This window comes from Desmodus rotundus, chromosome 5, assembly GCF_022682495.2.
Source record: "Desmodus rotundus isolate HL8 chromosome 5, HLdesRot8A.1, whole genome shotgun sequence".
Classification (NCBI taxonomy): domain Eukaryota; kingdom Metazoa; phylum Chordata; class Mammalia; order Chiroptera; family Phyllostomidae; genus Desmodus; species Desmodus rotundus.
Window position 1 is genome coordinate 9038227 of NC_071391.1, and position 124124 is coordinate 9162350.

General features: G+C 40.5%; 9 protein-coding genes and 2 pseudogenes across 14 annotated transcripts in view; 5 read left to right on the plus strand and 6 right to left on the minus strand.

Annotated features, from left to right (window-relative positions):
- The window catches only part of OR4D6 (olfactory receptor family 4 subfamily D member 6), a 6345-nt gene extending 2342 nt beyond the window's left edge, over positions 1 to 4003 (minus strand). Inside the window, exon 1 of the mRNA XM_024574343.4 lies at positions 3901 to 4003. The gene's annotated coding sequence lies outside the window, so the exon portion shown is untranslated. The remainder of the gene's footprint in view (positions 1 to 3900) is intronic.
- A 6181-nt stretch (positions 4004 to 10184) lies between these two features.
- OR5A1 (olfactory receptor family 5 subfamily A member 1) lies at positions 10185 to 13843 on the minus strand. The gene has a single exon (XM_053925741.2). The coding sequence runs from the start codon at positions 13152 to 13154 to the stop codon at positions 12207 to 12209; it is 948 nt and encodes a 315-aa protein (XP_053781716.1). The 5' UTR covers positions 13155 to 13843; the 3' UTR covers positions 10185 to 12206.
- A 13286-nt stretch (positions 13844 to 27129) lies between these two features.
- Positions 27130 to 28233, plus strand: LOC128780824 (olfactory receptor 5A1-like). Its single transcript, XM_053923849.1, is given in 3 exon segments — positions 27130 to 27487; positions 27490 to 27725; positions 27910 to 28233. Coding segments are annotated over 3 exon segments (918 nt in total).
- Positions 28234 to 30091: 1858 nt separating this feature from the next.
- LOC128781122 (olfactory receptor 5AN6) lies at positions 30092 to 37778 on the plus strand. 3 transcript variants are annotated; one of them, XM_053925743.1, is made up of 3 exons: positions 30092 to 30304; positions 33225 to 33317; positions 35585 to 37778. In XM_053925743.1, the coding sequence occupies exon 3, from the start codon at positions 35605 to 35607 to the stop codon at positions 36538 to 36540; it is 936 nt and encodes a 311-aa protein (XP_053781718.1). In that variant the 5' UTR covers positions 30092 to 30304; positions 33225 to 33317; positions 35585 to 35604; the 3' UTR covers positions 36541 to 37778. The 3 variants fall into 3 exon arrangements, with proteins under 3 accessions (XP_053781718.1, XP_053781717.1, XP_053781719.1); XM_053925742.1 differs by lacking the exon at positions 33225 to 33317; XM_053925744.1 differs by lacking the exon at positions 33225 to 33317 and having other exon boundaries at positions 35705 to 37778.
- A 10493-nt stretch (positions 37779 to 48271) lies between these two features.
- On the plus strand, positions 48272 to 49435 carry LOC128780825 (olfactory receptor 5A1-like; annotated as a pseudogene).
- Positions 49436 to 59253: 9818 nt separating this feature from the next.
- LOC128780984 (olfactory receptor 5AN6) lies at positions 59254 to 68016 on the minus strand. Of its 2 annotated transcripts, none has more exons than XM_053924910.1 (2): positions 67807 to 68016; positions 59254 to 61290 (listed from the first exon to the last, which is right to left on the minus strand). In XM_053924910.1, exons 1-2 carry the CDS (start codon positions 67868 to 67870, stop codon positions 60455 to 60457), a joined length of 900 nt encoding a protein of 299 aa, XP_053780885.1. In that variant the 5' UTR covers positions 67871 to 68016; the 3' UTR covers positions 59254 to 60454. The 2 variants fall into 2 exon arrangements, with proteins under 2 accessions (XP_053780885.1, XP_053780884.1); XM_053924909.1 differs by having other exon boundaries at positions 59254 to 61410.
- Positions 68017 to 69871: 1855 nt separating this feature from the next.
- On the minus strand, positions 69872 to 70798 carry LOC128780826 (olfactory receptor 5A1-like). Its single transcript, XM_053923850.2, has one exon. It carries the CDS (start codon positions 70796 to 70798, stop codon positions 69872 to 69874), a length of 927 nt encoding a protein of 308 aa, XP_053779825.2.
- An 11647-nt stretch (positions 70799 to 82445) lies between these two features.
- Positions 82446 to 99558, minus strand: LOC128780801 (olfactory receptor 5AN6). Of its 2 annotated transcripts, none has more exons than XM_053923613.2 (2): positions 99362 to 99558; positions 82446 to 85578 (listed from the first exon to the last, which is right to left on the minus strand). In XM_053923613.2, the coding sequence occupies exon 2, from the start codon at positions 85565 to 85567 to the stop codon at positions 84743 to 84745; it is 825 nt and encodes a 274-aa protein (XP_053779588.1). In that variant the 5' UTR covers positions 85568 to 85578; positions 99362 to 99558; the 3' UTR covers positions 82446 to 84742. The 2 variants fall into 2 exon arrangements, with proteins under 2 accessions (XP_053779588.1, XP_053779587.1); XM_053923612.2 differs by having other exon boundaries at positions 82446 to 85698.
- LOC128780827 (olfactory receptor 5A1-like) lies at positions 87047 to 102538 on the minus strand. Its single transcript, XM_053923851.2, is given in 4 exon segments — positions 87047 to 87212; positions 101458 to 101745; positions 101920 to 102034; positions 102037 to 102538. Coding segments are annotated over 4 exon segments (1071 nt in total).
- A 5933-nt stretch (positions 102539 to 108471) lies between these two features.
- On the plus strand, positions 108472 to 109669 carry LOC128781094 (olfactory receptor 5A1-like; annotated as a pseudogene).
- A 1774-nt stretch (positions 109670 to 111443) lies between these two features.
- Positions 111444 to 120200, plus strand: LOC128780992 (olfactory receptor 5AN6-like). 2 transcript variants are annotated; one of them, XM_053924992.1, is made up of 2 exons: positions 111444 to 111663; positions 118016 to 120200. In XM_053924992.1, exon 2 carries the CDS (start codon positions 118036 to 118038, stop codon positions 118969 to 118971), a length of 936 nt encoding a protein of 311 aa, XP_053780967.1. In that variant the 5' UTR covers positions 111444 to 111663; positions 118016 to 118035; the 3' UTR covers positions 118972 to 120200. The 2 variants fall into 2 exon arrangements, with proteins under 2 accessions (XP_053780967.1, XP_053780968.1); XM_053924993.1 differs by having other exon boundaries at positions 118136 to 120200.
- Positions 120201 to 124124: the final 3924 nt, after the last annotated feature.

Sequence of the window (124124 nt, forward strand, 5' to 3'; positions counted from 1 at the left end):
CTGATCAAATTCCTCATCCCCCAGTCCTGATATCTAACTCCTTGATCTAAGTTCTTGGCTTGTCTTTAGCAAGAATCCCTCTATTCTTTATTTTTAAAACTATTGTATTGATTATGCGATTACAGTTGTCTAATTTTTTCCCCTCTATTCCCCTCAGGCCTGTACTCCCCCTCCCACCATCACTCCCCCACCTTAGTTCATGTCCATGGGTCATGCATATACATTCTTTAACTGCTCCATTTCCCATATTATTCTTAACCTCCCCCTGTTTATTTTGTACCTACCATTTATGCTTCTCATTCCCTGTACCTTTTCTCCCATTCTCCCTCCTTCCCCTCCCCACTGGGAACCCTCCATGTGATCTCCATTTCTGTGATTCAGTTCTTGTTCCAGTTGTTTGCTTAGTTTGTTATTGTTATTGTTTTTTGTTTTTAGGAAGAAGCTCTCTATTCTTGATGTCTCCTCTTAGATTCCATTCACTGACCCCTCACTCTATTCTTTGGCTATAAATTCTCATTTGTCCTGGTTGTATTTGGAGTTAAGACTAATCTCTCTCCTCTATTGCAATAGACTTGGATAAAATCTGTCTTGTCATTCAAGGCAAGTGTCTGGTGAATAATTTTTTAAAGAAGTGTTTCCACTTGCCAGATCAGAGAGTCTGTGGCTTACGGTGGTTTATCAGAATTACAGTGGGTAGACAAGGTTTAAACAGTTAATTAAGTAGTCTGCTTATTTAATCCTCACCTTTTCCTTTAAAGGAAGAGGAAAATCAGGCCCTCCTAAGTACTCCTCCCTGTACTCTGAGACAGGAAGACCTCACTCAGGCCCACAGGACTATAGGTAGAATGCAGAGCTTCAATCATTGTTCAGAGCCAGGGAAGGATCACAGACCAACTGATCATTAAAGCTTCAGGACCTCAGATGTGACTAACTCAACCCCCCTCTCTACAGTGCTGAACAGAGAAGGATGTTTATTTTTCCAGGATCAGTCTATAAATTGGTGAAAGATGGAGAATTAAATTTTTTTTCAAGCATGTTTTGTGATCTTTTTGTTGTTATGAGGACATTAAGACGTACTCTTTAAACAAATTTCAAGTATACAGTATGGTCAGCTCGAGCCACCTTTACTCATCCTGCTTCACTGAAACTTGGTGTCCTTTGACCAACATCTCCTCATTCAGCTCTCCTCCCAGGCCCTGGGAATCACCATTCTACAGGTGAAGGGCATTATGCCTAATGAAGTAAGCCAGATGCAGAAAGACTAACGCTGCGTGATCTCATCTGTAAGCAGAATCTAACATAGTTGAACTCACAGGAAGACAGAGAATTTTAACCAGGATTATGGACTCAAATTCCATGGAATTTCTATTATTTCTGTACTATAGCAAACTAGGTTTTTTCCAGATCAAGTATGTGGCCATCAGAGGAAAAAACTCTTTTTAATTGGACATCTATATGTTTAAGGACTCTCATATTTCAGATAATTTTTCAAAATTCAGGTAGTTAATGTGACTGAAATTCAGTTCAACAACAGAAAGTAACGATACAGTCCTGGTATTTGAAGCAATGGAATTAGATCTGAAGATAACAGGATAGGAAAGAAGAGAGTAGACTAGATGAAAAAAATAGAGCACTTTTTTTTTTCTGAAATAAAAGCATAATAAATCACCCTACAAACAACTTATTTGTTACTGTTTCTTTTTCCAGTTCTGTTACAATTGGGTGTATTTTATGATTTAATTTGAGTGGTTAAGACATACAGAGAGCTTCTTACATAAATAAAAATCTTTGTTGATTTTCCTAGATCTTTGATTTTCTCATAGGTAAAATCATTTAATTTTTGTGAGAAGTGAATTTCCTGTGTAAGTTTTCTTTTGTTTTGTTTTGTTTCTGTTTTTTTTAAAAATAGGTCCCAATACTTCACTGTCCCGGCATTCAGTCCTAGAAGTGAAACTCAAGAGTTTTTTACTGCCACTTGGCAAATCGCAGAAAGCTTTGTAAATGCTATACTAAATTTGGAGTTGTGTTGTTGCCTTTTATCCAGGATGTCCACAAAGAAAAGCCCACCTTATGACCGTATTGAGGACAGGATTCATTCAGTTCCCCCCATTTCAGACCCTGAGGAAAGCATTTGTTCTAGACCCAAGTGTCTTCCTCTTAGACAATGCCTGGGACATTTTTGTGTACCAGTCATTTTACGGACTGGGACATTTTTCTTCCTTTTGCCTTCCCTCCACTTAAAAACGTACATGAGGCTTCATTTCCTACTCTGCATTTTTTTCCACTGTAGTCTCTAAACAGTTTCTTACTTGCATTTTCTTGCTTTATTGTGCGTGTTGAGTTGCTGTTGCTGTCAGGTCTCCCTGCTCCTGTGTGGAGTGTGATGGGAAACACATTGGTTACTAGGGTAGAGCCTGGTTCTCATAGGTGTGTGGCAATCCGGAAGGTGGAGGATAGGCATTGATGAGGAAGACTCAGTCAGAATGGGGCACTAGCCGGGGAGCACAGCAGTCTTGGGGGACAGGGCTTGAAAAGGAATGTGGAAACTAGGGGTGAGGGGTGGCATCAGCAGTTAGGCTTGCAGAAGGTGCAGGCTGTGCGGGAGGTGGGGGCCACAAAATTTAGCCGGGGCCCTCTCCAAGTTGCCTTGTTGGGTCCTAATCACTGTTTTCAGGTGATGCTGCACTCCACATTTTGTAAATGTGTTTTTGTTTGCATCTCAAAGCCCAGACATAGATTTACTGGGTCATATGATGTTAATTTTCTAATTTTAACTGATAATTAAGGCATCCAGTGGAGAACGGGGACCAGACAAGTCAGATCTCTGGAGATGCAAGCTACTTACTCTTGGTTTCTCTTTTAAATTCATATGATTCTCCTTTCTCCTCTGGCCAATCACCTTAGTGGTTTCAGACTCTGAGGCACAATGTCAGGTCAGGCCCAGATGGTGGCCCTTTTCTCTTGAGACTTAAGGGTTCCATTTTGGATCCTAGAAACAGCTTATTCAAAAGAACACAGTCTTTGAATTCAGGTTCAAGTGTTTTAAAGTTTGACTATGTGACCCCGAGCAGCTTAACCCTTAGGCACTCCAGAATCTTCTTCCATGGAATGGGGAGCATAAGGCTGTCTTTGCAGTGAGGAGTTACTTGTTATGGCCTAGCATTTTTTACCGCCTGTCATTATGTGTCTATTTGTTTCTGCTCCTTCCTCCAAATGTAAACCCCTTAAAGGCAGGGATTTTGTTTGGTCAAGATTGTATATACAGCTCCTATCCAGCACATGTCAGTTACTCGATAATTCTTTTCAAAAAGATGAATGATGAATGAATGAATGGCTGACCAGTGCCTGATTTGCGGCATTTACCCAACAAAGTACCTCTTCTCTTTTATTCCAACTCTAGCCTCACCCTAAACTTCCTCCTTTTGCCCCCTCTTCCACTTTTGTCGACAATTCAACAACAACTCATATGTGAGCACATTGCAAACTTCAAAGCATTATCAAAATGTAAGGTATTAATACCATCTTAATGCTAATGTCATTTATACAAGTGTGTTTCTCTGCCTGCTCCTGCTAGCTTTTGATATTATTTTTAAAGAAAGGGGCGGTGCCAATTATTGTATTACACATTGTAGGTTCTCAGGTAAAGTTTATGGAATGAGCTTGAATACAATAAAATTCACCTTCTAACTTGAATGTGTCTTCACAAGCCTGACATTTTACACGAAAGGCAGGAGTTTTTAATCAACTTAAGGCTTTCAGTTCTAAATGACACGTTAACAAGTCTTGCACATGGATATTTTACCTTCCAGGGACTGAAGACTGAACACTATGGGAAGTATATAATATACGTGTGCTAATCTAAAGCAGCCTGAAGTTGTGTCTTCAGGCTGCCCCACCTACCTTTGGGTTAGAAAGGCCAGCCCGCAGGGCTCCCCATCTTCACGGCTCTGTTCTTCCTCTCCCAGACACGGGCACTGTCCACACTGCTCTCTGAGACACTGAGTGGAAGTCTAATAATGTAATAATCAGCATGGGGAATTTGTCAGCTATTTGTAGGAAAAATAATTTTCAAATAGGAAGATGGCAGTTGCAGGTGCCATGGGAGTTATAAAGAAGTTGCTAAGCAACATGTGTAAATATTGGGATTTCCCATCTATCTTTTGATAACTGCTTTCTGTTCCACTGCGGTCTGAGAGCATACTTTGTGTATTTGTGAAGGTGTGTTTTATGGCCCAGAATGTGGTATATGTTGGTGAACATTCCGTGTGAACTGGAGAAGAGTGTGCATTCTGCTGTGGTTGGATAAAATATAAATATCAATTAGATCCAGTTGATTAATGTTGTTATTCAATTCAACTGCATCGTTCCCGATTTTCTGCCTAGTGGATCGTCAGTCACTGACTGAGGGGTGTCACAGGCTCCAATCATAATAGTGAATTTGTCTATTTCTCCCATTTCTATCAGTTTTTGCTTTGCTTATTTTGACGCTCTGTTGCTACGTGCACACACATTAAGGATTGTTATGTTTTCTCAGAGAATTGACCTTTTTATTATTATCATTATAAAGACCCTACCTTCATCTCTGATAATCTTCTTTGGTCTGAAGTCTGCTTTATCTCAAATTAATATATCCATTCCAGCTTTCTTTTGGTTTATCCTTCTTCATTGCATTACTTTTAATTGCTGTGTGTTTTTATATGTAAAGTGGGTTTCTTGTTCTATAAAAACTATATGTTTCCTAAACATATAGTTGGGTCTTAAAAAATTCATTTTGTAGCCTCTGTCTTCTCACTGGTGTGTTTGACTATTTGCATGATCAAGTGGCTGAAAAGTCAGTCAAGAGATTATGTCGTCATTCTTTTATTTTGTCCTTAAAAATTCAATTTAGAGGCCAGCCCTGAAAAGAACATTCAGAGTTGAAGGGTAAGATTTCTTAGCACCATAAATTCCATTTTCTACTAGATAAGTTGACTCCAAAAGAAAAAGAGCAGGGATACGCTGCACTGAATGTTACTTTAGAAGCAAATCGAAATGATTTATCATCAGGGATTTTTGATATAATTGAAATCCCTGAACTGTTACTGTGAAAGGTGTAGAGATCCCCTAAGCTTAGAAGAGTGGATTCTTTCCTTGAGCTGTAAATTCAAGAAATTACTTATATGTATATAATTTAATCCCCACACCTATTTTGTAGAATAGATATGAAGATTAAATGTCAATCAACTTTAAAGGAGTAGTGTCCCCTTGGTAGATTTAGAGAATGAGGATGTGAGACCATTAAGTGACATCCACAAATTGTCAGAGTTGGCAACTTTTGGGGCTGGGATTTGAACCTTGATCACCTGAGAAATATCTTTGTGCTGATTGTGTCAAACAGCAACCGTGAAGCGTCTGGCAAGATGCTCTGTGAATAGCAGGCCCTTGGTCAGTGTTAATTTCTTTATGTATATTGTGGGGGAATTGTGGGGAGTGTCTTGGGAATGATCCTTCAATTGGACAATGATACTAAAACCAATAAAACAGATAATATTTTATTGGTGTGCAAGACCCAGAATGTTGTACACATATTACATCACGGAATCAGCTCTTGCCAGTTTCAAATGTCTTAATATTTGTGGGCTTGGCCATTTGGGTTGCCAGTTTGGTTTGGCAGGTGTCTTTGCTGTGAAAGTGGGATGGTACAGATTTATGTCAAGGTTATGTAAACAGACCCCAGTCAGACTGTGAGGCTCCTGCAGCTTGTCTGTGAGAGCGCCCTCTTCTGGTCTGGAACTTGTCCTGGTGTTCTCTTCCTTAAGCCTCTCACTTTCTAGATCCTTGCTGTTCGAATGACTATGAAATTTAAAGAGTAACCTCTTTTAAAAGGGAATGTTTGGCATTTTAAAAGGACAGCTTTAAACTAGCGGGTGAGTTTCAGATGGTGGAATTCCAGGCATCAGCACACAAATTGGGGAAACTTTTGGAGGTCAGGGACCTCCCTCATGTCTAGAATGTCTGTCACTTCCTAATTCTTTGGGTAGGGGTTGAGAGTGAGAAATCTCCTGAGGAACTTTTTCTTTTTCTAATTTCTCTTCTTGGAAGCAAAACTTGAAACATTGGTTAGGATACCCATCAGAAGAGCAGAAGAGAAAGGGAAGAATGTGGGTTAAATTTATAGAAAGGCAGAGAGACTACAGGAATGCATGGAGGAGAAATGCTAAAAAAAAAAAAAGCTCTTGTCACCTGGTGGAGCCTTATGTCCCCAGGGATCTTAAATTAGACTGGATGGTACAAACACAGAGAAAATTCTGACTGCACCCTCTGCCGCCAGTCTGTTCTTTAACTACTATATATTTTGTTTTATTCTGCTCTGAATGCAGTCTGATCAGGCACATGTAGCTCCTTTCAGTCTGCAAGTTGCTGCCTAATGAGACTGGGAGGATAAACTGGAAGTGTGTATTTGTGGGCAGACACTTGAAATGAGGAGATAAAACGAGACTGGGGGAGTGTAATCTCTAAGAAACTCGTTTCCAGTGCCTGTGAGCGTCTGTTGCTTTGGTCAGTGGAGAAGGGGTGTTCAATGTCCATGGTTAGCAGTGCATTTACAGATGGTTAGAGATGGTTTTCCACAGCTTTGTCAAAGAATCGCCTCATTTCCTGCTCAAGTGTGTCTGTGAAGGAAGGATTTGCAAAATCCAAATTCATAAGTTATTTACTCTCTAGGTGTAAAGGATACATCCTCCTCATTTAAATTTCCTAGAGGCAGAGATCATCGACATCCCAGTAGTCAGGCCCCGAGACTCCCCAGGGCTGCTCTAGTTTGGGGTTCTCCTGTGTGGTCTGTGAAGGAGACACACGGGAGTGTCTGGGATACAGGGCACGGGGTAGACGCTTGATCATCTTAGATTCTGCCCTCTGCACCTCCTCCTGCCCTTTCACAGATAACCTGGCAGCACAGAGAGCCTCACATTCACTGAGTTGCTCTTGTTTGCCAAGTGTGTGCCGGACATTTTGCCGATGTTAATATATTAAATCCTCTAAGGGACCCATTTGCAGATGAGGTGATAGGTGCTAACACTCACATGCAGAGGGACACTTTGCACTGCAGTCCCAGCATCAGGGGCCCTTACCCTCTTCACGCCGCACATTGCAGCCTCTCCCTCAGGGGAAGCAGCACAAAGTGCGCATTCTTTTCCTGGTATATTTTGGTTTTGTTTTATTGAAAACATATACTTATTTTTAAAAATTATGTATATATATTTTAAATATATTTTATTGATTATGCTATTACGGTTGTCCCATTTCCCCCCTTCACTCCACTCCATCCTGCCCACCCCCTCCCTCCCACATTCCCCCCCTATAGTTCATGTCCATGGGTCATACATATAAGTTCTTTGGCTTCTACATTTCCTATACTATTTTTACCCTCCCCCCATTTATTTTCTACCTACCATTTATGCTACTTATTCTCTGTACCTTTCCTCCTCTCTCTCCCTCCCACTCTCCTGTTGATAACCCTCCATGTGATCTCCATTTTTGTAGTTCTGTTCCTGTTCTAGTTGTTTGCTTAGTTTGCTTTTGTTTTTGTTTTAGGTGTGGTTGTTAATAACTGTGAGTTTGCTGTCAGTTTATTGTTCATATTTGTTATCTTCTTTTTCTTAGATAAATCCCTTTAACATTTCATATAATAAGGGCTTGGTGATGATGAACTCCTTTAACTTGACCTTATCTGAGAAGCACTTTGTCTTCCCTTCCATTCTAAATGATAGCTTTGCTGAATACAGTAATCTTGGATGTAGGCCCTTGCCTTTCATGACTTGGAATACTTCTCTCCATTCCCTTCTTGCCTGCAAGGTTTCTTTTGAGTAATCGGCTGATAGTCTTATGGGAACTCCTTTGTAGGTAACTGTCTCCTTTTCTCTTGCTGCTTTTAAGATTCCCTCCTTATCTTTAATCTTGGGTAATGTAATTATGATGTGCCTTGGTATATTTCTCCTTAGGTCCAACTTCTTTGGGACTCTCTGAGCTTCCTGGACTTCCTGGAAGTCTATTTCTTTTGCCAGATTGGGGAAGTTCTTCTTCATTATTTGTTCAAATAAGTTTTCTTCCTCTTCTCCTAGCACCCCTATGATTTGAATGTTGGAATGTTTAAAGTTGTCCTGGAGGTTGCTAAGATTCTCCTCATTTTTCCGAATTCTTGTTTCTTCATTCTTTTCTGGTTGAACGTTTCTTTCTTTCTTCTGGTCCACACCGTTGATTTGAGTCCCAGTTTCCTTCCTGTCACTGTTGGTTCCCTGTACATTTTCCTTTATTTCACTTAGCATAGCCTTCATTTTTTCATCGAATTCGAGACCATATTCGACCAATTCTGTGAGCTTCCTGATTACCAGTGTTTTGAAATGTGCATCTGTTAGGTTAGCTATCTCTTCGTCACTTAGTTGTATTATTTCTGAAGCTTTGATCTGTTCTTTCATTTGGGCCATTTTTTTTTTTGTCTTGGCACACCTGTTACATAAAGGGGGCAGAGTCTTACGTGTTCACCGGGGTGGGGCAACCCATGTCGCTGCCTTGTGACGCTGTATGTGCGGGAGGGGTCTGAGAGGGAACAATGGCGCTTGCTCAGCTCTGTCGATTTTCAGTTACTTCCTTCACTACCCACAATTAAATTGGGCCCTTCTGGTGCTGATTCCCAGGTGGGTAGGTTTGTGTGCGTTCTAGGACCCTGTGGGTCTCTCCAAGGAACTCTCTTGTGAGGCTGGGAGTTTCTCCTGCTGCCGCCTCAACCCCCACAGGTGTTTTCAGTCAGAGGTTTGAGGCTTTATTTCCCCACACCGAAGCCCTGGGTGTGTGTTCTGTCTTACTCCCCAGTTGTTTCTCCTAGTTTATCTGCACATGAATGTGGGACTGCTTGCTCCACTAGCTGTCGCCTTGCCGGGAGTCCTCTGTGCCCAGCTGCCCATCTCCTCCCCTCCTACAGGTCTGGATCAATGTTTCTTCTTTAACTCCTTGCTTGTTGGACTTCCATACAGTTTGATTTTCTGTCAGTTCTGGTTGTTTTTTGTTTTTAAATTGTTGTGGTCCTTCTTTGGTTGTGCAAGGAGGCACAGTGTGTCTATCTACGCCTCCACCTTGTCAGGAAGTCTAAAATTATATTTTATTGATTGTGCTATTACAATTGTCCTGAATTTTCCCCCTTCACTCTCCTCCACCTAGTACCCCCCACTCCCTCAGGCCATTCCCACACCATTGTTCATGTCCATGGGTCATGTGTGTAAGTTCTTTGGCTACTCCACTTTATATACTGTACTTTACACCCCCATGGCTATTCTGTTACAACCTATTTGTACTTCTTAATCCCCTTACCACTTCCACCGATTCCTCCATAACCCCCTCCCATCTGGAAACCATCAAAACCCTCTCTGTACCCATGATTCTGTCTCTGTTCTTCTTGTTTGCTTAGTTTGTTTTTTACAGTCAATTGTTGATAGATGTGTATTTTTTGCCATTTTATTGTTCATAGTTTTGATCTTCTTTTTCTTAAATAAGTCCCTTTAACATTTCATATAATAATGATTTGGTGATGATGAACTCCTTTAGTTTTTTCTTGTCTGGGAAGTTTTCTGCCCTTTGATTCTAAATGATAGCTTTGCTGGATACAGTAACCTTGGCTGTAGGTCCCTGCTTTTCATGACTTTGGATATTTCTTGCCAATCCCTTCTAGCTTGCAAAATTTCTTTTGAGAAATCAGTTTATAGTCTTATGGGAACTCCACTGTAGGTACATAACTGCTTTTTTCTTGTTGCTCTTAAGAATCTCTCTTTATCTTTAACGTTCGGCATTTTAATTATGATGTGTCTTAGAGTGGGCCTGTCTGCATCCATGTTGTTTGGGACTCTCTGTGCTTCCTGAAGGGAATAGACATGCAAGTCCAGGAAAATGTGCACTTACGTAACACTATTTAGGGCAGAAATGGAGGATATCTTTTCTGTGGAGGAACCTCATGTGTATAAAATCAATAGAGGATGATAGATTCATTAAAAAGTACCTTCCCCCCCCCAAAAAAAAGTACCTTCCCAGTTAAACATACCGTTAAAATTTTATACATAAATGTAAAATGAATCTAAATTAAAATGAAGTTAAAATATATTTAATATAGATTTTAATTTAATGTGAATATACAAATTTTAATTCATTTGCTTCATAAACATAGTTTCCCAGATGTCACATGCATATTTTCCTGGGTTAAACATTTGTCCTTTAATTTTTTAATATTTTGTTTGCCATACGGATTTTAACACTATTGTAATCAGACCTGTTCTTTTTTTTCTTTATGGTTTTGCTTTTAGCATTAAGTTTACAAAGATCTTTTCTATTCCAAGGATACATGTATATTTACCTGTATTTTCTAATGACCATATAAAGAACACAAAACTTCACTTATTTACAACTTGTTTTATTTTGTGTAATGCCTGCATATTTGAAGTCATCCTTAAATAGTTTTAAACTAGAAAGAGTAAACATAAATAAATGGAAAACTTTAAAAAATATATTTATTTTTAGAGGGAGGGGAAGGAAAGGAAAAAAAGAGGGAGAGAAATTTTGATGTGAGAAACATTGATTGGTTGCCCCAACCAGGGATTGAACCTGCAACCTAGGCATGTGCCTTCACCAGGAATCGAACTGGTGACCTTTGCTTTGTGGAACAATGCTCCAGTCAACTGAGCACACCAGTGAAGGCACAGTGGAAAACTTTTTCTCTTTGCTTTAAAACTTTATTTACATATGTTCTAGAAAGTGTTTCTGGTAAAATTGAGTTTGCAAATATTGTATAAGATCACTTTATACTTTAACCAGATTAAGTCAGCTTCTAATTTCTAAGGGGAAAGAGCTAAATTTCAGAGGTAGATTTCTGAATGAGAGGGTAAAGCTAATTTTTACAGAGTTTTTTTTTTTTCCTGTAAAGAGTGGACTTGTGAAACAGTGGTCCCTTTTTTCTTTTATCTCTAGTTAGAAAGAAGGAGGCTGAAGAAGCCTCAGGGGAGCTTCACTCCTGCGTATCCAACAGACCTACGCTAATGAGAGAGTGAATGTGCTGGGGGGAGGACAGAGCCACAAAGGAACGAGAGAGGGATGCACCAGCAGCAATGATGCTGGACAACCCACTGCAAGTGCCCACTGTGAAGGAGTGGTGACTTGGAGGTGAGAGCCTGGGGTATACCTCCCTGAGATGATGGCAAATAGTAGTGAATGTGGGGCTGCAGGGCTAATCCACTCAGGTACAGAAACAAAGGCTTTCTAGGAGCATCGGGTTCAGGTAGACGAGAGCAAGAGGAACTCAGGCTGTGCTGATAAAAGGGAGATGGAGCTGAGAAATGGTGTCAGGTGCTGAACTGGTGAAGGAGTGATGTGGTTGAAATCAAGGAGATTCAGACCGAGTAGGTAGTTTAGGTGACTGTGGTTAGTAAAAGAAGAATATTGAGGTGATACCGTTGGACTCAAATTTTCCAGGCTCTTATGTAGCTGAGATAGAAATGGCAGCAAAGGGCAATGTCCTTCAGTGTTTGCCTGGCAAATTATTGAGTAGTCCTCATGGGAGTCCAACAAGGACATCTTGGAGAGAGTGTTTAGTGGAGCTGGCATCTTGCTTTGTAATTCAGCTCAACTATGTACATAGTGTATCTTTTTGAACTCTGCCAGATGCAAGTAATAAGAGTTCTGCACATACAGGGCTGTTTGTTGTTAAATGCAGAAGGCTGTGTTTGGGCAGAGCAGGGCTCTGGAGTCCAGAAGACCTGGGTCTGAATAGGGGTTCTGCCCCTTACTTCCTGTGTGACCCTGGCAAGTCAGTGTTCCTTGTGGGGACCTCATTTCCTCATCTGTAACACAAGGGTAATGCTATGTGCATTGTAGCACTGCAACGAGCATTTAATTAAACGACTTTTGTGCTTGGTACATATTAAGCACCCAATAAAAGGTGGTTGTTGTAATACCAATTGTGAGAATAAGCTACCTTGAAAAGATTTTTTTTTTGAAATAGTCTCTTTTCCCTTATGACTGTCCATGGTGGGGTCAGTGGACACATGACCATGAAAAAGAATGTGAGGAATCAACAGGGAGGAACCCCATTTTCAAATATGCACACAATATATCCCCGTTGCCTAAGCCAGAGTTGGAGGTGGATCACTTACAGCTACAGTGGTTTGGAGAAATATGTTTTCGATCATGAACTAAGAAAACACTTTCTTCTTTTCCAACACCTTCCACAAGGCATCTTTGATCTCTTTGTTCCTCAAACTGTAGATGAGAGGGTTCAGCATGGGGATCACCAGTGAATAGAACACAGACACCACCTTGTCCCTGCCAAGTGCATAGCGGGAGCTGGGTCGCAGGTACATGAAAAGGGCTGTTCCAAACAACAGAGTCACCACCGTCAGGTGCGAGGCGCATGTGTTGAAGGCTTTCCTTCGGCCTTCACCTGAGTGGATCTTCAAGACAGCAGCCACTATGTAACTGTAGGAGAGGAGGAGGATGAGGAATGATGTTCCCCCCACAGTGACCACCACGAGGAAATTCACCAGCTGACTGAGGAAGATGTCAGAGCAAGAAAGTGCCAGGATGGGTGGAAGGTCACAGAAGAAATGGTTGATGATGTTGGGTCCACAGAAATGGAGCTGAAATATAGAGCTGGCCTGGATCAGGGAGCTCAGGAAGCCACCGATGTATGCCCCAACCACCATGCGTGTACAGAGGCCCTGGGACATGATGGCGGTGTAGAGCAGGGGCCTGGAGATGGCTACATATCGGTCATATGCCATAGCACTCAGGAGGAAGCACTCAGTTAGACCCATACCGACAAAGAAAAAAAACTGAGCAGCACAGCCCAAGAATGATATGGGCTTCAGCTCTTGGAAAAAGTCTGCGAGCATCTTGGGAGCCACAGTAGAAGAGTAGCAGATGTCAATGAAAGACAAGTTGCTGAGGAAGAAGTACATGGGTGTGTGCAGATGGGTGTCACCTCTGATCAGAAAGATGAGGGCCAAGTTCCAGGTCAGGGTCACAAGATAGACACCCAGGAAGGTGACAAAGAGGAGGACCTGGAGCTCTGGGTGGTCTGCAAATCCCAGGAGAATGAATGTGGTCACTGAAGAGCTGTTCCAGGCCTTAGTTGTGGACATGTCTCCTGTGAATCACAAGGATGAGATGCAGATCTGGGACAATAATGATAATCCACTTTATAGGTGATGTCAACAAATAATTACAAAATGCGTGGGAGGGAGTGCAGAGTATTACAGAGAGTTACAACTTTGTGCAAACACTGCCCTTCTCTCAGAAGGTGACTGTAGTCTTTGTCTTAAATATTTGCCTTTTCGTATAGTGTAGGCGGTTGATAGGTGCGTAAACTTTGGATTCAGACTCCCTGTGATCAGTTCCTGCCTCCACCATTTAGTGGTTGTGTTACTTCGGGTGAGATATTTAACACCCCTAGGCTTGCATTTTCTTACCTTAAAATGGGTGACAGTACTTACTGCACACATTTGTGTTAAGGATTAAATAAGGCAAAGTACGTAAAGTGTGTGACACATCCTAAATCCTCCGTGAAAGTGTTTATTAGGACAGTTTTTTGTGTCACTCATGCCCTGAAATATCTATTCATCTCACTTTTTTTTTGAATTTTAGTATCGAAATAGAGAAACCAGCAGAGAGACCAGGTTCAGCTAGGTAGTTATGAAACCATCAGACATTTAGAATGTTTTTATTCTAAAGAATTAGGCCAGACATGTATAAAATGCTCTTAGTTGTCAAATACTAAATCTGGATATACGAATGTAGTTCTGGTTTCAAATTCGTCTTCAGTGTGAGCTCTCTTAGCTATTTAATTGTTAAGAATATTGACTCAAGGAGAACCAAGATGGCGGCGTAGGTAGACACACTGCGCCTCCTCGCACAACCAGAACTGACAGAGAATCGAACAGCAAGGGGGACCAACACCAAGGAAATAGAAAATAAACATTCATCCAGACTGGTAGGAGGGGCGGAGACGGGCACCGGGGTGGAGAGGACTCGAGTGGCTGTGGCGGGACTGAGACTGGCGGAGTGTGGGACAAATGGCGCAGGCAGTCTGAGCACTAGCAGACCCTGCGGCCCCACATTTGCACAGATAAACCCAGAGGGCCGGACTCAGAGTGGCGGAGAACGGGGCAGGCAGAGCAGTGGGTAGCACCCCGCGGCCCCACATTTGCCCACAGATAAACCGGAGGAACGGCGGGGAACGAAGCAGACCGGGTAACCCAGGGCTCCAGCTCGGGGAAATAAAGCCTTAAACCTCTCATTGAAAACGCCCGTGGGGGTTGGGGCGGCAGCAGGAGAGACTCCCAGCCTCACAGGAGAGGTTGTTGGAGAGACCCACAGGGGCCTAGAGTGTGCACAGGCCCACCCACTCGGGAACCAGCACCAGAGGGGCCCAGTTTGATGGTGGTTAGCGGAGTGAAAGATTGAAAGCCGGAGGAGAGTGAGGCGGGCGCCATTGCTCCCACTTGGCCCCTCCCCCACGTACAGCGTCACAGCACAGCGACCAGCATTACCCCGCCCCGGTGAACACCTAAGGCTCCACCCCTTAAAGTAACAGACGCCAAGACAGACAGACAAACAAAAAAAATGACCCAAATGACAGAACACTTCAAAGCTCCAGAAAAAATACAACTAAGCGAGGAAGAGATAGCCAACCTATCGGATGCACAGTTCAAAGCACTGGTTATCAATATGCTCACAGACTTGGTTGAATCTATTCGAAAAACAGATGAAAAAATGAAGCCTTTGCTAAGAGAAACAAAGGAAAATGTACAGGGAACCAATAGTGATGAGAAGGAAACTGGGACTCAAATCAGTGGTGTGGACCAGAAGGAAGAAACAAACATCCAACCAGAAAAGAATGAAGAAACAAGAACTTGGAAAAATGAGGAGAGGCTTAGGAACCTCCCGGACGCCTTGAAAGGTTCCAACATCCGAATTATAGGGGTGCCAGAAGGAGAAGAGGAAGAACAAAAAATTGAAAACTTATTTGAACAAATAATGAAGGAGAACTTCCCTAATCTGGCAAAGGAAATAGACTTCCGGGAAGTCCAGGAAGCTCAGAGAGTCCCAAAGAAGCTGGACCCAAGGAGGAACACGCCAAGGCACATCATAATTACATTACCCAAGATTAAACGCAAGGACCTACATCCAAGATTACTGTATCCAGCAAAGCTATCACTTAGAATGGAAGGGAAGATAAAGTGCTTCTCAGATAAGGTCAAGTTAAAGAAGTTCATCATCACCAAGCCCTTATTATATGAAATGTTAAAGGGAGTTACCTAAGAAAAAGAAGATCAAAAATAGGAACAGTAAAAACGACAGCAAACTCACAGTTATTAACGGCCACACATAAAACAAAAACGAGAGCAAACTAGGCAAACAACTATAATATGAGGGTTGTCATTAAGGGAGTGGGAGGGGGAGGGGGGGGAAAGGTACAGAGAATAAGTAGCATAGATGATAGGTGGAAAATAGACAGGGGGAGGGTAAAAATAGTGTAGGAAATGTAGAAGCCAAAGAACTTATAAGTATGACCTATGGACATGAACTATAGGGGGGGAATGTGGGAGGGAGGGGGGTGGGCAGGATGGAGTGGAGTGGGGGGGGAAATGGGACAACTGTAATAGCATAATCAATACATATATTAAAAAATAAAATTAAACAAAAAAAAAAAAGATTAAAAGTTATGATTGTGAGAAAGTTCCTCTTGATGTGAGCAACAAGTTCTTCCCAAGTAACTTCAATCTATCACTTCTCATCTACAAAAAGAACATTATAGTCTCCTCCCTCCCTACCTCATAAGTTGCAAAAAAAAAAATGTCACATTTTGCTGGAAGAAGGAGGTGGAGATTGATGACCCCAATATCCTTCCTTACCCTGTTCAGGAGGAAGACAGTAGTCAGGGAGCCCAGTTACATGTGTTCAGACCTCTGACCTAGAGAACTGATGTTTGTTGTTTCACGCTGCTGTATTTGTATAGATTCATTATGCAGCAACAGGAAACTAATATTCTCATTGCACGTTTTAATTTGCTTCTCTGTAAAACTACCCACTTCTGAACTTTTGCAGTGAATATCCTGATGAAGATCTTTTTTTAAAAGTTCCTTTGTCAAGAATTGTCCTATTTGGTTCAGGAATTGGTCTTGAGCATGTATTGATGCCAGGCACTAGGACACAGAGATGGATAAGAAATGAAAACCCTAAAAGGCCTCAAAGGGAAATAATACAAGTAGATGAATAAGCATTATGTGAGTCATATCGGGAAGCTATGGGAGTTCAGAAGAGAGAGAAGTCACATCCAGTTGAGGGTGTCAAGAAAGGTTATGTAATCAACAAACAAACAACTGAGCAAAATAAAACCTGGGACTTGGAAATAAAGAGCAAACTGACAGTGACCACAGGGGATGGGCGTGGGGGATAGTGTTGGAAAGAAGGGGAAGGGGAAAGCCAAGTGACATGAGTAGAGGACTCCTGGGCACTGACACTTGGTGGGGGGATTGACTGTAGGAGTATGTGGGATGGGGCAGTGGAGAGCAATGAGGGAAAATGAGGAACAACTGTAACTGAACTACAGTAAATTTTTTAAAAATACAAAGGTTATTTTGGGGTGGCTGGGAGGAATAATACAGGGAGTCAACACAAAGCTCAGGAAGGATTTTATACATGACTTTGTTGGACTGGAGACCACATTTAAGTAGCTGATCCCATTGGCGACCTAAGTCTGGGAATTAGAATCCAGAAAAGAGGGGTGAGGGTAGGAAACATGGAGAGATGGAGTGATGGACTCATGAACTTGGGTGGGCCTGAGGAGCAAGAAGTTACCAAGCATAGATGTACTGAGTTGTGTAGTAGCAAAACAGCAAGTTTTGGTAAAGGTAAATTTCAGAGTTTGAGGTTTTAAAATTAAGCACTTTCCCATTATGGTGAGGTCTGGGGTGGGGCTGCCAAATCATGTGAGTGGGGTGGCATAGGATTTGAAGTCAGTGGAAGTATAGAGGTCAAGAGAGTGTGCAGCTAGGGAATTTGGAGGGGCATTAACTTTTACACCATCTGATTTATCTTTCTGGTTGCCCTTAAACAAACAGGGCCAAAAAAATGTTGACTTGAGAAACAGAGAGAGGAGTGAAGTAATCACAGTGAGGTGAAGTCTACCCAGAATTAGTTCCTGCATTATTGAGCTTGACATCTGGTCTTGAAGCTGATTTCTCAAACCCATTGGTGATCAGCTTGAGAAAATGATATCTCGAGACCTTAACCAGAGAGATCACATGGGCATTGCACACACAGACCTGTTGGGTCCCCTGCCCCTCATCTTTGTAGCCACCATATTTGACAGAATTTCAAGACTAATTTTAGATTTTCAAGATGAATTAATGATTCAGTAAAATAAACAGATACTTGACAACCCTTAGCTGTCTTCTCCCTTCATCTTCTCAACCTTCCCTACACTATCACATCCGCATTGAATGATGTGCCCCTGTTCATCTGGCTTCTCATACGCGAGTCCTTTTCCACCATCTGGCATCCAGCTGGATAGCCCTCTCCAGTGAACATTAATCAACCTACCTTCCTGCTTCCAACCACAGCTGCCTCTTTGCCTTGGGATTGAGCCCTGATGACAAAATGCTACATTTTAGATCAAGCAAGTTCAGGGTGGTTGTATATTTTCCCAGTTACTTCTGCTCTGGATCATTTTCAGGTCTGTTTTAAGGGAGAACTCCGTGTTGCAATGTACAGGAGTTAATTTGATACGTGATTCCCATCACCTGCATGCTGGCCAGTGTTCCTGGTGTCAGAAAGGCTTTTGTAGAAAAGGCTTTGAGAGGGCTCTCTTTGCAGGACAGCAGTGAGGCTTCCTAGAAGAGGTTCCACCTTCCCATTACCCAAACATGACTGAAGGAGCAGAATGTCGGTAAAAAACAGAGATTTTCCACTGTGTGTGGAAGACCGCATCTGCCCAACACCTACGGTGGGCAACTATTTTCTAGGATTTTTCCATGCTGGTATATAAGTCTATTCTAAGACTGAGAATGAAATTTCAGAGACCACTTTCTTCATTTACACTGGATCCAGGAAAATGAATACACTTCTATTTCATTTGCAATTGGCTAAAAACAACCCTGGGCAAAGACAGAGAAGACTAGCTTTAAGCAAAAGTATGAAGTCCTATAACTTTGCCATCTGTGCCCCCATTTGAAGCCCCTCATTTCCTGATTCTGGGTTCCTTCTTTTTCCCATTACTGCTTGCCTCTGTAAGGGACACAGCCTTCCCTTGTCCCTGGAGATTAGTGGCACAGGCTTAAACTCTGGTTGTGCTAATGACTGGTTGCACTCTGGTGGGCAGCCTTGGCTGAGAACCTCTGCTTCAGAGCATCTCTGTGTGGCCTTTCCTTCAGCCTGCACACCTGTTCCAGCTTCCCAAGTCTTGAGAATTCTCTCACCTGAAATCTTCAGATGCTGTACTTATTTTTTCCATTTCCTTCTTTTCTTTCACTGCTAAACTGTGACATCTCAAAGTGGCATCTCACTTTCTCCTGTCTCCCCCTGAACGCCACTGCAGATACCCCATTTGGGATGAACTTTTGAAAGTTTGCTGGGAAGATTTCACTTTCCTTCCTTCTTGCCACATCCAATGTCGTTTTGTTCACTTTTTTTGTCCTTTTTGAGTTCCATGCCATGTTTACAAGCAGCACTGGGGTGCTTTGAGAATCAGGATAAGGAATTTGGAAGCCATCAGGCTATTAGTGAACCATGACAAACAAATAACTATTCTCAAGATAGGAATCACATGACTGGATCTGTGCTTTTGGGAGCTCCATCTGCATGTAAAGGAGGGGGAGTTGTACTGAAGGGGGTCTGAAGGCAAAAAGACCCATTAGAAGATATTGGAAGATCATGAACAATTATGTTGAAACTGCGTGACAAAAAGGTGTTGGGGTGGAGATGTCATGAGGCCTCATTGATTCTCCTGATGATGATTATATTCTGCAAATATGAAAGGAAAAGAGTCTTTTCTGAGATTTTGCTTTGGGGAGAAGGAAGCAATGGAATGAGTGGAGGAGAGGGGTAGGAATTTAAAAAAACACCATGATCTCATAGCATTCTCTCCTTACATTCTTCATCCTGCAATAAGGAGTAAGAAAGAAGAGGTTTGTTTTGTTTTTGTTTTTATTATTTTCAATCTAGCACAAGTTAATCACATACAAACCACCTCGCTGACTATAGTGATCCTTTCTTGTATATCAATCCTTGGAGAGACCCAACATGTAGGCATAAGGCCAAGAGCTGGGAACCTGGAGAAAGAGGCTATGGCCCTGGTAGGAGGGGTTTGGGAGCAGAGAAAGGAAACTGCAGAGTTTTCCCATTTGGAAGCAAGTTGAAGGGCTGCCAGCATCAACAGGGTGTGGCTGCCATGTTTCTCAAACCCTTGAAAGAAGCCACAGTGTCCTGTGGGTTTGCACAATTCCCACTTCCCTCTGTTCCTTGTGTGTCCCTCCCTAAGACACACAAATAGAGCTCAAGTCTTTCCAAGTTGGATATTTGATAAATCATAAACAAACCTGTGCATGAGGGAAATCTATCCCTAGTCAAACAGCAAAGGATTATTTTTTAAAACTCCCTGCACATTGATCTTTGGAAAGGTGAGGTCTATCAAGTGATTTTCCTCCTTCCCCCATCACCACCCATTTGTTATGTCCTTGTGGGTGGCAGTGGGGTGTAGAGGGCTGAGCATGGACTTTGGATTCTGGAAGGCCTGAATTGAACTCTGTTCTTGTCGTGATCTTTCTGACAGATACCTCTCAGAAATTCCATTTTCTCATCTAAAAGTGTGTTTAAGAATACTTTCTTTTGGGAACTTCTCTGAGGAATATTATGAGATCAGGTGTATGAAGGCCCCATCCACACTACCAAAAATGTAGTGCTCACCTGTCTCTTCTCTTTGTCTTTATTTCACAGAATCATAGAGTCTGACAATTTTAAGGAACCTATAAGGTCCACTAGTTCACACTCTCTTTTTGGTAGTCTATTTCTTCCTTTTTAAAGCATCTGTTTTCATCTTTTATTTCTATTGAGCACACTATCTGTGTTTTTTAAATTGTTGTTCAATTACACTTGTCCCCATTTGCCCCTCCCATTATTCTCCCATACCCTAGTCTACTTCTTTTATTTTTCCGGTTTTCTTGAGCTATAGATGACATATAACATTGTATTAGTTTAAGGGACACAACTTAATAATTTGACATCTGTATGTATTGTGAAATGAACCCCACAGTAGGGTTAGTTCACATCCTTCATCTCACACAGTTTCAGTTTTTTTCTGTGATGAATATGTTTAAGATGTTTTTTCTTTGCCACTTTCAAATAATGATACATTATCATTAACTATGGTCACCATGCTGTACATTATAGTCCAGGACTTATTTACCTTATAACTGCAAGTTTGTACCTAGTGACCCACTTCATCCATTTCCCCCACCCTCCACCCTCCTCCCTACCTCTGGCAACCACCAACCTGTTCTCTGTTTCTATGAGTTTGAGGGTTTTTGTTCTGTTCTGTTTTGTTTTATAGGTTCCACATGTAAGCAACATTATCACTGTGGAGTGTACTATCTTCTACTTACTTAGTCCAGTGATGGAGAACTTATTCTTCTCAAGACTATTTTTTCTACTTTTAGACTGTTCTATTGTTTTCCTACAGTCTCTTCCTCACTCCCCCTCCTACCTCCCTCCTTTCTCCTTCCTTCTTTCACCCATTTAGTCATAGTTCCAACTCTTGAAGTCATGCAAAAGATGTTTCTACAGTGAAGAGATTCTGTAAAATATCCAGTGCTTTACAAAGGTAATTGCTGTTGAAGAAATGATTACATACTTTGAGGCCAAAAGCCACTCTTGGCTTTCACTGTCTCTGGGGATATCTTATTGGAACCAGATCAAGGACTAAGAATATAGTCGAAGCATGGCCAATGGAACTCAACTTCACCCAACCAAAGTTGGCATCCTCTTTACCAACCAGCCCAGGCATCAAGCCAAACTGCCAGTTCATGCTGCCTGGGACATGTCATAGCCCAAAACCTAGAGAGACCCAATGGCACCTAGGAGAGAGGTGACCTTCTTTAAAGACCCATCAAGCTCTTCCCTTGGTGGCCAATTTGAAGTCACCACATTTAAAATTTATTTATATCTTTGGCAAAGACAAGGGCTCCAGCTGCCAGAAGAAAAGGATTTTGCTCGAAGCTTCTAGTATTAGATATCTGACTGAAACCCAGAGTTTAAGGAGTTGTAGGTGAGTGTGCCCTTTACCCTTCCTCAGGAGTGGTTTCTGGTCAATTCTAGAATCACAGAATGGGTGATTTAGAAAGACTCTCGAAGGAGGGGAGGTGGAGTAGGCCTGGTGCTGACGTCCTGTCTTCTGATTGCTTGATTTTAACCAGAGGAGCTGGACTTGACTTGATAATCTGGAATTCTGCAAAACATTTTGTTTTTAAAAATGTTCTTCTATTTACAAATGGAAAGAAAGAAGGAAGGAATGTGGACTAAAAAGCACTGATCTAAGCTAAGGTATTGTATAGACAGGAGATTTGAAGATTAAAATTCAGAAGGGCAAAGAATTTTACCCAACGTCATATAGCAAAAAAGTAGGGGGGACAGGAATTAAATCAGCATTTTCTTTTTTAGCTTTCAGGCTTTTGCTTTTTATGCTATTCTAGACTCATAAATGTGTGCATGTGTGAGTTTGTCTGTAGTCTTTTAAAAAAAGATCTAGTTTCCTTAGATCCTATCTAGTTCCCACCAAGATCCCAAGTTTTAGAATAAGGTAAAGCAGAAGGAGCTCCTTCTGGAGAAGGAGATGCTGGTCCTGGTTTCACCTCTTGTCCCAACCAAGTCTTCGGGCATCCACTCTCTCTCTCTTTTGGCTTTAGTTTTATTGTCAATAGTGGAGAAAGTCTATGTTAACTGGCTTTTACCTCTGGTATCCTATTATTTTAGGTATAGTTCCAGAATTTTCTGGACATCCATGCAGTATTTAAAATAGGACCAGTTCAGTGGTTTTGGGGTTAGGGCAAACCTACAGTGTCTATATAGTAAATATTTTATAACCCTATACTTAACCAGTCAACAAATAGTCACTGAGCACCTATGATATGCATCGTACTGTAACACATAAGAAAGAATGGATGCAAGTTGTCGTAAACACATTTTTTTCCTACGGACTAGTCTTTCTACATTTTCTTCATCATACCCTACAAAGTCATCCGAACTGCAATTATCCCCTATACTTCAAATATGCCATTCATTTGAGAATTACCACATTAGAACCACATTCCTTTTTATCTTGGTGTATAGCTTTGTTAAAATGTAAATGAACCTGACCAGGTTAAGGAGAAGAAGACTCTTTACAATGGTTTTATTTTTATTTATTTTATTGTTTTCACAATTATTTTATTATTTTATTTTATTTTTATTAATATATGTATTGATTATGCTATTACAGTTGTCCCATTTCCCCCCCTTCACTCCATTCCATCCTGCCCACCCTCTCCCTCCCACATTCCCCCCCTATAGTTCATGTCCATGGGTCATACATATAAGTTCTTTGGCTTCTCCATTTCCTACACTATTACTACCCTCCCCTGCCTATTTTCCACCTATCATCTATGCTACTTATTCTCTGTACCTTTCCCCCCCTCTCCCCCTCCCACTCCCCTATTGACAACCCTCCATGTGATCTCCATCTCTATGGTTCTGTTCCTGTTCTAGTTGTTTGCCTAGTTTGCTCTCGTTTTTGTTTTATGTGTGGCCGTTAATAACTGTGAGTTTGCTGTCATTTTATTGTTCATATTTTTTATCTTCTTTTTCTTAGATAAATCCCTTTAACATTTCATATAATAAGGGCTTGGTGATGATGAACTCCTTTAACTTGACCTTATCTGAGAAGCACTTTATCTTCCCTTCCATTCTAAATGATAGCTTTGCTGGATACAGTAATCTTGGATGTAGGTCCTTGCGTTTAATCTTGGGTAATGTAATTATGATGTGCCTTGGTGTGTTCCTCCTTGGTTCCTGCTTCTTTGGGACTCTCTGAGCTTCCTGGACTTCCTGGAAGTCTATTTCCTTGGCCATATTAGGGAAGTTCTCCTTCATTATTTGTTCAAATAAGTTTTCAATTTTTTGTTCTTCCCCTTCGCCTTTTGGCACCCCTATAATTCGGATGTTGGAACGTTTCTAGATGTCCTGGAGGTTCCTAAGCCTCTCCTCATTTTTCTGAATTCTTGTTTCTTCATTCTTTTCTGGTTGGATGTTTCTTTCTTCCTTCTGGTGCACACCATTGATTTGAGTCCCAGTTTCCTTCGCATCACTATTGGTTCCCTGTACATTTTCCTTTGTTTCTCTTAGCATAGGCTTCATTTTTTCATCTAGTTTTTGAACAAATTCAACCAATTCCGTAAGCATCCTTATTACCAGCATTTTGAAGTGTGCATCTTGTAGGTTGGCTATGTGTTCGCTGCTTAGTTGAATTATTTCTGGAGTTTTGAAGTGTTCTGTCATTTGGGCCTTTTTTTTTTTTTTGTCTTGGAGCTCCTGTTAATCGAAGGAGCGAAGCTTTAGGTGTTCCCTGGGGCGGGGTAACCCTGGTGGCTGTGCTGTGATGCTGTATGTGGCGGAGGGGCCAAGAGGGAGCAATGGCTCCTGCTCCACTCTCCACCGATTTCTAGGCACTCCCTCTGCTACCCACAATCAAGTTGGGCCCCTCTGGTGCTGGTTCCTGAGTGGGTGGGCTTGTGCACAGTCTAGGCCCCTGTGGGTCTCTCCAATGACCTCTCCTGTGAGGGTGGGAGTCTCTCCTGCTGCTGCCTCAACCCCCACAGGCATTTTCAATTGGAGGTTTGAGGCTTTATTTCCCCATGCTGGAGCCCTGGGTTATGCAGTTTGCTTTGCTCCCCGCCATTCGTCCCGGTTTAGCAATGTGCGAATGTGGGGCCGCTGGGTGCTACCCGCTGCTCCTCCTGCCCCTTTCTCTGCCACTCTAAGTCCCGCCCTCTCAATTTATCTGTGTGTTAATGCAGGTCCACAAGGTCTGCTAGTGGTCAGACTGCCTGCCCCGTTCATCCCACACTCCGAGCCACATTCCGCCAGTCTTGGTCCCGACAGCAACTTGAGTCCTCTCCTCCCCGGCTGCCTGTCTCTGCCCCTCCTACCGGTCTGGATGAATGTTTATTTTTTATCTCCTTGGTGTCAGACTTCCTTGCTGTTCGATTTTCTGTGAGTTCTGGTTGTGCGAGGAGGCACAGTGTGTCTATCTACGCCTCTATCTTGGTTCTCCCAGCCAACATGTTTTATACATATTGGGAATACCATAAGGGACATTTCGTCACTGCAGCCATTATTATGACATACAAGTACAGGCACCTGGGTTCAGGTAGCCAGTGCAGTGGAGACAGGCTTTGGATTGGGGATGAAGAAACCTGGGGTCAAATCCTACCACTGCTGATTACCTGTTAAGTAATAGAAATTATTTTTTTCACTTCAAAAATGTGATGTAAGTTATTTAATTCCCACCATCTATGAGATAGTCCTGGTATTGCCTCTAGTTTTGCAGTGAATGGAGATTGAAGAGTGATGTGCTGCCTTGACCCAGGCCCTACAGCTAGTGAGTGCTGGTGTACAGATGAGAGACTAGCTCTGTCCGACATCAAAGCCCTGTGCTGGGTGACCCCAGATGGGAAAAGGATGTGAAAATGCTGCCAACCCCAAAGTGCTGTAAAAGCTCCTGGTGGTGCTTCTCAGACCATGCAAACTAACACACACCTATACCATATTCATATACTCTATGTCCATTTACATAACTTCTATATCTTCTACTTCTATATACATAGAAATACAGAGTATATGACATACTTTATATTTATCTCCAGATAATTTAGGTCAAAATAACCTGCATTATCTCTCCCTACAGCTTTGTTTTACCCAGAGGGGAGTGGACTTCACTTGATATCCTGCAATTTTGCAAAAAATTTGTTTTTAAAAATGTTCTGCTATTAACAAATGGAAAGAATCACATAAATAATCATATAAAATAAATGGTTTTCAGCTTTTATCATATTCTTAAAATGTAATAGACTAGATATGATAGATTCTTGGGGTTGAAAGAGAAAAGAATTATGATGTCTTCCTAAAATACACATCCGATGCTAACTGTAAATATGAAAAACAAAGGTGTGGGGCCTGGGGTAACTGTCTGGCCGTGTATAGTTTCTTTTCAGAATGACTGGTACAGTCACATCTCAAGAAGCATTTTTTAAAATAGACCTGTCTTAATGCAAATCATCACAGGCTTTCTTCCTGGCTTTTGAAGCAACTTTCTGAGCTTCCTAGTCCGTCTCTTGCACTCCCATTGATCCTTTCAAAGCTTTACACTTCTACTTTGCTCTCTGTTATATTGTTAAACCCGTCTTCAACACCTAGTTCCTTGTTTACAAAGATGCAGGTAAAATGTAAAAAGCAAACAAAAACAAAACTTTTCTTGTCCATAGAAGAAGTGTCAAATTCTTTAACATAATAATATTAATTCAACAAACATTTATTGAGCACCTAGTATGTGGCAGACACTGGTTGAGGTGCTTGGGATACTTTAATAAACAAAGGAGACAAAAACTCCTACAAATCCTGGTCTTCAATAAACTTACTTGCATTGTAGTGGAAGGAGACAGACAATCGATAATCAACAAACCAATTAATTATATGCACTGGTAGAAGGTGGTATTTTGAAGAGGACAGGGCAGGGTAAAGGGGAACTAAGGTCTAAAAGTGGAGAGAAGATTGACATTAAATATAATGTGCACACAGATATATGCAATTATATATGCAGCATGTGCAATTATCCACAGAGTATACACAATTCCATACACAGTATATGTAATTGTATACATGTGATACAGTTAAACAGACATCCTCCCATCTTTGCTTTTGGAGCTTTTCCACAATCTGTCCACCTCCCACTGTCTCTCAAAACCAGACTTCTGTTATCTTCTCTTAACACTCCTGGGCTCCCATATCCCTGACGTGTCTAAGGTTCTTCAAACCCTATGCTCTCTTGAGACCTTTACATCTTCAATGTGAAGCTCTCTGAACCAACCACCTCCCAACTTCCTCACACACCAAATTTTCATTCTGGTTACCCCTTACTTATTGTTGGACCCCTCCTCCTCTCAGGAGCCTCCACCTGCTATGTCCCAGATCCAGGGAGCCCCATCCCACTGTGCTGTGATTTGTTTGTTTGTTGTCTGCCCGATGCAGTATGAAGGATATATTGAACTAAATAGTAATGTTTTATTACTTTCTACACCATCTGCATTTAGCTCCAAAAGCACATGGTGCCATGTGTTTCGTAAGTTGATCGTATTTGTGCAAAATGAGCACTAGCATTTCACAGTCTTGAAAGTTTTTTTACTCCTTTTTGTAATCTTTAAAGGGAGTTTTAGTTAGTTTTTAACACCTCTAAGTGTTTCGCTCTACTGCTGTAAAAAGAAAGAACACCTTGACTCCATGCAGAACAAACTATGATGATAAGAAAAACAAAATTGCCTCACTGGGCTTTTAAATTCTTGACATATTTATTTTCCTTAAAAAACAACCACACAGAGTATCTAGGATAAATCCAAGTGGCTCAGTACGGCAACTGCAACACTTGTAGCAACTGAAAAAAAGGGGGTATGTAGTCCAGGTTCTATTAATAGCTTCCTTTGGTAAAGTGGTGACATTGACAGTGACGGGGATGACCCAGATAATGCAAAAATGTCAGACTATTCTGGGGAATGTCACTTTTGCATAAAAAAATGCATCAAGGAAAGGGTGATTATGACCCCCGTGAAAGACCCAATGAACGTGGTAGAGGGGAATTCTGCATCAGATACAGGTAGGATGTTTGCCTCCCAGTCTCTTCTGACTCGGGGAGTTTGTGATTCCTTTAAACAATGAAATGGTTTCCTCACCTGGATCTCCCTGGCCACAGGAATCCCCCTTTGGGGCTCTGAAGGCAGCAGAAAGAGGACACACACCATGGGAAGGAATATCAGCATGATGACCAATTTCACCCTCTTGGGATTTTCAGAGCGCCCAGAGCTGCAGATTTTCCTCTTTGTGCTGTGCCTGGGGATCTATTTCATGACACTGCCTTGGAACCTGGGTCTTATTGTCCTGATCAGGATGGAGCCGCAACTCCACTCCCCCATGGATTTATTCGTTGGTAACTTGTCCTTTGTCGATATCTCATACACCTCCTCTGTGGCTCCTAAGATGCTCTGTGACTTTTTCAAAGACCAGAAGGCCATCTCCTGTGTGAGTTGTGCTGCTCAGTTTTTCTTCTTCATTGGGATGGGAGGCACTGAGTGCTGTCTCCTGGCAGCCATGGTGTACAACCCGTATGCTGCCATCTCCAAGCTCTGGTCTACACCACCCCCTGTGTGGTGATGGCCATTACAGCGTACGCCGGTGGATTTCTCACGAGATTGGTCCAAACTGCTTCCATGTTCCAGCTCCATTTCTGTAGGACACCAGTCAGGAACCAATTTTCCTGTGATGTGCCAGCCCTGCTGGTCTTGTCTTGTTCTAGTACCTTCCTCAGCCAGGTAGTAAACATTCTTTTTGTGTGTATAGTTTGTGGGACATCAGCTCTTGCTGTTTTTTTTTATTCTTCCTCATTATTGCTTAATTTTTAAATTTATTTTTCAGTGATAATTTTTTATTAACAATTTCAAAATACATTTTTTACTAGGTTGGAATAATCATTCCTTTTTTGAAAAAATTTTTATTCAGTTACAATTATCTGTATTTTCTCCCCATCCCTCCACCCCACCCCAGCCAGTTTGGGTTTCTTATGGCTACATCATTACTGCTATTATGAAGATCCATTCAACCCATGGGCGGATAAAGGCTTTCAACACATGTGCCTCTCATCTGACCACAGTGATTCTCTTTTACAGCTCTGGTCTCTTCTCATACCTTCATTCTAGTGCTATATACACACGGGACCAAGATATGGTGGTGTCCATGCTCTATGGAGCCGTGATTCCCATGCTGAACCCTATCATATATAGTTTGCGAAACAAGGAGATCAAAGATACGTTGAAAAAACTCAAGGAGAGGAAGAAGCAGATGTATTTTATGTGTCGTTTAGTTCCTTGATTTAAGAAGTCTTAAGTTTTGCTATATGTAAATAGGCATAATACAATAATAAGTGATTCACAGACTCTGAATAATAAATGAAAGGAACTATTTCAATAAGACCCCCAATGTACACGTCTCCTGTACAATTAGGTTCAACAGTAGTTTGTTGTCTTCCCTTTTCTTGTCATGGATCAACAGGGTTTTATTTGGGTCATCTGCAACAGAAAATACATGTGCTTTTTCATAAAGTTCCTTAAACTTACAGCACCAGATGGTGGGTTCAGGAGACTGTGTCTTGAACAAACTGGGCGTGGCCCCAGGACCACAGGGATTCGGTTGAGAAATTTTTACAATATTACACTGTTCGTGTCAATCCATTCACCATTCGGGACAACGTTTATGTTTTTCTTGCTATGGATTCGTCCTTATTCAAGGGTTGATACTGACCAGGAAGTCTGGCTCAGGATTAAAACTGGAGAAGCCTAAGTGAGCTGGGTTCAGCGATGATTACTCAGAGTCAGGAGAGCCATAGGGCACCTGGAAGCCATGCGTGAGAAGAGCCAAGGATCCCACATCTGGAATCATAATGTCCCCTGGGGCCAGAAATAGGAGGCAAACCCAGCTGATAACAATGCTGCAGAATTCCAATGAGAAGACCTAGGGAATGGAGTGTCATCAGGTTAATTTTCATGCCTGAACCTCCTAGTGACTGGGTGGGGCCACCTGGTTTAAGGAACAGTCAAGAAAGAGATGCTTGCCCTAGAAACACTGATGGCATATCTTCTTTCTACGTCAGTCTCACTCTTGGCCTTATGTGGATATTTGAGTCACTTATTGTCCTCGCCCCATCCCCAGTTCTTTTCTACTTCACAAGCTAGAGTTCGATTGTGTCTCCTGTATTCCTGGAGTCTGAGCTCAGCTTGCCTCATGGTTCTGACGTCCTTGCTTTCATCTTCATGAATTATATGTCTTCTCTTCTTTCACTTTCTAAAGAGCTGTGTTTATTCCCATTATCCTGTCCACGTTCCATCATCACATATTGGGTGTGTGGAAAACAGATAACTTGTTTAGTCCACATGTTTCCAAGCCAAGAAGAACCACACAGACAGTATTAAGAGACTGCTAGGAACCCCTCAAAGATTCAATCCCAATTGGAGAAGATATAACATGACCCCAGTTTTGTAAAAATATGAGGGCAATAATAGAGAAATTACAATAATGACAATATTAGTAATAATAAGTGCTTCCAAGCACTGGACAGGTATTATTACATTTAAGTTCACTATCACCTTTTAGGTAGTTGTGGTATCTATCCCTTCCATTTTATTAAGTAACCAAGGCACAACGAGATCAAGTAAAAGGATCAAAGGTTATTAAGTCAGAATTCAACCCAAGTAGTTCTCTCCAGAGCCTGAGCACATAGTCACCAAAACCATAGTGAATGACTGTTCTGATAAAGACCTCAAATGTCAGGTGACCGTGCAGCCTGGTCTGCTTGGGACAATTTTGCTTATTGTCCTGACATGGTTGTTAATAAGTCTCCTTCTCATGACAAAAGTTGCCCAGTTTAGAGAATGAATGATATGGATCTCCCTGTGGTGAGAGTCCCTCCCAGTTGTCGTGATTCTGAAAAGTCTAGAAAGGAAAGTTGAAAGTGGATTCAAGTGGGTCATGGAGAACACATTAGAGTGTGGAGAAAAGGAATCATCTGGGAGCATTTCTCCATTTGGTTTTTCCATCCATCACTCTAGAGAGTAATTAACTAAAAGCTGTGCTTTCTGTTAATTGCCTCATCTCTCTGCACAATGGACCCTAAGGAGACATTTAAGAGAATCTTTACTTGGAAGTACTTCTCTTGTAGCAGTGGTTAGTAGAAGGCATGGCCAAAGACACGGAGCCTAGGGGACGTAAACGTCTTCATCCTGAATGCTTATATGATGTCCGTATGCTCTAATTCCTGGAAAAACTGTATGCTCATCTGGACACCAGAGTTTGGTCAAGATTCAGAGGCAGCAAAAGGCAGCTGTGGGGCAGCACCTGCCAGATTTCTACAATACATACCCGTCAGAATATCTAGAAGAAAACCTGGGTGGGTAAAATAGAAATAGCTTTCTTTCTTCAATTTGTCTTTCTGCCTTCTTCTCACAACCCTGTTTTCCTATATGCCCTTAGCCCAGAGACATGCATTCAGGTTCAATGACTATTTTATTTTCTGACAATAACCATATTCCCTCTCCCCTATCCCAATAGGATTATTTGCATTTTAACAGGAACCAAAGTATTGGAAAACAATAAAACCATCTAAGATGGAATTTCAGGCTTTAGCAAGTAGGTGGAATGAGGACTGGAGGGCATCGAGGTTTGCTGACAGCTCACCAACTGGGCAAAGGATTCACAAATTTTTACCACCAAATAATCCATTTTCTTTTGTAAGAGACAAGTAGTTAGTGAAATACATTTATGATACGATCATTATTGTTCAAATTCTCATTTTGATGGCTTACTATGTGATTAGTACTCTATTACCTACTTTACATACCATACTTAAATAGGTCTTCACACAAATCCTATGAAGTGATGATCATTTTCCCCTTACAGATGAAGAAATGGGTCACACAGAAATGAGGTGATTTGCCAAAAATCATAAAGTTGGTAAATGGTGGAGCCAAAATGCTCTGCTTCTCAGCAATTCATTTACTTTCCCATGTATGTTCATCAGAGACAGTTGAAACTTTTGCTTAGTCTGAAATAGGGTAGCCAGAGGGAGTTGATGTAATAGTACTCCCAAGCAATTTGGGAGTACTGTTGTCGGTTTGCATAAATATACAATTTTACTAGCTTTTTGAAATTTTAGAACTTGTCCTTGACTGCCATCATTGCAGACCTGGGGGCTATTGGTCATTGTAATAGTTGACAAAAAGGGTGACATACATTAACTACAATTGATTCTGAGCCAATGTAACCTTTGCCCTGACCTAGTTTTATTCTTTTCTTATTTGTTCTTCAAAACTAATATTCAATCTTTAAACCTATAAATCTATAAATTTAATTAAATAATACAATGCTAATGACTAGGAAAATAACGATGAAAGAGACAGAAACTTTAACATAATTTTGCAGAGGGAGTGATTGTTAAATGCCCAGCTCTGGAGCTTGTCTACCTGAGTGGGTTCCCAAGTAGGTCACTCATTAGCACTGGAAGCCTGGGAAAATCCCATAACTTTCTGTACCTCGTATTATCATTGGGTTGTTGTGAGGATTAAATGGATTAATGTATGTTTTATTAAAAAATGAGTAGACAGTAAGTGCTCAATAAATATTTATTACTATTATTAAAACAGATAAACAGAAGGGTAGATATTTATTGTACTGAATCCTGAAACTTATAGTTGTCTAAAGCCTGTCAGATGCACAAATACCATACGATCTCACTTATAACTGGTATCTAATGAATAAAACATACTAATGAGAAAAACAGAACTTTATCCATGGTTTTTTTTTTTTTTAAGTGCTTTAGATGATTCTAATGTCCAGCCATGGTTAAGAAGCTCTTTTGTAGAGGGATAATTTTCAGGTTAAGATGAGTGAGTTGCAGAAAGACTAGAGAGAAACATGCGGGGAATTCCATCCTCTGCTCCCATATTACAACAGTATGGGGATGCAAGACATTGAAGAGTGCATTTGGACAAATTTGTGTAACCTGAACAGATGCAGGATAATAGGCAAAATGCAGGGGGCTCACATCACTGCTTTGTCTATCTTTAATTTTCTCTCTCTTTACAGAATTCTAGAAATTGCTATTTCCTATGCAAGTACTCATGAATTATTCAATGACATTCTGGGCATAGCCATTCTGGGCATGGCTGTGTGGTGGTAACTTAGCCCTATGTATGTTTGCTAATGTGTATGCGTAACTCTCATCAACAAACAATATGGACAGATGTTGGCCAGTTATCACTTACAGGTTCTCTACTGTTTATTTACTTCACGGATTATGTATTAACATAAAGAATCTTTTCAGTTAGGTAACTACACCAAGTCAATGACTCTATTTTTCAAAACAAAAATATTTCATGAAAAGGTAGCATTGTGTTAGAGTATTGAAAATCTCACGAATGTCTGCTTAATAGAAGACAGGTGGATTCTTATATCTGAGTCTTTTTTAATTTTTAAAATGGAAAAATTGTTGATTATGTTCCAGTAAAAGGTGAGATCATATGGTATTTGTCCCTCACCGCCTGGCTTATTTCACTTAGCATAATGCTCTCCAGTTCCATCCATGCTGTTGCAAAGTATATAATCAACTAAACAAAAAAGCAAACAAATTATAACCAGAGACATTGAAATTAAGAACAATGTAACAATAGCCAGAGGGGAGTGCGGAGAGGGTTTACAGGAGCAACTATAAAGGACAGAAGGACAAAATCAAGGGGGAGGGTAGAGGTGGATGAGGGAGGTGGGATTGGTCTGGGTGGGGTAGAGGGATGGGGAGAAAATGCAGACAATTACAACTGAATAAAAATTTAAAAAATAAAATAAAATAATAAAGTAAATTAAACAGGAAAAAAAGAAAAGCAAAAGTTGTTATTGCAGCAACAACACTTAATATGAGATGTGCCCTCCTGATACATTTTCAAGTGCACAACACAGTATTGTTAACGATAGGCACAACGTTGTACAGCAGGTCTCTAGAGGTCATCTATCTTGCCTAACTGGAACTATATGCTCATTGAACAGCAGCTCCTCATTGCTCTCTAGCCTCCACCCCTGGCACCCACCCTTCTACCCTCTGTTGCCATGTGTCCAGCTACTTTAGATGCCTCCTATGTGTGGAGTCATATGCTACTTTTCCCTCTATGATGGACTTATTTCATTTAGTATAGTATTCTCCAGGTCCATCGATGTTGTCTCAAACGTCACAATTTTCTTTATTTCGATGACTGAATAATAAACCATTGTATGTGCATACCACATTTCCCGTCTCCATTCATCTGTTGATGGACGTTTAGGTTGCTTCTAAATCCTGGTCATTGTGAGCAATGCTGCAGTGAACACGGGAGTGCAGAAGCATCTCTCTGAAGTCCCGATTTCATTCTCCTTGGGTACGTATTCAGAGGAGGGATTGCTGGATGATGTGGTAGTTGTACTTTTAAGTTTTTGAGGAAGTTCCTTACTATTTTCCATAGTGGCCGCACCATTTTACTTTCCCTCCAACAGTGTACAAAGGTTCCCTTTTCTTGATCTTCACTTACATCTCTTGTCTTTTTTAATTTTTGAACAACAGGACTCTAAGGAAAAGAATAATAAAATATGTGATGGTGAGGCTCTTCTTCTCATTTTTTGGCCACAATTTAAACTAGTTTAAAATTAAAGAATTGTTTTCCTTCCTTTGGCCCTTAGGATATTGCTTTTAATATTTTACCATTGAAGATGTAATTAACTGAGTAAAGTTGTAAAATATTTTTTACGAAGTTAAAATATTTGACTTGTTGCTATGTTTAAAGAAATCATAAATAAATTTTTTAGTTTTATCTATTTAGGTGATTATATTGCTTCCTTCTTTAATTTCTTAATGTGGCAAATTACATTAGTTGATTTTCTATTGTTATACCAAACCTGCTTTTCTGGAATAAACCCAACTTGTTTATAATGTTCCATTACTTTTATATACTGTTAGGTTCAGTTTGTCAATATTTAAGATGTTTATGATATTTCTAACTATTAAGTTCTTAAGTAGGTATGGTTGTAATATTCCTTTATTATTCCCTTTTTGCTATTAAGTTATAGTCCCACAAAAGTAGTTGGAAATCATTCCAAATATCCATACTCTGAAAATTATGTGTGTGACTAGGAATATTGTTTTCCTTAAACTCTTGGTACAACTTGCTGAATAGGCATTTTGGGCCTATAGTGTTCTTCACAGGAAGAGTTTTGTAACTGATTCAATTATTTTTAGTATTTATGGAATAACCAGATTTTTTTCTTACTTGAGTCACTTTTGGCGGTTTCCATTTACTAGAAATTTGTAAATATTACTCAAATTTTAAAATGTACTGACATAAAATTGTTTAGAGTATCCTCTTACTACCTTCCAGGTAGTAACATCTCCAGGATCGGGAACTATATCTCCTTATCCATTGTTTTAATTTTTCTTGTTTTGGCTTGGTGTCATCAAATATATCAAGAATCAACTTTGATTTTCTTGTATTATTTTGAAATCATACATAGTTTAGAAACTATCTGTTCTTCCCTGTCTAAGAATTACAGTCGGATCATTTGTTCTTTAATCTTTTATATGCATTTAAGATAACTGTTATCTCTCCACATAAAGTTTTAGTTAAATCTACAAGATTGGTTAAGTGTTCCCAGAAATAAAAAAATGATAATCATATAATGTGATAAAAGTGTTAGCTAAACCTATGATGATAATCATATTGCAATATATAAATGCATCAAATCAACACAAGGTATACGTTAAAATTATACAATGTTTATGTGTCAATTACATTTCAATGTAAAAATCCATAAAATTTGATAAATAGTATGTCTCACTATATTTAAGTTACAAATATTTTATCATTTCTGTTATACTTTATTATCTGGAGTGTGAATGGTTTAGAAGTATATATTGTCATTCATTTCCAATTATGATGTTTTTAATTACCTATTTGTTATTGATCTATCACTTAATCACACTGTAGTCTGACCATGTTATCTGCATGACCAGCTCTTTAATATTGAAACTTTAAAAGTGTTTCACACACCAGCAGAGTACTTCCAATTGCATTAGAAAGATACCTCCTACTGACACCACCTCCCATAATGCTATGTGCATGGCAGGCCCTGCACATCATGGAACTAATTTAACTTCAAAGAAACCCTATGAAATCGGTTTCATTATTATTATTCCAATTTTAAAGAAAAAGTGACAGTCATAAAGATCTTAGACAGGCTGCTCAGAGTCAAAGAGCTCACAGACAGCAGAGCCACAATTCAAAAGCAGGTATATGACATCTAAGGCCTTAGTCACTAAGCTACACACAGGAGTTACAGCTCCATTGACAATATCCTAAAATTCCCAAAGCATCTTTTGAGAAGGGTGTTCTAGATGTTAATATACTTTCTTTCGTACTTTAAGAGCCTAGTGGGTTAATAATGAGAAGTGTAAATATCCTCTTATATATGGGGGAAAATGGATGCACAAAACCATTGTAGTTACTTAGATGCAAAGTTGACCAAGGTTCGTTCATCTAAAATGGCTCAATATTTTCCGTGATTCTGTGTTCAGTGTGGGTAGAAGGTGGTTTATTTCAAGAGAAACTGAGTTAGCAAATGACTTAAAGAGATTCGCTCTCTTCTCTCCTTACAGATCCTAGAATCATCAATGCAATGACTGGAAGAAGGAACAGTACCGTGATTACGAAGTTCATTCTCTTGGGATTCTCTGAATTTCCAAAGCTCACCATTGTCCTCTTTTCGATATTCCTAGGGATCTACCTGATGACAGTGTCCTGGAATGTGGGCCTCATCACGCTCATCAGGATGGACTCCCATCTGCACACACCTATGTACTTTTTCCTCAGTAACCTGTCCTTGCTGGACATCTGCTATATTTCTACTGTTGCCCCCAGGATGCTCTCAGACTTCTTCAAGACCCATACATTCATCTCCTTTATGGGGTGCACCACACAATACTTCTTCTTCTCTGGTCTGGGTCTGAGTGAATGCTGTCTCCTGGCAGCCATGGCTTATGATCGATATGTTGCCATTTGCAATCCCCTGCTCTACACAGCCATTATGTCCCCCACACTGTGTGTGCAGATGGTTGCAGGATCTTGCATCACTGGATTCTTGGGCTCATCTATCCAACTGTGTGCCTTACTTCAGCTGCATTTCTGTGGGCCAAACATCATTAACCATTTCTTTTGTGACCTGCCCCAACTGCTAATCCTATCCTGCTCTGACATCTTTTTTTTCCAGGTCCTGATTTCTGTGCTCACAGTGATCTTTGGGCTTGCATCTGCCCTGGTTATTATGATATCCTATGGTTATATCGTTTGCAGCATTCTGAAGATCACTTCAGCTGAAGGCAGGTCCAAGGCCTTCAACACCTGTGCTTCTCACCTGACTGCAGTGACACTCTTCTTTGGCTCAGGGACCTTTGTTTATATGTATCCTAATTCTGAAGATTCCCGAAGCCAAAACAAGTTGGCATCAGTCTTATACACTCTTGTAATCCCTATGCTGAATCCATTGATCTACAGCCTGAGGAACAAGGAAATGAAAGATGCCCTAAACAGATGGAAGAAGACAATCTTCTTTTAGTGTTACTAATTATGGAATTAACTTCAGATGTCCTGGGTAGGAAAAGTGTCAACTAAAACGATGACCCACAACTGTTCTAATTGTGGGCTGAATTACAGTTCTCTACTTTTCTACTAGAAACTCACAACTAGCACTGAGATAGGAAAAATGCACGAGAAGTATCTGAAAGCTCAACATGTGCAATCTTCATCATTTATGACCCAGTACATTAATAGGCCAAACAATTCAGAAGTATTGTTGCAGCTAGTAGTTGAGCTGTGTCCTTTCCCCTCAATATTCCATCCTTACCCCTCAATATTCCATTGCCACCTAAAATATATTATTTCAAGAACCACAGATATGAGCGCTGTCCAAGGTGGTCAGGAAACCAGCAGGCTTCTTCATTATTTTCTTTGACTTTTTCATAGCCCTGCACAGTCTAGGATCTCAGGTTCTGCTAGAACTGTCCAGTAGGCCAGGATTCTTTAAAAATTGTTGACACTATTACAGATGTCCCCATTGCCTCCCTGAGCTGCCCCCTCCACCCAGCCCCCACACCCAACTGGCCCTCAGCATATGGTTCTCAGTGGCCATGTCGTATGCCTACTTGTTCTTTGGCTAGTCTCCTCCAGTCCCATCCTCTCCCCTCCCATCTGAGATCTCTGTGTTCTATGTATCCCTGCCTCTGGTCCTACTTTGTTTGTCAGTTTATTTTGTTCATTCGATTCCACATAAAAGTGAAATCATATGGTATTGGTCTTTGTCTGACTGGCTTATTGCACTTGGCGTAATGGTCTGCAGTTCCATTCATGCTGTCACAAAGGGTAATAGTTCCTTTTCACACTTGTCTAGTATTCCACTGTGTAAATCTACCACACATTTTTTATCTTCTCACCTACTAATGGGCACTTGGGTTGTTTCCAGGTCTTACTGCCAAGATTATTGCAATTGCACCGCCTGTAGTGCCATGACATGGTCCAGATAGATTGTTCATCGACAAGACATTTATTGGAAAAGCAAATGTTCTTGGAACTGGACTGAGCCAAATGCAGAATTAAGGAGAAGGAGAGGACAGCAGCCCCTTTGGTCAGATGTAGAAATGAAAAGATTTACCATTGATTTCCTTCAAACAGCCATTTCTCTTTATGCATTTGAAATACAGCTTGACTTGTACTGATTAGGGTTATATATGGATTGTCAGGAATATATTACATGGCTATGAGGATCACCAAATTGACAAAGTAATATTAAGTGGAAAATAAAATGGAACAACTTCTCATACACTTGTATTTTTTTTTTTTTATGAGACACTGAACTGTGGAATCCTGATAGTCTCTTAGCTAGGAGAGGGAGACCCATTGAAAGACTAGAGTAACTCAGAAGTTAAAACAGACAAGGAGAGCAGTAGGTAGATGTGGCTAGTGATACTGATGATAAGGAATTTAGCATGTATAACTCTTCAGTTTATATTCACAAACATGGGTCTTCATGGCAGCTTGGCTACAAGTCCCTCATCTGAGAGATGAGGAAACAGGACTTCAGCTTCCACTTGCTGTGGTGACCTAGCAAATGATCATCAGATGAAGGACAAGGCATGCAAGTGTCCCTGCATCACTCAGGGGGAGGACCGTTAACCCCTCTCTCACAGTGGTCTATGAAGGATACTGCTTTTCCCACAGCAATTGCCACTTCAGCTGGGATTATTGCTTCAAATATTTGGCATGCATATCTGAGAGAGGCTGAATGCATCCAGCTCTCCTTAGTGCCCAGGCAATACGAACACTTTTCTTCAATACATCTCTTCATCTAGCGGGTTCACAACGTCTTTCAGTCCTTTTTATCTTTGGATAAAGATTTAAAAATTGTGATTGTGGGAAAGTTCCTCTTTGAAGTGAGCAACAAGTTCTTTCCAAGTAACTTCAATCTATCACTTCTCATCTACAAAAAGAACATTACAGTCTCCTCCCTCCCTACCTCATAAGTTGTGAAAAAAAGAGTCACATTTTGCTTGAAGAGGGAGATGGGTATTGATGTCCTCCCGTACCCTGTTCAGGAGGAAGACAGTAATCAGAGAGCCCAGTTACATGTGTTCAGACCTCTGACCTAGAGAACTGATGTTTGCTGTTTCATGCTGCTGTATTTGTACAGATTCATTATGCAGCAACAGGAAACTAATATTCTCATTGCACATTTCAATTTGCTTCTCTGTAAAACTACCCACTTCTGGACTTTTGCAGTGATATCCGGATAAAGCTTTTTTTTTAAGTTCCTTTGTAGAAGAGTTGTCCAATTTTGTTCAGAAAATGGTCACTAGGCATCTATTTGATGCCAGGCACTAGGACACAGAGATGCATAAGAAATGAAAACCCTAAAGGCCTCAAAGAGAAATAATAGAAGTAGATGAATAGCTATTATGTGAGTCATATCGGGAAGCTATGGGAGTTCAGAAGAGAGAGAAGTCATATCCAGTTGAGGGTGTCAAGAAAGGTTATGTAATCAACAAACAAACAAATGAGCAAAATAAAAGCAGAGACTTGGAAATAAAGAGTTAACTGAGAGTGACCAGCCGATGGGTGTCGGGATAGTGTGGGAAAGAAGGGGAAGAGGAAAGCAAAGGGACATGAGTAGAAGACTCATGGACTCTGACATTCAGTGGGGGGATTGACTGTGGGACTATGCGAGATGGGGCAGGGGAGAGCAATGGGGAAAAATGAGGGACAACTGTAACTGAAGTGCAGTAAAGTTTTTAAAAATAGAAAGGTTATTTTGGGGTGGCTGTGAGGAGTAATACAGGGAGTCAACACGAAGCTCAGGAAGGACTTTATGCAGCAATACATGAGTTTGTTGGACTGGAGAACATATTTAAGTAGCTGATCCCATTGGCGATCTAAGTCTGGGAATTACAATCCAGAAAAGAGGGGTGAGGGCAGGAACCACTTAGATCCAGAGTGATGGACTGATGAACTTGGGTGGGCCTGAGGAGCAAGAAGTTACCAAACATAGATGTACTGAGTTGTGTAGTAGTAAAACAGGAAGTTTTGGTAAAGGTAAATTTCAGAGTTTGAGGTTTTAAAATTAAGCACTTTCCCATTATGGTGAGGTCTGGGGTGGGGCTGCCAAATCATGTGAGTGGGGTGGCATAGGATTTGAAGTCAGTGGAAGTATAGAGGTCAAGAGAGTGTGCAGCTAGGGAATTTGGAGGGGCATTAACTTTTACACCATCTGATTTATCTTTCTGGTTGCCCTTAAACAAACAGGGCCAAAAAAATGTTGACATAGAAGCATAGAGAGGAGTGAAGTAATCACAGTGAGGTGAAGTCTACCGAGATTTAGTTCCTGCATTATTGAGCTTGACATCTGGTCTTGAAGCTGATTTCCCAAACCCAGTGGTGATCAGCTTGAGGAAATGATATCTCGAGACCTTAATCAGAGAGATCACATGGGCATTGCACAGACAGACCTGTTGGGTCCCCTGCCCCTCATCTTTGTAGCTACCATATTTGACAGAATTTTAAGACTAATTTTAGATTTTCAAGATGAATTAATGATTCAGTAAAATAAACAGATACTTGCCAACCCTTAGCTGTCTTCTCCTTTCTTCTTCTCTTCCTTCCCTACGCTATCAACGTCACCATAGAATGATGTGTCCCGTGTTCACTTGGCTTCTCATACATGGGGCCTTTTCCACCATCTGGCATCCAGCTGGATAGCCCTCTCCAGTGAACATTAATCAACCTACCTTCCTGCTTCCAACCACAGCTGCCTCTTTGCCTTGGGATTGAGCCCTGATGACAAAATGCTATATTTAAGATCAAGGAAGTTCAGGGTGGTTGTACAGTTTGCAAGTCACATCAGCTCTGGGTCATTTTCACATCTGTCTTAAGGGACAATTCCGTGTTGCAATGCACAAGAGTTAATTCGATATGTGACTCCCATCGGCTCCGTGCTTGTCAGTGTTCCTGGTCTCAGAAAGGCTTCTGTAGAAAAGGCTTTGAGAGGGCTCTCTTTGCAGGATAGCAGTGAGGCTTCCCAGAAGAGTTTCCACGTTCCCATCACCCGAACCAGACTGAAGGACCAGAATCTCTGTAAAAAACAGACAATAGACACTGTGTGCGGAAGGCCGCATCTGCACAACACATGTGGTTGGGCAACTATTTTCTAGGTTTTTTCCATGCTGGTATATAAACCTATTCTAAGACTGAGAGTAAATTTCAGAGACCACTTTCTTCATTACACTGGATCCAGGAAAATGAATACACTTCTATGTCATTTTCAATTAGGTAAAAACAACCTTGGGCAAAGACAGAGAAGACTAGCTTTAAGCAAAAGTATGAAGTCCTATAACTTTGCCCTCTGAGTCACCCCCTCCTATTTGAAGCCCCGCGTTTCCTGATTCTGGGTTCCTTGTTCTTCCCATTAGTGCTTGCCTCTGTGTTGTCACACAGCCTTCCCTTGTCCCTGGAGATTAGAGGCACAGGCTTAAACTCTGGTTGTGCCAATGACTGGTTGCACTCTGGTGGGCAGCCTTGGCTGAGAACCTCTGCTTCAGAGCATCTCTGTGTGGCCTTTCCTTAAGCCTCCACACCTGTTCCAGCTTCCCAAGTCTTGAGAATTCTTTCACCTGACATCTCCAGATGCTGTACCTATTTTTCCATTTCCTTCTTTTCTTTCACTGCTAAACTGGCATCTCACTTTCTCCTGTCTCCCCCTGAACACCACAACAGATACCCCATCTGTGATGAACTATTGAAACTTTGCTGGGAAGATTTCACTTTCCTTCCTTCTTGCCACATCCAATGTCCTTTTGTTTTTCTCCTTTTTTTTGCCCTTTTTGAGTTCCATGCCATGTTTACAAGCAGCACTGGGGGTGCTTTGAGGATCAAGATAAGGAATTTGGAAGCCATCAGGCTGTTAGTGAAGCATGACAAACTAATGACTGTTCTCAAGACAGGAACCTCTTGACTGGATCAGTGCTTTAGGGAGCTCCACCTGCATGTAAAGGAGGGGGAGTTTTACTGAAGGGAGTCTGAAGGCAAAAAGACCTGTTAGAAAATTTTGGAAGATCATGAACTATTATGTTAAAACTGCCTGACAAAGAGGATTTGGGGTGGAGATGTCAGGAGGCCTCACTGATTCTCCTGATGATGTTTATATTCTGCACTATGAAAGGAAAAGAGAGGCTTTTCTGAAATTTTGCTTTGGGGAAAAGGAAGGAATGGAGTGAAGGAAGGAGAGGGGTAGGAATTTTAAAAAACACCACAATCTCATAGCATTCTGTCCTTACATTCTTCATCCTGCAATAAGGAGTAAGAAAGAAGAGGTTTGTTTTGTTTTTGTTTTTATTATTTTCAATCTAGCACAGGGTAATCACATACAAACCACCTCACTGGCTATAGTGATCCTTTCTTGTATATCAAACCTTGGAGAGACCCAACATGTAGGCATAAGGCCAAGAGCTGGGAACCTGGAGAAAGAGGCTATGGCCCTGGTAGGAGGGGTTTGGGAGCAGAGAAGGGAAACTGCAGATTTTTCCCATTTGGAGGCAAGTTGAAGGGCTGCCAACATCAACAGGGTGTGGCTGCCATCCTTTTCAGACCCTTGAAAGATGCCACAGTGTCCTGTGGGTTTGCACAATGCCCACTTCCCTCTGTTCCTTGCATGTCCCTCCCTAAGACACACAAATAGAGCTCAAGTCTTTCCAAGTTGGATATTTGATAAATCATAAACAAACATGTACATAAGGGACATCTGGCCCTAGTCGAACAGCAAAGGGTTATTTTATTAAACTCCCTGCACATTGATCTTTGGAAAGTTGAGGTCTATCCAGTGATTTTCCTCCTTCCCCCATTGACACCCATTTGTTATGTCCTTTTGGGTGGCAGTGGGGTGTAGAGGGCTGAGCATAGACTTTGGATTCTGGAAGGCCTGAATTGAACTCTGTTCTTGTCGTGATCTTTCTGACAGACACCTCTCAGAAATTCCATTTTTCTCTACTAAAAGTGTGTTTAAGAATACTTTCTTTTGTGAACTTCTCTGAGGAATATTATGAGATCAGGTGTATGAAGGCCCCATCCACACTACCAAAAATGTAGTGCTCACCTGTCTCTTCTCTTTGTCTTTATTTCACAGAATCATAGAGTCTGACAATTTTAAGGAACCTATAAGGTTCACTAGTTCACACTCGCTTTTTGGTAGTCTATTTCTTCCTTTTTAAAGCATCTGTTTTCATCTTTTATTTCTATTGAGCACACTATCTGTGCTTTTTTAATTGTTGTTCAATTACAGTTGTCCCCATTTGCCCCTCCCATTATTCTCCCATACCCTAGTCTACTTCTTTTATTTTTCCGGCTTTCTTGAGCTATAGATGACATATAACATTGTATTACTTTAAGGGACACAACATAACGATTTGATATATGTATGTATTGTGAAATGAACCCCACAGTAGGGTTAGTTCACATCCTTCATCTCACACAGTTTCAGTTTTTTTATGTGATGAATATGTTTAAGATGTTTTTTCTTTGCCACATTCAAATAATGATACATTATCATTAACTATGGTCACCATGCTGTACATTATATCCCAGGACTTATTTACCTTATAACTGCAAGTTTGTACCTAGTGACCCACTTCATTCATTTCCTCCACCTCCACCCTCCTCGCTACCTCTGGCAACCACCACTCTGTTCTCTGTTTCTATGAGTTTGAGGTTTTTTGTTCTGTTTTGTTTTGTTTTGTTTTGTTTTGTTTTATAGGTTCCACATGTAAGCGAAATCATCACTGTCAAGTGTACTGTTTTCTACTTACTTAGTCCAGAGATGGAGAACTTATTCTTTTCCAGAATATTTTTTCTACTTTTAGACTCTTCTATTGTTTTCCTACAGTCTCTTCCTCACTCCCCCTGCTCCCTCCCTCCTTTTTCCTTCCTTCTTTCACTCATTTAGTCATAGTTCCAACTCTTGAAGTCATGCAAAAGATATTTCTACAGTGAAGAGATTCTGTAAAATATCCAGTGCTTTACAAAGGTAATTGCAGTTGATGAAATGATTATATACTTTGAGGCCAAAAGCCACTCTTGGCTTTCACTGTCTCTGGGGGTATCTTATTGGAACCAGATCAAGGACTAAGAATATAGTCGAAGCAGCGCCAGTGGAACTCAATTGCACCCAACCAAAGTTGGCATCCTCTTTACCAACCAGCCCAGGCATCAAGTCAAACTGTCAGTCCGTGCTCCCTGGGACATGTCATAGCCCAAAACCTAGAGAGACCCAATGGTACCTAGGAGAGAGGTGGCCTTCCTTTAAAGGCCCATCAGGCCCTTCCCTTGGCGGCCAATTTAAACTCACAACATCTAAATTTTATGTATCTCTTTGGCAAAGACCAGGGCTCCAGGTGCCAGAAGAGGAGGATTTTGCTCCAAGCTTCCAGTATTACTCATGTGACTGAAACCCAGAGTTTAAGGAGTTGTAGGTGAGTGTGCCCTTTGCCCTTCCTCAGGAGTGGTTGCTGGTGAATTCTAGAGTCACAGAATGGGTGAGTTAGAAAAACTTTCCAAGGAGGGGAAGGTGGAGTAGGCCTGGTGCCAACGTCCTGTCTTCTGACTGCTTGATTTTAACCAGAGGAGCTGGACTTGACTTGATAATCTGGAATTTGCAAAACATTTTGTTTTTAAAAATGTTCTGCTATTTAAAAATGGAAAGAAAGAATGAAGGATGTGTACTAAAAAGTATTTACCTAAGCTAAGGTATTGTATAGACAGGAGATTTGAATATTAAAATTCAGAAGGGCAAAGAATTTTACCCAAGGTCATATAGAAAAAAGAGGGAACAAGAATTAATTCAGAATTTTCTTTTTTAGTTTTCAGGCTTTTGCTTTTTATGCTATTCTAGACTCATAAATGTGTGCATGTGTGAGTTTGCCTGTAGTATTTTTTAAAAAGATCTAGTTTCCTTAGATCCTCTCTAGTTACCAGTGAGACCCCAGGTTTTAGAATAGGGTAAAGCAGAAGGAGCTTCTTCTGGAGAATGAGATTCAGGTCCTGGTTTCACCTCTTGTCCCAACCAAGTCTTCGGACATCCACTCTCTCTCTCTTTTGGCTTTAGTTTTATTGTCAATAGTGGAGAAAGTCTATGTTAACTGGCTTTTACCTCTGGTATCCTATTATTTTATGTATATTCCCAGAAATTTCTGGACATCCATGCAGTCTTTAAAATAGAACCAGTTCAGTAGTGTTTGGGTTAGGGCAAACCTACAGTGTCTATATAGTAAATATTTTATAACCCTAAACTTAACCAGTCAACAAATAGTCACTGGGCACCTATGATATGGATAGCACTGTAACACATAAGAAGGAATGGATGCAAGCAGAAAACACATTCTTTTCCATACAGACTAGTCTTTCTAGATTTTCTTCATCATACCCTACAAAGACATCTGAACTGCAATTATCCCCTGTAATTCAAATATGCCATTAATTTGAGAATTACCACATTAGAACCTCAATCCTTTGTATCTTGGTGTATAGCTTTGTTAAAATATAAATGAACTTGACCAGGTTAAGGAGAAGGAGACTCTTTACAATGGTTTTATCTTCATTTATTTTATTGTTTGAACAATGATTTTAAGCATTCAGCTTCCAATCTTGTTCAGTCCATTGGAATGGGGAAAAGGTCATACCTGTGTCACACCTATAACATGGTCTTCTGGACTTCCTAGCCCCCTGGACATACTCTTTTATAGCATTCAAGAAAGAGAATGGGCTCTGGAATCAAAGAGTTGAGGCTTAGGTAAATTTTGGCTCTGTCACTTAGTAACTCTTTGGGTTGTCATAACCTCAGTGAGCTTCTGGTCTGAAGTGCCTATCTTTTGGAATTGTTGTAAACTGAACTTATTCAGAAAATATCATGTAATGTTTACCATGTACCAGACCCTGTGCAAGGCACTGAGGTTATAATGCTTCCCCAGACTTTATGGTCAAGAATACAGACAGAACAAGTTGGCAAGCAAAAGTAAATAGAAAGTGTGATAAACGTTATGCAATAAGCCAACAGGTTTTATACATATTGGGAATAGCATAAGTAGGGGACATTTCGTCACTGCAGCCATTATTATGACATACAAGTACAGGCACCTGGGTTTAGGCAGCCAGTGCAGTGGAGAGCAGACCTTGGACTGGGGATGAAGAAACCTGGGGTCAAGTCCTAGCAGTGCTGATTACCGTTTAAGTAATAAAAGTTATGTTTTTTCTCTTCAAAACGTCATGTGAGTTATTTAATTCCCACCGTCTATGAGATAGTCCTGGTATTACCTCTGGTTTTGCAGTGGAGGTGGATTTAAGAGTGATGTGGCGGCTTGACCCAGGCCCCACCGCTAGTGAGTGCTGGTGTACAGATGAGAGACTAGCTCTGTCCGACATCAAAGCCCTGTGCTGGGTGACCCCAGATGGGAAAAGGATGTGAAAATGCTGCCAACCCCAAAAACGCTGTAAAAGCTCCTGGTGGTGCTTCTCAGACCATGCAAACTAACACACACCTATATCATACTCATATACTCTATGTCCATTTACATGACTTCTATATCTTCTACTTCTATATACATAGAAATACAGAGTATATGACATATTTTATATTTGTCTCCAGATAATTTAAGTCAAAATAACCTGCATTATTTCTCCCTAAGGCTTGATTTTAACCAGAGGGGAGTGGATTTGAATTGATGTCCTGGAATTTTGCAAAAAAATTTGTTTTTAAAAATGTTCTGCTATTAACAAATGGAAAAAATCACTTAAATAATCATAAAATAAATGGTTTTCAGCTTTTATCATATTCTTAAAATGTAGTAGAGTAGATATGATAGATTCTTGGGGTTGAAAGAGAAAAGAATTATGATAAGTCTTCCTAAAATACACATCCGATGCTAACTGTAAATATGAAAAACAAAGGTGTGGGGCCTGGGGTAACTGTCTGGCCGTGTACAGTTTCTCGTCAGAATGACTGGTGCTGTCACATCTCAAGAGAGCACTTTTGTAAAATCGACCTGTCTCACTGCAAATCATCACAGGCTTTCTTCCTGGCTTTTGAAGCAACTTTCTGAGCTTCCTAGTCCATCTCTTGCACTCCCATTGATCTTTTACACAGCTTCTACACTTCTACTTTGCTCTCCGTTATATTGTTAAACCCGTCTTCAACACCTAGTTCCCTGTTTACAAAGATGCAGGTAAAATGTGAAAAGCAAACAAAAACAAAACTTTTCTTGTCCATAGAAGAAGTGTCAAACTCTTTAACATAATAATATTAATTCAACAAACATTTATTGAGCACCTAGTATGTGGCAGACACTGGTTGAGGTCCTCGGGATACTTTAATAAACAAAGGAGACAAAAATTCCTATAAACCCTGGTCTTCATTAAACTTAATGCATTGGAGTGGAAGGAGGCAGACAATCGATAATCAACAAACCAATTAATTATACGCACTAGTAGAAGGTGGTATTTTGAAGAGGACAGGACAGGGTAAAGGGGGACTAAGGTCTAAAAGTGGAGAGAAGGTTGACATTAAATATAATGTGCACACAGATATATGCAATTATATATGCAGCATGTGCAGTTATCCACAGAATATACACAATTACATACACAGTATATGTGATTGTATACATGTGAAACAGGTAAACAGACATCCTCCCATCTTTGCTTTTGGAGCTCTTCCTCAATCTGTCCACCTCCCACTGTCTCTCAAAACCAGACTTCTGTTATCCCCTCTTAACACTCCTGGGCTCCCACCTCCCTGACGTTTCTAAGGTTCCTCAAACCCTATGCTCTCTCGAGATTTTTCCATCTTTAATGTGAACCTCTCTGAACCAACCACCTCCCAACTTCCTCACATGTCAAATTTTCATTCTGGTAACCCCTTACTCATTGTTGGACCCCTCCTCCTCTCGGGAGCCTCCACCTGCTATGTCCCATATCCAGGGAGCCCCATCCCACTGTGCTGTGATTTGTCTGTTTGCTCTCCTCCGGATGTATTATGAGGGATATATTGAACTAAATAGTAACGTTGTATTACTTTCTACACCATCTGCATTTAGCTCCAAAAGCACATGGTGCCATGTGTTCCATAAGTTGATCGTATTTGTGCAAAATGAGTATTAGCATTTCACAGTCTTGAAAGTTTTTTTACTCCTTTCTGTAATCTTTAAAAAGAGTTTTAGTTAGTTTTTCACACCTCTAAGTGTTTCGCTCTACTGCTTTAAAAAGAAAGAACACCTGGATTCCATGCAGAACAAACTATGATGATAGGAAAAACAAAATTGTCTCCCTGGGCTTTTAAATTCTTGACATATTTATTTTCCTTTAAAGAAAAGCACAGAGTATCTAGAATAAATTCAAGAGGCTCAGTAAGTCAACTGCAACACTTGGAGCAACTGAAAACTAGGGGGTATGTAGTCCAGGTTCTATTAATAGCTTCCTCTCGTAAAGTGGTGACATTGACAGTGACGGGGATGACCCAGATAATGCAAAAATGTCAGGCTATTCTGGGGAATGTTTCTTCTCCATAAAAAAAAATATATCAAGGAAAGGGTGATTATGAACCCTGTGAAAGACCCGATGAATGTGGTAGAGGGGAATTCTGCGTCAGATAGAGGTAGGACCTTTGCCTCCCAGTCTCTTCTGACTTAGGGACTTTATGATTCCATGACACAATGAAGTGGTTTCCTCACCTGGATCTCCCTGGCCACAGGAATCCCCCTTTGGGGCTCTGAAGGCAGCAGAAAGAGGACACACACCATGGGAAGGAATATCAGCATGATGACCAATTTCACCCTCTTGGGATTTTCAGAGCATCCAGAGCTGCAGATTTTCCTCTTTGTGCTGTGCCTGGGGACCTATTTCATGACACTGACTTGGAACCTGGGTCTTATTGTCCTGATCAGGATGGAGCCGCAACTCCACTCCCCCATGGATTTATTCGTTGGTAACTTGTCCTTTGTCGATATCTCATACACCTCCTCTGTGACTCCTAAGATGCTCTGTGACTTTTTCAAAGACCTGAAGACCATCTCCTGTGTGAGTTGTGCTGCTCAGTTTTTCTTCTTCATTGGATGGGAGGCACTGAGTGCTGTCTCCTGGCAGCCATGGCATATGACTGGTATGCTGCCAACTCCTACCCTCTGCTCTACACCAGCATCATGTCTGCCATACTCTGGGCGGTGATGGCCATTACAGCATACGCTGGTGGATTTCTCACGGGATTGGTCCCAACCACTTCCATATTCCAGCTCTATTTCTGTGGGCCATGAGTCATGAACCACTTTTTCTGTGACCTGCCAGCCTTGCTGGTCTTGTCTTGTTGTAGTACCTTCCTCAGCCAGGTAGTAAACTTTGTAATTGGGTGTGCAGTTGGTGGGATATCAGCTCTTCCTATTTTTTTTTCTTCAGCATTATTGCTTAATTTTTAAATTTTTTGTAGTGATAATTTCTTATTAACAATTTCAAAATGTGTTTTTTACAGAGGTTGTAATAATCATCCATTTAAAAAAATTATTCAATTACAAATGTCTGCGTTTTCTCCCCATCCCTGCACCCCACCCCAGCCAGTTTGGGTTTCTTATGGCTACGTCGTTACTGCTATTATGAAGATCCATTCAACCCGTGGGCGGATAAAGGCTTTCAACACATGTGCCTGTCATCTGACCACAGTGATTCTCTTTTACGGCTCTGGTCTCTTCTCATACCTTCATTCTATTGCTGGATACGCATGGGACCAAGATAAGATGGTGCCCATGCTCTATGGAGCCATGATTCCCATGCTGAACCCTATCATATATAGTTTGGGAAACCAGGGGATCAAAGATGCATTGAAAAAACTCAAGGAGAGGAAGAAGCAGATGTCTTTTTTGTGTCATTTAGTTCCTTGAGTTAAGAAGTCTTAAGTTTTGCCATATGTAAATAGGCATAATACAATAATAAGTGATTCACAGACTCTGAATAATAAGTTAAAGGAGCTATTTCAAATAAGACCCCCAATGTACATGTCTCCTGGAAAATTAGGTTCAGCAGCAGTTTGTTGTCTTCCATTTCCTTGTCATGGATCAATAGGGTTTTAATTTGGATCATCTGCAACAGAAAATAGATGTGCTTTTTCATAACGTTCCTTAGCTTTATGGCACCAGATGGTGGGTTCAGGAGACTATGCCTTAGAACAAACTGGGGCATGGCCACAGGACCACAAGCATTCGATTGAGAAATTTATACAATATTACAGAGTTCATGTCAATCCATTCACCATTCGGGACAACGTTTATGTTTTTCTTGCCATTGATTCATACAAATTCAATGGTTGATACTGACCAGGAATGCTGACTCTGGAGTAAAACCTGAGAATCCTAAGTGAGCTGGGTTTAGCAATGATTACTCAGAGCCAGGAGAGCCATAGGGCACCTGGAAACTATGTGTGAGAAGAGCCAAGGATCCCACATCTGGAATCATAATGTCCCCTGGGGCCAAAAATAGGAGGCAAACCCAGCTGATAACAATGCTGCAGAGTCCCAGTGAGAAGACCTAGGGAATGGAGTGTCATCAGGTTAATTTTCATGCCTGAACCTCCTAGTGACTGGGTGGGGCCACCTGGTTTAAGGAACAGTCAAGAAAGAGGTGCTTGCCCTAGAAACACTGATGGCGTATCTGCTTTCTAGGTCAGTCTCACTCTTGGCCTTATGTGGATATTTGAGTCGCTTATTGTCCTGACCCCATCCCCAGTTCTTTTCTACTTCACATGCTAGAGTTGGATTCTGTCACCTGTATCCCTGGAATCTGAGCTCAGCTTGCCTCATGGTTCTGACGTCCTTGCTTTCATCTTCATGAATTATATGTCTCCTCTTCTTTTGCTTTCTAAATAGCTGTGTTTATTCCCATTATCCTGTCCACGTTCCATCATCACATATTGGGTGTGTGGAAAACAGATAACTTGTTTAGTCCACATGTTTCCAAGCCAAGAAGAACCACACAGACATTATTAAGAGAGTACTAGGAACCCCTCAAAGATTCAATCCCAGTTGGAGAAGATATAACATGACCCCAGTTTTGTAAAAATATGAGGGCAATAATAGAGAAATTACAATAATGACAATATTAGTAATAATAAGTGCTTCCAAGCACTGGACAGGTATTATTTCATTTAAGTTCACTATCACCTTTTAGGTAGTTGTGGTATCTATAACCTCCATTTTACTAAGTAACCAAGGCACACCGAGATGAAGTAAAGGTTATTAAGTCAGAATTCAACCCAAGTAGTTCTCTCCAAAGCCTGAGCACATAGGCACCAAAACCACAGTGAGTGACTATTCTGATAAAGACCTCAAATGTTGTGTGAGAGTGGAGCATGGTCTGCTTGGGACAATTCTACTTATTGTCCTGACATGGTCGTTAATAAGTCTCCTTCTCATGACCAAAATTGCCCAGGTTAGAGAATGAATGATATGGTCACTCCGTGGTGAGAGTCCCTCCCTGATGTGATTCTGCAAAGTCTAGAAAGGGAAGACGAAACTGGATTCAAGTAGGTCATGGAGAGCACTGGGAGTATGGAGAAAAGGAATCATCTGGGAGAATTTCTCCATTTGGTTTTTCCATCCATCACTCTGGAGAGTAATTAACTGAAAACAGTGCTTTCTGTTAATTGCCTCATCTCTCTGCACAACAGACCCTAAGGAAACATTTAAGAGAATCTTTACTTGGAAGTACTTCTCTTGTAGCAGTGGTTAGTAGAAGGCATGGCGAAAGACACAGAGCCTAGGGGACGTAAACGTCTTCATCCTGAATGCTTATATGATGTCCGTATGCTCTAATTCCTAGGAAAACTGTATGCTCATCTGGACACCAGAGTTTGGTCAGGATTCAGACACAGCAAAAGGCAGCCGTGGGGCAGCACCTCCCAGATTTCTACAATACATACCCGTCAGAGTATCTAGAAGAAAACCTGGGTGGGTAAAATAGAAATAGCTTTCTTTCTTCAATTTGTCTTTCTGCCTTCTTCTCACAACCCTGTTTTCCTATGCCATTAGCCCAGAGACATGCATTCAGGTTCAATGACTATTTTATTTTCTGACAATAACCATATTTCCTCTCCCCTAACCCAATAGGATTATTTGCATTTTAACAGGAACCAAACTATTGGAACATCAGGAAAACATCTAAGGTGGAATTTGAGGCATTAGCAAGCAGGTGGAATGAGGACTAGAGGGCATCGAGGTTTGCTGACAGCTCACCAATTGGGCCAAGGAATCACAAATTTTTACCACGAAATAATCCATTTTTCCTTTGTAAGAGACCGGTAGTTAGTGAAATACATTTATGATACAATCATTATTGTTCAAATTCTCATTTTGATGGCTTACCATGTGATTAGTACTCTATTACCTACTTTACATACCATACTTAAATAGGTCTTCAAACAAATCCTATGAAGTGATGATCATTCTCCCCTTACAGATGAAGAAATGGGTCACACAGAGATGAAGTGATTTGCCAAAAATCATAACGTTGGTAAATGGTGGAGCCAAAATGCTCTGCTTCTCAGCAGTTCATTTACTTTCCCATGTATGTTCATCAGAGATAGTTGAAACTTTTGCTTAGTCTGAAATAGAGTAGCCAGAAGGAGCTGATGTAATTTTCCTCCCAAGCAATTTGATGTTGTCATTTTGCATAAATATACAATTTTAGTAGCTTTTTGAAATATTAGAACTTGTCCTTGACTGCCATGACTGCAGACCTGGGATTATTGATCATTGTAATAGTTGACGAAAAGGGTGACATACATTAGCTACAATGGATTCTGAGCCAATGTAACCTTTGCCCTGACCTAGTTGTATTGTTTTCTTATTTATTCTTCAAAAAAATCTTCAATCTTTAAACAATCTATAAATTTAATTAAATACTAGAATGCTAATGACTAGGAAAATGAAGATAGAAGAGACAATCACTTTTAATGTAAATTTGCAGGATGGAGTGATTGCTAAATGCCCAGCTCTGGAGCCAGTCAACCTGAGTGGGTTCCCAGGTAGGTCACTCATTTGCACTGGAGACCTGGGAAAATCCCATAACTTTATGTAGCTTGTGTTATCATTGGGTTGCTGTGGGAATTAAATGGATTAGTGTATGTTTTAGAAAAAATGAGTAGACAGTAAGTGCTCAATAAATATTTATTACTATTATTAAAACAGATAAAGAAAAGGGTAGGTATTTATAATACTGAATACCGAAAGTTATCATTGTCTAAAGCCTGTCAGATGCACAAATACCATATGACTTCACTTATAACTGGTATCTAATGAAGAAAATATACTTATGAGAAAAACAGAACCAGAGGCATGGAAACATGGAACAGACTGACAGCTGGAGGTAGGTGGAGGGAAAGGGGACCAGTGGAAGAAAGGGGAAGAGAATAGTAAAGGAACATGTATGAATGACTCCTGGACATGAACAAGAGAGAGGGGATTGACTGTGGGCCACAGGAGTGGGCTGGGCAGAGGGGAGCAAAGGGGAAAAATTGGGACAACTGTAATAGAATAAACAATTAAATTAAAAAATAAAGCATGTCAGATGCAAACCTGTCAATGGAAAAATCATGTCATACCTCATGTCATATTGCCTCAGGATTTCAGTAAAATTCGACAATTAATTCATATGTAGCTTCTTTTATCTGACTAAATTCATGTAAGGGTAGAGTTAGAAGTTAAATGGTACAACGTGCAAGAGAAGTAGCCCATCGTCTACCAAATCCTGAAATATGACAAACTTTAAGACGTGACGAACTAAGTGTTCCTCATTGTTGTTCTGCATGCCCTGCCTTGTAAGTGGGTTATTTTGTTCTTTGAATTTTAAATATGGACTTCTTTCCTTCTTCCTTCTTCTCTCCTCCTCTCTTCCCTCCTTCCTCCCTCCCTTCCTTCCTTCCTAATTTCAAGGAGTAATAAAGAAAAAATGACTATTAAAGATGAGAAGACATCCTTTCCTTTGTTACATTAAGAGGTTTACATTGGGCAATGGTTTCTAATATGTCACTATAAACATTACAAATCACAGCACCATTTTCTACATGATAGGCCTACAGTAAATTAACTTTACTGAAAGCAACATCTTTAGTTCCCAACATCTTTATTGTCTCAGGATTTCTGCATCCTGTGGCCCCTGAGGATGGTTCAGCACAAGGCATAAGGACAAACAGTGATGCCCAAGACACCTGACTGTTTTTACCACTTTAACGGAAGCTATTAGCCTAGAGAAACTCAAACTCTGCTTCTCATTCTATGATAGAAGACTTTTTAAACACACACACACCCCTCCTCCCTTCAAATAGGATGATGCTATTTCAATGAATGAAACCACCTCTTCAAATTCTCATTTAGCCCTATGAGTGTGATTTCTTTCCAACATGAAGAAAATCCATCACAGTTCTACAAAGTTTAAAGGGCTAATAGAAATAAATTATAACATTATGCCTTAGAAGCATTAGCTTAATCTGAAGTTCTGTCAAAGACTGCGGTGTTCCTTCAATAGCACAAGAGTGTGTTCCTCCTCTAGAATATGTGAGCTACATCCAACCAGTCTGTTGACTTTCAAAAACAGTTGTTTATACTCCAGTAATGAACCCTCACTTAACTCATTTATTCTACAGAGCAATGGTCTCCAAGTGCAGTGTTGAGACCAGCAGCAACAGCATCCCCTGAGAACTTGTTACAAATGCAAACTCAGATTCCACTCCAGACCTATTATATCAGAAATTCTTAGAAGTAGGGCCCAGCAACCTGTGCATTAATGAGCCCTTAGGGTGATTCTTATGCACACTGAAGTGTGACCACACTTGTGGACTTTTACCAAATATTCTAAGGCTTGGCTCCCAGCCCCAGAGATGCTGATGTAATAGTTGGTTTGAGATACAGCCTTATGCATGGTTCGTTTATTTTTAAGTGCTCTAGGTGATTCTAATGTCCAGCCATGGTTAAGAAGCTCTGTTTTACAGGGATAATTTTCAGGTTAGGATGAGTGAGTTGCAGAAAGACTAGAGAGAAACATGCAGGGAATTCCATCCTCTGCCCCCATATTACAACAGTATAGGGATGCAAGACATTGAAGAGTTCATTTGGATAAATTTGTGTAACCTGAACAGATGCAGGATAATAGGCAAAATGCAGGGGGCTCACATCACTGCTTTGTCTATCTTTCATTTTCTCTCTCTCTACAGAATTCTAGAAATTGCTATTTCCTATGCAAGTACTCATGAATTATTCAATGACATTCTGGGCATAGCCATTCTGGGCATGGCTGTGTGGTGGTAACTTAGCCCTATGTATGTTTGCTAATGTGTATGCGTAACTCTCATCAACAAACAATATGGACAGATGTTGGCCAGTTATCACTTACAGGTTCTCTGCTGTTTATTTACTTCACTGATTATGTATTAACATAAAGAATCTTTTCAGTAAGGTAACTACACCAAGTCAATGACTCTATTTTTCAAAACAAAAATATTTCATGAAAAAGTAGCATTGTTTTAGAGTTTTGAAAATCTCATGAATGTCTGTTTAATAGAAGACAGCTGGATTCTTATATCTGAGTCTTTTTAAATTTTAAAATGAAAAAGTTGTTACTGCAGCAAGAACACTTAATATGAGATGTGCCCTCCTGATACATTTACAAGTGAACAACACAGTATTGTTAACGATAGGCACAACGTTGTACAGCAGGTCTCTAGAGGTCATCTATCTTCCATAACTGGAACTATATACTCATTGAACAGCAGCTCCTCATTGCTCTCTAGCCTCCACCCCTGGCACCCACCATTCTACCCTCTGTTGCCATGTGTCCAGCTACTTTAGATGCCTCCTATGTGTGGAGTCATATGCTACTTGTCCCTCTATGATGGACTTATTTCACTTAGTATAGTATTCTCTGGGTTCATCGATGTTGTCTCAAATGTCACAATTTCCTTTATTTCGATGACTGAATAATAAACCATTGTATGTGCATACCACATTTCCCGTCTCCATTCATCTGTTGATGGACGTTTAGGTTGCTTCTAAATCCTGGTCATTGTGAGCAATGCTGCAGTGAACACGGGAGTGCAGAAGCATCTCTCTGAAGTCCCGATTTCATTCTCTTTGGGTACGTATTCAGAGGAGGGATTGCTGGATGATATGGTAGTTGTACTTTTAAGTTTTTGAGGAACTTTCACACTATTTTCTATAGTGGCCGCACCATTTTACATTCCCTCTGACACTGTACAAAGGTTCCCTTTTCTTTATCTTCACCTACATCTCTTATCTTTTTTTGAATTTTTGATGTACTAATTAGAATCTTTAAGGAAAAGAATAATAAAATATGTGATGGTGAGGGGTTTTTTCTCACATTTTTTGACGCAATTAAAACTAGTTTAAAGATAAAGAAATGTTTTCCTTGTTTTTACCCTTAGGATATTGCTTTTAATATTTTACCATTGAACATTCAATCAACTGGCATTCGTTGTAAAATATTTTTTTCTTTTTTTGTCTTTTTAAAAAATATATATTTATTGATTATGCTATTACAGTTGTCCCATTCCCCCACACACACTCCACTCCATCTAGCCTACCGCCTCCCTCCCACATTCCCTCCCTATAGTTCATGTCCATGGGTCATATTATAAGTTCTTTGGCTTCTACATTTCCTACACTATTCTTACCCTGCCCCTGTCTATTTTCCACCTATCATTTATGCTACTTATTCTCTGGACCTTTCCCTCCTCTCTCCCCCTTCCACTCCCCTCTTGATAACCCTCCATGTGAGTTCCATTTCTGTGGTTCCATTCCTGTTCTAGTTGTTTGCTTAGTTGGCTTTTGTTTTGGTTTTAGGTGTGGTTGTTAATAACTGTGAGTTTGCTGTTTAATGTTCATATTTTTTATCTTCTTTTTCTTAGACAAGTCCCTTTAACATTTCATATAATAAGGGCTTGGTCATGATGAACTTCTTTAACTTGACCTTGTCTGAGAAGTACTTTATCTTCCCTTCAATTCTAAATGATAGCTTTTTTGGATAGAGCAATCTTGGATGTAGGTCCTTGCCTTTCATGACTTGGAATACTTCCTTCCAGCCCCGTCTTGCCTGTAAGGTCTCTTTGGAGAAATCAGCTGACAATCTTATGGGAACTCCTTTGTAGGTAACTGTGTCCTTATCTCTTGCTGCTTCTAAGATTCTCTCCTTCTGTTTCATCTTGGGTAATGTAATTATGATGTGCCTTGGTGTGTTCCTCCTTGGGTCCAGCTTCTTTGGGACTCCCTGAGCTTCCTGGACTTCCTGGAAGTCTATTTCCTTTGCCAGATGAGGGAAGTTCTCCTTCATTATTTGTTCAAGTAAGTTTTCAATTTTTTGTTCTTCCTCTTCTCCTCTGGCACCCCTATAATTGAGATGTTGGAATGTTTCAAGATATCCTGGAGGTTCCTAAGCCTCTCCTCATTTTTCCGAATTCTTGTTTCTTCATTCTTTTCTGGTTGGATGTTTCTTTCTTCCTTCTGGTCCACACCGTTGACTTGAGTCCCAGTTTCCTTCGCCTCACTATTGGTTCCCTATATATTTTCCTTACTCTCTCTTAGCATAGCCTTCATTTTTTCATCTAGTTTTTGACTAAATTCAACCAATTATGTGAGCTTCTTGATTACCAGTGTTTTGAACTGTGCATCTGATAGGTTGGCTATCTGTTTGCTGTTTAGTTGAATTATTTCTGGAGCTTTGAAGTGTTCTGTCATTTGGGCCTTTTTTTTTTTTTTTTTTTTTTTGTCTTGGAGTGCCTGTTATTTAAAGGGGTGGCACTTTAGGTGTTCCCTGGGGCGGGGTAACACTGGTGGCTGGGCAACACTTGTGGCTGGGTTGTGACGCTATACGTGGCGGAGGGACTGAGAGGGAGCAATGGCGCCTGCTCCAGTCTCCACCGAATTTCAATCACTCCCTCCACAATCAAATTGGGCCCCTCTGGTGCTGGTTCCTGAGTGGGTGGTCTTGTGCACGCTCTAGAACCCTGTGGGTCTCTCCAATGACCTCTCCTGTGAGGCTGGGAGTCTCTCCTGCTGCCGCCCCAACTCCCACAGGTGTTTTCAATCAGAGGTTTGAGGCTTTATTTCCCCATGCTGGAGCCCTGGGTTGCAGGGTCTGCTTCGCTCCCTGCCATTTGTCTGGTATATCTGTGCATGAGTTTGGGGCCGCGGGGTGCTACTTGCTGCTCTGCCTGCCCCGTTCTCCACCACTCTGAGTCCGGCCCTCTTGGTTTATCTTTGTGGGAATGTGGGGCCACAGGGTCTCCTAGTGCTCCAACTGCCTGTGCCATTTGTCCCACACTCCGCCAGTCTCAGTCCCGCCACAGCCAGGTGAGTCCTCTCCACCCCGGTGCCCGTCTCCGCCCCTCCTACCAGTCTGGATGAATGTTTATTTTCTATTTCCTTGGTGTCGGTCCCCCTTGCTGTTCGATTCTCTGTCAGTTCTGGTTGTGCGAGGAGGCGCAGTGTGTCTACCTACGCCGCCATCTTGGTTCCTCCTCTGACAAAAAACCGGTTTTCATTTCTTATCCATCTCTGTGTCCTAGTGCCTGGCATCAAATAGATGCTCAGTGAGCATGTCCTGAACCAAATAGGACAACTCCTCTACAAAGGAACTTTAAAAAGATATAGCTTCATCAGGATATTCACTGTAAAAGTTCAGAAGTGGGTAGTTTTACAGAGAAGCAAATCAAATGTGCAATGAGAATATTAGTTTCCTGTTGCTGCATAAAGAATCAGTAAAAATACAGCAGCGTGAAACAACAAACATCAGTTCTCTAGGTCAGAGGTCGGACCACATGTAACTGGGCTCTCTGATTACTGTCTTCCTCCTGAACAGGGTACGGGAGGACATCAATACCCATCTCCCTCTTCAAGCAAAAAGTGACTTTTTTTTTTGCAACTTATGAGGTAGGGAGGGAGGAGACTGTAATGTTCCTGTTGTAGATGAGAAGTGATAGATTGAAGTTACTTGGGAAGTACTTGTTGCTCACTTCAAAGAGGAACTTTCTCACAATCAGAACTTTATAATCTTTATCCAAACATAAAAGGGACTGAAAGACATTGTGAACCCGCTAGATGAAGAGATGTGTTGAAGAAAAGTGTTCTTATTGCCTGGGCACCAAGGAGAGCTGGATGCATTCAGCCTCTCTCAGATACGCATGCCAAAATATTTGAAGCAATAATCCCAGCTGAAGTGGCAATTGCTGTGGGAAAAGGAGTATCCTGAGTAGACCACTGTGGGAGAGGGGTTAACGGTCCTCCCCTTGAGTGATGCAGGTACACATGCATGCCTTCTCCCTCATCTGATGCTCATTTGCTAGGTCACCTCAGCAAGTGGGAGCTGAAGTCCTGTTTCCTCATCTCTCAGATGAGGGGCTTGTAGCCAGGCTGCCATGAAGACTCATGTTTGTGAATATAAACTGAAGAGTTGTACATGCTAAATTCCTTATCATCACTACCACTAGCCACATCCACCTACTGCCTGCCTTGTCTGTTTTAACTTCTCAGTGACTCTAGTCTTGCAATGGGTCTCCCTCTCCTGGCTAATAAAAGACTATCAGGATTTCACAGTTCGGTGTCTCATAAAAAAAAAACAACAAAAAAACCCCACATGTATGAGATATTGTTCCATTTTATTTGCCACTTTATATTAATTGGTTAATTTGGTGATCCTCATAGCCATGTAGTGTATTCCTGACAATCCATATATAACCCTAGTCAGTACAAGTCAAGCTGTATTTCAAATGCATAAAGAGAAATGGCCGTTTGAAGGAAATCTATGGTAAATCTTTTCATTTCTACTTCTGACCAAAGGGGCTGCTGTCCTCTCCTTCTCCTTAATTCTGCATTTGGCTCAGTCCTGTTCCAAGAATCTTACTTGTCTAATAAATGTCCTGTTGATGAACAATCTATCTGGACCATGTCATGGCACTACAGGTGGGGAATTGCAGTAATCCTGGCAGTAAGATCTGGAAACAGCCCAAGTGCCCATTAGTAGGTGAGAAGATAAAAAAGACATGGTACATTTACACAGTGGAATTCTAGACAAGCGTAAAAAGGAACTATTACCCTTTGTGACAGCATGAAGGGAACTGCAGACTATTACGTCAAGTGCAATAAGCCAGTCAGAGAAAGACCAATACCATATGATTTCACTTCTATGTGGAATCTAATGAACAAAATAAATGGACAAACAAAATAGGAGCAGATATTGGGATTCAGAGAACAGAGAGATCTCAGAAGGGAGGGGAGAGGACAGAACTGGAGGAGACTAGCCAAAGAACAAGCAGGCGTATAACATGGCCACTGACAACAATATGCTGAGGGCCAGTTGGATATAGGGGCTGGGTAGAGGGGGCAGCTCAGGGAGGTAATAGGGACATCTGTAATAGCGTCAACAATTTTTAAAAAAGAATCCTGGCCTACTGGTCAGTTGTAGCAGAACCTGGGATCCTAGACTGTGCAGGGCTATGAAAAAGTCAAAGAAAAATACTGAAGAAGCTTGCTGGTTTCCTTACTGTTTTGGCCAGCACTCATATCTCAGGTTCTTCAAAAACTATGTAATAGGTAAGGATGGAATATTGAGGGGTAAGGAAGGAATATTGAGAGGAAGGGGCACTGCACCACTACTAGCTGCAACAATACTGGTGAATTGCTTGGCCAGTTAATGTACTGAGTCACAAATGATGAAGGTTGGACATGTTGAACTTCCAGATACTTCTCATGCATATTTCCTATCTCAGTGCTAGTTGTGAGTTTCTAGTAGAAAAGCAGAGAACTGTAATTCAGCCCACAATTAGAACAGTTGTGGGTCATCGTTTTAGTTGACACTTTTCCTACCCAGGACATCTGAAGTTAATTCCATAATTAGTAACACTAAGAGAAGATTCTCTTCTTCCACCTGTTTAGGGCATCTTTGATTTCCTTGTTCCTCAGGCTGTAGATCAATGGATTCATCATTGGGATTACAACAGTGTATAAGACTGATGCCAACTTGTTTTGGCTTCGGGAATCTTCAGAATTAGGGTACATATAAACAAAGATGCCTGAGCCAAAGAAGAGGGTCACTACAGTCAGGTGAGAAGCGCAGGTATTGAAGGCCTTGGACCTGCCTTCAGCAGAAGTGATCTTCAGAATGGTGGCAACAATATAACCATAGGATATTATAATAACCAGGACAGATGTGAGCCCAAAGAAAACTGTGAGCACAGAAATCATGACCTGGAAATAAAAGGTGTCAGAGCAGGATAGGATTAGCAGCTGGGGCAGGTCACAAAAGAAATGGTTGATGATGTTTGGCCCACAGAAATGCAGCTGAAGTAAGACACACAGTTGGATAGATGAGCCCAAGAATCCAGTGATGCAAGATCCTGCAACCATCTGCACACACAGTGTGGGGGACATAATGGCTGTGTAGACCAGGGGATTGCAAATGGCAACATATCGATCATAAGCCATGGCTGCCAGGAGACAGCATTCACTCAGACCCAGGCCAGAGAAGAAGAAGTATTGCATGGTGCACCCCATAAAGGAGATGAATGCATGGGTCTTGAAGAAGTCTGAGAGCATTCTGGGGGCAACAGTAGAAATATAGCAGATGTCCAGCAAGGACAGGTTACTGAGGAAAAAGTACATAGGTGTGTGCAGATGGGAGTCCATCCTGATGAGCGTGATGAGGCCCACATTCCAGGACACTGTCATCAGGTAGATCCCTAGGAATATCGAAAAGAGGACAATGGTGAGCTTTGGAAATTCAGAGAATCCCAAGAGAATGAACTTCGTAATCACGGTACTGTTCCTTCTTCCAGTCATTGCATTGATGATTCTAGGATCTGTAAGGAGAGAAGAGAGCGAATCTCTTTAAGTCATTTGCTAACTCAGTTTCTCTTGAAATAAACCACCTTCTACCCACACTGACCACAGAATCAAGGAAAATATTGACCCATTTTAGATTAACTAACCCTGATTAACTTGCATCTAAGTATCTAGAATTAACAGTTTTGTGCATCAAATTTCCCCCATATAAGAGGATAACTACACTTCTGATTATTAACCCACTAGGCTCTTAAAGTACAAAAGAATGTATATTATCATCTAGAACACCCTTCTCAAAAGATGCTTTGGGAATTTTAAGATATGGTCAATGGAGCTGTAACTCCTGTGTTTAGCTTAGTGACTAAGGTCTTAGATGTCATATAGCTGCTCTTGAATTGTGGCTCTGCTGTCTGTGAGCTCTTTGACTCTGAACAGCTTGTCTAAGATCTTTCTGACTGTTACTTTATCTTTAAAATTAAGATAATAATCATAGAACCTATTTCATAGGGTTTCTTTGAGGTTAAATTAGTCCCATGATGTGCAGTGCCTGCCATGCACATAGCATTATGGGAGGTGGTGTCAGTAGGAGGTATCGTTCTAATGCAATTGTGAAGTACTCTGGTGGTGTGTGAAACACTTTTAATGTTTCAATATTAAAGAGCTGGTCATGCAGGTACATGGTCAGACTACAGTGTGATTAAGTCATAGATCAATTACAAACAGGTAATTAAAACATCATAATTGGAAGTGAATGCCATATACTTCTAAACCATTCACAGTTCAGATAATAAAGTATAACAGAAATGATAAAATATTTGTAACTTAAATATAGTGAGACATACTATTTATCAAATTTTATGGATTTTTACATTGAAATGTAATTGACACATACACATTGTATAAGTTTAAGGTATACAATGTGTTCATTGATACTTTTATATATTGCAATATGTTCTCACCATAGGTTTAGCTAACACTTTTATCACACTATATGATTATCATTTCTTTATTTCTGGGAACACTTAACCAATCTTGTAGATTTAACTAAAATTTATGTGGAGAGATAACAGTTGTCTTAAATGCATATAAAAGATTAAAGAAAACACGTGATCCGATTGTAATTCTTAGACAGTTAGGAAAGAACAGATAGTTTCTAAATTACGTACGATTCCAAAATAATACAAAAAATCAAAGTTGATTCCTGATATATCTGAGGACACCAAGACAAAACAAAGAAAAACTAAAACAATGGAGAAGGAGATATAGCTCCAGATCCTGGAGATGTTCCTACCTGGAAGGTAGTAAGAGGATACTCTAAACAATTTTATGTCAATACATATTAAAAGATGAATAAAATGTACAAATTTCTAGGAAAATGTAAGTTGCCCAAACTGACTCAAGTAAGAATAAAAAATCTGGTTATTCTATAAACACTAAAAAAATTGAATCAGTAACAAAAATCTTCCTGTGAAGAACACTATAGGCCCAAAAGGCCTATTCAGCAAGTTGGACCAAGAGTTAAAGGAAAACAATAATTCTAGTCACACACAAAATTTTCAGAGTATGGAAATTTGGAATGATTTCCAACTATTTTTGTGGGAGTATAACTTAATACCAAAAAGGGAATAATAAAGGAATATTATAACCATACCCACTGAAGAACTTAATACTTAGAAATATTGTAAACATCTTAAATTTTGACAAACTGAACCTAAAACTATATAAAAATAATACAGCATTATGAACAAGTTGGGTTTTTTCCAGAAAAGCAAGGTTGATTTAACACTAGAAAAGCAACTAATGTAATTTGCCACATTAAGAAATTGAAGAAGGAAGCAATATAATCATCTAAATGCATAAAACTAAAAGATCAATTTATGATTCTTTATAAATAGCATAAAAGTCAAATATTTTAACTTCGTAAAAAATATTTTAGAACTAACCTGTTAATTACATCTTCAATGGTAAAATATTAAAAGAAATAACCTAAGGGTAAAAACAAGGAAAACACTTCTTTATTTCTAAACTAGTTTTAATAGTGTCAAAAAATGGGGAAAAACCCCTCACCATCACATAGTTTATCATTCTTTTCCTTAAAGATTGTAGTTAGTACATCAAAAATTAGAAAAAAAGACAAGAGATGTAGGTGAAGATAAAGAAAAGGGAACCTTTGTACACTGTCCGTGGGAATGTAAAATGGTGCGGCCACTATGGAAAAGAGTATGAAAGTTCCTCAAAAACTTAAAAGTACAACTACCACATGATCCAGAAATCCCTCCTCTGAATATATACCCAAAGAGAATGAAATCGGGACTTCAGAGAGATGCTTCTGCACTCCCATGTTCACTGCAGCATTGCTCACAATGACCAGGATTTAGAAGCAACCTAAACGTCCATCAGCAGATGAATGGAGACGGGAAATGTGGTATGCACATACAATGGTTTATCATTCAGTCATCGAAATAAAGGAAATTGTGCCATTTGAGACAACATCGATGAACCTGGAGAATACTATACTAAGTGAAATAAGTCCATCATAGAGGGACAAGTAGCATATGACTCCACAGATAGGAGGCATCTAAAGTAGCTGGACACATGGCAACAGAGGGTAGAATGGTGGGTGCCAGGGGTGGAGGCTAGAGAGCAATGAGGAGCTGCTGTTCAATGAGCATATAGTTCCAGTTATGCAAGATAGATGACCTCTAGAGACCTGCTGTACAACGTTGTGCCTATCGTTAACAATACTGTGTTGTTCACTTGAAAATGTATCAGGAGGGCACATCTCATATTAAGTGTTCTTGCTGCGGTAACAACTTTTTTATTTTAAAAATTAAAAAATGCTTAGATATAAGAATCCAGCTGTCTTCTATTAAGCAGACATTCATGAGATTTTCAAAACTCTAAAACAATGCTACTTTTTCTTGAAATATTTTTGTTTTGCAAAATAGAGTCATTGACTTGGTGTAGTTACCTTACTGAAAAGATTCTTTATGTTAATACATAATCAGTGAAGTAAATAAACAGTAGAGAACCTGTAAGTGATAACTGGCTAACATCTGTCGATATTGTTTGTTGATGAGAGTTACGCATACACATTAGCAAACATACACAGGGCTAAGTTACCACCACACAGCCATGCCCAGAATGGCTATGCCCAGAATGTCATTGAATAATTCATGAGTACTTGCATAGGAAATAGCAATTTCTAGAATTCTGTAGAGAGAGAGAAAATGAAAGATAGACAAAGCAGTGATGTGAGCCCCCTGCATTTTGCCTATTATCCTGCATCTGTTCAGGTTACACAAATTTATCCAAATGAACTCTTCAATGTCTTGCATCCCTATACTGTTGTAATATGGGGGCAGAGGATGGAATTCCCTGCATGTTTCTCTCTAGTCTTTCTGCAACTCACTCATCCTAACCTGAAAATTATCCCTGTAAAACAGAGCTTCTTAACCATGGCTGGACATTAGAATCACCTGGAGCACTAAAAAAAAACAAACCATGGATAAGTCTGCATCTCAAACCAATTAATACATCAGCATCTCTGGGGCTGGGAGCCAAGCCTTAGAATATTTAGTAAAAGTCCAAAGTGTGGTCACACTTCAGTGTGCATAAGAATCACCCTAAGGGCTCATTAATGCGCAGGTTGCTGGGCCCTACTTCTAAGAATTTCTGATATAATAGGTCTGGAGTGGAATCTGAGTTTGCATTTGTAACAGGTTCTCAGGGGATGCTGTTGCTGCTGGTCTCAACACTGCACTTGGAGAACTTTGCTCTGTAGAAAAATTGAGTTAAGTGAGGTTTCATTACTGTAGTATAAACAACTGTTTTTGAAAGTCAACAGACTGGTTGGATGTAGCTCACATATTCTAGAGGAGGAACACACTCTTGTGCTATTGAAGGAACACCGCAGTCTTTGACAGAACTTCAGATTAAGCTAATGCTTCTAAGGCATAATGTTATAATTTATTTCTATTAGCCCTTTAAACTATGTAGAACTGTGATGGATTTTCTTCATGTTGGAAGGAAATCACACTCATAGGGCTAAATGAGAATTTGAAGAGGTGGTTTCATTCATTGAAATAGCATTATCCCATTTGAGGGGAGGAGGAGTGTGTGTGTGTGTGTTTAAAAAGTCTTCTATCATAGAATGAGAAGCAGATTTTGAGTTTCTCTAGGCTACTACCTTCCATTAAAGTGGGAAAAAATAGTCAGTGAGTCTTGGGCATCACTATTTGTCCTTACGACTTCTGCTGAACCAGCCTCAGGGGCAACCGGATCCAGAAATCCTGAGACAATAAAAATTTTGTGAACTAAAGATGTGTCTTTAGTAAAGTTGATTTACTGTAGGCCTATCATGTAGAAAATGGTGCTGTGATTTGTAATGTTTATAGTGACATATTAGAAACAATTGCCCAATGTAAACTTCTTAAACTATCAAAGGAAAGGATGTCTTCTCATCTTTAATAGTTATTTTCTCTATCACTCCTTGAAATTAGGAAGGAAGGGAGGGAGGAAGGAGGGAAGACAGGAGGACAGAAGCAGGAAGAAGGAAAGAAGTCCATATTTAAAATTCAAAGACAAAATAACCCACTTACAAAGTCAGGGCATGCAGAACAACAATGAGGAACACTTAGTTCGTCAAGTCTTAAAGTTTGTCATATTTCAGGATTCGGTAGAGGATGGGCTAGTTCACTTGCATGTTGTACCATTTAATTTCTAACTATACCCTTACATGAATTTAGTCAGATACAAGCAGTTAACACATGTGAATTAATTGTTGAATTTTACTGAAATCCTGAGGCAAAATGACATGAGTTATGACATGATTGTACCATTGAAAGGTTTGTATCTGACATGCTTTATTTTTTAATTTAATTGTTTATTCTGTTACAATTGTCTCAATTTTTCCCCTTTGCCCCCTCCTCCCAGCCCACTCCTGTGGCCCACAGTCAGTCCCCTCTCTCTTGTCCATGTCCAGGAGTCATTCATACCTGTTCTTTTACTATTGTCTTCCCCTTCCTTCCACTGTTCCCCCTTCCCTCCTCCCTCCTCCAGCTGTCAGTCTGTTCCATGTTCCCATGTCTCTGGTTCTGTTTTTCTCATTAGTGTGTATTGTTCATTAGAAACCAGTTATAAGCGAGATCATATGATATTTGTGCATCTGACAGGCTTTAGACAACTATAAGTTTTGGGATTCTGTCTCATAAATATCTACTCTTTCGTTTATATGTTTTAATAATAGTAATAAATATTTATTGAGCACTTACTGTCTACTCATTTTTTCTAAAACGTACTTAATCCATTTAATCCTCACAACAACCCAATGACAACACAAGCTACCAAAGTTATGGAATTTTCCCAGGCTTCCGGTGCTAATGAGTGACCTACCTGGGAACCCACTCAGGTAGACTGGCTCTAGAGCTGGGCATTTAGCAATCACTCCATCCTGCAAATTTACATTAAAAGTTTTTTCCCTTTCATCTTTATTTTCCTAGTCATTAGCATTGTAGTATTTAATTAAATTTATAGATTGTTAAAGATTGCAGGTTATTTTTGAAGAATAAATAAAAAAAGAATAAAACTAGGTCAGGGCAAAGGTTACATTGGCTCAGAATCAGTTGTAGCTAATGTATGTCACACTTTTTGTCACCTATTACAATGACCAATAGTCCCTAGGTCTGCAATGATGGCCGTCAAAGACAAGTTTTAAAATTTCAGAAAGCTACTAAAATTGTATATTTATGCAAAATAAGACCATCAAATTGCTTGGGAGTAATATTACATCAACTACCTCTGGCTACTCTATTTCAGACTAAACAAAAGTTTCAACTATCTCTGATGAACATACATGGGAAAGTAAATGAATTGCTGAGAAGCAGAGCATTTTGACTCCACCATTTACCGACTTCATGATTTTTGGCAAATGACCTCATCTCTGTGTGACCCATTTCTTCATCTGTAAGGGAAGAATGATCAGCACTTCATAGGATTTGTGTGAAAACCTATTTAAGTATGGTATGTAAAGTAGGTAATACAGTGCTAATCATGTAGTAAGCCATCAAAATGAGAATTGTTATATTAATAATGAACAATAATGATTGTATCATAAAGGTACTTCACTAACTACAGGTCTCTTACAAAAAATGGATTATTTGGTGGTAAAAATTTGTGATTCCTTGGCCCAATTGGTGAGCTGTCAGCAAACACTGATGCCCTCCAATAATTTGGTTCCTATTAAAATTCAAATAATCCTATTGGGATAGGGGAGAAGGAATATGGTTATTGGGAAAACTTAAAATAGTCATTGAACCTGAATGCATGTCTCTGAGTTAAGGGAGTGGGAAAACAGGGTTGTGAGAAGGCAGAAAGACAAATTGAAGAAAGAAAGCTATTTCTATTTTACCCACCCAGGTTTTCTTCTAGATATTCTGACAGGTATGTATTGTCGAAATCTGGCAGGTGCTGCCACATGTCTGCCTTTTGCTGCGTCTGAATCTTGACCAAACTCTGGTGTCCAGATGAGCATACAGTTTTTCCAGGAATTAGAGCATATGGACATCATATAAGCATTCAGGATGAAGACGTTTACGTCCCCTAGGCTCTGTGTCTTTGGCCATGCCTTCTACTAACCACTGCTACATGAGAAGTACTTCCAACTGAAGATTCTCTTAAATGTCTCCTTAGGGTCCATTGTGCAGAGAGATGAGGCAATTAACAGAAAGCACTGTTTTCAGTTAATTACTCTCTAGAGTGATGGATGGAAAAAACAAATGGAGAAATGCTCCCAGATGATTCCTTTTCTCCACACTCTCATGTGCTCTCCATGACCTACTTGAATCCAGTTTCAACTTCCCTTTCTAGACTTTTCAGAATCACGACATCTGGGAAGGACTCTCACCACGGAGTGACCATATCATTCTTTCTCTAAACTGGGCAATTTTGGTCATGAGAAGGAGACTTATTAACGACCATGTCAGGAGAATAAGTAGGATTGTCCTAAGCAAACCAGGCTTCATGGTAACCCAAAATTTGAGGTCTTTATTAGAACAGTCATTCACTGTGGTTTTGCTGACTATGTGCTCAGGCTCTGGATAGAACTACTTGGGTTGAATTCTGACTTAATAACCTTTACTTCATCTCGTTGTGCCTTGGTTACTTAGTAAAATGGAGGGTATAGATACCACAACTACCTAAAAGGGTGATAGTTAACCTAAATGAAATAATACCTGTCCAGTGCTTGGAAGCACTTATTATTACTAATATTGTCATTATTGTAACTTCTCCATTTTTCTGTTCATATTTTTACAAAGCTGGGGTCATATTGATATCTTCTCCAATTGGGATTGAATCTTTGAGAGGTTCCTAATACTCTCTTAATAATGTCTTTGTGGTTCTTCCTGGTTTGGAAACATGTGAGATAAACAAGTTTTCCACACACCCAATATGTGATGGAACGTGGACAGGATAATGGGAATAAACACAGCTATTTAGAAAGTGAGAAAAGAGAAGACATATAATGCATGAAGATGAAAGCAAGGACGTCAGAACCATGAGGCAAGCTGAGCTCAGATTCCAGGGATACAGGAGAGAGAATCCAACTCTAGCTTGTGAAGTAGAAAAGAACTGGGGATAGGGTGAGGACAATAAGTGACTCAAATATCCACCTGAGGCCAAGAGTGAGAACTGACCAATAAAGCAGATATGCCATCAACGTTTCTAGGGCAAGCATCTCTTTCTTGACTGTTCCTTAAACCAGGTGGTCCCACCCAGTCACTAGGAGGTTGAGGCATGAAAATTAACCTGATGACACTCCATTCCCTAGGTCTTCTCACTTGGACTCTGCAGCATTTTTATCAGCTGAGTTTGCCTCCTATTTCTGGCCCCAGGGGACATTATGATTCCAGATGTGGGAGCCTTGGCTCTTCTGAGACATGGCTTCCAGGTGCCTTATGGCTCTCCTGGATCTGAGTAATCATTGCTAAACCCAGCTCAGTTAGGCTTCTCAAGTTTTAATCCAAAATCAACTTTCCTGGTCAGTATCAACCCTTGAATTTGTATGAATCCATGGCAAGGAAAACATGAATTTCATTCTGAATGGTGAATGTATTGACACGAATAGTGTGATATTGTAAAAATTTCTCCATTGAATGCTTGTGGTCCTGGGGCCACCACCTAGGTTGTTCAAGGCACAGTCTCCTGAACCCGCCATCTGGTGCCGTAAGGCTAAGGAACGTTATGAAAAAGCACGTCTATTTTCTGTTGCAGATGACCCAAATTAAAACCCTGTTGATCCATGACAAGGGAAGGGAAGAAAACAAACTGCTGTTGAACCTAATTGTATAGGAGACATGTACATTGGGGGTCTTACTTGAAATAGCTCCTTTCATTTATTATTCAGAGTCTGTGAATCACTTATTATTGTATTATGCCTATTTACATATAGCAAAACTTAAGACTTCTTAACTCAAGGAACTAAAGGACACATAAAATACATCTGCTTCTTCCTCTCCTTGAGTTTTTCAATGCATCTTTGATCTCCTTGTTTTGCAAACTATATATGATAGGGTTCAGCATGGGAATCACGGCTCCATAGAGCATGGATACCACCTTATCTCGGGCCCATGTGTATCCAGCACTAGAATGAAGGTATGAGAAGAGACCAGAGCCATAAAAGAGAATCACTCTGGTCAGATGAGAAGCACAGGTGTTCAAAGCCTTCATCTGCCCTTGGGTTGAATGGATCTTCATAATAGCAGTAATGATGTAGCCATAAGAAACCAGAACAGCAAGAGCTGATGTCCCACCAACTGCACACACAACAAGAAAGTTTACTACCTGGCTGAGGAAGGTACTAGAACAAGACAAGACCAGCAGGGCTGGCAGGTTGCAGAAAAAGTGGTTCATGACTCGTGGCCCACAGAAATAGAGCTGGAATATGGAAGTGGTTTGGACCATTCCCGTGAGACATCCACCAGCATACGCTTTAATGGCCATTGCCACACAGAGGGTGGGGGACATGATGCTGGTGTAGAGCAGAGGGTCAGAGATGGCAGCATACTGGTCGTATGCCATGGCTGCCAGGAGACAGCACTCAGTGCCTCCCATCCCAATGAAGAAGAAAAACTGAGCAGCACAACTCACAAAGGAGATGGTCTTCTGGTCTTTGAAAAAGTCACAGAGCATCTTAGGAGTCACAGAGGAGGTGTATGAGATATCGACAAAGGACAAGTTACCAACGAAGAAATCCATGGGGGAGTGGAGTTGCGGCTCCATCCTGATCAGGACAATAAGACCCAGGTTCCAAGCCAGTGTCATGAAATAGATCCCTAGGCACAGCACAAAGAGGAAAATCTGCAGCTCTGGACGTTCTGAAAATCCCAAGAGGATGAAATTGGTCATCATGCTGATATTCCTTCCCATCGCCTTGTGTCCTCTTTCTGCTGCCTTAAAAGTCCCAAAGAGGGATTCCTGTGGTCAGGGAGATCCAGGTGAGGAAACCATTTCATTGTGTCATGGAATCATAAACTCCCCAAGTCAGAATAGACTGGGAGGCAAAGGTCCTACCTCTATCTGACACAGTATTCCCCTGTAACACATTCATCGGGCCTTTCACAGGGTTCATAATCACTATTTCTTGCATTTTTTAATGGAAAAGTGACATTCCCCAGAATAGCCTGACATTTTTGTATTATCTGTGTCATCACCTTCACTGTCAATGTCACCACTTTACCAAAGGAAGTTATTAATAGAACCTGGACTACATACCCCATTTTTTCAGTTGTTCCAAGTGTTGCAATTTACTTACTGAGCCACTTGGATTTATCCTAGATACTCTGTGTCTGGTTTGTTTTTTTTTTTAAGGAAAATAAATATGTCAAGAATTTAAATGCCCAGTGAGGCAATTTTGTTTTTCTTATCATCATAGTTTGTTCTGTATGGTATCAAGGAGTTCTTTTTTTTTTAAAACAGTAGAGCGAAACACTTAGAGGTGTGAAAAACTAACTAGAATTCCCTTTAAAGATTAGACAAAGGAGTAAAAAACTTTAAAGACTGTGAAATGCTAATGTTCATTTTGCACAAACACGATCAAATTGTCAAACACATGGCACCATGTGCTTTTGGAGCTAAATGCAGATGGTGTAGAAAGTAATAAAACATTACTATTTAGTTCAATATATCCCTCATACTGCATCGGGCAGACAGCAAACAAACAAATCACAGCACAGTGGGATGGGGCTCCCTGGATCCAGGATGTAGCAGGTGGAGACTCCCGAGAGGAAGAGGGGTCAAACCATGAATAAGAGGTTACCAGAATGAAAATCTGGTGTGCGAGGAAGTTGGTAGGTGGTTGTTTCAGAGAGGTTCACATTAAAGATGTAAAAGTCTCGAGAGAGCATAGGGTTTGAGGAACCTTAGACACGTCAGGGAGGTGGGAGCCCAGGAGTATTAAGAGATGATAACAGAAGTCTGGTTTTGAGAGACACTGGGAGGTGGACAGATTGAGGAAGAGCTCCAAAAGCAAAGATGGGAGGATGTCTGTTTACTTGTTTCACATGTATACAATCACATATACTGTGTATGTAATTTTGTATACTCTGTGGATAACTGCACATGCTGCATATATAATTGCATATATCTGTGTGCACATTATATTTAATGTCTACCTTCTCTCCACTTTTAGACCTTAGTCCCCCTTAACCCTGCCCTGTCCTTTTGATAATACCACCTTCTACCAGTGTGTATAATTAATTGGTTTGTTGATTATCGATTGTCTGTCTCCCTCCACTACAATGCATTAAGTTTAATGAAGACCAGGATTTGTAGGAATTTTTGTCTCCTTTTATTAAAGTATCCCAAGCACCTCAACCAGTGTCTGGCACATACTAGGTGCTCAATAAATATTTGTTGAATTAATATTATTATGTTAAAGAGTTTGACACTTCTTCTATGGACAAGAAAAGTTTTGTTTTTGTTTGCTTTTCATATTTTACCTGCATCTTTGTAAACAGGGAACTAGGTGTCGAAGATGGGTTTAACAATATAACAAAGAGCAAAGTAGAAGTGTAAAGCTGTGAAAGGATCGATGGGAGTGCAAGAGACGGACTAGGAAGCTCAGGAAGTTGCTTCAAAAGCCAGGAAGAAAGCCTGTGATGATTTGCAGTGAGACAGGTCGATTTTACAAAAGTGCTCTCTTGAGATGTGACAGCACCAGTCATTCTGACGAGAAACTGTACACGGCCAGATGGTTACCCCAGGCCCCACACCTTTGTTTTTCATATTTACAGTTACCATCGGATGTGTATTTTAGGAAGACTTATCATAATTCTTTTCTCTTTCAACCCCAAGAATCTATCATATCTACTCTACTACATTTTAAGAATATGATAAAAGCTGAAAACTATTTATTTTATATGATTATTTTATGTCATTCTTTCCATTTGTTAATAGCAGGACATTTTCAAAAACAAAATTTTTTGCAAAATTGCAGGATATCAAGTGAAGTCCACTCCCCTCTGGGTAAAACAAAGCTGTAGGGAGAGATAATGTAGGTTATTTTGACCTAAATTATATGGAGATAAATATAAAGTATGTCATATACTCTGTATTTCTATGTATATAGAAGTAGAAGATATAGAAGTCATGTAAATGGACATAGAGTATATGAGTATGATATAGGTGTGTGTTAGTTTGCATGGTCTGAGAAGCACCACCAGGAGCTTTTACAGCGTTTTTGGGGTTGGCAGCATTTTCACATCCTTTTCCCATCTGGGGTCACCCAGCGCAGGGCTTTGACGTTGGACAGAGCTAGTCTCTCATCTGTGCACCAGCACTCACTAGCTGTGGGGCCTGGGTCAAGCCGCCACATCACTCTTAAATCCACCTCCACTGCAAAACTAGAGGCAATACCAGGACTATCTCATAGACGGTGGGAATTAAATAACTCACATGACGTTTTGAAGAGAGAAAAATAATATTTATTACTTAACAAGTAATCAGGACTGCTAAGATTTGACCCCAGGTTTCTTCATCCCCAGTCCAAGGTCTGCTCTCCACTGCACTGGCTGCCTAAACCCAGGTGCCTGTACTTGTATGTCATAATAATGGCTGCAGTGACAAAATGTCCCTTACTTATGCTATTCCCAATATTTATAAAACATGTTGGCTTATTTCATAACATTTATCACTTTGTATTTACCTTTGCCTGCAAACTTGTTTTGTCTGTATTCTCAACCGTAGAGTCTGGGAAAGCATTATAACCTCAGTGCCTTGCATGGGGTCTGGTACATTGTAAACATTACATGATATTTTCTGAATAAGTTCAGTTTACAACAATTCCAAAAGATAGGCACTTCAGACCAGAAGCTCACTGAGATTTGACAACCCAAAGAGTTACAGGGTGACAGAGCCAAAATTTACATAACCCTCAACTCTTTGATTCCAGAGCCCATTCTCTTTCTTGAATGCCATAAAAGAGTGTGGCCAGGGGGCTAGGAAGTCCAGAAGACCATGTTATAGGTGTGACTGCAGGTATGACCTTTTCCCCATCCCAATGGACTGGACAAGATTGGAAGCTGAATGCTTAAAATCATTGTGAAAACAATAAAATAAATAAAAATAAAACCATTGTAAAGAGTCTTCTTCTCCTTTACCTGGTCAGGTTTATTTACATTTTAACAAAGCTATAGACCAAGATAAAAAGGAATGATGTTCTAATGTGCTAATTCTCAAATGAATGGCATATTTGAAGTACAGGGGATAATTGCAGTTCAGATGACTTTGTGGGTATGATGAAGAAAATCTAGAAAGACTAGTCTGTAGGGGAAAAGATGTGTTTTCTGCTTGCATCCATTCCTTCTTATGTGTTACAGTGCTACCCATATCATAGGTGCCCAGTGACTATTTGTTGACTGGTTAAGTATAGGGTTATAAAATACTTACTATATAGACACTGTAGGTTTGCCTTAACCCCAACACCACTGAACTGGTCCTATTTTAAATACTGCACGGATGTCCAGAAAATTCTGGGAATATACATAAAATAATAGGATACCAGAGGTAAAAGCCAGTTAACATAGACTTTCTCCTCTATTGACAATAAAAGTAAAGCCAAAAGAGAGAGAGAGTGGATGTCCGAAGACTTGGTTGGGACAAGAGGTGAAACCAGGACCTGAATCTCATTCTCCAGAAGAAGCTCCTTCTGCTTTACCCTATTCTAAAACTTGGGGTCTCTGTGGTAACTAGATAGGATCTAAGGAAAATAGATCATTTTTTAAAAAATTGCAGATACTCATACATGCACACATTGATGAGTCTGGAATAGCATAAAAAGCAAAAGCCTGAAAGCTAAAAAAGAAAATGCTGATTTAATTCCTGTCCCCCCTACTTTTTTGCTATATGACCTTGGGTAAAATTCTTTGCCCTTCTGAATCTTAATCTTCAAATCTCCTGTCTATACAATAGATTAGCTTAGGTCAGTGCTTTTTGGTCCACATTCCTTCCTTCTTTCTTTCCATTTGTAAATAGCAGAACATTTTTAAAAACAAAATCTCTTGCAGAATTCCAAATTATCAGCTGAAGTCCAGCTCCTCTGGTTAAAATCAAGCAGTCAGAAGACAGGAAGTCGACACCAGGCCTACTCCACCTTCCCCTCCTTGGAAAGTTTTTCTAAGTCACCCATTCTGTGACTCTAGAATTCACCAGCAACCACTCCTGAGGATGGGCAAAGGGCACACTCACCTACAACTCCTTAAACTCTGGGTTTCATCAGATGTCTAATACTAGAAGCTGGGAGCAAAATCCTTCTCTTCTGGCACCTAGAGCCATTGTGTTTGCCAAAGAGATACATAAAATTTAAATGTAGTGACTTTAAATTGGCCGCCAAGGGAAGCACTTGATGGGCTTTTAAAGGAAGGCCAACTCTCTCCTAGGTGACTTTGGATCTCTCTAGGTTTGGGGCTATGACATGTCCCAGGGAGCATGGACTGGCAGTTTGGCTCGATACCTGGGCTGGGCGGTAAAGAGGATGCCAACTTTGGTTGGGTACAATTGAGTTCCATTGGCCCTGCTTCCACTATATTCTTAGTCCTTGATCTGGTTCCAGTAAGATATCCCCAGAGACAGTGAAAGCCAAGAGTGGCCTTTGGCCTCAAAGTATGTAATCATTTCATCAACAGCAATTACCTTTGTAAAGCACTGGATATTTTACAGAATCTCTTCACTGTAGAAATATCTTTTGCATGACTTCAAGACTTGGAACTATGACTAAATGGGTGAAAGAAGGAAGGAGAAAGGAGGGAGGTAGGAGGGGGAGTGAGGAAGAGACTGTAGGAAAACAATAGAACAGTCTAAAAGTAGAAAAAAATAGTCTAGAAAAGAATAAGTTCTCCATCACTGGACTAAATAAGTAGAAGATAGTACACTCAACAGTGATGATCTCCCCTACATGTGGAACCTATAAAACAAAACAAAACAGAACAAAACCCCTCAAACTCATAGAAACAGAGAACAGATTGGTGGTTGCCAGAGGTAGGGAGGAGGGTGGAGGGTAGGGGAAATGGATGAAGTGGGTCACTAGGTACAAACTTGCAGTTATAAGGTAAATAAGTCCTGGGATATAATGTACAGCATGGTAACCATAGTTAATGATAATGTATCGTTATTTGAAAGTGGCAAAGAAAACACATCTTAAAAATTCTTATCACAGGAAATAGTTGTAACTGTATGAGATGATGGATGTTAACTAAACCTACTGTGGGGTTCATTTCACAATACATACATATATCAAATCGTTATGTTGTGTCCCTTAAAGTAATACAATGTTATATGTCATCTATAGCTCAACAAAACTGGACAAATAGAAGAAATAGACTAGGGTAGGGGAGAATAATGGGAGGGGCAAATGGGGACAAGTGTAATTGAACAACATTTAAAAAATGTTTCTATTGACCACAGATAATGTGGTCAATAGAAATAAAAGATGAAAGCAGATGCTTTAAAAAGGAAGATTAGACTATCAAAAAGAGAGTGTGAACTAGTGGACCTTATCGGTTCCTTAAAATTCTCAGATTCTATGATTCTGTGAAATAAAGACAAAGAGAAGAGACAGGTGAGCACTACATTTTTGGTAGTGTGGATGGGGCCTTCATACACCTGATCTCATAATATTGCTCAGAGAAGTTCCCAAAAGAAAGTATTCTTAAACACACTTTTAGTAGAGAAAAATGGAATTTCTGAGAGGTGTCTGTCAGAATGATCACGACAAGAACAGAGTTCAATTCAGGCCTTCCAGAATCCAAAGTCCATGCTCAGCCCTCTACACCCCACTGCCACCCACAAGGACATAACAAATGGGTGTCAATGGGGGAAGGAGGAATATAGCTGATAGACCTCACTTTTCCAAAGATCAATGTGCAGGGAGTTTTAAAAAATAATCCTTTGCTGTTTGACTAGGGACAGATGTCCCTCATGCACAGGTTTGTTTATGATTTATCAAATATCCACCTTGGAAAGGCTTGAGCTCTATTTGTGTGTCTTAGGGAGGGACACACAAGGAACAGAGGGAAGTGGGCATTGTGCAAACCCACAGGACACTGTGATTTCTTTCAAGGGTTTGAGAAAGATGGCAGCCACACCCTGTTGATGTTGGCAGCCCTTCAACTTGCCTCCAAATGGGAAATATCTGTATTTTCCCTTCTGGGCTCCCAAACCCCTCCTACCAGGGCCATAACCTCTTCCTCCGGGTTCCCAGCTCTTGGCCTTATGCCTACATCCTTGGGTCTCTCCAAGGTCTGATATACAAGAAAGGATCACTATAGCCAGTGAGGTGGTTTGTATGTGATTAACTTCTGCTAGATTAAAAATAATAATAACAAAAACAAAACAAACCTCTTCTTTCTTACTCCTTATTGCAGGATGAAGAATGTAAGGACAGAATGCTACGAGATCGTGATGTTTTCTTTAATTCCTACCCCTCTCCTTCCTTCACTCCATTCCTTCCTTCTCCCCAAAGCAAAATCTCAGAAAAGACTCTTTTCCTTTCACATTTGCAGAATATAAACATCATCAGGAGAACCAATGAGGCCGCGTGACATCTCCACCCCAACACCTTTTTGTCACGCAGTTTTAACATAATAGTTCATGATCTTCCAAAATCTTCTAACGGGTCTTTCTGCCTTCAGACTCCCTTCAGTACAACTCCCCCTCCTTTACATGCAGGTGGAGCTCCCTAAAGCACAGATCCAGTCATGTTGTTGTTGTCTTGAGAATAGTCATTAGTTTGTCATGGTTCACTAATAGCCTGATGGCTTCCAAATTCCTTATCCTGATCCTCAAAGCACCACCCAGTGCTGCTTGTAAACATGGCATGGAACTCAAAAAGGACAAAAAGAAAAAAAGAACAAAAGGACATTGGATGTGTCAAGAAGGAAGGAAAGTGAAATCTTCCCAGCAAAGTTTCAATAGTTCATCCCAGATGGGGTATCTGCAGTGGTGTTCAGCGGGAGACAGGAGAAAGTGAGATGCCAGTTTAGCAGTGAAAGAAAAGAAGGAAATGGAAACATAGGGACAGCATCTGGAGATATCAGGTGAAAGAATTCTCAAGACTTGGGAAACTGGAACAGGTGTGGAGGCTGAAGGAAAGACCACACAGAGATGCTCTGAAGCAGAGGTTCTCAGCCAAGGCTGCCCACCAGAGTGCAACCAGTCATTGGCACAACCAGAGTTTAAGCCTGTGCCTCTAATCTCCAGGGACAAGGGAAGGGTGTGTGAGAACACAGAGGCAAGCAGTAATGGGAAAAACAAAGAACCCAGAATCAGGAAAGGAGGGGCTGAAATGAGAGGAGGTGGCATAGAGGGCAAAAGTATAGGACTTCATACTTTTGCTTAAAGCTAGTCTTCTTTTTCTTTGCCCAGGGTTGTTTTTACCTAATTGCAAATGACATAGAAGTGTATTCATGAGAACCAAGATGGCGGCGTAGGTAGACACACTGCGCCTCCTCGTATAACCAGAATTGACAGAAAATCGAATGGCAAGGAAGTCGGACACCAAGGAAATAAAAAATAAACATTCATCCAGACCGGTAGGAGGGGCGGAGACGGGCAGCCGGGGCAGAGAGGATTCGCGTTGCTGTGGTGGGATGAACGGGGCAGGCAGTCTGACCACTACAGACCCTGTGGACCCACATTCACGCACAGATAAACCAAGAGGGCCAGACTCAGAGTGGCGGAGAACAGGGCAGGCAGAGCGGTGGGTAGCACCCCGCAAGATAAACCGGGACAAACTGAGGGGAGCGAAGTAGACCACATGACCCAGGGCTCCAGCATGGGGAAATAAGGCCTCAAATCTCTGAACCCCTCACACTCGTGGGGGTTGGGGCAGCAGCAGGAGAGACTCCCAGCCTCACAGGAGAGGTCGTAGGAGAGACCCACAGGGGCCTAGGGCGTGCACAAGCCCACCCACTCGGGAACCAGCACCATAGGGTCCCAGTTTGATTGTGGGTAGCAGAGTGAAAGATTGAAATCGGGAGGAGAGTGAAGCGGGCGCCATTGCTCCCTCTTGGCCCCTCCCCCACCTACAGCATCACTGCACAGCGACCAGTGTTACCCCAACCCATGAACACCTAAGGCTCCACCCCTTTAAGTAACAGACGTGCCAAGACAAAAAAAAAAAAATGGCCCAAATGACAGAACACTTCAAAGCTCCAGAAAAAATACAACTAAGTGAGGAAGAGATAGCCAAACTATCGGATGCACAGTTCAAAACACTGGTTATCAAGATGCTCACAGAATTGGTTGAATCTGTTGGAAAAGTAGATGAAAAAATGAAGCCTATGCTAAGAGAAACAAAGGACAATGTACAGGGAACAAATAGTGAGGCGAAGGAAACTGGGACTCAAATCAATGGTGTAGACCAGAAGGAAGAAAGAAACATCCAACCAGAAAAGAATGAAGAAATAGAATTCGGAAAAATGAGGAGAGGCTTAGGAAACTCCAGGACATCTTGAAATGTTCCAACATCCGAATTATAGGGGTGCCAGAAGGAGAAGAGGAAGAACAAAAACTTGAAAACTTCTTTGAACAAATAATGAAGGAGAATTTCCCTCATCTGGCAAAGGAAATAGACTTCCAGGAAGTCCAGGAAGCTCAGAGAGTCCCAAAGAAGCTGGACCCAAGGAGGAACACACCAAGGCACATCATAATTCCATTACCCAAGATGAAACAGAAGGAGAGAATCTTAGAAGCAGCAAGAGAAAAGGAGACAGTTACCTACAAAGGATTTCCCATAAGACTGTTAGCTGATTTCTCCAAAGAGACCTTACAGGCAAGAAGGGGCTGGCAAGAAGTATTCCAAGTCATGAAAGGCAAGGACCTACATCCAAGATTACTGTATCCAGCAAAGCTATCATTTAGAATGGAAGGGAAGATAAAGAGCTTCTCAGGTAAGGTCAAGTTAAAGAAGTTCATCATCACCAAGCCCTTATTATATGAAATGTTAAAGGGACTTATCTAAGAAAAAGAAGATTGAAAATATGAACAGTAAAAATGACAGCAAACTCACAGTTATTAACAACCACACCTAAAACAAAAACAAGAGCAAACTAGGCAAATAACTAGAACAGGAACAGAACCACAGAGATGGAGATCACATGGAGGGTTATCAATAGGAAAGTGGGAGGGGGAGTGGGGGGAAAGGTACAGAGAATAAGTAGCATAGATGATAGGTGGAAAATAGACAGGGGGAGGGTAAAAATAGTGTAGGAAATGTAGAAGCCAAAGAACTTATAAGTATGACCCATGGACACGAACTATATGAGGGGGGATTTGGGAGGGAGGGGGTGAGCAGGATGGAGTGGAGTGGGGGGGGATGTGACAACTGTAATAGCATAATCAATGAATATATTTTTTTTAAAAAAAGTGTATTCATTTTTCTGATCCAGTGTAAATTAAGAAAGTGTTCTCTGAAATTTATTCTCAGTCTTAGAATAGACTTATATACCAGCATGGAAAAAACCTAGAAAATAGTTGCCCAACCACATGTGTTGGGCAGGTGTGGCCTTCCACACACACTGTCTATTGTCTGTTTTACAGAGATTCTGGCCCTTCAGTCCTCTTCGGGTGATGGAAAGGTGGAACGTCTTCTGGGAAGCCTCCCTGCTGTCCTGCAAAGAGAGCCCTCTCAAAGCCTTTTCTACAGAAGCCTTTCTGAGACCAGGAACACTGACAAGCATGGAGCTGATGGGACTCACGTATCAAATTAACTCCTCTGCATTGCAACACGGAGTTGTCCCTTAAAACAGACCTGAAAATGATCCAGAGCTGATGTGACTTGCAAACTGTACAATCACCCTGAACTTCCATGATCTTAAATGTAGCATTTTGTGAGCAGGGCTCAATCCCAAGGCAAACAGGCAGCTGTGGTTGGAGGCAGGAAGGTAGGTTGATAGATGTTCACTGGAGGGGGCTATCCAGCTGGATGCCAGATGGTGGAAAAGGCCCCGTGTATGAGAAGCCAGATGAACAGGGGCACATCACTCAATGCAGACTTTGATAGTGTAGGGAAGGAAGAGGGGAAGAAAGGAGAAGACAGCTAAGGGTTGGGAGGTATCTGTTTATTTTACTGAATCATTAATTCATCTTGAAAATCTAAAAATAGTCTTGAAATTCTCTCTGTCAAATATGCCAGCTAGAAAGATGAGGGGCAGGGGACCCAACAGGTCTGTGTGTGCAATGCCCGTGTGATCTCTCCATTAAGGTCTCGAGATATCATTTTCTCAAGGTGATCACCAATGGGTTTGGGAAATCAGCTTCAAGACCAGATGTCAAGCTCAATATTGCAGGAACTAATTCTGGGTAGACTTCACCTCACTGTGATTACTTCACTCTTCTCTATGCTTCTATGTCAACATTTATTTGGCCGTGTTTGTTTAAGGGCAACCAGAAAGATAAACAGATGGTGTAAAAGTTAATGCCCCTTCAAATTCCCTAGCTGCACACTCTCTTGACCTTTATACTCCCACTGACTTCAAATCCTATGCCACCCCAGTCACATGATTTTGCAGCCCCACCCCAGACCTCACCATAATGGGAAAGTGCTTAATATTAAAATCTCACACTATAAATACAGCTTTACCGAAACTTCCTGTTTTTTACTACACAACTCAGTACATCTATGCTTGGTAACTTCTTGCTCCTCAGGGCCACCCAAGTTCATAATTCCATTTCTCTGGCTCTGAGTGGTTCCTGCCCTCACCCCTCTTTTCTGGTATGTAATTCCCAGACTTAGATCGCTAATGATATCAGCTATTTAAATATGCTCTCCAGTCCAACAAAGTCATGTATAAAATCCTTCCTGAGCTTCGTGTTGACTCCCTGTATTATTCCTCCCAGCCACCCCAAAATAACCTTTGTATTTTTAAAAAATTTACTGTAGTTCAGTTACAGTTGTCCCTCATTTTTCCTCATTGCTCTCCACTGCCCCATCCCACATACTCCTACAGTCAATCCCCCCACCAAGTGTCAGTGCCCAGGAGTCCTCTACTCATGTCACTTGGCTTTCCCCTTCCCCTTCTTTCCCACACTATCCCCCACCCCCATCCCCAGTGGTCACTGTCAGTTTGCTCTTTATTTCCAAGTCTCAGGTTTTATTTTGCTCATTTGTTTGTTTGTTGATTAGATAACCTTTCTTGACACCCTCAACTGGATATGACTTCTCTCTCTTCTGAAGTCTCATAGCTTCCAGATATGACTCACATAATGGTTACTCAACTACTTGTATTATTTCTCTTTGAGGCCTTTTAGGGTGTTCATTTCTTATCTGTCTCTGTGTCCTAGTGCCTGCCATCAAGAAGATGCTCAGTGACCATTTTGGGAACCAAATAGGACAACTCTTCTGTAAAGGAACTTTAAAAATAAATAAATGAATAAATAAATGAATAAATAAATAAATAAATAAATAAATAAATAAATAAATAAATAAAAGTTGATGCCCACACACACACAAAAAATTAAGAAGTTGATGCCACACAAAATAAATAAATAAATGAATGAATGAATAAAAATAAAAAAATAAATTTAAAAAAGTAATTGTGAAATATATGAAAAAAATAGCTTCATCAGGATAGTCACTGTAAAAGTTCAGAAGTGGGTAGTTTTACAGAGAAGCAAATTGAAATCTGCAATGAGAATATTAGTTTCCTGTTGCTGCATAAAGAATCAGTAAAAATACAGCAGCGTGAAACAACAAACATCAGTTCTCTAGGTCAGAGTTCTGAACACATGTAACTGGGCTCTCGGATTACTGTTTCCTCCTGAACAGATAAGGAAGGATATTGGGGTCATCAATCCCCATTACCCGCTTCAGGCAAAATGTGACTTTTTCTTTTGCAACTTATGAGGTAGGGAGGGAGGAGACTACAATGTTCCTTTTGTAGATGAGAAGTGATAGGTTGAAGTTACTTGGAAAGAACTTGTTGCTCACTTCAAAGAGGAACTTTCTCACAATCATAATTTTTTATTCTTTATCCAAAGATAAAGGGACTGAAAGAAGTTGTGAACCCTCTAGATGAAGAGATGTATTGAAGAAAAGTGTTCTTATTGCCTGGGCACCAAGGAGAGCTGGATGCATTCAGCCTCTCTCAGATATGCATGCCACAATATTTGAAGCAATAATCCCAGCTGAAGTGGCAATTGTTGTGGGAAAAGGAGTATCCTGAGTAGACCACTGTGGGAGAGGGGTTAACGGTCCTCCCCTTGAGTGATGCAGGGACACCTGCATGCCTTCTCCCTCATCTGATGCTCATTTGCTAGGTCACCTCAGCAAGGGGGAGTTGAGGTGTGCCTGTTTCCTCATCTCTCAGATGAGGGGCTCGTAGCCAAGCTGCCATGAAGACCCATGTTTGTGCATATAAACTGAAGAGTTGTACATGGTAAATTCCTTATCATCACTACCACTAGCCACATCCACCTACTGCTCGCCTTGTCTGTTTTAACTTCTCAGTGACTCTAGTCTTGCAATGGGTCTCCCTCTCCTGGCTAATGAAAGACTATCAGGATTTCACAGTGTGGTGTCTTATAAAAAAAAAAATACACGTGTATGAGATGTTTTATTTGCCACTTTATATTAATTGGTTAATTTGGTGATCCTCATAGCCATGTAGTGTATTCCTGACAATCCATATATAACCCTAATCAGTACAAGTCAAGCTGTATTTCAAATGCATAAAGAGAAATGGCCATTTCAAGGAAATCTATGGTAAATCTTTTCATTTCTACTTCTGACCAAAGGAGCTGCTGTCCTCTCCTTCTCCTTAATTCTGCATTTGGCTCAGTCCTGTTCCAAGAATCTTACTTGTCTAATAAATGTCCTGTTGATGAACAATCTATCTGGACCATGTCATGGCACTACAGGCGGGCAATTGCAGTAATCCTGGCAGTAAGACCTGGAAACAGCCCAAGTGCCCATTAGTAGGTGAGAAGATAAAAAAGGCGTGGTACATTTACACAGTGGAATTCTAGACAAGCGTAAAAAGGAACTATTACCCTTTGTGACAGCATGAAGGGAACTGCAGACTATTACGTCAAGTGCAATAAGCCAGTCAGAGAAAGACCAATACCATATGATTTCACTTCTATGTGGAATCTAATGAACAAAATAAACGGACAAACAAAATAGGAGCAGATATTGGGATTCAGAGAACAGAGAGATCTCAGATGGGAGGGGAGAGGACGGAACTGGAGGAGACTAGCCAAAGAACAAGCAAGCATACAACATGGCCACTGACAACAATATGCTGAGGGCCAGTTGGATGTAGGGGCTGGGTGGAGGGGGCAGCTCAGGGAGGCAATGGTGACATTTGTAATAGCGTCAACAATTTTTAAAAAAGAATCCTGGCCTACTGGTCAGTTGTAGTAGAACCTGAGACCCTAGACTGTGCAGGGCTATGAAAAAGTCATAGAAAAATACTGAAGAAGCTTGCTGGTTTCCTTATCGTTTTGGCCAGCACTCATATCTCAGGTTCTTCAAAAAGTATGTAATAGGTAAGGATGGAATATTGAGGGGTAAGGAGAGAATATTGAGGGGAGGGGAAACAGCACCACTACTAGCTGCAACAATACTGGTGAATTGCTTGGCCTGTTAATGTACTGGGACAGAAATGATGAAGGTTGGACATGTTGAGCTTCCAGATACTTCTCGTGCATATTTCCTATCTCAGTGCTAGTTGTGAGTTTCTAGTAGAAAAGCAGAGAACTGTAATTCAGCCCACAATTAGAACAGTTGTGGGTCATCGTTTTAGGTGACACTTTTCCTACCCGGGACATCTGAAGTTAATTCCATAATTAGTAACACTAAGAGAAGATTCTCTTCTTCCACCTGTTTAGGGCATCTTTGATTTCCTTGTTCCTCAGACTGTAGATCAATGGATTCATCATTCGGATTACAACAGTGTATAAGACTGATGCCAACTTGTTTTGGCTCCGGGAATCTTCAGAGTTAGGGTACATATAAACAAATATACCTGAGCCAAAGAAGAGGGTCACTGCAGTCAGGTGAGAAGCACAGGTGTTGAAGGCCTTGGACCTGCCTTCAGCTGAAGTGATCTTCAGAATGGTGGCAACAATATAACCATAGGATATCATAATAACCAGGACACATGTGAGCCCAAAGATCACTGTGAGCACAGGGATCAGAACCTGGAAAAAAAAGGTGTCAGAGCAGGATAGGATTAGCAGTTGGGGCAGGTCACAAAAGAAATGGTTGATGATGTTTGGCCCACAGAAATGCAGCTGAAGTAAGACACACAGTTGGATAGATGAGCCCAAGAATCCAGTGATGCAAGATCCTGCCACCATCTGCACACACAGTGTGGGGGACATAATGGCTGTGTAGAGCAGGGGATTGCAAATGGCAACATATCGATCATAAGCCATGGCTGCCAGGAGACAGCATTCACTCAGACCCAGACCAGAGACGAAGAAGTATTGTGTGGTGCACCCCATAAAGGAGATGAATCCATGGGTCTTGAAGAAGTCTGAGAGCATCCTGGGGGCAACAGTAGAAATATAGCAGATGTCCAGCAGGGACAGATTACTGAGGAAAAAGTACATAGGTGTGTGCAGATGGGAGTCCATCCTGATGAGCATGATGAGGCCCACATTCCATGACACTGTCATCAGGTAGATCCCTAGGAATATCGAAAAGAGGACAATGGTGAGCTTTGGAAATTCAGAGAATCCCAAGAGAATGAACTTTGTAATCACGGTACTGTTCCTTCTTCCAGTCATTGCATTGATGATTCTAGGATCTGTAAGGAGAGAAGAGAGTGAATCTCTTTAAGTCATTTGCTAACTCAGTTTCTCTTGAAATAAACCACCTTCTACGCACACTGAACACAGAATCAGGAAAATATTGAGCCATTTTAGATGAACTAACCTTGGTTAACTTTGCTTCTAAGTAACTATAATGGTTTTGTGCATCAATTTTCCCCCACATATAAGAGGATAATTGCACTTCTCATTATTAAACCATTGGGCTCTTAAAGTAGAAAAGAAAGCATATTAACATCTAGAACACCCTTCTCAAAAGATGCTTTGGGAATTTTAGGATATGGTCAATTGAGCTGTAATTCCTGTGTGTAGCTTAGTGACTAAGGCCTTAGATGTCATATAGCTGCTCTTGAATTGTGGCTCTGCTGTCTGTGAGCTCTTTGACTCTGACAGCCTGTCTAAGATCTTTCTGACTCTTATTTTATCTTTAAAATTGGGATAATAATCATAGAACCTATTTCATAGGGTTTCTTTGAGGTTAAATTAGTCCCATGATGTGCAGGGCCTGCCATGCACATGGCATTATGGGAGCTGGTGTCAGTAGGAGGTATCTTTCTAATGCAATTGTGAAGTACTCTGTTGGTGTGTGAAACACTTTTAAAGTTTCAATATTAAAGAGCTGGTCATGCGGATAACATGGTCAGACTCCAGTGTGATTAAGTGATAGATCAATAACAAACAGGTAATTAAAACATCATAATTGGAAATGAATGACAATATATACTTCTAAACTATTCACAGTTCAGATAATAAAGTATAACAGAAATGATAAAATATTTGTAACTTAAATATAGTGAGACATACTATTTATCAAATTTTATGGATTTTTACATTGAAATGTAATTGACATATAAATATTTTATAAGTTTAAGGTATACAATGTGTTCATTGATACTTTTATATATTGCAATATGTTCTCACCATAGGTTTAGCTAACACTTTTATCACATTATATGATTATCATTTTTTTATTTCTGGGAACACTTAACAAATCTTGTAGATTTAACTAAAACTTTATGTGGAGAGATAACAGTTGTCTTAAATGCATATAAAAGATTAAAGAAGAAATGATCTGATTGTAATTCTTAGACAGTTAGGAAAGAACAGATAGTTTCCAAATTATGTATGATTTCAAAAAAATACAAGAAGGAATTTGAGAGGAAGATGGCGGCAACATAGGTGGGAGCGGTATCCACTTCCCCGCAATGCCAGGGAAATACCTAGCTGATCTGAGGAGCAGAGCGAACAGCCAACAATATTCCAGCATATACGAAGATCAGAGACCAACGATAGAGGACATTGAAAGATCTGACGGTAAGAAGAGTGCTAAAGTACAATAAGGTCCCCGGGACCTGGGACCGAGCGGTACAGGGGCGGCAGAAGCTCCAGCACTGGCGCAGGGGCTACTGCAGGAGTCTTGGGAGAGGGCCACGCGGAGCTGTGAGCAGCCAGGGGCTTGATTGGTCCAGGGGGGCTTGAAAAGGAGGAATTTCTCAAAAAGAAAAAGAAAATAGAGACACTCAGGGGCTAGTTAGAGAACTCTCGGTAGTAGCCGAGGCCCCTGGCGCCCCTCCCACCTCTGCCCCTGGACTTCGAGCACGGGATAAGCAGCACCGAGTCACGGTGCTCACCTGAGGTCCGGTTGCGCGCAGATTAGCGAACAGGGCCCATACATGAAACCCCGGAGGGGCGCCCACACCTGAAACCTCCAAGATCATTTGGAGCAAAGGCTAGCTGCTCCACCCACAGGCCCAAAACCTCGGAACGAGTGCCAGGTGATTCAGTCCCAGGGCAGCCCCGCCCGCCCGAGAGACTCAAGCCCCGGGCGGCTGGATCGGGCCCCCAAGCACAGAGCCTCTGGCTCGGCGGGCTGCGCGCTCACCAAGCGCAGGGCCGGCTGGATGCGCGTTTCCCAAGCACAAAGAGGCTGGCGAGTGTCGTAACACCAAGGCGGCTGAAACAGCAGCTTGCGGCGCGCCAGCCTCCCTAGCCTGGGCGGCTCGATCGGTCGGCCGGCCGCGCGCTCAGAGCCCAAATAACGTCACAAACCCGAAGCGGCTGGATTCCCCCTGCTGCGCGTGCACGCGTCCCGAGCCAAAGTGGCTGGAGCTGCCGCTCGAGTGTCCCAAGAACAAAGCTGCTGGATTGGCTGATCAACGGCCTGATTGCCTGCCAGGGACCACACCTACAAAACAGTGAGGAGTGTGACCCAGGAAGGAAGAAAAGTGAAACCAATCCTTCCAACCACCCCCTCCCGTTGCACAGACAGGACAACAGCAGAAATAACCTGAACGGTTTAAAGCCAACAGAAGATTTTTTTTTCCTTTTTTTTTTTTTTTCCTTTTCCTTTCCCCCTGAACTCCTTCTTCCTCTCTCTCTCTTTTTTTTCTTTCATTCCTTCTTCCTCCCATCCTTTACCATTTTTATGTCTTCATCCTGCCTTCTTTTATCTATTTCTATGTTTTAATTTTTGTTAAAATTCCTTCTTATCTTGCCTCCGATCTTTCTTTATTCCTTCTTCCCTCCTTCCTTCCTTTCCTCCTTTCCTATTTCCTTTTTCCCTCCTTCCCATCTTTGGGTTTTTTTTTTTCCTTTTCTTTCTCCCCCCCTTTCTATTTTTCCCACAGGTGAGACAACAAAACCTGGAGTGCTGAAAAGACTAGAGTTAGACCATGTTAAACACATAAACGTCAGCCCAAGACCAGTGAGCACAGGAGAGTAAGGAGACAGCACCACCGAATCCCACTGGCATTCTACCATAGAAGTTCATATCATAAACCCAGGGAGTCAGAACAAAGCAATTTAAGAAGCAGAGGCCAACAAGAAGAGCCTCACAAACAATGGGAAGACAAAGAAACAATTCCCAAATGAAAGGAAAGGAGGAAGTCTCAGAAAGAATACTAACCGAAAAAGAGGCAAGTCAACTATCAGATACTGAGTTCAAAGCAATGGTCATCAGGAAGCTCACTGAGCTCTCCGAGCTCAAAGAGAACTACCAGAAACTACAAGGAAACTACAATGAACTCACTGCAAACTATATCAACATGAAAAAGGAAATAGAAAATATCAACAAGAGCCAAGAGGAAATGAAGAATACAATTTCTGAATTGAAGAACACAGTAGAAGGAATTAAAAGCAGACTTGATGAAGCAGAGGATCGGATCAGCGAGCTGGAGGACAAAGTAGAAAAAAACACCCAGAAAGAGCAAGAAAAGGAAAAGAGGCTCAGAAAGAATGAATAGGCAATAAGGGAAATGCAGGACAACATGAAACGTAACAATATCCATATAATAGGAATACCAGAAGGAGAAGAAGAAGAGCAAGGGATAGAAAACCTGTTTGAAAAAGTAATGATGGAAAATTTCCCTAATCTGAGGAGAGAAAAAGTCACCCAAATCCAGGAATCACAGAGAGTCCCAAACAAGAGGAACCCAAAGAGACCCACTGCAAGACACATCATAATTAAAATGGCAAATTTCCAAGACAAAGAGAGGATCTTAAAGGCAGCAAGGGAGAAAAAGGAAGTAACATACAAGGGAGCCCCAATAAGGTTAGCAACTGACTTCTCAATGGAAACGCTCCAAGCCAGAAGAGAATGGCAAAAAATATTCCAAGTAATGAGAACCAGAGGCCTCCAACCAAGACTACTTTACCCAGCAAGGCTCTCAATCAAGATAGAAGACCAAATAAAGAGCTTCCCAGACAAAAGAAGTCTAAAAGAATACAGCTCCACCAAACCAGCTCTGCAAGAGATGCTAAAGGGACTGCTTTAAGGAAAGGAAGGAAAAAAGAAAGACAGAGGAACACAGGTAGGAAATAATGGCAATGAATAACTACCTATCAATAATAACCTTAAATGTAAATGGATTAAATGCTCCAATCAAAAGACATAGAACAGCTGAATGGATAAGAAAACATGACCCACACATATGCTGCCTACAAGAAACCCATCTCAGGACAAAAGACTTACACAGACTGAAAGTGAAGGGCTGGAAACAAATTTTCCAAGCAAACGGACAGGAAAAAAAAGCAGGGGCAGCAATACTCATATCAGACAAAATAGACTTCCAAAGAAGGGCCATAAAGAGAGACCCAGAAGGTCACTTCATAATACTCAAAGGAAGAATCCACCAAGAAGACATAAACATTGTAAATATATATGCACCCAACATAGGAGCACCCAAATACATAAAGAAAATCCTCGAGGATTTCAAGAAAGATATTGACAGCAACACAATTATAGTAGGGGACTTTAACACCCCACTATCAAAAATGGACAGGTCTTCCAAACAAAAGATTAACAAAGATATTGTGTCACTTAACAATACCCTAGAGGAAATGGACTTAACTGATATATACAGAGCTTTTCATCCCAAAGAAGCAAAATACACATTCTTTTCAAGTGTCCATGGAACTTTTTCAAAGATAGACCACATGATAGGACACAAAGCAAGCCTCAACAAATTCAAGAAAATTGAAATCATATCAAGCATCTTCTCTGACCACAAGGGTCTGAAACTAGAAACCAACCCCAAGGGTAAAAACCCAAAACACTCAAAATCATGGAGACTGAATAGCATGCTATTAAACAATGAATGGGTCAAGAACGAGATTAGGGAAGAAATCAAAAACTTCCTGGAAACAAATGAAAACGAACTCACAACAACCCAAAACCTATGGGACACAGCAAAGGCAGTCCTGAGAGGGAAGTTCATAGCAATACAGGCCTACCTTAAGAAGTTAGAAACAGTTCACACAAACAACCTAACCCTACGCCTACAAGAACTGGAGGAACAACAACAAAGACAGCCCAGAGCAAGCAGAAGGAAAGAAATAACCAAGATCAGAGCAGAACTAAATGACATAGAGACTAAAAGCACAATTGTAAGGATCAATGAATCCAGAAGCTGGTTCTTTGAAAAGATAAACAAAATCGACAAGCCTTTAAGTAGGCTTATCAAGAAGAAAAGAGAGAGGATCCAAATAAACAGAATTAGAAATGAAAGTGGAGAGATTATAACTGATACCACAGAAATACAAAGGATCGTAAGAAAGTACTATGAAGACCTATATGCTAAGAAATTTGAAAACCTAGATGAAATGGACACATTTCTAGAAAAATATAATCTTCCAAAACTGACTGAAGAAGAAGCAGAAAACCTGAACAGACCAATATCAGCAAAGGAAATTGAAGCAGTCATCAAGAAACTCCCATCACACAAAAGCCCTGGACCAGATGGTTTCACAGGAGATTTCTACAAAGCATTTAAGGAAGAACTAACCCCTATCCTTCACAGACTATTCGAAAAAATCCAAACTGATGGAAGACTCCCAAACTCTTTTTATGAAGCCAACATCATCCTAATGCCAAAACCAGATAAAGACACAACGAAGAAAGAAAACTTCAGGCCCATATCGCTGATGAACATAGACGCTAAAATTCTCAACAAAATATTAGCAAACCGCATCCAGCAATATATTAAAAAGATCATCCACCATGACTAAATGGGATTCATCCCAGGGATGCAAGGATGGTACAATATTTGCAAATCAATAAACATAATACATCACATCAACAACAGCAAAGACAAAAATCACATGATCATATCAATAGATGCGGAAAAAGCGTTCGATAAGATACAGCACCCATTTCTGATAAAAACACTCAGCAAAGTGGGAATAAAGGGAGCAGTCCTCAACATAATTAAGGCCATATATGAGAGACCTACAGCCAACATCACATTCAATGGAAAAAACTTAGAGCTTTCCCACTAAGATCAGGAACAAGACAAGGATGCCCTCTCTCACCACTCCTATTCAACATAGTACTGGAAGTCCTAGCCACAGCAATCAGACAAGAAAAAGCAATAAAAGGCATCCAAATTGGAAAGGAGGAAATGAAACTGTCACTGTTTGCAGATGACATGATAGTGTACATGGAAAACCCTATAGACTCCACTCAAAAACTACTCGACCTAATAAATGAATTTGGCAAAACAGCTGGATACAGAGTCAATACCCAGAAATCAAAGGCATTCCTGTACACCAGCAACGAAACTGCAGAAACAGAAATCAGGAAAAAAATCCCATTCGATATAGCAACAAGAAAAATAAAGTACCTAGGAATAAACCTAACCAAGGAGGTAAAAGACCTGTACTCAGAAAACTACACAACACTGAAGAAAGAAATTAAGGAAGATACAAACAAATGGAAGCATGTACCATGTTCATGGATTGGAAGAATTAACATCATCAAAATGGCCATACTACCCAAAGCAATTTATAGGTTCAATGCAATCCCTATTAGAGTACCCATGACATATTTCACAGATATAGAACAAACATTGCAGAAATTCATATGGAACCATAAACGACCTCGAATAGCAGCAGCAATTTTGAGAAAGAAGGACAAAGCAGGAGGTATCACAATACCTGATATCAAACTGTATTACAAGGCCACGGTAATCAAAAGAGCCTGGTACTGGCATAAAAACAGGCACATAGACCAATGGAACAGAATAGAGAGCCCAGAAATAAACTCAAATCTATACGATCAATTAATATTTGACAAAGGAGGCAGGAGCATAAAATGGAGCAAAAACAGTCTCTTCAACAGATGGTGTTGGGAGATCTGGACAGCTACGTGCAAAAAAATGAAACTCGATCACCAACTTACGCCATACACGAAAATAAACTCAAGATGGATAAAAGACTTAAATATAAGCCGTAACACCATAAAAGTCCTTGAGGAAAACATTGGCAGGAAAATCTCAGACATTCCACGCAGCAACATCCTCACAGACACATCCCCTAAAGCAAGGGACATAAAGGAAAGAATAAACAAATGGGACCTCATCAAAATAAAAAGCTTCTGCATGGCTAAAGAAAACAGCACCAAATTACAAAGAGAACCAACAATATGGGAAAGCATATTTGCCAATGATACCTCAGACAAGGGCCTGATCTCCAAAATATATAAAGAACTCACACGACTCCACTCCAGGAAGACAAACAACCCAATTAAAAAATGGGCAAAGGACTTGAACAGACACTTCTCCAAGGAAGACATACAGAGGGCCCAGAGACATATGAAAAGATGCTCAGCATCACTAGCCATCAGAGAGATGCAAATTAAAACCACAATGAGGTATCATCTCACACCAGTCAGAATGGCCAACATAAACAAATCCACAAACAAATGTTGGAGAGGATGCGGAGAAAAGGGAACCCTTGTGCACTGTTGGTGGGAATGCAGACTGGTGAGGCCACTGTGGAAAACAATATGGAATTTCCTCAGAAAACTAAAAATGGAACTGCCCTTTGACCCAGTAATTCCGCTGCTGGGATTATACCCTAAGAACACTGAAACACCAATCCAAAAGAATCTGTGCACCCCAATGTTCATAGCAGCACAATTTACAATAGCCAAGTACTGGAAGCAACCGAAGTGCCCATCAGCAAACGAGTGGATCCAAAAACTATGGTAAATTTACACAATGGAATTCTACGCAGCAGAGAGAAAGAAGGAGCTTATACCCTTTGCAACAGCATGGATGAAACTGGAGAGCATTATGCTAAGTGAAATAAGCCAGACGGTGAGGGACAAATACCATATGATCTCACCTTTAACTGGAACATGATCAATAGAAGAAAAAAGCAAACAAAATATAACCAGAGACATTGAAGTTAAGAACAATCTAACAATAGCCAGGGCGGGGGTGGGGGGTGGGGGCGGGGACAGTGGGTAGAGGGGATTACAGGAACTACTATAAAGGACACATGGACAAAAGCAAGGGGGAGGGTGGAGAGGGGGGAGGGAGGTGGGTTCACCTGGGGTGGGGTGGAGGGATGGGGAGAAAAGGCATACAACTGTAATTGAATAACAATAAAAAAAAAATACAAGAAAGTCAAAGTTGATTCTTGATATATCTGATGACACCAAGACAAAACAAAGAAAATTTAAACCAATGGAGAAGGAGATATAACTCCATATCCTGGAGATGTTCCTACCTGGAAGGTAGTAAGAGGATACTTAAACAATTTTATGTCAATAAATTTTAAAATTTAAATAAAATGTGCAAATTTCTAGGAAAATGTAAGTGACCCAAACTGACTCAAGTAAGAATAAAAAATCTGGTTATTCTATAAACAGTAAAAAAATTGAATCAGTAACAAAAATCTTCCTGTGAAGAACACTATAGGCCCAAAATGCCTATTCAGCAAGTTGGACCAAGAGTTAAAGGAAAATAACAATTCTAGTCACACACAAAATTTTCAGAGTATGGAAATTTGGAATGATTTCCAACTACTTTTGTGGAACTATAACTTAATACCAAAAAGGGAATAATAAAAGAATATTATAACCATACCCAGTGAAGAACTTAATAGTTAGAAATATTGTAAACATCTTAAATTTTGACAAACTGAACCTAACAGTATATAATAGTAATGGAACATTATAAACAAGTTGGGTTTATTCCAGAAAAGCAAGGTTGGTTTAACACCGGAAAATCAACTAACGTAATTTGCCACTTTAGGAATTAAAGGAAGCAATATAATCACCTAAATAGATAAAACTAAAAAGGTAATTTATGATTTCCTTAAAAATAGCAAAAAAGTCAAATATTTTAACTTTGTAAAAAATATTTTACAACTAATCTCAATTAATTACATCTCAATGGTAAAATATTAAAAGCAATATCCTAAGGGCCAAAACAAGGAAAACATTTCTTTATTTTTAAACTAGATTTAATTGTGTCGAAAAAAAGCCTCACCATCACATATTTTATTATTCTTTTCCTTAAAGAGTCTAGTTAGTTCAGGAATTAAAAAAAGACAAGAGATGTTGGTGAAGATCAAGAAAAGAAAACATTTGTACACTGTCGGTGGGAATGTAAAATGGTGCGGCCACTATGGAAAATAGTGTGAAAGTTCCTCAAAAACTTAAAAGTACAACTACCATATGATCCAGCAATCCCTCCTCTGAATACATACCCAAGGAGAATGAAATCGGGACTTCAGAGAGATGCTTCTGCACTCCCATGTTCACTGCAGCATTGCTCACAATGACCAGGATTTAGAAGCAACCTAAACGTCCATCAACAGATGAATGGAGACGGGAAATGTGGTATGCACATACAATGGTTTATTATTCAGTCATCGAAATAAAGGAAATTGTGCCATTTGAGACAACATCGATGAACCTGGAGAATACTATACTAAGTGAAATAAGTCCATCATAGAAGGACAAGTAGCATATGACTCCACACATAGGAGGCATCTAAAGTAGCTGGACTCATGGAAACAGAGGGTAGAATGGTGGGTGCCAGGGGTGGAGGCTAGAGAGCAATGAGGAGCTGCTGTTCAATGAGCATATAGTTCCAGTTATGCAAGATAGATGACCTCTAGAGACCTGCTGTACAACGTTGTGCCTATCGTTAACAATACTGTGTTGTGCACTTGAAAATGTATCAGGAGGGCACATCTCCTATTAAGTGTTCTTGCTGCAATACCAACTTTTTCTTTTCTTTTTTTTCCTCTTTAATTTACTTTATTTTTTTATTTCATTTTTTGTTAAATTTTTATTCAGTTATAATTGTCTGCATTTTCTTCCCATCCCTCACCCCACCCCAGCCAATCCCACGTCCCTTCCCTCACCTCTACCCTCCCCCTTGATTTTGTCCTTGTGTCCTTTATAGTAGCTCCTGTAAACCCTCTCCCCAGTATCCCCTCCCTATTCCCCTCTGGCTATTGTTACATTGTTCTTAATTTCAAGGTTTCCAGTTATATTTTGTTTGCTTTTTGTTTTGTTGATTATACCCTTTGCAACAGCATGGGTGGAGCTCGAGAGCATTTTGCTAAGTGAAATAAGCCAGGTGGTGAGGGACAAATACCATATGATCTCACCTTTAACTGGAACATAATCAACAATTTTTCATTTTAAAAATTAAAAAATACTCAGATATAAGAATCCAGCTGTCTTCTATTAAACAGACATTCATGAGATTTTCAAAAATCTAAAAAAATGCTACTTTTTCATGAAATATTTTTGTTTTCCAAAATAGAGTCATTGACTTGGTGTAGTTACCTTACTGAAAAGATTCTTTATTTCATAAGCACTGAAGTAAACCAACACTAGAGAACCTGTAAGTGATAACTGGCAATATCTGTCGATACTGTTTGTTGATGAGAGTTACGCATAAACATTAGCAAACATACACAGGGCTATGTTACCACCACACAGCCATGCCCTGAATGGCTGTGCCCAGAATGTCATTGAATAATTCATGAGTACTTGCATAGGAAATAGCAATTTCTAGAATTCTGTAGAGAGAGAGAAAATGAAAGATAGACAAAGCAGTGATGTGAGCCCCTGCATTTTGCCTATTATCCTGCATCTGTTCAGGTTACACAAATTCATCGAAAAGAACACTTCAATGTCTTGCATCTCTATACTGTTGTAATATGGGGACAGAGGATGGAATTCCCTGCATGTTTCTCTCTAGTCTTTCTGCAACTCACTCATCCTAACCTGAAAATTATCCCTGTAAAACAGAGCTTCTTAACCATGGCTGGACATTAGAATCACCTAGAGCACTTAAAAATAAACGAACCATGCATAAGGCTGTATCTCAAACCAACTATTACATCAGCATCTCTGGGGCTGGGAGCCAAGCCTTAGAATATTTGGTAAAAGTCCACAAGTGTGGTCACACTTCAGTGTGCATAAGAATCACCCTAAGGGGTCATTAATGCACAGGTTGCTGGGCCCTACTTCTAAGAATTTCTGATATAATAGGTCTGCAGTGGAATCTGAGTTTGCATTTGTAACAGGTTCTCAGGGGATGCTGTTGCTGCTGGTCTCAACACTGCACTTGGAGAACTTTGCCCTGTAGAATAATTGAGTTAAGTGAGGTTTCATTACTGTAGTATAAACAACTGTTTTTGAAAGTCAACAGACTGGTTGGATGTAGCTCACATATTCTAGAGGAGGAACACAGTCTTGTGCTATTGAAGGAATACCGCAGTCTTTGACAGAACTTAAGATTAAGCTAATGCTTCTAAGGCATAATGTTATAATTTATTTCTATTAGCCCTTTAAACTATGTAGAACTGTGATGGATTTTCTTCATGTTGGAAAGAAATCAGCCTCATAGGGCTAAATGAGAATTTGAAGAGGTGGTTTCATTCATTGAAATAGCATCATCCCATTTGAAGGGAGGAGCTGTGTCTGTTTTTAAAAAGTCTTCTATCATAGAATGAGAAGCAGAATTTGAGTTCTCTAGGCTAATAGCTTCCATTAAAGTGGGAAAAAACAGTCAGTGTGTCTTGGGCATCACTATTTGTCCTTATGACTTGTGCTGAACCATCCTCAGGGGCCACAGGATGCAGAAATCCTGAGACAATGAAGATGTTGGGAACTAAAGATGTTGCTTTCAGTAAAGTTGATTTACTGTAGGCCTATCATGTAGAAAATGGTGCTGTGATTTGTAATGTTTGTAGTGACATATTAGAAACTATTGCCCAAAGGAAACTTCTTAAACTAGCAAAGGAAAGGATGTCTTCTCATCTTTAATAGTTATTTTCTCTGTCACTCCTTGAAATTAGGAAGGAAGGGAGGGAGGAAGGAGGGAAGACAGGAGGACAGAAGCAGGAAGAAGGAAAGAAGTCCATATTTAAAGTTCAAAGACAAAATAACCAACTTACAAAGTCAGGGCACGCAGAACAACAATGAGGAACACTTAGTTCGTCAAGTCTTAAAGTTTGTCATATTTCAGGATTCGGTAGACGATGGGCTACCTCACTTGCATGTTGTACCATTTAACTTCTAACTATACTTTTTAAAAAAAAATATTTTGAAATTTATTCATTTATTTTTATTCTTTTACCCGTTAAATGAATTTACTGAGCTAAAAGAAGCTAACACACATGAATTAATTGTTGAATTTTACTGAAATCCTGAGGCAATATGACATGAGGTATGACATGATGTTACCATAAAAGGTTTGCATCTGACATGCTTTACTTTTTAATTTAATTGTTTATTCTATTACACTTGTCTCAATTTTTCCCCTTTGCTCACCTCCGCCCAGCCCACTCTTGTGGCCCACAGTCAATCCCCGCTCTCTTGTCCATGTCCAGGAGTCATTCATACCTGTTCTTTTACTATTCTCTTCCCCTTCCTTCCACTGTTCCCCCTTCCCTCTTCCTTCCTCCAGCTGTCAGTCTGTTCCATGTTCCCATGTCTCTGGTTCTGTTTTTCTCATTAGTATGTTTTGTTCATTAGATGCCAGTTATAAGTCAGGTTATATGGTATTTGTGCATCTGACAGACTTTAGACAACTATAAGTTTCAGGATTCAGTCTCATAAATATCAATCCTTTTGGTTATCTGTTTTAATAATAGTAATAAATATTTATTGAGCACTTACTGTCTACTCATTTTTTCTAAAACATACATTAATCCATTTAATCCTCACAACAACCCAATGATAATACCAGGTACATAAAGTTATGGAATTTTCCCAGGCTTCCAGTGGTAATGAGTGACCTACTGGGAACCCACTCAGGTAGACTGGCTCCAGAGCTGGGCATTTAACAATCACTCCATCCTGCAAATTTACATTAAAAGTTGTTTTCCCTTTATATTTATTTTCCTAGTCGTTAGCATTTTAGTATTTAATTAAATTTATAGATTGTTCAAAGATTGAAGATCATTTTTAAAGAATAAATAAGAAAAGAATAAAACTATGTCAGGGCAAAGGTTACATTGGCTCAGAATGAATTGTAGCTAATGTATGTCACCCTTTTTGTCAACTATTACAATGACCAATAGCCTCCAGTTCTGCAATGATGGCAGTCAAAGACAAGCTCTAATATTTCATAAAGCTACTAAAATTGTATATTTACACAAAATGACAACACCAAATTGCTTGGGAGTAAAATTACATCAACCCCCTCTGGATACTCTATTTCAGACTAAGCAAAAGTTTCAACTATCTGTGATGAACATACGTGGGAAAGTAAATGAACTGCTGAGAAGCAGAGCATTTTGGCTCCAGCATTTACTAACTTTATGATTTTTGGCAAATCACCTCATCTCTCTGTGACCCATTTCTTCATCTGTAAGGGGAGAATGATCATCACTTCATAGGATTTGTGTGAAGACCTATATAAGTATGGTATGTAAAGTAGGTAATAGAGTGCTAATCACATAGTAAGCCATCAAAAAGAGAATAGTTATATTAATAATGAACAATAATGCTTGTATCATGAAGGTATTTCACTAACCACCGGTCTCTTACAAAGGAAAAATGGATTATTTGGTGGTAAAAATTTGTGATTCCTTGGCCCAATTGGTGAGCTGTCAAAAACCTCGATGCCCTCCAATCCTCATTCCAACTACTTGCTAATGCCTGAAATTCCACCTTAGATAGTTTTATTGTTGTTCCAATACTTGGTTTCTGTTAAAATGCAAATAATCCTATTGGGATAGGGGAGAGGAAATATGGTTATTGTGAGAAAATAAAATAGTCATTGAACCTGAATGCATGTCTATGGGTTAAGGGCATAGGAAAAGAGGGTTGTGTGAAGAAGGCAGAAAGACAAATTGAAGAAAGAAAGCTATTTCTATTTTACCTACCCAGGTTTTCTTCTAGATATTCTGACGGGTATGTATTGTAGAAATCTAGGAGGTGCTGCCCCACGGATGCCTTTTGCTATGTCTGAATCTTGACCAAACTCTGGTGTCCAGATGAGCATACAGTTTTCCAGGAATTAGAGGATATGGACATCATATAAGCATTCAGGATGAAGACGTTTACATCCCCTAGGCTCTGTGTCTTTGGCCATGCCTTCTACTAACCACTGCTACCAGAGAAGTACTTCCAACTGAAGATTCTCTTAAATGTCTCCTCAGGGTCCATTGTGCAGAGAGATGAGGCAATTAACAGAGAGCACCATTTTTAGTTAATTACCCTCCAGAGTGATGGATGGAAAAACCAAATGGAGAAATGCTCCCAGATGATTCATTTTCTCCACACTCTCATGTGTTCTCCATGACGTACTTGAATCCAGTTTCATCTTCCCTTTCTAGACTTTTCAGAATCACGACATCTGGGAGGGACTCTCACCACAGGGTGACCATATCATTCATTCTCTAAACTGGGCAACTTTTGTCATGAGAAGGAGACTTATTAACGACCATGTCAGGACAATAAGTAGAATTGTCCCAAGCAGACCAGGCTGCACGGTCACCCAATATTTGAGGTCTTTAACAGAACAGTCATTCACTGTGGTTTTGGTGCCTATGTGCTCAGGCTCTGGAGAGAACTACTTGGGTTGAATTCTGACTTAATAACCTTTGATCCATTTACTTAATCTCATTGTGCCTTGCTTACTTAGTAAAATGGAGGGTATAGATAGCACAACTACCTAAAAGGTGATAGTGAAGTTAAATGAAATAATACGTGTCCAGTGCTTGGAAGCACTTATTATTACTAATATTGTCATTATTGTAATTTCTCTATTTTTCTGCTCATATTTTTAGAAAATTGGAGTCATGTTGATATCTTCTCCAGTTGGGATTGAATCTTTGAGGGGTTCCTAGTACTCTCTTAATAATGTCTGTATGGTTCTTCTTGGCTTGGAAACATGTGGACTAAAGAAGTTATCTGTTTTCTACACACCCAATATGTGATGATGGAATGTGGACAGGATAATAGGAATAAACACAGTTCTTCAGAAAGCAAAAGAAGAGAAGACATAATGCATGAAGATGAAAGCAAGGACGTCAGAACCATGAGGCAAGCTGAGCTCAGATTCCAGGGATACAGGTGACAGAATCCAACTCTAGCATGTAAAATAGAAAAGAACTGGGGATGGGGTGAGGACCAGTCACTCAAATATCCACATAGGCCAAAAGTGACAAGTGACCTAGAAAGCTGATATGCCATCAACGTTTCTAGGGCAAGCATCTCTTTCTTGACTCTTCCTTCAACCAGGTGGTCCCACCCTGTCACTAGGAGGTTCAGGCATGAAAATTCACGTTAAGACACTCCATTCCCTAGGTCTTCTCACTTGGACTCTGCAGCATTGTTATCAGCTGGGTTTCCCTCCTATTTCTGGCCCAGGGACATTATGATTCCAGATGTGGGATCCTTGGCTCTTCTCAGACATGGTTTCCAGGTGCCCTACGGCTCTCCTGGCTCTGAGTAATCATCACTGAACCCAGATCACTTAAGCTTCCGAAGTTTTAATCCAGAGTCAGACTTCCTGGTCAGTATCAACCCTTGAATAAGTATGAATCCATGGCAAGAAAAACATAAAAGTTGTCCTGAATGGTGAATGGATTGATATGAACAGTGTAATATTGTAAAAATTTCTCAATCGAATGCTTGTGGTCCTGGGGCCACTCCCCAGTGTTTTTCTAAGGCACAGTCTCCTGAACCCACCATCTGGTGCCATAAAGCTAAGGAACGTTATGAAAAAGCACATCTATTTTCTGTTGCAGATGACCCAAATTAAAACCCTGTTGATCCACGACAAGGAAAGGGAAGAAAACAAACTGCTGCTGAATCTAATTTAACAGGAGACATGTACATTGGGGGTCTTATTTGAAATAGCTCCTTTAACTTATTATTCAGAGTCTGTGAATCACTTATTATTGTATTATGCCTATTTACATATAGCAAAACTTAAGACTTCTTAACTCAAGGAACTAAATGACATATAAAATACAGGTGCTTCTTCCTCTCCTTGAGTTTCTTCAATGCATCTTTGATCCCCTGGTTTCGCAAACTATATATGATAGGGTTCAGCATGGGAATCACGGCTCCATAGAGCATGGGCACCACCTTATCTTGGTCCCATGCGTATCCAGCACGAGAATGAAGGTATGAGAAGAGACCAGAGCCATAAAAGAGAATCACTCTCATCAGATGAGACGCACAGGTGTTGAAAGTCTTCATCTGCCCTTGTGTTGAAAGGATCTTCATAATAGCAGTAATGATGTAGCCATAAGAAGCCCAAACTGGCTGGGGTGGGGTGCAGGGATGGGGAGAAAACACAGACATTTGTAACTGAATAATTTTTTTAAATGGATGATTATTACAACGTCTGTAAATAACATATTTTGAAATAGTTAATAAGAAATTATCACTACAAAAAATTTAAAAATTAAGCAATAATGCTGAAGAAAAAAAAATAGGAAGAGCTGATATCCCACCAACTGCACACCCAACTAGAAAGTTTACTACCTGGCTGAGGAAGGTACTACAACAAGACAAGACCAACAGGGCTGGCAGGTTGCAAAAAAGTGGTTCATGACTCGTGGCCTACAGAAATGGAGCTGGAATATGGAAGCGGTTTGGACCAATCCCGTGAGACATACACCAGCGTATGCTGTAATGGCCATCGCCACACAGAGTGTGGGGGACATGATGCTGGTGTAGAGCAGAGGGTCGGAGATGGCAGCATACCAGTCATATGCCATAGCTGCCAGGAGACAGCACTCAGTGCCTCCCATCCCAATGAAGAAGAAAAGCTGAGCAGCACAACTCACAAAGGAGATGGTCTTCCGGTCTTTGAAAAAGTCACAGGGCATCTTAGGAGCCACAGAGGAGGTGTATGAGATATCGACAAAGGACAAGTTACCAACGAAGAAATCCATGGGGAAGTGGAGTTGCGGCTCCATCCTGATCAGAAGAATAAGACCCAGGTTCCAAGCCAGTGTCATGAAATAGGTCCCCAGGCACAGCACAAACAGGAAAGTATGTAGCTCTGGATGCTCTGAAAATCCCAAGAGAATGAATTTCGTCATCATGTTGATATTCCTACCCATCGCCTTGTGTCCTCTTTCTGCTGCCTTCAGAGCCCTAAAGAGGGATTCCTGTGGACAGGGAGATCCAGGTGAGGAAACCATTTCATTGTGTCATGGAATCATAGACTCCCCTGGGAGGCAAAGGTCCTACCTCTATCTGACGCAGAATTCCCCTCTACCACATTCATCAGTCTTTCACAGGGTTCATAATCACTCTTTCTTGGATGCATTTTTTTATGGAAAAGTGACATTCCCCAGAATAGCCTGACATTTTTGCATTATCTGCGTCATCACCTTCACTGTCAATGTCACCACTTTACCAAAGGAAGTTATTAATACAACCTGGACTACATACCCCCTAGTTTTCATTTGCTCCAAGTGTTGCAGTTGCCATACTGAGCCACTTGAATTTATCCTAGATACTCTGTGTTTTTTTTAAGGAAAATAAATATGTTAAGAATTTAAATGCCCAGGGAGGCAATTTTGTTTTTCTTATCATCATAGTTTGTTCTGCATGGAATCAAGGTGTTCTTTCTTTTTCAAGCAGTAGAGCGAAGCACTTAGATGTGTGAAAAACTAACTAGAATTCCCTTTAAAGATTACACAAAGGAGTAAAAAAACTTTCAAGACTGTGAAATGCTAATGCTCATTTTGCACAAATACGATCAAACACATGGCACCATGTGCTTTTGGAGCTAAATGCAGATGGTGTAGAAAGTAATACAACATTACTATTTAGTTCAACATATCCCTCATACTGCATCGGGCAGACAGCAAACAGACAAATCACAGCACAGTGGGATGGGGCTCCCTGGATCCGGGATGTAGCAGGTGGAGGCTCCTGAGAGGAGGAGGGGTCCAACAACGAGTAAGGGGTGACCAGAATGAAAATTTGGTGTGTGAGGAATTGGGAGGTGGTTGGTTCAGAGAGGTTCACATTAAAGATGTAAAAATCTCGAGAGAGCATAGGGTTTGAGGAACCTTAGACAGGTCAGGGAGGTGGGAGCCCAGGAGTGTTAAGAGATGATAACAGAAGTCTGGTTTTGAGAGACAGTGGGAGGTGGATAGATTGAGGAAGAGCTCCAAAAGCAAAGATGGGAGGATGTCTGTTTACCTGTTTCACATGTATACAATTACATATACTGTGTATGGAATTGTGTATACTCTGTGGATAATTGCACATGCTGCATATATAATTGCATATATCTGTGTGCACATTATATTTAAAGTCAATCTTCTCTCCACTTTTAGACCTTAGTCCCCCTTAACCCTGCCCCGTCCTTTTGATAATACCACCTTCTACCAGTGTGTATAATTAATTGGTTTGTTGATTATCGATTGTCTGTCTCCCTCCACTACAATGCAAGTAAGTTTAATGAAGACCAGGATTTGTAGGAATTTTTGTCTCCTTTTATTAAAGTATCCCAAGCACCTCAACCAGTGTCTGGCACATACTCGGTGCTCAATAAATATTTGTTGAATGAATATTATTATGTTAAAGCGTTCGACCCTTCTTCTATGGACAAGAAAACTTTTGTTTTTGTTTGCTTTTCACATTTTACTTGCATCTTTGTAAACAGGGAACTAGGTGTCGAAGATGGGTTTAACAATATAACGAAGAGCAAAGTAGAAGTGTAAAGCTGTGTGAAAGATCGATGGGGGTGCAAGAGACGGACTAGGAAGCTCAGAAAGTTGCTTCCAAAGCCAGGAAGAAAGCCTGTGATGATTTGCAGTGAGACAGGTCGATTTTACAAAAGTGCTCTCTTGAGATGTGACAGCACCAGTCATTCTGACGAGAAACTATACACGGCCAGACAGTTACCCCAGGCCCCACACCTTTGTTTTTCATATTTACAGTTACCATCGGATGTGTATTTTAGGAAGACTTATCATAATTCTTTTCTCTTTCAACCCCAAGAATCTATCATATCTACTCTACTACATTTTAAGAACATGATAAAAGCTGAAAACCATTTACTTTATATGATAATTTTATGTGATTCTTTCCATTTGTTAATAGCAGAACATTTTCATAAACAATATTTTTTGCAAAATTGCAGGATATCAAGGCAAGTCCACTCCCCTCTGGTTAAAACCAAGCTGTAGGGAGAGATAATGCAGGCTATTTTGACCTAAATTATCTGGAGACAAATATAAAGTATGTCATATACTCTGTATTTCTATGTATATAGAAGTAGAAGATATAGAAGTCATGTAAATGGACATAGAGTATATGAATATGATATAGGTGTGTGTTAGTTTGCATGGTCTGAGAAGCACCAGCACATGTTTTTACAGCACTTTGGGGTTGGCAGCATTTTCACATCCTTTTCCCATCTGGGGTCACCCAGCACAGGGCTTTGATGTCGGACAGAGCTAGTCTCTCATCTGTACACCAGCACTCACTAGCTGTGGGGACTGGGTCAAGCCCGCACATCACGCTTCAATCTCCCTCCGCTGCAAAACCAGAGGCAATACCAGGACTATCTCATAGACGGTGGGAATTAAATAACTCACATGACGTTTTGAAGAGAAAAAACATAACTTTTATTACTTAAACGGTAATCAGCACTGCTAGGACTTGACCCCAGGTTTCTTCATCCCCAGTCCAAGGTCTGCTCTCCACTGCACCGGCTGCCTAAACCCAGGTGCCTGTACTTGTATGTCATAATAATGGCTGCAGTGACGAAATGACCCTTACTTATGCTATTCCCAATATGTATAAAACATGTTGGCTTATTTCATAACATTTATCGCACTTGTATTTACTTTTGCTTGCCAACTTGTTCTCTCTGTATCCTTGACCATAAAGTCTGGGGAAGGATTATAACCTCAGTGCCTTGCACAGGGTGTGGCACATAGTAGACATTACATGATATTTTCTTTCTTTTTTTAAATATATTTATTGATCATGCTATTACATTTGTCCCATTTCCCCACCCCCTCACTCCACTCCATCCTGCCCAACCCATCCCTCCCACATTCCCCCCCTATAGTTCATGTCCATGGGTCATACTTATAAGTTGTATGGCTTCTACATTTCCTACATTATTCTTAACGTCCCCCTGTCTATTTTCCACCTATCATTTATGCTACTTATTCTCTGTACCTTCCCCCCCTCTCCCCCTCCCACTCCCCTATTGACAACCCTCCATGTGATCTCCATCTCTATGGTTCTGTTCCTGTTCTAGTTGTTTGCTTAGTTTTCTTCTGTTTTTGCTTTAGGTGTGGTTGTTAATAACTGTGAGTTTGCTGTCATTTTTACTGTTCATATTTTCAATCTTCTTTTTCTTAGATAAGTCCCTTAAACATTTCATACAACAATGGCTTGGTGATGATGAACTCCTTTAACTTGACCTTATCTGAGAAGCACTTTATCTTCCCTTTCATTCTAAATGATAGCTTTGCTGGATACAGTAATCTTGGATGTAGGTCTTTGCCTTTCATGACTTGGAATTCTTCTTGCCAGCCCCTTCTTGCCTGTAAGGTCTCTCTGGAGAAATCATCTTACAGTCTTATCGGAAGTCCTTTGTAGGTAACTGTCTCCTTTTCTCTTGCTGCTTCTAAGATTCTCTCCTGTTTCATCTTGGGTAATGTAATTATGATGTGCCTTGGTGTGTTCCTCCTTGGGTCCAGCTTCTTTGAGACTCTCTGAGCTTCCTGGACTTCCTGGAAGTCTATTTCCTTTGCCAGACTGGGGAAGTTCTCCTTCATTATTTGTTCAAATAAGTTTTCAATTTTTTGTTCTTCCTCTTCTCCTTCTGGCACCTCTATAATTTGGATGTTGGAACGTTTCAAGATGTCCTGGAGGTTCCTAAGCCTCTCCTCATTTTTCCGAATTCTTGTTTCTTCATTCTTTTCTGGTTGGATGTTTCTTTCTTCCTTCTGGTACACACTGTTGATTTGAGTCCCAGTTTCCTTCGCATCACTATTGGTTCCCTGTACATTTTCCTTTGTTTCTCTTAGCATAGGCTTCATTTTTTCATCTGGTTTTCAAACAGCTTCAACCAATTCTGTGAGCATCTTGATAACCAGTGTTTTGAACTGTGCATCCAGTAGATTGGCTATCGCTTCCTCACTTAGTTGTATTTTTTCTGGAGCTTTGAAGTGTTCTGTCATTTGGGCCTTTTTTTTTTTTTTTGTCTTGGTGGGTCTGTTACTTTAAGGGGTGGAGCCTTAGGCGTTCCCGGAGGCGGGGTAATGCTGGTCCCTGCACCGTGAGGCTGTACATGGGGGAGGGGCTGAGAGGGAGCAATGATGCCCTCTCCACTCTCTACCGGACCTCAATCTTTCACTCTGCTACCCACAATCAAACTGGGCCCCTCTGGTGCTGGTTCCTGAGTGGGTGGGCTTGTGCACGCCCTAGGCCCCTGTGGGTCTCTCCAACGACCTCTCCTGTGAGGCTGGGAGTCTCTCCTGCTGCCGCCCCAACCCCCAGGGGCGTTTTCAATCAGAGGTTTGAGGCTTTATTTCCCCCGTGCTGGAGCCCTGGGTTGTGTGGTGTGCTTCGCTCCCTGCTGTTTGTCTGGTTTATCTGTGCATGAATGTGGTGCTGCGGGGTGCTACCCACTGCTCTGCCTGCCCCATTCTCTGCCACTCTGAGTCTGGCCCTCTCGGTTTATCTGCGCGAATCTGGGGCCCCAGGGTCTGCCAGTGGTCAGACTGCCTGACCCATTCATCCCACACTCCGCCTGTCTCAGCCCCGCCACGGCCACTCGAGTCCTCTCCGCCCCTCCAACCGGTCTGGATGGATGTTTCTTTTTTATCTACTTGGTGTCGGACTTCCTTGCTGTTCGATTTTCTGTCAGTTCTGGTTGTGTGAGGAGGCGCAGCGTGTCTACCTACGCCTCCATCTTGGTTCTCCAAAACCAGACTTCTGTTATCATCTCTTAACACTCCTGGGCTCCCACCTCCCTGACCTGTCTAAGGTTCCTCAAACCCTATGCTCTCTCGAGATTTTTACATCTTTAATGTGAACCTCTCTGAACCAACCACCTACCAACTTCCTCACACACCAAATTTTCATTCTGGTAACCTCTTATTCATGGTTTGACCCCTCTTCCTCTCGGGAGTCTCCACCTGCTACATCCCGGATCCAGGGAGCCCCATCCCACTGTGCTGTGATTTGTCTGTTTGCTGTCTGCCCAATGCAGTATTAGGGATATATTAAATTAAATAGTAATGTTGTATTACTTTCTACACCATCTGCATTTAGCTCCAAAAGCACATGGTGCCATGTGTTTGACAAGTTGATCGTGTTTGTGCAAAATGAACATTAGCATTTCACAGTCTTGAAAGTTTTTTACTCCTTTGTGTAATCTTTAAAGGGAATTCTAGTTAGTTTTTCACACCTCTAAGTGTTTCGCTCTACTGCTTTAAAAAGAAAGAACTCCTTGATTCCATACAGAACAAACTATGATGATAGAAAAACAAAATTGCCTCACTGGGCATTTAAATTCTTGACATATTTATTTGACATATTCCTTAAAAAAAAAAAAAACAGACACAGAGTATCTAGGATAAATCCAAGTGGCTCAGTAAGTCAATTGCAACACTTGGAAGAGCTGAAAACCAGGGGGTATGTAGTCCAGGTTGTATTAATAACTTCCTTTGGTAAAGTGGTGACATTGACAGTGAAGGTGATGACGCAGATAATGCAAAAATGTCAGGCTATTCTGGAGAATGTCACTTTTCCATAAAAAAATGCATCCAAGAAAGAGTGATTATGAACCCTGTGAAAGACTGATGAATGTGGTAGAGGGGAATTCTGCGTCAGATAGAGGTAGGACCTTTGCCTCCCAGGGGAGTCTATGATTCCATGCCACAATGAAATGGTTTCCTCACCTGGATCTCCCTGACCAAAGGAATCCCTCTTTGGGACTTTGAAGGCAGCAGAAAGAGGACACAAGGCCATGGGAAGGAATATCAGCATGATGACCAATTTCATCCTCTTGGGATTTTCAGAGCGTCCAGAGCTGCAGATTTTCCTCTTTGTGCTGTGCCTGGGGACCTATTTCATGACACTGGCTTGGAACCTGGGTCTTATTCTTCTGATTAGGATGGAGCCGCAAGTCCATTCCCCCATGGATTTCTTCGTTGGTGACTTGTCCTTTGTCGATATCTCATACACCTCCTCTGTGGCTCCTAAGATGCTCTGTGACTTTTTCAAAACCTGAAGACCATCTCCTTTGTGAGTTGTGCTGCTCAGCTTTTCTTCTTCATTGGGATGGGAGGCACTGAGTGCTGTCTCCTGGCAGCCATGGCATACGACCGGTATGCTGCCATCTCCGACCCTCTGCTCTACACCAGCATCATATCCGCCACACTCTGTGTGGTGATGGCCTTTGCAGCATGTGCCGGTGGATTCCTCACGGGATTGGTCCAAATCGCTTCCATATTCCATCTCCATTTCTGTAGGCCACAAGTCATGAACCACTTTTTCTGTGACCTGCCAGCCCTGCTGGTCTTGTCTTGTTGTAGTACCTTCCTCAGCCAGGTAGTAAACTTTCTTGTTGTGTGTGCAGTTGGTCGGACATCAGCTCCTGCTGGTTTTTTTTTTTTCTTCAGCATTATTGCTTAATTTTTTATTATTGTTTTCAGTGATAATTTTTTATTAACAATTCCAAAATACGTTTTTTACAGAGGTTGGAATAGTCATTCATTTTTTAAAAAAAAAATTTTACCCAATTACAATTGTCTGCATTTTCTCCCCATCCCTGCACCCCACCCCAGCCAGTTTTGGTTTCTTATGGCTACATTGTTACTGCAATTATGAACATCTGTTCAACCCACGGGCGGATGAAGGCTTTCAACACCTGTGCCTGTCATCTGACCACAGTGATTCTCTTTTACGGCTCTGGTCGCTTCTCATACCTGTATTCTAGTGCTGGATACACATGGGCCCGAGATAAGGTGGTGCCATGCTCTATGGAGCTGTGATTCCCATGCTGAACCCTATCATATACAGTTTGCAAAACAAGGAGATCAAAGATGCGTTGAAAAAAGTCGAGAGGAAGAAGCAGATGTATTTTATGTGTCATTTAGTTCCTTGAGTTGAAAAGCCTTAAGTTTTGCAATATGTAAATAGGCATAATACAATAATAAGTGACTCACAGACTCTGAATAATAAATGAAAAGAGCTATTTCAATAAGACCCCCAATTTACATGTCTCCTATTAAATTAGGTTCAACAGCAGTTTGTTTTCTTCCCTTTATTGTCATGGATCAATAGGGTTTTAATTGGGGTCACCTGCAGCAGAAAATAGATGTGCTTTTTCATAACGTTCCTTAGCTTTATGGCACCAGATGGTGGGTTCAGGAGACTATGCCTTAGAACAAACTGGGGTGTGGCTCCAGGACAATGAGCATTCAATTGAGAAATGTTTACAGTGTTACACTGTTCATGTCAATTCATTCACCATTTGGGAAAACTTTTATGTTTTTCTTGCCATGGATTCATACAAATTCAAGGGTTGATACTGACTGGGAAGGCTGACTCTGGATTAAAACTTGAGAAGCCTAAGTGAGCTGGGTTTAGCAATGATTACTCAGAGTCAGGAGAGCCATAGGGCACCTGGAAGCCATGTGTGAGAAGAGCCAAGGATCCCACATCTGGAATTGTAATGTCCCCTGGGGCCAGAAATAGGAGAGAAACAGAGTGATAACAATACTGCAAAGTCCCAGTGAGAAGTCCTAGGGAATGGAGTGTCTTAAGGTTAATTTTCATGCCTTTACCTTCAGGTGACTGGGTGCGACCACCTGGTTTAAGGAACAGTCAGGAAAGAGATGCTTGCCCTAAAAACATTAATGGCATATCTGCTTTCTAGGTCAGTCTCATTCTTGGCCTTATGTGGATATTTGACTCACTTATTGTCCTCGCCCCATCCCCAGTTCTTTCCTACTTCACATGCTAGAGTTTATTCTGTCTCCTGTATCCCTGGATTCTGAGCTCAGCTTGCCTCATGGTTCTGACATCCTTGCTTTCATCTTCATGCATTATATGTCTCCTCTTCTTTCTCTTTCTAAAGAGTTGTGCTTATTTCCATTATCCTGTCCACATTCCATCATCACATATTGGGTGTGTGGAAAATAGATAACTTGTTTAGTCCAAGTATTTCCAAGCCAAATAGAACAACACAGACATTATTAAGAGAGTACTAGGAACCCCTCAAAGATTCAATCCCAATTGGAGAAGATATCAATATGACCCCAGGTTTCTAAAAATATGAGCAGAAACATAGAGAAATTACAATAATGACAATATTAGTAATAATAAGTGCTTCCAAGCACTGGACAGGTATTTCATTTAAGTTCACTATCACCTTTTAGGTAGTTGTGCTATCTATACCCTCCATTTTACTAAGTAACCAAGGCACAATGAGATTAAGTAAAAGAATCAAAGGTTATTAAGTCAGAATTCAACCCAAGTACTTCTCTCCAGAGCCTGAGCACATAGTCACCAAAACCACAGTGAATGACTGTTCTGATAAAGACCTCAAATGTAGGGTGACTGTGCAGCCTGGTCTGCTTGGGACAATGCTAATTATTGTCCTGATGTGGTCATTAATAAGTCTCCTTCTTATGACCAAAGTTGCCGAGTTTAGAGAATGAATGATAATGTCACCCTGTGGTGAGAGTCCCCCCCACCCCAGATGTGGTGATTCTGAAAAGTCTAGAAAGGGAAGATGAAACTGGATTCAAGTAGGTCATGGAGAGCACATGAGAGTGTGGAGAAAAGGAATCATCTGGGAGCATTTCTCTATTTGGTTTTTCCAACCGTCACTCTGGAGGGTAATTAACTAAAAATGGTGCTCTCTGTTAATTGTCTCATCTCTCTGCACAACAGACCCTAAGGAGACATTTAAGAGAATCTTCAGTTGGAAGTACTTCTCTGGTAGCAGTGGTTAGTAGAAGGCATGGCCAAAGACACAGAGCCTAGGGGATGTAAACGTCTTCATCCTGAATGCTTATATGATGTCCATATGCTCTAATTCCTGGAAAAACTGTATGCTTATCTGGACACCAGAGTTTGGTCAAGATTCAGACACAGCAAAAGGCATCTGTGGGGCAGCACCTCCCAGATTTCTACAATACATACCCGTCAGAATATCTAGAAGAAAACCTGGGTGGGTAAAATAGAAATGGCTTTGTTTCTTCAATTTGTCTTTCTGCCTTCTTGTCACAACCCTGTTTTCCTTTGCCCTTAACCCAGAGACATGCATTCAGGTTCAATGACTATTTTATTTTCTCACATTAACCATGTTCCCTCTCCCCTATCCCAATAGGGTTATTTGAATTTTAACAGGATTCAAATTATTGGAGGGCATCAATGTTTGCTGACAGCTCACCAATTGGGCCAAGGAATCACAAATTTTTACCACCAAATAATCCATTTTTCCTTTGTAAGCAACATGTAGTTAGTGAAATACCTTCATGATACAATCATTATTGTTCAATATTAATACAACAATTCATTTGATGGCTTAGTTGTGACTAGCACTGTATTACCTACTTATATAGGTCTTCACACAAATCCTATGAAGTGATGATCATTCTCCCCTTACAGATGAAGGAATGGGTCACACAGAGATGAAGTGATTTGCCAAAAATCATAAAGTTGGTAAATGGTGGAGCCAAAATGCTCTGCTTCTCAGCAATTCATTTACTTTCCCATGTATGTTCATCAGAGATAGTTGAAACTTTTGCTTAGTCTGAAATAGAGTAGCCAGAGGGAGTGGATGTAATTTTATTCCCAAGCAATTTGATGTTGTCATTTTGCATAAGTACACAATTTTAGTAGCTTTTTGAAATTTTAGAACTTGTCTTTGACTGCCATCATTGCAGACTGGGGGCTATTGGTCATTGTAATAGTTGACAAAAAGTGTGACATACATTAGCTACAATTGATTCTGAGCCAATGTAACCTTTGCCCTGACCTAGTTTTATTCTTTTCTTATTTATTTGTCAATCTTTGAACAATCTATAAATTTAATTAAATACTAGAATGCTAAAGACTAGGAAAATGAAGATGGAAGAGACAACCACTTTTAATGTAAATTTGCAGGATGGAGTGATTGTTAAATGCCCAGCTCTGGAGCCAGTCTACCTGAGTGGGTTCCCAAGTAGGTCACTCATTAGCACTGGAAGCCTGGGAAAATACCATAACTTTATGTACCTCGTATTATCTTTGGGTTGTTGTGAGGATTAAGTGAATTAATGTATGTTTTAGAAAAAATGAGTAGACAGTAAGTGCTCAATAAATATTTATTACTATTATTAAAACAGATAACCAAAAGGATTGATATTTATGAGACTGAATCCTGAAACTTATAGTTGTCTAAAGCCTGTCAGATGCACAAATACCATATGACCTCACTTATAACTGGCATCCAGTGAACAAAACATACTAATGAGAAAAACAGAACCAGAGACATGGAAACATGGAACAGACTGACAGCTGGAGGAGGGAGTAGGGAAGGGGGAACAGTGGAAGGAAGGGGAAGAGATTAGTCAAAGAACAGGTATGAATGACTCCTGGACATGGACAAGAGAGAGGGGATAGACTGTGGGCCACAAGACTGGGCTGGGCGGAGGTGAGCAAAGGGGAAAAATTGGGACAACTGTAATAGAATAAACAATTAAATTAATTAATAAAGCATGTCAGATTCAAACCTTTTAATGGTAAAATCATGTCATACCTCATGTCTTATTGCTTCAGGATTTCAGTAAAATTCAACAATTAATTCACATGTTGTATCTTCTTGTATCTGACTAAATTCATGTAAGGGTAGAGTTAGAAGTTAATTGGTACAATGTGCAAGTGAACTAGCCCATCCTCTACCAAATCCTGAAATATGACAAACTTTAAGACTTGATGAACTAAGTGTTCCTCATTGTTGTTCTGCATGCCCTGGTTTGTAAGTGGGTATTTTGTTCTTTGAATTTTAAATGTGGACTATTTCCTTCTTCCTTCTTCTCTCCTCCTCTCTTCCCTCCTTTTTCCCTCCCTTCCTTTCAGATTACAAGGAGTGATAAAGAGAAAATAACTATTAAAGATAAGAAGATATCCTTTCCTTTGCTAGTGTAAGAAGTTTAGATTGGGCAATAGTTTCTAATATGTCACTCCAAACACTACAAATCACAGCACCATTTTCTACATGCTAGGCCTACAGTAAATCAACTTTACTGAAAGCAACATCTTGAGTTCCCAACATCTTTATTGTCTCAGGATTTCTGCATCCTGTGGCCCCTGAGTCTGGTTCAGCACATGGCATAAGGACAAACAGTGATGCCCAAGACACACTGACTGTTTTTTCCCACTTTAACGGAAGCTATTAGCCTAGAGAAACTCAAACTCTGCTTCTCATTCTATGATAGAAGACTTTTTAAACACACACACAGCTCCTACCTTCAAATGGGATGATGCTATTTCAATGAATGAAATCACCTCTTCAAATTCTCATTTAGCCCTATGAGTCTGATTTCTTTCCAACATGAAGAAAATCCATCACAGTTCCACATAGTTTAAAGGGCTAATAGAAATAAATTATAACATTATGCCTTAGAAGCATTAGCTTAATCTGAAGTTCTGTCAAATACTGTGGTGTTCCTTCAATAGCACAAGACTGTGTTCCTCCTATAGAATATGTGAGCTACATCCAACCAGTCTGTTGACTTTCAAAAACAGTTGTTTATACTCCAGTAATGAACCCTCACTTAACTCATTTATTCTACAGAACAATGGTCTCCAAGTGCAGTGTTGAGACCAGCTGCAATAGCATCACCTGAGAACCTGTTACAAATGCAAACTCAGATTCCACTCCAGACCTATTATATCAGAAATTCTTAGAAGTAGGGCCCAGCAACCTGCGCATTAATGAGCCCTTAGGGTGATTCTTATGCACACTGGAGTGTGACCACACTTGTGGACTTTTATTATTCTGAGGCTTGGCTCCCAGCCCCAGAGATGCTGATGTAATAATTGGTTTGAGATGCAGCCTTATCCATGGTTTGTTTTTTTTCACTGTTCTAGGTGATTCTAATGTCCAGCCATGGTTAAGAAGCTCTGTTTTAGAGGGATAATTTTCAGGTTAGGATGAGTGAGTTGCAGAAAGACTAGAGAGAAACATGCAGGGAATTCCATCCTCTGCCCCCATATTACAACAGTATAGGGATGCAAGACATTGAAGAGTGCATTTGGATAAATTTGTGTAACCTGAACAGATGCAGGATAATAGGCAAAATGCAGGGGGCTCAGATCACTGCTTTGTCTACCTTTCATTTTCTCTCTCTCTACAGAATTCTAGAAATTGCTATTTCCTATGCAAGTACTCATGAATTATTCAATGACATTCTGGGCATAGCCATTCTGAGCATGGCTGTGTGGTGGTAACTTAGCCCTGTGTATGTTTGCTAATGTGTATGCATAACTCTCATCAACAAACAATATCGACAGATGTTGGCCAGTTATCACTTACAGGTTCTCTGCTGTTTATTTACTTCACTGATTATGTATTAACATAAAGAATCATTTCAGTAAGGTAACTGCACCAAGTCAATATCTCTATTCTGCAAAACAAAAATATTGCATGCAAAAGTAGCATTGTTTTAGAGTTTTGAAAATCTCATGAATGTCTGCTTAACAGAAGACAGCTGGATTCTTATATGTGAGCATTTTTTAATTTTTAAAATAAAAAAGTTGCTGTTGCAGCAAGAACACTTAATATGAGATGTGCCCTCCTGATACATTTTCAAGTGCACAACACAGTATTGTTAACGATAGGCACAACGTTGTACAGCAGGTCTCTAGAGGTCATCTATCTTGCATAACTGGAACTATATGCTCATTGAACAGCAGCTCCTCATTGCTCTCTAGCCTCCACCCCTGGCACCCACCATTCTACCCTCTGTTTCCATGAGTCCAGCTACTTTAGATGCCTCCTATGTGTGGAGTCATATGCTACTTGTCCTTCTATGATGGACTTATTTCACTTAGTATAGTATTCTCCAGGTTCATCGATGTTGTCTCAAATGGCACAATTTCCTTTATTTCGATGACTGAATAATAAACCATTGTATGTGCATACCACATTTCCCGTCTCCATTCATCTGTTGATGGACGTTTAGGTTGCTTCTAAATCCTGGTCATTGTGAGCAATGCTGCAGTGAACATGGGAGTGCAGAAGCATCTCTCTGAAGTCCCGATTTCATTCTCTTTGGGTATGTATTCAGAGGAGGGATTGCTGGATCATGTGGTAGTTGTACTTATAAGTTTTAGAGGAACTTTCACACTATTTTCCATAGTGGCCGCACCATTTTACATTCCGTCTGACAGTGTACAATGGTTCCCTTTTCTTGATCTTCACCCACATCTCTTGTCTTCTTTTAATTTTGAACTAACTAGACTCTTTAAGAAAAGAATAATAAAACATGTGATGGTGAGGTTTTTTTCCTCATTTTTTTGACAGAATTAAATCTAGTTTAAAAATTAAGAAATGTTTTCCTTGTTTTGGCATTAGGATATTGCTTTTAATATTTTAACATTGAAGATGTAATTGACTGAGATTTGTTGTAAAATATTTTTTATGAAGTTAACATATTTGACTTTTTTCCCATTTTTAAAGAAATAAATTAATTTTTTAGTTTTATTTATTTAGGTGATTATATTGCTTCCTTCTTTAATCTCTTAATGTGGCAAATTACATTAGTTGATTTTCTATTGTTATACCAACTGTGGTTTTCTGGAATAAACCCAACTTGTTTATAATGTTGTATTACTTTTATATACTGTTAGGTTCAGTTTGTCAAAATTTAAGATTTTTAAGATATTTCTAACTATTATGTTCGTAAGTGGGTATGGTTAAAATATTCCTTTATTATTCCCTTTTTGGTATTAACTTATCATCCCAGAAAAATAGTTGGAAATCATTCCAAATTTCCATACTCTGAAAATTTTGTGTGTTACTGGAATTATTATTTTTCTTTAACTCTAGGTACAACTTGCTGAATAAACTTTTTGGGCCTATAGTGTTCTTCACAGGCAGAAATTTGTTCCTGATGCAATTTATTTTAGTATTTATAGAATAATCAGATATTTTATTCTTACTTGAGTCAGTTTTGGGGATTTACATTTTCCTAGAAATTTGTACATTTCATTTAAATTTTAAAATTTATTGACATAAAATTGTTTAGAGTATCCACTTACTGCCATTCAGGTAGTAACATCTCCAGGGTGTAGAGCTATATCTCCTTCTCCATTGTTTTAGTTTTTCTTTGTTTTGTATTGGTGTCATCAGATTTATCAAGAATCAACTTTGATTTTCTTGTATTATTTTGAAATCATACATAATTTAGAAGCTATCTGTTCTTTCTTAACTAAGAATTACAATCAGATCACTTGCTTTATTTCATCTTTTATATGCATTTAAGACAACTGTTATCTCTCCACATAAATTTTTAGTTAAATCTACAAGATTTGTTAAGTGTTCCCAGAAGTAAGGAAATGATAATCATATAGTGTGATAAAAGTGTTAGCTAAACCTATGGTGAGATCATATTGCAATATATAAATGTATCAAATCAATAATGTACATCTTAAACTTATACAATGTTTATACGTCAATTCCATTTTAATTTAAAATACATAAAATTTGATAAATAGTATGTCTCACTATATTTAAGTTACAAATATTTTATCATTTCTGTTATACTTTATTATCTGAACTGTGAATAGTTTAGAAGTATATATTGTCATTCATTTCCAATTATGATGTTTTAATTACCTGATTGTTATTGACCTATCACTTAATCACACTGTAGTCTGACCATGTACCTGCATGACCAGCTCTTTAATATTGAAACTTTAAAAGTGTTTCACACACCAACAGAGTACTTCACAATTGCATTAGAAAGATACCTCCTACTGACACCACCTCCCATAATGCTATGTGCATGGCAGGCACTGCACATCATGGGACTAATTTAACCTCAAAGAAACCCTATGAAATAGGTTCTATGATTATTATCCCAATTTTAAAGATAAAGTAACAGTCAGAAAGATCTTAGACAGGCTGTTCAGAGTCAAAGAGCTCACAGACAGCAGAGCCACAATCCAAGAGCAGCTATATGACATCTAAGGCCTTAGTCACTAAGCTACACACAGGAGTTACAGCTCCATTGACAATATCCTAAAATTTCAAAACATCTTTTGAGAAGGGTGTTCTAGATGTTAATATACTTTTTTTTGTACTTTAAGAGGCCAATGAGTTAATAATGAGAAGTGCAATTATACTGTTATATATGTGGGAAAATGGATGCACAAAACCATTATAGTTACTTAGAAGCAAAGTTAACCAAGGTTAGTTCATCTAAAATAGCTCAATATTTTCTTGTGGTTAGTGTAGGTAGAAGGTGGTTTATTTCAACAGAAACTGAGTTAGCAAATGACTTAAAGAGATTCGCTCTCTTCTCTCCTTACAGATCCTAGAATCATCAATGCAATGACTGGAAGAAGGAACAGTACCGTGATTACAAAGTTCATTCTCTTGGGATTCTCTGAATTTCCAAAGCTCACCATTGTCCTCTTTTCGATATTCCTAGGGATCTACCTGATGACAGTATCCTGGAATGTGGGCCTCATCATGCTCATCAGGATGGACTCCCATCTGCACACACCTATGTACTTTTTCCTCAGTAACCTGTCCTTGCTGGACATCTGCTATATTTCTACTGTTGCCCCCAGAATGCTCTCAGACTTCTTCAAGACTCATACATTCATCTCCTTTATGGGGTGCATCATGCAATACTTCTTCCTCTCTGGCCTGGGTCTGAGTGAATGCTGTCTCCTGGTAGCCATGGCTTATGATCGATATGTTGCCATTTGCAATCCCCTGGTCTACACAGCCATTATGTCCCCCACACTGTGTGTGCAGATTGTGGCAGGATCTTGCATCACTGGATTCTTGGGCTCATCTATCCAACTGTGTGCCTTACTTCAGCTGCATTTCTGTGGGCCAAACATCATCAACCATTTCTTTTGTGACTTGCCCCAGCTGCTAATCCTATCCTGCTCTGACATCTTTTTTTTCCAGGTCCTGATTTCTGTGCTCACAGTGATCTTTGGGCTCACATCTTCCCTGGTTATTATGGTATCCTATGGTTATATCGTTGGCAGCATTCTGAAGATCACTTCAGCTGAAGGCAGGTCCAAGGCCTTCAACACCTGTGCTTCCCACCTGACTGCAGTGACCCTCTTCTTTGGCTCAGGTATCTTTGTTTATATGTATCCTAATTCTGAAGATTCCCGAAGCCAAAACAAGTTGGCATCAATCTTATACACTCTTGTAATCCCCATGCTGAATCCATTGATCTACAGCCTGAGGAACAAGGAAATCAAAGATGCCCTAAAGAGATGGAAGAAGAGAATCTTCTCTTAATGTTAGTAACTGTGGAATTAACTTCAGATGTCCCGGGTAGGAAAAGTGTCAACTAAAAAATGACCTACAACTGTTCTAATTGTGGGCTGAATTACAGTTTTCTAATTTTCTACTAGAAACCCACAACTAGCACTGAGATAGGAAATATGCATGAGAAGTATCTGGAAGCTCCACATGTCCAACGTTGATCATTTGTGACTCAGTATATTAACAGGCCAAGCAATTCACCAGTATTGTTGCAGCTAGTTGTGGTGCTGTGTCCCTTCCCCTCAATATTCCCTCCTTACCCCTCAATATTCCATCTGTACCTAAAATATACTATTTCAAGAATGAGAGATATGAGCACTGGCCAAGGTGGTCAGGAAACCAGCAGGCTTCTTCATTATTTTTCTTTGACTTTTTCATACCCCTGCACAGTCTAGGATCTCAGGTTCTGCTAGAACTGACCAGTAGGGCAGGATTCTTTTTTAAAATGGTTGACGTTATTACAGATGTCCCCATTGCCTCCCTGAGCTGCCCCCTCCACCCAGCCCCCACACCCAACTGGCCCTCAGCCTATGGTTGTCAGTGGCCAGGTCATACGTCTACTTCTTTGGCTAGTCTCTTCCAGTTCTGTGCTCTTCCCTCCCATCTGAGGTCTCTCTGTTCTATGTGCCCCTGTCTCTGGTCCTAATTTGTTTATCAGTTTATTTTGTTCATTAGATTCCACATAGAAGTGAAATCATATGGTATTGGTCTTTCTCTGACTGGCTTATTGCACTTGGCCAAATAGTCTGCAGTTCCAATCACGCTGTCACAAGGGGTAACAGTTCCTTTGTATGCCTGTCTACTATTCCACTCTGTAAATGTACCACCTCTTTTTCATCTTCACATCTACTGATGGGCACTTGAGCTGTTTCCAGGTCTTACTGCCAGGATTATTGCAATTGCCCCGCCTGTAGTGTCATGACATGGTCCAGATAGAGCATTCATCAACAGGACATTTATTGGACAAGTAAGTGTTCTTGGAACAGGACTGAGCCAAATGCAGAATTAAGGAGAAGGAGAGGACAGCAGCCTCTTTGGTCAGAAATAGAAATGAAAAGATTTACCATAGATTTCCTCCAAACAGCCATTTCTCTTTATGCATTTGAAATACGGCTTGACTTGTACTGATTAGAGTTATATATGGATTGTCAGGAATATATTACATGGCTATGAGGATCACCAAATTAACCAATTAATATAAAGTGGCAAATAAAATGGAACAACATCTCATACACGTGTATTTTTTTTTAAGAGACACCAAAATGTGAAATCCTGATAGTCTTTCATTAGCCAGTAGAGGGAGACCCATCACAAGACTAGAGTAACTCAGAAGTTAAAACAGACAAGGAGAGCAGTAGGTGGATGTGGCTAGTGGTAGTGATGATAAGGGATTTAGCATGTACAACTCTTCAGTTTATATTCACAAACATGGGTCTTCATGGCAGCTTGGCTACGAGCCCCTCAGCTTAGAGATGAGGAAACAGGACTTCAGCTCCCACTTGCGGAGGTGACTTAGTAAACAAGCATCAGATGAGGGACAAGGCATGCAGGTGTACCTGCATCACTCAAGGGGAGGACTGTTAACCCCTCTCTCACAGTGGCCTATGAAGGCTACTCCTTTTCCCACAACAATTGCCACTTCAGCTGGGATTATTGCTTCAAATATTTGGCATGCATATCTGAGAGAGGCTGAATGCATCAAGCTCCCCTTGTGCCCAGGCAATAAGAACACTTTTCTTCAATACATCTCTTCATCTAGCGGGTTCACAACGTCTTTCAGTCCTTTTTATCTTTGGATAAAGAATAAAAAATTGTGATTTTGAGAAAGTTCCTCTTTGAAGTGAGCAACAAGTTCTTTCTAATTAACTTCAACCTATCACTTCTCATCTACAAAAGGAACATTACAATCTCCTCTCTTCCTACCTCATATGTTGCAAAAAAAAAAAAAGAGTCACATTTTGCTTGAAGAGGGAGATGGGGATTGATGTCCTTCCATACCCTGTTCAGGAGGAAGACAGTAGTCAGGGAGCCCAGTTACATGTGTTCAGACCTCTGACCTAGAGAACTGATGTTTGTTGTTTCACGCTGCTGTATTTTTACTGATTCTTTATGCAGCAAGAGGAAACTAATATTCTCATTGCACATTTTAATTTGCTTCTCTGTAAAACTACCCACTTCTGAACTTTTGCAGTGAATATCATGATGAAGCTTTTTTTTTAAAGTTCCTTTGTAGAAGAGTTATCCAATTTTGTTCAGAAAATGGTCACTAGGCATCTATTTGATGCCAGGCACTAGGACACAGAGATGCATAAGAAATAAAAACCCTAAAAGGCCTCAAAGAGAAATAATACAAGTAGATGAATAAACATTATGTGAGTCATATCGGGAAGCTATGGGAGTTCAGAAGAGAGAGAAGTCATATCCAGTTGAGGGTGTCAAGAAAGGTTATCTAATCAAGAAACAAACAAATGAGCAAAATAAAAGCAGAGACTTGGAAATAAAGAGCAAACTGACAGTGACCAGAGGGGGTGGGGGTGGGGGATAGTGGGGGAAAGAAAGTCATGGGCACTGACAGTGGGTGGGGGGATTGACTGTGGGAGTATGTGGGATGGGGCAGGGGAGAGCAATGGGGAAAAATGAGGGACAACTGTAACTGAACTACAGTACATTTTTTTAAAATAGAAAGGTTATCTTGGGGTGGCTGTGATGAATAATCCAGGGAGTCAACACGAAGCTCAGGAAGGATTTTATGCAGCAATACATGACTTTGTTGGACTGGAGAACATATTTAAATAGCTGATCCCATTAGTGATCTAAGTGTGGGAATTCCATACCAGAAAAGAGGGGTGAGGGTAGCAACCACATAGAGAAGGAGTGATGGACTTATGAAGTTGGGTGCACGTTAGGAGCAAGAAGTTACCAAGCATAGATGTACTGATTTGTGCAGTAGCAAAATAGGAAGATTTGATAAAGGTAAATTTCAGAGTTTGAGATTTTAAAATTAAGCACTTTCCCATTATGGTGAGGTCTGGGGTGGGGCTGCCAAATCATGTGAGTGGGGTGGTATAGGATTTGAAGTCAGTGGAAGTATAGAGGTCAAGAGAGTGTGCAGCTAGGGAATTTGGAGGGACATTAACTTTTACACCATCTGATTTATCTTTCTGGTTGCCCTTAAAACAAACAGGGCCAAAAAAATGTTGACATAGAAGCATAGAGAGGAGTGACATAATCACAGTGAGGTGAAGTCTACCCAGAATTAGTTCCTGCATTATTTAGCTTGACATCTGGTCTTGAAGCTGATTTCCCAAACCCATTGGTGATCACCTTGAGAAAATGATATCTCGAGACCTTAATCAGAGAGATCACGTGGGCATTGCACACACAGACCTGTTGGGTCCCCTGCCCCTCATCTTTCTAGCTGGCATATTTGACAGAGAGAATTTCAAGACTATTTTTAGATTTTCAAGATGAATTAATGATTCAGTAAAATAAACAGATACCTCCCAACCCTTAGCTGTCTTCTCCTTTCTTCCCCTCTTCCTTCCCTACACTATCAAAGTCTGCATTGAGTGATGTGCCCCTGTTCATCTGGCTTCTCATACACGGGGCCTTTTCCACCATCTGGCATCCAGCTGGATAGCCCCCTCCAGTGAACATCTATCAACCTACCTTCCTGCCTCCAACCACAGCTGCCTGTTTGCCTTGGGATTGAGCCCTGCTGACAAAATGCTACATTTAAGATCAAGCAAGTTCAGGGTGGTTGTACAGTTTGCAAGTCACATCAGCTCTGGATCGTTTTCAGGTCTATTTTAAGGGACAACTCCGTGTTGCAATGCAGAGGAGTTAATTTGATACGTGAGTCCCATCAGCTCCATGCTTGTCAGTGTTCCTGGTCTCAGAAAGGCTTCTGTAGAAAAGGCTTTGAGAGGGCTCTCTTTGCAGGACAGCAGGGAGGCTTCCTAGAAGAGTTTCCACCTTCCCATCACCAGAACTGGACTGAAGGACCAGAATCTCTGTAAAAAACAGACAATAGACACTGTGTGTGGAAGACCGCATCTGCCCAACACATGTGGTTGGGCAACTATTTTCTAGGTTTTTTCCATGCTGGTATATAAGTCTATTCTAAGACTGAGAATAAATTTCAGAGACCATTTTCTTCATTTACACTGGATCCAGGAAAATGAATACACTTCCATGTCATTTTCAATTAGCTAAAAACAACCTTGGGCAAAGACAGAGAAGACTAGCTTTAAGCAAAATTATGAAGTCCTATAACTTTGCCTTCTGTGCCACCCCCTCCCATTTGAAGCCCCTCCTTTCCTGATTCTGGGTTCCTTGTATTTCCCATTACTGCTTGCCTCTGTGTTCTCACACAGCCTTCCCTTGTCCCTGGAGATTAGAGGCACAGGCTTAAACTCTGGTTGTGCCAATGACTGGTTGAACTCTGGTGGACAGCCTGGCTGAGAACCTCTGCTTCAGAGCATCTCTGTGTGGCCTTTCCTTCAGCCTCCACCCCTGTTCCAGCTTCCCAACTCTTGAGAATTCTTTCACCTGACATCTCCAGATGCTGTACCTATTTTTCCATTTCCTTCTTTTCTTTGATGGCATCTCACTTTCTCCTGTCTCCCCCTGAACATCACTCCAGATACCCCATCTGGGATGAACTATTGAAACTTTCCTGGGAAGATTTCATTTTCCTTCCTTCTTGCCACATCCAATGTCCTTTTGTTCTTTCTTTCTTTTTTTTTTTTTCGTCCTTTTTGAGTTCCATGCCCTGTTTACAAGCAGCACTGGGTAGTGCTTTGAGGATCAAGATAAGGAATTTGGAAGCCATCAGACTATTAGTGAACCTTGACAAACTAATGACTATTCTCAAGAGGGGAACGACATGACTGGATCTGTGCTTTAGGGAGCTCCACCTGCATGTAAAGGAGGGGGAATTGTACTGAAGGGAGTCTGAAGGCAGAAAGACCCGTTAGAAGATTTTGGAAGATCATGAACTATTATGTTAAAACTGCGTGACAAAAAGGTGTTGGGGTGGAGATGTCACGTGGCCTCATTGGTTCTCCTGATGATGTTTGTATTCTGCAAATATGAAAGGAAAAGAGTCTTTTCTGAAATTTTGC

Coding starts and splice junctions, on each gene's coding strand:
- OR5A1 (XM_053925741.2), bottom strand. CDS start 13,154: ATGTCCACAACTAAGGCCTGGAACAGCTCTTCAGTGACCACATTCATT.
- LOC128781122 (XM_053925743.1), top strand. CDS start 35,605: ATGACTGGAAGAAGGAACAGTACCGTGATTACGAAGTTCATTCTCTTG.
- LOC128780984 (XM_053924909.1), bottom strand. CDS start 67,870: ATGTGGCAGCACCTGCCAGATTTCGACAATACATACCTGTCAGAATAT. Junction 61,411..67,806: donor ATATCTAGAAGAAAACCTGG/GTGGGTAAAATA, acceptor CTCTCCTTACAG/ATCCTAGAATCATCAATGCA.
- LOC128780826 (XM_053923850.2), bottom strand. CDS start 70,798: ATGACCAATTTCATCCTCTTGGGATTTTCAGAACGTCCAGAGCTGCAG.
- LOC128780801 (XM_053923612.2), bottom strand. CDS start 85,678: ATGACTGGAAGAAGGAACAGTACCGTGATTACAAAGTTCATTCTCTTG.
- LOC128780992 (XM_053924992.1), top strand. CDS start 118,036: ATGACTGGAAGAAGGAACAGTACCGTGATTACAAAGTTCATTCTCTTG.